At 41.6% G+C, this 124,098-nt stretch overlaps 3 protein-coding genes across 5 annotated transcripts; 1 reads left to right on the top strand and 2 right to left on the bottom strand.

The window, feature by feature from the left end:
• The first annotated feature begins 2,606 nt into the window (after nucleotides 1-2,606).
• Nucleotides 2,607-14,030, top strand: B3GNT9 (UDP-GlcNAc:betaGal beta-1,3-N-acetylglucosaminyltransferase 9). The gene is given in 3 exon segments (XM_061344058.1): nucleotides 2,607-2,926; nucleotides 2,929-2,962; nucleotides 10,980-14,030. Coding segments are annotated over 3 exon segments (1,404 nt in total). The 5' UTR covers nucleotides 2,607-2,868; the 3' UTR covers nucleotides 12,292-14,030.
• A 7,403-nt stretch (nucleotides 14,031-21,433) lies between these two features.
• On the bottom strand, nucleotides 21,434-55,898 carry PHAF1 (phagosome assembly factor 1). Of its 2 annotated transcripts, none has more exons than XR_009724009.1 (17): nucleotides 55,334-55,703; nucleotides 50,482-50,564; nucleotides 46,721-46,804; nucleotides 43,920-43,963; nucleotides 43,521-43,600; nucleotides 39,125-39,219; nucleotides 36,319-36,416; nucleotides 34,567-34,679; nucleotides 32,465-32,598; nucleotides 31,765-31,848; nucleotides 31,002-31,084; nucleotides 30,174-30,217; nucleotides 27,698-27,741; nucleotides 26,293-26,351; nucleotides 24,522-24,594; nucleotides 23,026-23,493; nucleotides 21,434-21,699 (listed from the first exon to the last, which is right to left on the bottom strand). XR_009724009.1 is itself a non-coding variant. In XM_061344089.1 (17 exons), the coding sequence occupies exons 2-17, from the start codon at nucleotides 55,395-55,397 to the stop codon at nucleotides 23,404-23,406; spliced, it is 1,272 nt and encodes a 423-aa protein (XP_061200073.1). In that variant the 5' UTR covers nucleotides 55,398-55,461; nucleotides 55,839-55,898; the 3' UTR covers nucleotides 21,434-23,403. The 2 variants fall into 2 exon arrangements, 1 of the variants encoding a protein (XP_061200073.1); XM_061344089.1 differs by adding an exon at nucleotides 55,839-55,898 and having other exon boundaries at nucleotides 21,434-23,493; nucleotides 55,334-55,461.
• An 11,093-nt stretch (nucleotides 55,899-66,991) lies between these two features.
• CBFB (core-binding factor subunit beta) lies at nucleotides 66,992-108,054 on the bottom strand. Of its 2 annotated transcripts, none has more exons than XM_061344120.1 (6): nucleotides 107,853-108,054; nucleotides 107,549-107,635; nucleotides 102,870-102,986; nucleotides 84,866-84,982; nucleotides 79,718-79,813; nucleotides 66,992-68,411 (listed from the first exon to the last, which is right to left on the bottom strand). In XM_061344120.1, the coding sequence occupies exons 1-6, from the start codon at nucleotides 107,928-107,930 to the stop codon at nucleotides 68,343-68,345; spliced, it is 564 nt and encodes a 187-aa protein (XP_061200104.1). In that variant the 5' UTR covers nucleotides 107,931-108,054; the 3' UTR covers nucleotides 66,992-68,342. The 2 variants fall into 2 exon arrangements, with proteins under 2 accessions (XP_061200104.1, XP_061200105.1); XM_061344121.1 differs by having other exon boundaries at nucleotides 79,687-79,813; nucleotides 107,853-108,053.
• Nucleotides 108,055-124,098: the final 16,044 nt, after the last annotated feature.

The following is a 124,098-nucleotide window of genomic DNA, read 5'->3' as shown; positions in this document are numbered from 1 at the left end:
GTCCCATGTAAATCAGTGTCTGGCTATTCGTCTTTTGTACAGAGGTGGGCTCCAACAGTGAGGCAGTTTAAGGCCTCAAAAATTTCCTTCTCTGGTTTGAATTTTAAAGCCACTGGAGGGATTTGGCAATACATCTCTAACTGAAGTCTGTAGGAGGTGTGTGGTTAAGTCCCTCAGTCATCAGTGGAAAAATCCCTTATTGACTTTCTCATTCCAAATTTCTGTAATATTCAGCATCAGATGTGTGTCAGCCACCTACAGCTATGGATTGCAGTGCCATGGATACTCAGACCTAGGACATTCAACCTCCAAGGAATTGTCTTTCATAGTAAAAAATTACTTTGGTCTATTTTTTCCTCTATCATTTTGTATAAATAAATATTTTTTGATGAAAGTTGCCTCAGAGATTTTCATTAAACACTTAACGCAGGAGTATGAAGGGAGTTCACTGAAGTTCTGGTCATGCTGGCTATCACCAGCTCTCAGAGCATCCAGCCAAAGTGTCTGGATGCTCAAAAGCATCCTGCCCCAAGTCATACATTTCTACTGACACACCAAGGCCAGTGTTCCACCTTCAGATTCACAGCTCTGATTTCAAGTCAAACCCGACCTATGTCACCATGTTTGTTCCATTTCCAGTTGCTGCTTTGAAGGCCAGAAGGGGAGGTTTGTCCCAAACCTGGCACCTGGCAGAGCTCTCTGTGTTTCTTGCAGTGCTATTATGTATCTGGGATTTCTCTGAGGCCACAGCATCGCTGTAATCCTTAAGTGCCTCCCCGTTCCTGAGCTTTCCCACAAGCTGCCTGCCCTGTAGGTGGGGAGCCAAGGAGTTTGGACATGAAGTCTTCTCCAGTGGCTTTGCACAGGAAGCCACTGGCTGACCTTACTGCTGAACCTGGGGAAATTCCTTTTGCCATGAACTCAAGCAGAGCAGTATTTCACCCTGAGTCACTTAAATCTCAGTCCTTGGAAATCACAAGATCAGCCCTTCTTTATTCACCACAAAGCTGTATTCCAAACACATGGCTCGGTGCCTGCAGGAATACAGTGACAGGGAGCAGGGCTCTTCCTTACAGAGCGTGAAGGATGCTGGGCACATGGCGTAAAGTGCACCAACCTGGGGTCAACAGGGCTGACCTACTGGTGACAGTAAACAAGACGAACCAATCTTCTAAAACAGAGTGATATGCTATGGGACAGACTAAGGGCACCCCTGCTGGCAAAAATGGATCACCCCGTGCATTGGTGCCCAGGGAACAAGATACAGGTGAGACAGCAACCAAATAGAAGCACCCAAGGAGAAAAATCTTTCACCTCCCAAGCTCCTGGGATGGCTCTCCAAGCAATGGCAGCCACAAAGGCACTGCACAGCAATGAGAGCTTCTGCTTTAACTCTCACTCCATGGGAGCAAGCAAGAAGTGTAGTAGGTCCCAAAAGCTGGGTGGGAGAACGCAGTGGCAGTACCTGCTGTGAGCCCCTGATGGTTTCAGGGACTGGCCCCCTCGCTTCACAGCCACCCCCTTTCAGCAGAGGTGGGCACTGGTCTGCTCTTTGATCATCACCTGCCTCCTCATGGAGAAGGGGTGAAAACCAGCCTGTGACTGCTGGTGTGGAGGAGAAAGGTACTTTGGGTTGGTGCAGGGAAAGTGTGAGGCTGAGTAGCATTTATGGCAGAGATTTCCAGTCAGCTGCACGATTCAGCAAGGGACTGCTGCTTCAAACAGATCACAAGGAAAAGGCTTTCCTAGCCTGGAGCACTGGAACGCAGGGCCTGAGGGCTGCTCATCAGGAATCCGTCCATATGACAGCTTTTCACAGTGATATTCTGTTCAATAAGGAAAACTTTTATGTTTGCTTGTAAAGCAGTTGGATGTTTGTGAAAACAACAGAGTGGATCAAATCCTGCTTTTGTGACAAATCCACTGGAAATGAAAGTATTTGCATTCTAAAGGGATCGTTCCCCAGACCCTTGGCCTCTGTTAGAGGAATAAGGGTTGCTGTTCTCATTGAAGAGACAAACAGCCACAGAGATAAGGAAACACTATGGCTGCAGTCAGCTGGCAGGTCAGTAGCACTGGCAATTTAGATTTGACTCTAAATAAAAATATTTTGTTTTGAAGTAATTCAAATAAAATGGGGGGGGGGGGGGAAGTGTGGTTTAGGATTCTTTTGTGGTCTGGGAGGGACCCTCACATCTGTCCTCAGCCTCTGCGCTGCTCAGCTCCTGCCTCCTCCCACCGTTTCACTACAAGAGAAAAAGAAACTCACTCCCCAGTAGATTTTCCTTCTGGACCTAACCTCATTTTCTTTTTGAGCCTTTACAGTGATAAAGTCAATAATCACAAGAGGATTAATAAGAAAAAAGGCAAACTGGGGGGAAATGTGGAGAAATCAGTACATTTCCTAATGAAAAAAGTTACAACAACAACAAAAATACCCTTTTTAGTGGTTGTTATTTGTAACAGGCCAGACGGCAGGACTGATGGCAGTCCCTGTCCCGGCTCTGCATTCAGTCCCTCGACACCCCGTCCCTGTCCATGGAGGACCATGCGCGGAAGGAGCTGGGGAGGTGCTGGTGTGGGCTGTGCGGCGCTGGAGCCCATCCGCACTCCCAGCCTGCCCATCACGTGTCAGTGCTTGGAAGCCACCCCAGCTCCTTCCCTTGGTGCGGTTGCTGTTTCCACCACTTCAGTGTGTGCGAGGACGGAGCCCGGCCTCACGTCTTGGCCCTGCTGGCACACGCACCCGTCCCAGCCGGCAGCAGGAGAACTGAGCTGTGCTTCAGCATGGAAACGACGCAGGGAGCAGGAGACAGAGAGCTGCTTTGCTCCGCGAGGATTTCCTCGGTTTCGCTGGACGGATGAGGAATGTCTAACACTAACTACATCCAGATGTGCCGACTTGGCAGCCCGTTGCCGAGACATTACGAGGGGACGCCGGATCAGCATTATCAAATGGGATGTAAGTATCGGTTATGTATGTTTGATCAGGGTGGGTTGGGGAGTTCTGCATCAAGCAGTGTCCTTACCGCTTTGCTTTTCCTCCAGCAGTTTTCTCTTTGCCTTCTTGCTGTTGTAGTTGCTACGTGCAGCAACTCGAACTGTGATGGTTAACATGGAGCAGGGTCAGCTACAGGCTCTTGAACACACAGCCTCCAGCCTTGCTATTTGTGCTTTACACTCTACTTTGCAAACAACTTTCTCTGGGTGTTTTAGGTGGTTTTTACAGGAGAAATTCTGTCTTCTTTAGACAATGTCTCCAGTGCTTCAAGACAGGGTTTCTTCACAGCTGCAAACGTGTTCTAGAGGTAGCACGTCACACTTACAAGCCATTCCTCGGCACTAAGAGGACATGAATTTTCTCCCTGTGTTGCACTATTGTATGTTCTAAGTAAAACATGGGAATTCTCAAGCTCTCCACCATCACAGAAAAAGAACTCGTTCCCAGTGAAATGAGCAGTTACTGGTCACAGTTTTAACAGCTTTTAGGCAGATTCTGATAAAATTATGTGTTGGGTGTCATCTTGAAATTAGGCAAGCCTGCATATCCTGTTCATGCCTGCCTCTAACAACCCATCCATGTTAATGCTCTAACTGTAACTGCTGGGTTTGGGGCACATCAAGCAAGTTATTTATCGGATCGGAAGGGGGTCGGGGAGCTGAAGAACCAGCGGGTGCTGCAAGAGCTAGGAAAGGAGGACAGGTGTTTTGAGGGGCTGTTTCATACCCCTTCACAAGCCTGCAAGGCTTTATCCTCCTCCTGGGGCCAGGGGAAATGGATGTTTGCATGAAAGAGGGCAGGCTCCTTGCCCTGCACTTGGCTGCTCCAGGAGGGACCTGTTTCCCTGAAGGACCTGGGGTGTGATTTTTGTTGCTGAGGTCTCTGTAATTCCAGAAATAAGGCCCCTCACACACAGGACTGTGCTCAGGGAAGCACCTCCTGAGGCTGCCAGGCCTCAGATGGGCAGATGGGTTGTGCACCCAAGGCAGGGCTGCCCAGGGTCATCAGGGCACGTCTGTGCACATCTGCTGCTGCTTTCTGCAACTGCACGACATGATTCCCCACCAGGGATGGTGCAAGTTCCCTTCTGGGACCCCTCTATGTGAGAGCAGGCGTCTTTGCATCCACCTCCAGGAGCTCTGCAGTTTCCTTGCATTTAAGGTTGTATACTTCATAAAACTTCACTGACTGGGATGAAAGCTAACAAGTAATCACAGCAGCCATTTGCAAGCAGTTATCTAACGTGTGACTGGCAGTGCCAGCAGAAGAGACTGTAATAAATTGAGACCAGCCAGCTGGGCAGCTGATGAAACAACACACTGCAGGGCTGGGACAAGCAGAGAGATAAATCATAAAATCACAGGCTTGTTTGGGTTGAAAGAGACCTCAAAGCTCATCCAGTTCCACCCCCCTGCCACGGGCAGGGACACCTTCCTCTAGAGCAGATTGCTCCAAGCCCCTGTGTCCAAGCTGGCCTTGCACACTGCCAGGGATGGAGCAGCCACAGCTCTGGGCAACCTGTGCCAGGGCCTCAGCACCCTCACAGGGAAGAACTTCTGCCTAAGAGCTCATCTCAATCTGCCCCCTGTCAGGTTAAAGCCGTTCCCCCTTGTCCTGCACCTGAGAGCCCTTGTCAAAAGCCCCTCTCCAGGTTTGTTGTAGCCCCCTTTAGGCACTGGAGCTGCTCTAAGGCCTCCCCAGAGCCTTCTCTTCTCCAGGCTGAACAAGCCCAGCTCCCTGTTCTGTAACATTGATCTCATCTGTTCATGTGCACTGGCCGGAAAAGCAGCTCCATCAGGAGAGGTGGAAACTGTCTCTTGAGTGAGACCTGCATTTTTATTACCTGCATGCACCCTGTTTCAACCAACAGAGCTCCTGCTTCCAGGTGCTGCAACACAAGTAATGGCAGCAGAGACACTGCGCACGGGGCTGGAGCACTGCTGTGATGGCAGCACCAGTGCCACAGTATGCAGCTGAGCAATGTGAGCTTCTGCCCTTTGCAACCCTGAAACAGCTCTCTTAAGACATGCAGCTAATTAAGTCATACAGCCCATTCTCTGTGGGATTACAGACTTCAAAACTTGTAAGCAGCTGAATGAGATGGGCTCCTTTTTTCCTGTTAAGTCAGTTAGTGATTGCTCTGGTTACTTCGTTTTTCTAGGGCTGTACCCTAACCAGTGTGCCAAAGGGCATCTCTTGTATTGCAGCTGGCTCTGTCTTCTAGTCAAAAAGATCAAATCATTCAGCATTGCTTTGTAATCCTATAGCTCCAAATGAGACCTCTTCACAAACACACCATAACACAGAGAAGAGATCTCTGGCACCAAAGCTACTTGCAGCAAAAACTTTGATGAGATTACTGACTTTGCCTGAAGGTGGGGAGGAATCAAAACAAATCCAAACAAACAAAACCAAAGCAATAAAACACACAAGAATAAATCTCTTTATATGACACCCAAACAGAAAGGTGAAAGCACTTCTCCTGCTCCAAACACAGTTTTTCTCCCTTTAAAAACTCCAAAGCAAGCTTGAACTGCAAAACCTGAGTTGTTTGACTCATATTTTTTCTATGCGGGGCAGAACAGACCCAGTGCTGGAAGCAGGCATGTTTCCTTGTGAGTTCCCTAAGGATCCCAGACACCCATGTGATGTAAAATGAAGACAAGAATTTGCCTACAGAAGACCCGTACCAAGATAACTCAGCTAAGAGTTTGAAACCTTTGCCTTAGCACTTCTCACCAGGTTTCTCTACAAGCGTAAGATGACAGCAGCCTAACATGGCTTAAAGAGAGCAAAAGTGATCCCCACACAAGACATAGTGCTACTTGTGTCTGCATGTCCAGCAATGCATTTAAGCTAAACTGGTGCAGACACAGAGTCAAATACTGTCCCAAGCCTCAGGGGTTCAGAGGATGGGACCATATAAGTCAGTAGGAAGATGTAGTCACCAGAGCTTCGGGGGCTGCAGACTTTCTGCTGTCAGCATCCTGGTCTGGTTGGATGGAACTCATCTGTGCACATCTGTTCTACACAGTCCCAGCTGCTGGGTGGGCACACGGTGGTGTTGTCACTGCCGAGTTCTTGAACAGCACCAGGAGGTGGCAGAGGAGCAACAGCACAAGGTGAGGAGGAGCCTGGAAGCTTAATTGGCACTTGCTGAGTGGATGGAAAAACTGGGAAACTGATGGGAAAAACTGTTGGCAAAGGGGTGGGAGACGGGCACAGGCGCAGACCCCCTCATTACAGGCCAGAGCCCGGGTCTCTGCTTCCAGCACTGTGAGTTGCAACTTTATTCTGTTCTCATGAAATGCGTTCAACCAACATGAACTGAAAACAAGTACCCAAAACATTGCTTCAGAACACCTCCACCATCTCGAATTTTCCAAGTTGCCCTGAAGACTGCAGAAAAAAACCACTCCATTAAACCTATCAGGGCTGGATTCCCAACACCCTTCTCAGCTTATTTTACAGAGAAACAAAGACATCTCGATCAGCAACCACAACATATGTGGCCCCTGCATTGCACAAACTTACCAGTGGCTGCTCCAGCTTCAGGAGCAAGGAGGGGAGCAGGAGAGAGCCAGAAACATTTCCCATTCAGCAGAGCAGCAAGTTGATCTGGCGACAGCCCACAGCCATGCTTGGTGGGGATGGATGCTCCTGTGAGCCAGGCTGGGATGAGTGTACCACAACTCATCACTATTTTGTACACTCTTGCTTGGTGTACCACGTTTTTCAGTCGTCTCTCCATTGCAGCTGCTTTTCCCAAGGCTGGGTGGGTTGAATAACCACACTTCAAGGCACAAAGCAATGTGCCAGAACCACCAAGGCTTCTTGACTGAATTCAGGGACAGGATCCAGAGACTCTTTCCCACTGAGACCCACGTGAGCAGAAGTGCCAAGTGATGGAGACGTGATGGCTGCTGCAAAAGAATGACATTTGCAGGATGAGCTCAAGGCTTCACGTCATTCAGCTGGGAATGAAATACTTCTTATTTTAAAACCCATCGTTTAACTGCTTTTATTGCAGCACTCCTTGGCCATATTTCAGAGTCCTCCCCTCAAATAAATGAAAACCAGGCACAGGTCTGGGCCCTTTGCCCAAGTGTGCAGCAGCACAGGTCGAGTTCCATGCCTGGATGCTCACCAGGGAGTTGTGTCCAGCTCTGGCCACTTCCACCTTAGAGCGTTTTGTGCCTCTCAGGCTCTGCAGGCTGTGGCCCCCTTGGTCCTTTCAGCACGTTCCCTGTGTAGGGGCTCCCCACATTGCACCTCATGGATACGGCACCTCTCAGCCTCTTCCTACAGCCACATCAGCCCTCCAACGCTGCTGGCAATCACAGCCCAGCACAGAACATTCCCAACCTTCCCTAAGACATGCCTAGTACCACTGCTGGGGCAAACTGCATCATCCCATTCCAAGCCAGACTCAACGTCCCTCCTGCAGCCAGCACAAAGAGAGACAACTGCCCACTTTTCCAAGCTTGGAAGACATGGGGGGCAGCCCTGGCATGAAGTGATGCCCCAGTTTTACACCCCCCGCCACAAGCTGGATGGAGATCCCCCCTGAAATGGTGTATGAAGCAGAGGTGTGACTAACTTGGATGCAGGTATGAAGCGAGATGCTGTGCTGAGAAACGTTCTGCTGTGCTCACAGCTCCCTTGTCTGGCATCCAGTACTCTCTGCTCCCTTTGATAGCTCTGTAATTATTTTTTTTCCCCTAGTGTCAAGGTGGATTAATGTTTTGGCTTTGGAACATACCTGAGTGCCTGCGAGAATCATCAATCCCTCTGAATTCAAGAACACGACAGCTTTTCCTACTCTGAAATCCATGGATAGAGCTCTCCCATGTATAATAATCAAGGGTTATTTCCTTAAAAAGAAGGAAAAACCTAACAAAGACTGGAAAATCCATATGACTCAATCAAGGAATCACTTTGAGGGCTGTCAACTTTGTTTGAAAAGGAGATGTCTATATTCAGCACTGAACTGTTTTATTTCAGCATGGATACTGCTGTTTCAGATTCTTCCAATAAATGAAAACACAGAACAAAATCCAGGCTATCAGCCCAGGCAGGCTTGTAACAATTCAGGGTTTTTCTTGGCTTTTCCAAGGGCACTTATTGCCAGACTCTGAGATGCTGGTAGGATAAATCTGTAAGCCATGGAAATGAGGAGTTTTATGACACATACATTTTATTCCAAACCCTCGCCGATAAAATTAAACACAGGAAAGAGCCAGGACTCTCATCCAGCTCTTTAATTCCCATCTGGAGCCCGGCAGCTGAAACAAGATCAAACTTCTGCACAGAAGAGGAAAAAAAGGAATGCTATTACAGTGGGGAAAGAAAAGAGACTTTACAAAGAGTTTGACGTGGAGACACAAACATCCCAATGGTACCAGGATCCACCCTCCCATGGGCTGTGCAGCTCCCACTCACTTCGGCAGGCTGCACAGACATATCTGCATATAGGGCTTATCCCATCACAACAGCAGGAGCAAAAATGCCTCAATTCCACTTCTTTGGGGATGGGCTTCCAATTTTAGGTTTCTCAATAGCACCCAGCAGAAGCTCTTGCTTGTGATGTGCAGAAAAAGGACAGACTTTCCCCTGAGCAGATCCAGATGAGTGGCATGTCCTGGGTGTAGCAGGACCATCCCTCCATATCCCTGGAGCTTCTGGAAAATTGCTGAAGGCAACATGAGAGAAAACCTGCTGGGAACCATGCTGTGACAGCTAAAGGATGATTTAGCACAGAACTGAAGCCCAGCGGGCTGCTGCAGAGCACCGCAATCAGGACTTGCCAAGGGTAATTTGCACACTACAGACATAGAATGCAAATTAACATCCTATATGTGCTAGGAAGGACTGTTTCACAAGGCTGAAAATAGTTATGAACCAAGTCATGTGGCAGAAAGAACATAAAGAGAAAGCAGCTTCTGATTATTATAAGCATTTTAGCAACAATTTATGAGAGAGCAGAGAAGATGATGCAATCCTGCCGTTAAAGTTACGCCAGTTAGAACACTTGCCTAGCCCAGGAGAGAGTGAAAGGTACAGTAAAAAAAGCCAATAAATGGAGAAAAATGCAGCAATCTCTACCAGAGGCCAGAAAACTGCAAGAAAAAAGGCCTAAGAGAAAAAGCGTGGTCATAAAGACAAGGAAGAAGAGATTTTAAATCCTCTGGGAATGTGAACAGCAAAGCATACACAAGCCATTTGCTAAAATGAGTTTTCAGAAACAGTGGAGACAAAGACAACAAGGTCGGTTAATATTCTGGAGCTACAGAGAGCTTGTACCATATGATGATGAAATACTCTCCGTTTCAACAGTAACGGAGATGCAGTTAACCAGTACCGAAAAAGCAAAATAGTTTAAATTTTTTAGGTCCAAATCATGTGAATCTAAGAATTTTAAAGGGGCTGGCCAAGAAATAAACTGGTTTATTAGTTTTTCTTTCTCACAAGTCTTGAAACATTGCCCAGATCTCACAGGGTCTGGAGGTAACGCTGTGTCACTGTCTTAGTACTTCACAATTACAGACTCACTGGTCTAGAGCTTTGAAAAGATAATGTTATGGCTGGTGCAAAATTGATAGTTAATGAACAATTAGCAGGTGATACAATCCATGACAGGGAAAAGAGGTTTGCTGCAAACTGATGCCTTTCAGGTCAGAATTACACTGAATAATAATATTCTTACCAAGCAATTGGCTGCCCCGTTGGGTGTTTGAGTCAAGAAGGTGGCTACAGGGCTCGACTGGAGTCCCAGCACCCGTATGCTTGCTCTGCAGGCAAACAATGCTGAAAACAGACCTGCAGGGCACAAGCCCTGGCTTCCTCCTGCTTTTCAGCCCTCAGTAAGGGGTGTGCCTTAACTGAAGGCAGACTGCCATACAACCCTGCGGCTTTCACTCAGGAAGGTTTTGGATATGTTCTCAGCTAATCCCAGACAGACTGACAACTGTCAGAAGTAGCTCCTACTCATATAGCAATTTCCCTGAACTAAATACTGCTTTCTGCCTTCTTACCACTCTTCCATAACTTTGGGGTTTGTTTTGTTTGCAGCTGAAGAACAGATCCAATGAGGAAGAAGATCTCCAGGAAAAGCGTATGTGAGGAATCAAAGCTTGTATTTCAGAAGGCAGCTTCACCTATCCCACCTGAATTAAACATTCCTAACACCAGGCTCTGCCTTGCTTCTGCATATTGGGATTTATTTGGCCACCTGTTGCTTACCAGTTAGGGTCATTTGGCAAAGGCAAAACACCCGTGGCTCCTTCTAACCTTATTAATGGAAATTATTTATAATGCATTAATATTTTATAAAGATTACTGGCAGCAAAAAGGCGCTATATACATTCGAGAGGCTGCCTAATGTATTCATTTTGAAGGCACAAATCATAGTTGGGAAGTAAGAGCTAGCGCTGTGTGCAGGGAAATGCCAGCAACACGCTGCAGCTGAGAAGTCTGCCTTCAGCAGCCAGCTCTGCTCCTCCCTGTCTCCACTCAAAAAGGGTAAAAGCAGCAAGAAACAGTTGCCAAGATGGAGGGAAAGGGGAGACACAAAAAGAAAAAGAAAAAAAAGGAAAAAAAAAACCCACAAACAATTTCTGGAAGAATGGCATTGTTCATCATTTTCCACCCTGTTTTTCCCAAAGCAGTGAAATCTCCAAAATGGCAGACGGTGTTTGGCAGAGAGGGATGTGAGAGAAAGGGCTGATTTCACATTAAGCTGAGGGAATAGTTAGCAGAATGCTGGATGACTGCTTGGTAACTTAACTAACCAGGTCACAGAGCCAGAGATCAGCATTAGGTTTGTAACCTGTGTGCCCTGTGGCAAGTCCTTTAACAAGTCTCAGTACTCCATAAAATGCACTTTACTGCTGGTTTTTATACAGTGTTTTAGTTAGATGTGCCTGCATGCCTCAAAGCTGCCGAATCCTCGTTGCTGACACTGTATGCTTCCTTACAGATGGACACTGGTGCCAGGCCACTCAAACACAGCTTTTAACAGTCCCAGAAACACTGCAGAGACAATGAGAGTTCGTCTCAAAGGGGATGCGATCTGTACACTCTTCCTGCTGGTAGTGCTTTGCTCTTTACTCTACTCCCAGCTGGAACATTTAGTCCCAGTAGGAAACAAGGAGCTGACACAGAAGAAGCCTTCAGAAACATCAAAAACATTTTCTGACTCCAGAGCACCTTGGAGACTGATGCCAGCAGAGGCAACGGAACCCAGGCTCCAAGTAACTCCTGTCCTTAGACAAAGAGAAGTGGCCCACAAAAGGGTCCAAACAACAACTCCATCCTCACTGAGTGATTCTGCCTTCAACTTCGAGGGCTATCTCCTAAACAAGGATAACAGGAACTTCAATCTCCTCATTAACCAGCCCAAGAAATGCAGGAGAACACCTGGGGGTCCCTTTCTGCTCATTGCTATCAAATCAGTAGTTGAAGACTTCGACAGACGTGAGATTGTCCGGAAAACTTGGGGCAGGGAGGGTCTGGTGAATGGGGAGCAGATCCAGCGGGTGTTCCTCCTGGGAACACCAAAGAATAGGACAGTGCTGGCCACATGGGAGACCCTGATCCATCAGGAGAGTCAGACGTACCGGGACATTTTACTCTGGGACTTCATGGACACTTTCTTCAACCTGACCCTGAAGGAGATCCACTTCCTGAACTGGGCTGCTGAGTTCTGCCACAATGTGAAGTTTATTTTTAAAGGTGATGCCGATGTTTTTGTCAATGTTGAGAACATCATTGACTTCCTTGAGAGACATGACCCCACCGAGGACCTCTTTGTTGGGGACATCATCTACAATGCCCGCCCTATCCGTGTGCGAAAGAGCAAATACTACATCCCAGAGACCATGTATGGGCTAAGCATTTATCCAGCCTATGCAGGGGGAGGAGGCTTTTTGCTGTCCTGCCACACCATGAGGAAGCTTTCTAGGGCTTGCAAAGAAGTGGAACTCTTCCCCATAGACGATGTCTTTTTGGGCATGTGCTTACAGAGAATCAACCTCAAACCCATCTTGCATGAAGGATTCAAGACCTTTGGAATTGTCAAGCCCTCTGCTGCCCCACACCTACAGACATTTGACCCCTGTTTTTACAAAGATCTCATGGTAGTCCACAGTCTGAAAGTTGCTGAGATATGGCTAATGTGGAACCTGCTCCACAGCCCACGTCTATCCTGCACTCAGAAGAAGCAAGTGAAGAAACCTTTCCAGTGGAAAAAGAAAGCTCAGACAACAATGCAGGCATCACCCCTCAGATAATGCAGGAAGACTGGAGCAGAAACACACAGCAGCTGAGACCAGCTAAGAAACAGAGCCTGAAATTGTTGCAACCAGATGAACTAACTTTAGAAGCAGAGTATTTTAGCAATCCTTATTTATGATGTTAAGATAAAATGAGAAACTATTGCAGGAATTTGCAAAGATTCCATATTTGCACACACACACAATACCATGTAGGTCCACCTCCATTAGTCAGTGCAAATAATAACAGCATCTTTAATTTATTATTATTTATTAGAATTACAGTAGTGCTTAGTGGGCCAGTGTGTAAAAGCACATTGCAAACCACAGTCCTTGGAGATTTTTCAGCATCGTTAGAAATGTGAGGAAGGAAAAAAGATAGCAGGTAAGAGGTGACACCAAGTTGCACAGAGACTGTTGTCAATTTGTTGCCTTGACTTGGACTCATTGAGAAATGAATGAACTACACTGTAACTACAGTAAAGGAAATCAGGTCACCTTAGTGTCTGCTCAGATCAAATCGCTGCTGCGTGCTTGGCTTTCTGTAGCCTAACAAGAGAAGAGCAAGTAATAGGTATTGAAATGGGGTCCTGTACATCGCAGGTAGGGTGGACTGCAAGAAAACAATCTGGATCCTGAGGCTGGCTTGTCTGGTTGAGCAAGGATAGGTAAGTAGATAACTGGGAAGGGGTATGCTTCCAAAGAGCCTTTAAAGAAAGGACAAGAAGAACTTTGAGTTGATCCCTCCAAGTCTTGGTTTTTCATTATTCACATCAACTCCTCAGTTCAAGTATCTGCTCCATGACACGCTCAGGACTCAGGGGACCAGTTTGTGGCAATTCCATGAGCTCAGGCTCTCTCCCCTAGCCTGACTGACAGTGACAACTCAAAGAAATACAACAATATGTAATCTCCCTCACCATCTAATCCAGATCTTCAGAAAGTTTGCATCTGGAGAGATCCTTTGGCCTTTCTTGGGAAGGTAAAACCACACAGCGATACTGCTTGCATCACATCTGGGAGCTTCTTCAAGCCATACAGAAACTTGTCAATGGACTGAGCTGGTTTTTATAAACCTCAGGGCTCTTGCTTGGCATATAGTCAACTGCAAAGAGCAGCCAGTACTTTGCATATTGCTGCGGGTGTCACATGAAGGGAGAAAGCAGGCTTCAGGCAAAAGGGCTTCAGAATAAAAGCCTTTCTGAATTCATCGCAAGAAAGCAAAAATACACAGCAACCTTTCTGTTGGGCTTTCCAAGGTCAGTCAGTTTGTAGCTTTGTAGTTTAAGCATTGGACGAGAACACTGGATTGCTTAGTTTTTCAAATAGTCAATACTTTAAAGCTTTTTTTTTTTTTTTTCCCAGCAGCAATCTACCTTAAAGGAACATACTTTACTTGGACATCAAAGAGGAACGAAATTTCTCTAAATCAGGGTTAAAAAGTGATTAAATTCATGGGGCAAAAAGCCTGAATTCACCTTTGATACTGTGTTTGTTGATTCCTTTGCAATTTTTCCCCCTGAACAAAATTCCTATCCACCCAAGAGTCTCTGATGCCATCCCTCTTCAGGTGAGCACATATAGCCAGCTTCAAAGAAAATTACTGTCAGTCATAAGTGTCCAAGAAGTTGCTTTTCCTTGAACAGAGCCTGCAGCACAGCTGCATTTCATATCTGGGTATCACCTTCCTTCCACCCAGCAGTAATCCTAGCTCAGTAGTTGTATTACCTACGCGGAACATGGAGGAAAGCAAGCTATTGTTAGACTACTAAAAGCAGTTACATTTTCATCATAAGAATTTAAGCTTTATAATGTATTTCCAAGAAAAGCTCAACTATATAGAAGTCTGAACACCTTACGTTAAGATACTTTTAGGATGCAATCCTGGAATACAAAATACTCTTGTAAGCTTTGTGACAAGCTCTATAGGGTGTGGAAATAAGCCAAAACCTTGCTGGTGGGAGAAAGCCAGTGATGCCCCTGTCTGCTAACATGTGATAGTTATGCATTGATGAGCTTGTACAGAAATGTATTATCTGTGATTATTTTACAGTTTGGGAAATTATTTATACCATAATTAAAAGACAGCATGCCAACGTGCTTCTAGTTGTCAGAGTGAGTCTGTAAAGTACACTCACACACACATTGTAAGACTAACACCATGGCTATTTTTCATGAAGGCAGCCACATGAAAAATACATTGCTTATTATTTTGGATAACTTTGTAAGTCTTTACTTATGCTGGACTTAATTTAAGGGCAATGACAGAAAAACAAACACAGCTTACATTATGATTTCCATCAAGGACTAGTCAGGTTCAACAGTCCTTATTAAGGTCTTCCTTTTAAGCTTGGAGATGCAGAGATTGACTCCTCCCTCTATGATATCTTCAGATCTGCAATCTACCCACAACACAGCATTAATGAGTGCATTTTGTCCAAGATCAAAGCTGTTATTTAGCACTCACCTGCACCAGGACATACCCCAACAGCTGGCAGAAACAGAACTATAATCAACTGTTTACTCTTTTGTCTTAGTCTATGGAATAGCTCATTTCTTTTATTCAGTGAATACCAGACTTTTCTATTAATGAAAAATACCTTGCTTTTTGTTCTCCAGCCCTGCTGCATGGCCTGTTTGACCTGGTTTTAAGTTTCCATTTGCTTCTGGGGTTGAGTTGGAAGTTCACAGACATCATATGTAAGCATAATGCACTGGTGAAATGTTAGAGGGCAGCACTGCAGCCCCTGCAGTTTATTCAATTCTGTTTATTGCTACCGCAGCCAAAAAGTCTTTGATTTTACCCAAGCTGGAGATTGTTTCCTAGAAGTTAGGATTCTTTTCAGGAAATCCTAAAGCCCTGGGTGTGTATGAGAATGGGCAGGAAAGACCCTCTACCAACCTTTCTGATGCACCTCAGAAAACCAAACCCATCTGTTTCAGAATGACATTCTGAGCAGCTTCTATTAACTGCCTAATTCAGTACACCAGTCACAGTATCACAGTATCACAGTATGTTAGAGATTGGAAGGGACCTCAAAAGATCATCTAGTCCAATCCCCCTGCCGGAGCAGGAACACCTAGATAAGGTTACACAGGAACCTGTCCAGGCGGGTTTTGAATGTCTCCAGAGAAGGAGACTCCACAACCTCCCTGGGCAGCCTGTTCCAGTGTTCTGTCACCCTCACTGAGAAGAAGTTTCTTCTCAAGTTTAAGTGGAACCTCTTGTGTTCCAATTTGTACCCATTGCCCCTTGTCCTATCATTGTTTGCCACTGAGAAGAGCCTGGCTCCATCCTCGTGACACTCCCCCTTTATATATTTATATACACTAATAAGGTCATCCCTCAGTCTCCTCTTCTCCAAACTATAGAGACCCAGCTCCCTCAGTCTTTCCTCATAAGGGAGATGCTCCACTCCCTTAATCATCTTAGTTGCCCTGCGCTGGACTCTCTCCAGCAGGTCCCTGTCCTTCTGAGCTGAGGGGCCCAGAACTGGACGCAATATTCCAGATGAGGTCTCACCAGGGCAGAGTAGAGGGGAAGGAGGACCTCTCTCGACCTACTAACCACCCCCCTTCTAATACACCCCAGGATGCCATTGGTCTTCTTGGCCACAAGGGCACATTGCTGGCTCCTGGTCATCCTGTCGTCCACTAGGACCCCCAGGTCCCTCCCCCCTACAGTCAGGGGCTTGCTACAAAGCCTTACTTGGCAACTTTTTTTCATCGAATCCTAGAATAGTTGGGGTTGGAAGGGACCTTAAGATCATCAAGTTCCAACCCCCCTGCCATAGGCAGGGTCACCTTGCTCTAAACCGTATCACCCAAGGCCTGGTCCAACCTGGCCTTGAACACTGCCAGGGATGGAGCATTCACAACCTCCCTGGGCAACCCATTCCAGTGCCTCACCACCCTCACAGGAAGGAATTTCCTCCTTATATCCAATCTAAACTTCCCCAGTTTAAGTTTTAACCCATTACCCCTTGTCCTATCATTACAGTCCTAGGTAGTTAATGTTTGCAAAATATAAAGGTTTTTTTCACATAAACCCCTCAATATCCTTTTGTCCTCAAGAAACAGACAGTATTGCTATAGCCCTGCTAAGGCCCAGAAGCATCACCATCTCTGGCATTTAGACATTCAGCTTCAAAATCTGATTGTGTCCTATTAACCATAACTATCTACAGCTATTAATACGCTAATCATAAAGCATATGTTGTAATGATGGTCCTGATCTTTTCTGTAAATAAATATCCACATAATATCTCACCTCAGTCTTTCCTGGGCAAAGCACTGAATAGGCAAGAAGACCTGGAGGAAAATTTCACAAGTATTAACATCACCTCAAGATAAAAGTAGAGCTTAACAAAGTATTCAATTTGTTGAGTATGAAGATATTAACAGTTACTTCAAATATACATGTGTGATAATTACTGCTTTGGTCAATTCACTGGTGATGATTTCTTCCATACCCTGAGGAGCCAGTGACACCCAAATGACACAATTTCCGAAAACAAAGGAAAATCTTTTTACCTTCTCTCAAAAATATTCACTGTTTTCCCTCCCGATGTCCAAAACACCTAAGAAAAAAAGTGGGATTTTTTTTCCCACTTCTGTCAATATGTGGTTATGCAAACGAATAAAAAAATACAGAGGTTTGGTATTTCTTAACACACTATCTACTTGCTTTCAATGTTGTCAAATCATGCTCTGAAAGACTGATTTTGCTCCCCACTGTATATGAATGCTTAGGATGAGGAACATCTTAATGAAGAACTCTGTAACAAAACTTAACGGAAGTCAAGCTACCAGCAGATGACAGAAGGGGTTGGATGCAGCATCTGCAGGGTGGCCCCTGTTAGGAGTAGCTGGAAACACACAGTTCCAGACAGTTCTAACTGACCAAGATGACAAAACATAGAAGTACCCTAAGTGGGTTCTACCAGTAGCAAGGAAAGCAAGCAGACAAACATCTGAAGCTAAGAGAGCACAGTAGGTTTTATTGAGTCACAGGGATCCACACAGAGTCCAATTTTGTTCCTACTGTACATGAGTAGCCAGGTATCATCATGAGCAGAGCTGGCTTGAATCTCACATTCATCACCTCCAAATACACCTTTGAACACATAAACTGGTAGCAAATGCTAAGATCCATCAGGCCACTGCTGACTAAGACATCATAAAAAACAAAAGCCAAGGATGTCTCTGAAGCAACTGAGTGTTAAAATGTTGTGCTTCCTGTCTGCAGTTTAATTATTCATCTTCCTACAGCAGGTTCTCGGAAGCAAACCCCAGCTGCGAAATCAACAGTACAAAATAACCAGTTCGGAGAATCCTCACCGAGTATTAGCACTGAGAACATCCCTAGAGAGTGCTGAAGGACCACTAGATGTGTGAGTGGAGGGAACTCTACCCGAAAGCCCAGTTTGAAGGTCTGAGCCCCCAAGTTGTACCTTTCAGCTGGCGTCAGGTCTTGGCAGCCCTGAAAATTAGCCCACCACGTGTCCTAATGATGCCACTAACACCAATGATGTTTGTCAAACCCAGTAAAACTCTTAAATCCAACTTTGCATCATTTTCAACAGCTTGTGGTCAGCAAGAAAACCATACTGAGAAATAAGAGGGAACTAAACTCTGAAGGACGAGTGCATCAAATGCCTCCAAGTGCAACAAACATCCACCAGACCTGACCAGCCCAACGCTCGCTCTGAAATTCATCCAAACCCAGTTCCTCACTGATCTCTCTTTCCTTCCATATCCCAGCCCATCCAGGTGCAGAGACCAGAGAAAAATGAAGTACCAGAAGTCTGCAGTGACTGCCTTGTCACCAGGGGGGCTGAATGAGCAGGGCAAAAGTAAAGGCATAATATTAAGGCAGACACTCCCTACAGCCACAGAAGCAAAAGAAAAGGGTGAAATTATCTTAGTAATGTCGATACTTGTGGATGCAACAGAGCTCCCCAGAGAGGACCAGGGTAAACTCAGGATTTTAGGGCTTCAGTTTGTCTAAGAGGGACAAGCAGAGGTGTAAAGGGAATGCAGTGATTCAGGCTGTTTTGATTACTGAGTTGATTACACTGCACACTGCATAATCACGCAGGGTTTTTTTTGTGACTGGTATTTAAACTAAACGTTTCTCTGAAAGATACTGATACTGGAATAAAACTAGGCATTAAATGGAATATGTAGCGTAGGTGTGAAACATTAAGGCACTTAAAAAACACTTCTGAAATTGCAACAGGCAGTAATTTAAAATAACCAAACCAGTAACATTTAAAGGGGAATTAATTATGGTATGAAAGAGAAAAGGTTATGTTAAATCACTACAGCCTAATCCAGAACAAAAATTACTACTATAATGGTACCTTACATTCCAGTGATGAGCTACTCTGCAAACTGCAGCTTACCTTTCCTGCTGTTTCAAGCAGTCAGCACTCTAGATCATAAAAAGGAATGATTTGGCCTGCTGCAAAAATCATCACAAACATCCCCACAAAGAAAGCAAGAGCCTTGTATGTAAGGTTTAGCAGATTAAACATTTAAACAGTGACTTTATTAATTACATCTAAAATTCACACAGAGATAAGACAGTATTTAAGTTCCACCTGAACCCTCCAAGTAACAGATACATTCCCTGCAAGAACAAACCCCTTCTTAGGTGGGGTTTTCACTCGATAACTGGCTATAACCTGTCCTTGAACAAAGCCCCCTGCTTCATTAACTCCCCATCCTATTCTAATGCTTGAGTCACGTCTTTAGTAAGCTCCATTTTTAATTTCACATTAGTTTGCTTCAACCTTGCCCTGAAACATCCATACCTTACCTGAAAAGAACCAACCAGAATTTGTATTTTAACTCTTTGAACACACACAGCGATGGATTTATTTCGCTACACATGAGTTGTCAGGTTATATCTGACAGGGTCAGCCAGAGAGCAGAGTGCTTTGTGTTGGGGTAATCAAGATAAAGGAGATACAATTAAAAACACCTTGGTCCTTGTCCAAATACTCTGAAGGAAGTAAACTGCTGCAGCTTGGACATCCCATTTCTCTCAGATTTACTCTCTGTCAAATAAAACCTACCAGAAATTCAGCTCAGCAGGGTTCTTAAGAGACTAAGCTACTCATAGGCTCTAACAACATGGAGAAAGTCACTGTAAAGTGGGCAGCAACACTTGGTTTTCCCTTTGGAAAACAACAGCTGGCACCTAACCTCCAGCCAGCCCCTGGTACTGATGAATCACCATCTTGCTGCAATCGAGCCTTAGGGAAGATTTTGTTTTAAACAGACCTAATGGGAGTTCTGGAATGTGAATGATCATGAACATATGAATCACTTCTCACACACCACCAGACTACCATTTATCTGAAAAAAAAAAAAAATCAAAAATCTATTTAGAAGAATTAGAAGTGTCCTGGCAACAGAAAACTGGGTTGACAGGAGGAACAGAGGGTTCTAGTGTTACACAGCACTGATCCGCACAGTACTGCCTGTAAAATTCACAGAAGCCCAGGGACTGCATGCAAGCCTAAGGAATACAGGACAACATGTCAGCTTCATCTCCCAGAGAAGGGCACAACATTGGTTTTATTTGGTGTACACAAATGATATACTGTGGAAAATATGGCAATAATCAAGGTAAGCAGAGACACACACACAAACTCTTGATTTCCACACTAAGGAAAAAGGCACACATCAAAATGTGCCACCAGCCTTGTCCCCAGTCCCTCCTTCCTGCCATCCTGCCATTCTCACCTTCTTCCCCAGAGCTCCTCTATTCCCCTCTCCTTCCTCTCTTTATTCTGGTGATTCCAAACTGCCATAAGCCCCAACCCACAAATCCCAAACTTCTTATGCCAGCAAGTCCTTAAGGTTCCACACCAGCTCCCCTAAATGCATCAGCACAGGAATAGCTTGGCTTCATCCAAATGGTAGCAAACCAACCAAAAACATCTCAGACAAGTGAGTTAGGAACAGCTGCAATCACAAAGGAAGGGTTATGACACCAAGAAGCACTGCTCTCCATTTTCTCCCTGGGCCCTTCTTCAGCTCTGCCTCTCCCAAAAGTCAAAGGCTTTGTACTCAGCTCAGCAGCAACAGCCAACATACAAATTTGCCTTTTTGTGTTACAGAGGAACTTTCCATGATGAAGGGACTGACCTAGTGAACTATCTGTACTGTTAAGAGAGCACATTTCATTACCTACATCGTTTTAGTCACTTTGACTTGCTACAGCATTACAAGTGAAAATGTGAGTCACTGCAGTTGTTTGATACCTTTGGACACCCTGCCCTAAGTCTTCACGTGCACACTTTGGCAGCAGCCCTGACCTCATACTTCTGACGAATTTCAACCGAAAGTGCTTGAGAGCAGGATAATGTAGCATCTGTGTAGGCATTACTCAAGTCATCCCATCAAGAATTTCTCTCCTCCTGCAGCTTAACCTGGAGCTTTTATTAGAAAAGGATTAATTAAAAATTAATTGAACTTATTAGCAGGATTGCTGTCATATTTAGTAACAAGCATGAACACGTACACCATCTCAATTTAGAGATCATCAGATTCTCCCAGAGCACGCTGAACGAAGCACTATGCAAGGTCATTTTATAGTCCAAAACTGAAGGATGATAAAGGAGGGACAGCTGGGTGTTCCACCCTGCATTACACAGCCACTGCAGGAAAAACACAAATGGAAACAGGAATCCCATTCTGTATGCCCTGTGTTAACCTCTAAACTGCTGCAGCATAAGCAGACTTCAGTGTTGATGCTGAAGTACCTTCGGGCACAAGAAAGCACTGTAAGAATTCACATTTGCTCCTTTTACTGCAGACCTGTCTTTTATTCTCCTGTGAAATATTCAAAGGCTTGGAAGTTTGATCAATTTTCATGCTAACACAAAGGCTGACATGAGTATAGCAATTGCATTTTTTGAACCTAATACAGAAGCCACAGTGATATTTACCACTCTTTAAAGACCTTTCTTCTTCACTTCAGGGCATAAAATAAAAATACACTTTCAAGTATCTAGGAAAGAGACTGCAAGTTATACTGGTTTTTATAGTCTTTGGAGAACATACTGTATGGGCTGTAAAGGAGGAAGACTAGTCAGGTACTTCAAATATGACATGGCAAAGACAGTAAAATAAAAAGAACAAATCAATAACAAAAAAGCAAGACCATCCATGATTTTATTACAAAACCACCCAGCAACTGTATTTAACACAAAAACAGTAACTGAGAGTCTCTTTTATTTTTCTTTCAGTGTACATGCTCATTATTATTCCATTTAATTTACAGAAGGGCTATGTAAAATGAAATTAAAATTAGAGAGGAAACAAAAGGGAGGTTGAGGCATAGAATTTTCTTAGCAAGCAATGATCACAGGAGACAGCACAGATTGAACAGGGATTCAACAGGAGTGACACCTAGGGATAAAGGTAAACAGTAACTTTTTCCTTATCCATTAGATTCTCCATGAGGCTTGTTTGTTTTAGCAAAACAGTTTAGAGTATCACAGTCTACAGGAAGACTAAATGGCAAAGAATGTCTCACACGCACACACACACTTATCCCTGCTACTGGTCCAGGATCCAAAACTTCAGTTAACATTCCATTTCCTACAGTTAACATTCGATTTCCTGTCTCTCATTCACTGATAAACTATACAGGATTACACTGTACATGGAGTTAAAATTACAAAAATGTCGTATTTACAAAATCTGTACACATAGTAAAACTCACAAAATCGTCATCTATGTATCACAAGTTGCGACACCAAAATATTAAAAATGGGATAAAATTATACATTTCTCTTCTCCATTTTTAAAAAGGGTTTAATATTTCAAAGACAGACCATCTATTTCCCCAAATAAGACTGGTAAGAGAACTAGAAACCTAAAGTATCCTCCTGGGATAAAATGTCACGAGCAGCATCCCCCAAATAGAAAGGAGCCTATATTCTGTCTGCTGGGGTGGGGTGTGCAGTTAGCATGTATGTACAGAAATTGTGAAACTACAATAAAGATGTCTTTGGCTAAACCTTTGGCATAAATTAAAGTCATACATCAAAAGTTACACAAAAGGTTTTCGTGGTGATGGCAGAGCTTGGGAACTTCCTTCTGAGATACCATTATATACATCTGTTCTTTCTCTAAGGAAACAGAGTAGGAATAAACGATTCTGGAACAGACAACATTATTCCTTCATTAAATTTTTCCCTAGTATGAAAACTTGTACCAAATTTTTTCACTAAAACATAATTCAATCATAGAAATAACCCCTTCCAGAATTTATTATTACTGTTTTTGAAACGGCATATGAAAAAAAAAAATACACCAACCACGGCAGAAAAAAATTGTTTCAGCATATCAAGTACGTATTAGTGCAGGAAGGTGGATAAATTTGATCCACTGTATAAATAAGCTTTATGTGCAGCGTACATTAAATAACCATCACACCCCACTCACACCCAGTACACAGATGCTCCTCAGTGAAGATAAAACTTTTATCAAGTAATTAAAGTGTATGTAGTGCAAATGTTACAACCAAGTATTATGCACATGCTACTTGCTTGGTTTAAAGTTACACAAAGATGTGGTGCCTGAAATCATGGACATATATACATCTTTGTCACACTTGGTACAATGTCCTAAGCCACAGAAATACTGATGTGTTTATATATACACACACACGTTTCCTTAAAATGTGACCACCACATCAATACAGTAACACAAACAGACTAAAATCAATACCTGCTTCCAGATGCTCCAAGGCTCAGAAAGTTTGTGCTTCTAACTCTTGCAGTCATTACATGCCCCTCTTCCATTTCCCCCTTCTGCCAGCTGAGAAGGGGGGACAGTCTCTTCAGGTCTGTGCTGCATAGGATGAGGGCAACAGAGAGGAATAAATGACGGCACAGGCACCTAAGCTGCTTTCCTTCATCAACAGTTCCATGCCCCATGATGAAGGGTTGAGAGAATTTCCTCTCCACACCGTTCCTAGGTGGAAAGGCTCATTGAAAAAAAAAAAAACTAAATCATAACGTGCTTTCCATATTATAAGTGGCAGCAAATCAAGGCACGCTGTACTAATTTCGTAGCATTGAGATTAGCTGACTTTGCAGGGGATGCTCACTGGGGAAGGTCCGATGTTCTCAACTGGCTGCTGGGCCTTGTTGGGCCATACAGAGTAACAGAAGCTATGTGATTATTCTGCATCACCTGCGAAAGGACAGCAGCAAAAAAGGGAAATTAAAAGAATTGTACACCACACAGGAACTCTAAAGAGGGAAAATGGTGAATATGGAACTGATCTGCCTGAAAAAGAACAAATTCCAACAACAAAAGAAAGCAATGAGCTCTCGGCTAGTTCCTACATACAGTCTCTAGATTTCCATGACACATCTAAACACCAGCATGCTCCACCTACTGAGCAGAGCACATGCATCTACTGCCAATATGAGTTCTAGGTGACAAACTTGAAGTTCCAGCTTTTAACATGCAAATATACAACTTCAGGTAAGAGGCTGGGAAGTTGCCTGTCTCTGCCAATAAGCTCTAAAAATATAGCCACTCCCCAGCACTGGCTTTTATCGAAATGGGAAATAAAAAGCCAATCATAAGCACAGTGAACCCCTCATCATCTCTTGTTGTCGTGGTTTAAGCCTAGCCTGTAACTCAGAACCCCATAGCCACTCGCTCACTCCCCCACCTTCTTCCTCGCCCAGTTCCTGGAGGGATGGGGAGGAGAATTGAAAGAATGGTTTGGGATAAGAACAGTCCAGTAACTAAGGTATAACACAGACCACTACTGCTACCACCAATAATAATAATGATAAGGGAAATAACAAGGGAAGAAAGGGAAGAGATACAACTGCTCATCACATGCCAACCGATACCCAGCCCAACCTGAGCAGTGATCTAGCCCTTCTGGATAACTGCCCTCAATTTATATAGTGGGCATGACGTGCTGTGGTACGGAACACCCCTTTGGCTAGTTTGGGTCAGGTGTCCTGTCTCTGCTTCCTCCCAGCTTCCCCTCCTCCCTGGCACAGCATGAGACTCAGAAAGTCCTTGGTCAGAGTAAACATTACTGAGCAACAACTGAAAACATCGGTGTTATCAGCGCTGTTCCCAGGCTAAAAGTCAAAAACCACAGCACTGCACCAGCTACTAAGAAGGAGAAAAATGACTGCTACTGCTGAACCCAGGACAACTGCTTAAGCAAATATGAAAGATTTTCTCCTAACCTCAAAGATCATTCGTTGCAGTCCAAAGCAAAAAGTTGACCCAAATGGATTAGTGTTGTTCGGAGATGATGACCTGAACAGAAAAGGGGGGGAGGGGGAAATACAAAGGTGGATGTATGAGGATCAGGTACTCTTTAGGGACGAATAACCACTCAGTGATACAACATAAATTACAGCGTCTTTATCACGGCTTTTATCAAAAGAAAATAAATCCACATTACACAACACCACTGCTGGACTCCCAAATGAGCCAGTGGATACCTCTGCTTCATGTCACAGAGCCAAAAGTAATTGTCATGGCTTAAACCCAGCCAGACAGCTTGTTCACTCACTCTCCCCCCTTCTTACCTTCCCCCTCCTCCTGGAGGGACAGAGAGGAGAATCAAAAAGAATGCAATTCCCATGGGTTGAGATAAGAACAGTTTAGTAACTAAGGTATCACACAAACCACTAACATCAAGAAGTTACTAACGACCTCTACAGGAAAACTCTCATTTAACTTGAACAGGAAGAACCCTGAAAATAAACAGGTCCTTAGGAAGAGAGAAGCACCATGTAACTTACTATAAGTTATTTTTGTCCTTTGCCACTCTTAAATCTGCTTTGCCTTAGCCTTTACCGTATGTACTCCCTATATGCTGTCTACTAATCCACTGGTTTTATCATGTCAAATTACCCTGTAAGATGCTGAAATATAATAATGCAAACTTTATTAAACAGTGTTTTTCATGATTAATGCATCACTTCATTTATTTCTGATACTTCTTCACACACACACACACACAGACACACACACACACACACATATATATATATGACAATGGCAGACTCCTGCTGACTGCAATGGATTTTAGATTATAGCCAAAAGAGCCCCGTGGGAAATATTTATCCTTTGGCCTTTTGTAACTGGCCAGTTCCTCAGATTGCATGTCTGAGACAGCTGAGATGTGCTCAGTAAAGCAAACTGACTGAACTACTTTCTACACCACAGATGAAAAACAGAAAGGCTCTAGGTAATCACTATTTCACCTTAGCTGTACTTCACGTGGCTTCTGCTTTAATGATCTCACTGGATAAAACAGGAATAAAGGAGCACAAAGGGCACAATGATTTAGGAGGAAAAAAGAGGGAAATAAAACCCCAAACCTCAAAATCATATGAAAGCCTTTTGAAAATACCTTGTTTGGTGTCTCTGAAGTTGCTGCAGTATTTTCACAGTACCCATGACTTACACTTGTCCCAAGATAAATCATAGTTTCATATCATAGAAAGGTAACTACAAACAGATAACGCCTATTTAACCAAAGACCCAGCTCACTCTCTGTAGAAACACAGGAAGTGTAGGGACTATTCCATCTTCAGTCAGACCAAAAGACCTGTAGAACAGCCATGTATGTTCATAAAAGCAAAGCTTCTTCAGACAGACTGCTCTCATATATACTACACACTGCTGCAGGATGTCACATTGTTGAAACACATGTGATTAGTGTAAAAAAAATAAATAATCTATTTGTTACACAAGAAGAAAGAGACTATATGCTGCTTAGCTCTTCTCTGGATTTTACAGTTCAAGGAATGTTGGAAATGTTTTCATTCTGCATGTCACTATTTTCAGTGTGAATAGCTATCTATTCTTGTTAGCAGCCAAAAAAAAAGAAACTTTTAACAGCAAATCAGCGCAAACTAACTAGTGCAATAAACACTATTCTTCTGCCTAAACTCATCCTCTGTTACAAGCTCAACCCCTGCCAAGCAAAATAGAGATCTTTACCTGTGAAGTACCACTGGCTTCTCTACAGGGTGCCCCAGAAGATCCTGAATACTGTCCCACTGTAAATACATGAAAGACTTTGTGTTAAAACGAGGCACATGAACTCTTCTGCTCCAGGGAAAGTGTCATACATGCTTTTCCATGGCATGCTCATTTGCCAAATAACACAGAGGTTTTATTTACACATGTATTTTGCGACTGGAGCCACACTCACTAGTGGAAACTATCCACTACTAAGTAGGGCTAGGAAATCCTCTCAGGGTTTATTCTTGTTTTTGTCTCCAAAGAGCTTTAAATTAGAATAATTAATTAAAAAAAATAATCTATGTGTCTTATGGGTAAAATACAGCTGTAAAGTCTTGTAGCATTTCAGGGATACCTCAGAGAGCAAAGCAGCTGTGGGAAACTTCAAGAAAATATCCTCTTACATACTTTTGCAGAGGGAAAAATATGATCACTGCTACATCTTCCAAACATCATCCTTTGATTTAAGTGACAAGTTTGGAAAAGAAGAGGAAGGCTGCACTATTTAATGTGCAGTTTTCATGACTCTAATCAGACTTAAAAAGCTGCAGTTCCACACACAGGACTGAAGTAAGTCAAAGCACTAAAGGGTGTAAGCTATTCAAATTGAAAACTAAAAATGGCAGCTTCCAGGTTGCTGACTCCAATTTTTTCTTCCCAGTATGGGGCCCAAAATTCCCTAAGAAAACCCTTCAGTTTGGTGCCCCAGAAGCCAGGAAAGCAGCACTGACCCTGGCTGAATGTTAACTCTAGAGACTCTGCCTAACACAGTTTTTGAGAATTTCTTCTATTTGACACAGCTCTCAAAGATGCAGCAGCAACTGCCAAGTGGTGATGTTAATTTAGGTGGTAAAGCTAACAGTTTTCAAGGATTCCACTGTCATCAGGAGATGTCACACCTGCAGTGACATTTCTGTAATGCCTGCTACTGCCTGAGAAATATCCCATTATTGGCACCCTTCAGAAAAAAGTGGAAGGGCACTGGACTATCTTGTTAAATAATACATGTCTTCAGGAACTACATTAAATAGAAAAGCTCTGTAAAAATTCTGTTTAGAAATATCTTTTCCAGTCAACATTTAGCCAGCATTTCTACTGCCTTCCCATATGATTTATTTTACTGTTTTATTTATACCTACAGCTAGCTTACAATGCAAAGCATCCAACAATGCAGTTGTTCAGTTTACCTGAAGTATCCTATTACAAATGCCTTCAATCCTTAACAAAATGTTTAAACTACAAAACATACATTAACTTTTGGCCTTCAACTTTTCTATTTTAAAATATAATACAACTGTTACTATTTCTTTGAAGTGCATTTTAAATTTAGCATAGAGCATGTAGATCATTTAAGAAGGAAGGCAGTTCTGCAGAAACTTACCTTGCTGTATGTTGTACATATTTCTGTCTGCGAATCAGCACTGTCTACGAAAGAAAAACAAAAAAAAACCTCTTTATAGTTCGTGTTCAACCAGTCTCATGTATAATCCTTTATTTTGGGATATTAGTTCAGATAGCAGAAGACATACAAGCATCAGATCAGTTCATATAATGAAATTAACCAGCATTTACTAGCAATCACAACTGACAACAACATTGATTAAATACTGGTTAAGGTGATTATACAACCTGCCTATTTATAAGCAAGCTCCAAATTCTAACACTTTATATGTTTAAGCTGTAATCTTACATAGAAGAATGCCATCGTAAAAAAAAACGTCATAGAATGGTTTGGGTTGGAAGGGACCTTAAAGCTCAACCAGTTCCAACCCACCACCACAGGCAGGGACACCTTCCTCTAGAGCAGGTTGCTCCAAGCCCATGTGTCCAACCTGGCCTTTAACACTGCCAGGGATGGAGCAGCTATAGCTTCTCTGGGCAACCTGTGCCAATGTCTCACCAACACCACAGGGAAGAACTTCTTCCTAAGATCTCATCTCAGTGTCCCCTCTGTCAGGTTAAAGCCATTCCCCCTTGTCCTGTCCCTACAGGCCCTTGTCCAAAGCCCCTCTCCAGCTTTCTTGTAGCCCTTTTAGGAACTGGAAGCTGCTCTAGGTTCTCCCCGGAGCCTTCTGTTCTCCAAGCTGGGCAAGCCCAGCTCTCTCAGCCTGTCTCCAGAGGAGAAGGGCTCCAGCCCTTGCAGCATCTCCATGGCATCCTCTGGATTTGTTCCAACAGCTCCACATCCCTCTTGTGTTGCTGCCTCAGAGCTGGACGCAGGACTGCAGGGGGGTCTCCCCAGAGAGGGAGCAATCCCCCCCCTTGACCCTCTGATTATGCTCTGGGGGTGCAGCCCAGCATGCAGGGGGATTCTGGGCTCAAGTGCACACTGAAGCTGGGTCATGGGGAGCTTCTTATCACCCAACACGCCCAAGTCCTCCTCCTCAGGGCTGCTCTCAACCCATTCTCTCCCTAGCCTATCATAGTGCAGAGAAATACAGTGCAAAAAAATAGAAAGGAGTGCTTGGGACTGAAAACTACATCTTTTTGTACTAAGTTAACATGCCCAGCACAGCCATTTATCAAGACCAAACACTCCACTGCATTTGGAATGGAAGCCGGCTAAAATTGACAGCTGGGGACTCAGGTGCTGGCAGGCCTGGAATCAGCAAAACCACCATTCTTTCAAAAACTCTTGCTGAACTACACAGCAGGGAGTTAATAAAGCTGCATCAGGCACTCCCACCACATGTAATAAAATGGGTTCTTCTGTTTATAACCTGTTACATGTCCTGAACATAAGGTTGAGACCAGAAAGGTGAGTTAAAAAAAAAAAAAAAAAGGAAAAAAACAAACCACCAAACTGAACCCAACCCCAAACCAGACACATTTAGAAGAGATTCATGGTATTACTTTAGGTGAATTTAAAAAAGGTAGAAATTAATGCCTTTGAAGTGCTGCACAGTGACCTAAGGGAAAATAATGTCAAAAGCCAGAACTTTCATGTTTATTCTCTTGGCTGAAGTACAAATCAACTTACACATAACCTTGTATATACAGACATTGTTTTTCCAGGTTTCTTCCCTCTACATGCTCAAATTGCTATTGACAGCCACAGGAATAGCGCACTTTACACAGGGAAGCGCTTTCAGTGAACACCAGTCAGAATGAGAAAACCATCCCTGGCCAAAACTTACCCAGCATCCAGTATTCCCTGGATAATCAAAATACTCACTTTCCCAGTACACCTGCTAATTCTTACAAGGAAAGAAGTCTACCTTGATCACTACAATCTTCAAACAAGGTTCCTCATGCTTTGTTCAGACCACTTAAGTGCAGACAGCTGTACACATCTTACTATCTTGCGGAATCAACACTACTGTTATATATGCACTTTTTTAAGTAGAGATTTTCAAGTGAACACATACTCTGTCTATAGCACACAGGGCCAGCATATTCTGGATGTTTGTCCTCATTCCCAGCTAAACCAGTTTATATTCACTATCATGAATAAGCCTTTTAAGAGCAAGCTCAGCATTAGGAAGTTCACCTCTGGATTCGACAGACCAGCTCAGATTAACACTGCCTTACAGATTCTGAGCCTCCAAGTACAAGGTAAGTGATTTTAGCAGAGTGGCAGCATTACAGAAAGATAGCAATGTTGCAGCTAAATATTCGGATAATCCAAGTGAATAAACAAGGTGCTGTAAGTAAAAATCAGAGAAATGCTAATCTGAAGTATCTTTTTCACTTAAATATAAACCTAACCTTAAAATTTCTCCTCAGTCTCGATGACTTGCACTGTTAGCATCCTCTGATAATGAAGCATGCATTAGAAACGAAAACTGATCATACCTCCCCTTTGAGCAAACTGTGGCACATGCCCCCTGAAACAGCACAACAGATGAACTACTCACCTCGCTTAATGACTAGTGGAATCTTGAATTCACAGCGATGGTAACTAGAAAGTGCAAATTGTCAAGCTATTAGAAACCAGAAAAACCAACATAAACTGCACAGCACAGACATGGAGCTCTTAACCAGTTTAATGCACAAAAGTCACAAGAAGAATAAAATTAAAAAGAGTGTCTCAATGCTAAAAATTCTCATTTCTATTTTTTATACCAAAAAAGGCACCAGCCTGGGAACATCCTAACAATTTTCTAAAGGACACAAAAGATCCTTCAGCACAAATTACTTTGCTTTTAGGCAGAATGGATAGAGAAATACTCAGCTTAGAAACAGTACTATATATTTCTGTAACTAACTGCTTAAATCAGAGAGACAATAATTTGTTTTTCTTTAACTCATATTCCTCCTCTGAAGAGTTTACATATAAGAAGTACTGAAAATATGTTCTCAAGCATGAGATAAATTTAATTTTTTTTACATTACTAACTGAAATAATGTCAGGAAAAAAACAGCAGCTTACCTACCAGTAAATGGACACTCTTCCTCACTCAAAGTTTGCCTCTAGCAAGACAGTTTGCATGTTACACCTGAACCAAGAACTACCCTACCTCATTTACTGCTTTGAGACACATTTGAGAATATAAAGGCATTTAAAAGTAAAAATAAAATCTAAAATAAAATAAAAAGTGCTAACAATGGCTGGAACCTCCAACAGTTACGAGATACACCAAGGACACTTGGGAAAAATACTGCAATTCTATAAAGGGAACATAAAATTTCTTTTTTGGGTGTTTAAAAAAATACTCTTTAAGAGATCAATTCTTTACACTCACATGTTAAAGTTGTAATGACCAGGATAATTTGTATGCAAGACAAATTTCTTCACTTTGTGAGTGTTTGCATCAAAGAGAATATCCTGTTGAAGAATAAACAAACATACATGAAACAATGTGGACAGAGGAAAGTGGCTTTTCCCAAACAAGCCTGAGATTAGTTACCATTGTACCTGCATGCAGTGGTATGTATCTATCTTACCAGAACTGAATGCACTATGAAAAGTAGTATTTGAAAACAAGACTATTGGTAAATTCAAATAAATATACATCTCCTCCAGCACTCAATTACAACTGCAGTTTCATTTGCTAATGTTGGCAAATTTCCTAGGGAGGTCTTGCTCTGCACATTCTTCAGGGTAACATGGACTAAAGCAAAACCTAAGGTCATGAAGGTTGAACTGCATCCACAGCTTGGCTAACGTCCACATGGGTGTTCTGGACTACCTATTCTCAGTTCCACAGGACAGAGGCAAGTGTTTCAGAAGCAACTAATGTATCTATGTATTAGGTATGGCAGAGGGCGAAAACCTAACAGAATACAAAAGGCAAACAAAGAGACCTCCATCCACTAGTGAAGATGAGAAAACATTACTGTTTGAATTTGCAAGTGCTAGAGAAAAGGCAATGTTATTTTTCATATGCAGAGATTTCTAAGGCAGCAATCAAGAGATTGCAGTCTCTCATTTCCCACAGCCTTTAGCCTTCTGAAAAGATTGCCATGTAACTAAATCAAAACTTTATAGGGAAGCTTCCCACTCACCAGTCCAAGTGTGAAATAATTGAAGAAGTAGTCATTGCACTTTGATGGGACCTGCTTATGGGGCGAGGGTGAATGGATTTTCATCTGCAAGAAACACCATTTTCAGATGTATTTAATACCTCTCATATATACTTAATAGCTCTTACAAAGGTATAAACAACATTAACAACATCCCTACAGTCAAACAAAATGCCACAATCTCATTTGAAGCCCTTATTCTAATACATAAGATATTTTGCTTCAAGAGACATCATGAGCTGCTTGCAGTGGCACAATGACACAAGCTTTTCTCTATCTGAAGTAAAAGAGTTATTCAACATATAACACATATATAATGTATCAACATTAGGAAAGGATAAATTATATGATGAAGCTGTTATATAAAACAATTAAAAAATTAAACAGTATACACTTGCTAAGGTTCGAATAGATTCAAAAGTGCTCCAATTTAATTTTTTTTGGGGGGGAGGTTTGGTTGGGGTTTGTTTTTTAAACAGATTTGCATTAAATTAGCCTTAGAAGGCTTTTAAATAAACAAGTTATATAACTGTTCATCCTTTTCTATCATATGTCAAGTGAAGCACTCATTTGTACTGCATGGCAGTTTAATTTCACTGGCCTTGCAAAACACAGGCCCTGCAATTAACCTGAGAAATGGCTGAACAGAGACAAAGTCCTGCATCTGAATGACTCCCCTCACCTTATCTTCAGACTTGTAGAAGACTTTGTGGGGAGACCCCAAGGTGCTCAGCACGTCCTGGCACGAATCACCGAAGTACACACAACGCTCAAATACCCGCATCTTTGCATCGGCTAAAACACCTGGGCCACAGCCTGAGGAATGAAAAAAACTCAAAATTCATCCTTCCTGATCAGAAAATCAGCAGCAAGTCAATTCCAAAATTTCAGCATTCCTCTATTTACAAGCCAAACAGCTGCATTCTTCAGAAACAGTGCCAAGCTACATTTAACCCTTCATTTTTCATCAGGTTAAACATTTCTTATCAAAATGATGTCTTGACTGTTGGACAAATCCCCATCTTAAGCTTCAGCAGTGCTACCTTCCCTTCCTTGCCATTCACATGAACTTCACCCTTTTTCCTAGCCCATCTCAATTTGATCAGCTGGTTATTACCAGAGAGTTCCAGGAATTACTTCTATCCCTAAAATACTCTATTTCAGCAGCTAAAGGTCTATCTTCAGCTAAAAAAGTAAAGCCTATGAAGTGAAATTCCTCATCCATATTAACTGTATTGGAAAACATACATCCTTTACTCAGGATCCCCATAGCTTATTGAATCAATTGCAAGTATGTTACTATGCAAACAATGTTGAAAAGGGATCTTACTGAGTAGCCATTACACAGATTAATTCCTGAATTATCTTACCAGAAATGGAAGCACCTTACAGTTTGTAATCCCATTTGCTTTCAAGAATGCAGCATCTTACATTTATGGGAATACATGTACAGGTATGCAGCAGTTACTGCAAAATATAGGATAGGGTCTAAACACGCACTTAACTTTTCACACTATGCACTATTTATGTAGCTAGTTATCCAATAAAATAAATCAGAAAAATCCAATTAAGTCATCCTTGATTTCCTTCAGAAGAGATGCTAAAAATTAATAGACTTGCAGGGAAACTTGTGCTTGAACAGGCACGTAACACTTTAAGAAAGAGTTTCTGCAACTTCAGCAAGACGTGTCCAGACTACCCCTCTGCAAGCTTTAGTCTGAACATTAGTGATGTATTTTAGTGGTTATTTTACTGGCATTTCCTTTGAGCTGCATATGTATTAACTGAACTTGACACTCTATCTTAGAAATGTCCAATTTCTCAAAATAATTTATATTAATATGATGTTATAGCTAACTCCTCCCCTAGTACACGAGGATATATGTTCCCTGTCCTAGGCAGCTCTCCATTATCTTCCTCTGTAAAGACAGAAGCAAAGTAACATGAAAGCATCTGCTCCCTTGTAATTCATATTCTTTTATCTTTAATTAAATCTTCTCCTTTTTAACTTTTGCACATTGCAAAAATATCCCAAGTGTTTCCTTAATATACATACAGCTATAGCCAGAACAGGTCAAAAGCTGAGCCTCCTAATGAACATTAGTAAAGACACCTCATTTTTTTCTTAAAAACATTGTCAAATCTCAAGCTCTGGTAACTGAACATGACCCCCTTGAGGTCATTATATCTTTGCCTAACTTCTGAGCACCCCCCACCTCTGAAAGCACACACAAGGAGAAGGCGCTCATCAGCTTTTGTCACTTCCACTGCTGTCTCTCACAGCAAATGAAAACAGGATTGAAAGTGCAGTCTAGGGCTGCAGCCTCTTCTTGGTATTTTTAAAAGCCTTCCAGAATTAATCACAAAAAATAACAACATCACGCAGCTCACTGGGACCTCAGAAAATGCACATGTACCTAAGGTTTGTTGATTTCTCATGTTTTTTACAGTAGCGTGATTGCATCTGTTTTATTCTACACATACACGTGGAGACAAATTCCTTTTCTGCAAAAAGACTCTAAGGACTTGGAACTATTGAGGGCAGGGCTCTACGGTCCTTTGTGATTTCTCCAGGGCCAGGGAAACGTAGCAGCAGGCAGATTCACCTTCACAGGAGTTTTACTGAGTTTTGTTTCACTAGTTCACAATGTTTTGTTTCAATATATCAAAATAAGGTACAAAGAACACTTTGAAATCACTTGTAAAATCATCACAATTTATACAAGTTTAGCCCTCTTTTCCTGAGAAAAGCAACCAATTCCATGTTCTGAGTGTAACCAATACCTGCAGTGAGGAGGCGAAGCCGTAAACCTGAGGGTCCAGTTCCATCTCTCAGAACATCAACGTTCTCAGCATACACGTTACCAAGGAAACAGCTGAGAGGCATCAAGGGAGCCCTGAAAGCAATCATATAAAATGTGCATAGGATTTGCTTAATCTTCAAATTTCCTACTAACAAGTTGGTATCAGTTCACTGGAACAGAGCACATTAATTTTGACAAAGCTGCATTTACCTCAGGATGAAGATTGAAAATCATATCAAACACAAGGATCAGAAAGTCTGGGGAAAAAGGAAGGGGAACAAGATGCCACTCACATGCAGGACCTTTACTGGTAATGAAACAAACAGCAGGTTTCAAAGATTCTGGGAATTAAAGAAACTGCATCTAGGCCTCCTATGAGGATGTGTCAACTCAGAGTTCTCTTTGGGAAAATGGAAGCTACATAGCTTTTAAGGATACCTACTCCTTGAACTAGGCATATCACTCAAATAGAGCAGAAGAGCCTTCCCTGTGATGTTCTCAGAAGGTACTCAATAGCCCAGAACATGCAACTAGCTTGTGCAGGTACACTACATATAATTGTGCTACCTTATTGGGAAAGTTACACCTTAATTCAATTAAAATAATATATGAGAAATTAGTAACAGCCCCAAGTAAGATATTTTCAATGGAAGGGATTCTTTTTTGTATATTAGTTTGCATATGCCCTACAAGTTATGTGAATTTCTCTTCTCTGTGAATGACTTGAGGGAAAAGTCAGCTTTTGAGCTCTCATGCACACATATACCTCCGAGCCCCATGTGACAATTAGTGCTCTCACTGAACCCACCATGTTACAGACAGGCAGAGACAACATTATTTTCCCAAAGAGCACTTATATCTAACTAGGAGACAACATCTGCAGAAACAAGGTTCTTTCTCTTTTGAACAGTAGCCCAAGCATGTGTTAATCTACTCCTGGCATTAAAACACAGCTGTCTCTGCAAAAGCTACTACCTTATCAATCTGGGTATTTATAAGCTGAAAGGGAGAATTTACAGAAGTCCTTTCAACTGAATAGGGAATTCCAGGAGCAGCGTTTTTAGAAAGAGCAAAACTTAAAAGATGACAGAATACAACACAATAGAAAACATTAACCACATTAATATATAACTATTCCATTAGTAATAAAGCATGAAATAAGCTTCCTCAGAGCAGTAAATTCAGTCAGGTAACTGCAAAGATATTTAATCTATGGCAGATTATGCATATGGCTTACAACTGAAAATACACATTTCATTATTTCTGTATATCAAAAGAGTTTAAGACCCTTGGTAGGACCCTGCCATGACATAAATAGCGCCAACACACTACAAAATTACTGACTGCCTACATGAAGTTTGATTTGTCTACGGAGAGGCCATTAGCATGCAAATACAACCTAGAGTAAGAATAGCCTCGTACTAGGTTCACTGATTTCCTCCTTTACTTAATGAATTCATTCTCAGGCCAATGAATTACCTATGACAGCAGAGCCAAGATGATTTTATAGCAACATAGATCAATGTTTGATTATAATATTTGAAGATAATGCCTACGGAAATCTGAAAAAGGTTAGTACCTAAAGGCATTCTGCACACTGCCAAATTCATGGAAGACAAAAACTGAACTAAAGAAAGTGTATGACTACATTTAACATTCACAAAACCCTAAATAAATGAGGAAGAAAAAGAGTATTCTAACTGATCAAAATGGCACAACCAGCTGTACCTACTTGGTATCCTGCAGACTGTTTCCACTGTAGATGTACATGCGTTTCACAGTCGCACCATGTGGAATTTGCAGAGAGGCCAGACCATGGGCAAAGTTAGGCTGTGGACATACAAAAACATTCTTGTTACGTGACACAGTAGACACTTGAGTTCAAAGTTATTAATTGTATTATAAATACAGCATATGCTTAGCAATTCAGATAAGTCTCTAGCCAAAGAACAAGGGGGAAAAACAACAACAAAACCCCTTCTCAGTGGTGTTCCTTCACATTACACCACTCTTGGGTTCTGCCGCTGGGGTGGAATGCTCACTGTATCCACCAAAAGATGGCACTAGTCTAACAATCAGCCATGGCATGCAGCCTGAATTCAAGTTTGCTTGTTCTCTTCACTGGCTATAGAGGTATTTGCACTGATACACTGTATTTAAGTTCTCAGAAATTGGCTGTCTTAGAGGTAAAACTTTTTTGTCTCCCACTGCATTAATTTTAGCCTTTTAACATCTCTGCTGATTTGTAAAATGCCTTTATTTGATGAACAAAGGCTCATTCATTAAATAGATTTTCTGCTCTCCTTACCACCACATTCTTACATGTACTGTTTTGATGGTGATATTCAGGGCTTTCATTAAATCAAAAGTTTGCTGAGGAAATCAGATCTATTCTTCTAGTGTATTTAGAACTTATTTCCTTCAACTCTGAAGATGACAGGACCTTCTTCAAGACCATCAACATACTTCGCTGGCACAGGACAGAAAATAAAGTAACTTCTGTCACACACTGAACAAAACCAAAACGCACAATATTCAAACTATTATCCTGGTCTACTTTAGCAGGAGATCACAAAGTAAACACAAAATGTTATTCTTAGAAAATGAAAAAAAAAATCCAAAAAAACAAACCCAGAGCAATGATTTTCACTGCCTTAGGTATTTGGAAAGGAATCTGCACTACTTTGCAAACCTAGACATGCCCTGATTTCAGTACTCTTTCTGAACCTGCCCACAGCATGAAAAACTCAAACACAGCTTTCTAAGGTGGTCAGGCTTAAGATTATATGTTAACATACTTACATCTTAGTAACAGAGAAATCTTCCCTAGAGCCATGGAAGCACCTGAGCCATATGAGCCTTATTTCTTAACAGAGACAGTGTGAGCAGGCATTCGTGTTCTTACCTGCAGTTTACCAGCTACGTAAATAGCCCAGAGTTTTCTTCAGAGCTTTTTCATTTCCATAAGCAGAGGTTACACTGCTTTGCTAATGAGTTTAGAATTCCTGTACAGTCCTCTCTGAACTTGCAAGATTCTGACATCTTCAAATTTCATTTCACATTTCAATCTTTCCTACTGTGCCTCCCTGAAAGGCTTCACAAATAGCCGTTTTCCCTGTGGACTGTTTCATGCTACTCTTTTCTAAGCTATCCTTTTTCTACCTATTTATAATCCTGGGGACAACTTTGCCTTTCACGCTGTGCAAACATTTTACTAACCCCATTTGATCAACTGGATGAAAGACTTGAAAAGGCAGGAGTATTTTCTCCTCAAGAACTGTATCATTCCCAAGAACCACACTATTTTCCTCTCAAGGCTTATTCACACCAAGCATTCCGTAACTATCCCTGTTTTGTCAGATAACTGAGCCATACACCAAAACAAGACATGCAGACGCACTGGCCAGAACTGATTCTAGCAGTTTTATTTTAACACCTTTCAGTTTTCGGACAGTCCTGCAATAAGCACAGAGTTGGACTGCAGGATCCTTATGGGCACCTTGCAATCTGATATACTTTATAATCTTTCCAGATCTTTGGTATAGCAATTGACTTTCTTAGCAGCTCAGCTATTTATTTACAAATGCCTTGGGAACTCTTCACGAAAGGCAACTACTCTTTGATGGGACATTCTTTGTTTGACTTACTAGGTTTCTATTTACTTTCCAAAAGTCCTGAAAACAGCTGACCTTCACAACTGCTAAATAATAACTTCCCCTGGTTACCTACTTCCTGCTCTCTCACGGATCGACACACAACTACTGAAGTACCAGGCTGTAATATGAAACATGTCATCATGTTGGTCGATTTCTCCCACTTTGTTTTGGCTCTTTATATGTACCTTTTTATTTTAATGCCATACAACATGTATTCGCTTTAACTCGTAAGACTAGGTAATACAACTGAGAGCCTTTCCATCCTCACACACAAGTGATACATACATTTTTGTTAGCATAGGTGAAAATCACAAAACCTCATCTTGTTTCCACTACAGTGATTTCCAAAGATCTCACAGAACACAACAATATGTTCAATTATTAGGTAACTCATTTGAACATCTGGTGAATATGCAAACAAGCACTACAAATAAAGCTCATTCATCTGGCTTTCTAAAACCACTCATGCTGAAGGACACTTAAGATGAAAATGTATTTTATGAAGTCTACCCTAGATCAGTTACATAACCACTTTGATGAGATTTAAAAATATCTGATAAAAGAACAGCCTTCCAGTTGATTGCTTAATATTTATGTATTTGCACAGACAGCACTCTCATTTTTAGCAGACTCCTTTCAGCAACAGAACTGCTAGTCCCAGTTCATGATGCAAGCAAACCCTCTAAGCATATGCCTTCTGCTAAAAGGAAGAAAAACTTTAACTTCAAAATGACTGCATAAGAATAAGAGCACAACTGAGGAGTTAAAATTCCTTCCAAATCACTGGTTTCTTCTGCTTGCAGGCGAGACATGTAGCAGGTATTACTTTGCAAGTACCATAGAGGCAAAAAGACTATCCATTAACTAAGAAAGATTGCTGACCTCGTACTTCGGAGTTTCAGTCCAGGAGTCCAACTGAAAAGAAAACGAGAGTCCTCTGAAATTGAGGTGAAAGAGCTGCTCAGCTGAATTATACACTAAAAGGGGAAAGAAAGTAAACACAGAGTTACCAAAATGAACTAAGAATTCTCCAGTTCAGATCTAACAGCACTTTCACCACCTCAATGCATTTACTACATCTCAAAATGCAGGAGGAACACAATTACACAGGACAATTAATAGTTTTGCTTTTAATTTCTTGCAGTAGAAACATGGCAGTAAGAGAAACCCTAGATTCATTAGAGTTGGGTAGGCAAGCCTGTAGGCACAAGCCTGTCCCTAATGATACAATTATACAATATGGCACAATCAATTACACCTTAATATTCCTAAAGTAGTTTAAATAGCCACCAAGAAGTGCAAACCAATTCTATTCACTGTTACGTGAAACACTTGGACAATATTAACCCCAAAAGTCTTTTTAAACCAATACATCCAGAGCACTGAAAAATTTCATATTTCATACCACTGAGAAGCACATTCCTAAGAAGGAGCTCACAGGTACCCACCTGCCTCTCTTCCTAGCAGAGACTTGCCTGTGTGTCCCAGTTCAGTTACCTACGTTCCGAAGTAACATGGCACAAAAAGGAAATGCTTCCTATACACCGGTTCTAGACCATTTACAGCAGTAATTAAGCATAGTGTCACCAGAAACAGCAGCTGATAGGTCAGCTTTTACAAAGAGCAGTAATAAACCAGAACACATACAGACCTCCAGTTGTCATCACTTCACAAGACCTCCTGATTTACTGCAATAAACTGCACATCAACTGCAAACAGCAACAGAAGTCATGCCAGTACTTGCCTACCAAGACATGCTGTTTTGTGAGACTGTGAAAAGCTTAAAAACAATCCCAGCAGACTGGGAGCTTGGGAACAGTTTTGGGATTGATGCTCCCAAACTTCAACCTGCATCCAGTAGCCGCGGCAGGGAACGCAATGTTCTTGTAACACACAGAAGCTGGTTCATTTGCAAAACAGTTTGAAAACAGTAGAGGTTGAAGAACAATAAAGAAATGCTCCAACAAGAGAAGCTGCTTTCTTCCACTTTACCACAGGAAATTGAATTAATATTCCCTTTTTCACTTACAATTTTATATTTAAGATAACATAGCATAGAGAGAAAAACGCATATAAATATGTATTTTCCCCCCATCCCAAAGTGCCTTTCAAATGTTCAAATTGAGAGACATGCCACAAAATGTCTAGACAATGCCAGACCACCCAGGATAGAAAAATAATAGTTGAGCAATAAGCATTAAGCTTTCAAAAGTAATCATTTGTGTTTTCTGCAGAATGTGCTGGCTAAGAGCATTTTCCCTGCTTGTCACTCAAAGGAAACCGTGTGGGGAGGGGGAAATGTTTTGATCAGCAGGAAAATTACACAAATCTCATGTGATAAATTATGATGCATCTTTTCCAAAGCCCACAGCCAGCTGGATAAGTGTTTTTTCCCCTAGTCATGCCAAGTGCGATATCTGATTATACAAATCGCACCAGTTCCCATCCCCTGCAAAGTTTGTTGATGCTTAGGCTTAAAGGGCAAGGAATGTTTTTATTCTTAGGAAGTTCTCTCATATCTCCCTCTGGACCGTATGTCACAACCACAGGGCTGAACAAGGTAAGCTTTTTTATTTCATTCATTTAATTTATTGACTTTCTACACAGGTACCCTGCAGACAGAAGCAGAAAGACGGCTGTTTTGCTGCCACACTCTGGGTGAGGGTAAGGGAGAGTTTGCCTTCCAGGCCACCAACACCAGCAAGACTTTTCCAGCACCTCAGGGGAGCCTGGGCAACTTCTGACGTCTCCTGCAGTTACAGATGTAGAAGACAGGACCCCTCCATCCTTGCAAAGCCACTGTGGTAGGAGGGAAGGATGAGTTTTATTTCTACGTTATGACTTCAGCTCAATTCCACAGCCCTTGTCTATGCTGAATGGCACTTCATGAAACAGCCACATCCACGAGGACTCAGAGCAGCATGTGATTTCAGCAAAACCACTGGCAAGAACAAATGCTTCCCAGCAGGAGATCAGGTCAGAGAATCATGGCATGTGGGATCAAATCTTGGTTTTGACAATGCTATTGACCTCCAGAGTGGTCATATTTCAATCACCCCCATGACAAAGACACTACAATGTTTCATACTAACATTAGCCAAAAAATAATGAAGCTGGTTGCGATTTTCCTGATGACTTTTTTAAAAACCACTGATATGGCATACCAAAACTGCTTACTGAAAGTCGGTTTCAGCAGAAAATTGTTGCTAGCTTTTTGAAATACATTTTGAAACTCCCACTGTATCCTGTTCCAGGAAAGCTCTGCTGCAACCACCTTACGGTCAAGTGAAAGACAATATTTGGTTTGAAGTTCTAGTGGAGGTTAACATAGAGATAAACAACAAAAGACTTTAACTTAAAGAGTCTGAATTGGGGTTTTGGAGGAGTATTAGTACAGAGGAGAAAAGGAGTGGTTATGTCATACTCTCATCCATGAAACCTGGCATCTGGTACTTCGGTCACATTAAGAGGAAAGTTTCCCACCTTTCTGTCCTCACCCTAGCTCAAATTTTCATGGGACAGCCATCATCCCTCCCACATGCTGCAAACCACTGTTCTGTGCCTTTTCTGTTTCAGAAACCTCAAAGAAAAGAAAGTTACCAAAACTTGCATTCCATGATATTATGACAGGCAGCTTAAAACAGAGCATTTACTTCTGCTAAGTTGGCTGCTAATGGAAGATACTGAACTTCCAATGAGAAAACCAAATAAGCAAATGCACTAATGTAATGATAACAGAGGCAACATTTTAATATATTTTTGTATCTACATGCCACTGGATGAAAAGATGTTACGAAAACCTACCATCAGATGCAGTAAGTGTACACGTTTTCTTAATTGAATATGACAGGCACACAAGATTGGGCAAACCAAGCATGAGGACATGTGGTGCCGATCTATATTTTAAGTGCTTATACGCAATTTTATGTGGTAATAAACCACGCTCTTCCTACCATAAGCAATGCTTACAGCTGAGTAGGTCTTTTTACCATTCACAATATCACAATTTTGCAAGCACTTAACCTCTAAATATTTGCAAATAAACCATCATCACTTATAAACTGTCAAGGATATGCAACCACTTTCACCATTTCTAAGTACTACATCCTTTCTTGTACAGACTAGTTCCATAACAGATCTAGCTACAGACCTCAGAGTTTCTGACTAAGAGGAAATGACTGAAGTTTAAAAATGCCAAGTCTGGTCCTTGGAATATTATGACTAGAAAACATCCAAGCTTCATTAATCTCCAGCTGATATTCATCTACTACAGCAGGCTTTTATGTAATGATACTACTTCAGGCACACGATCCTCCACAGTTAATAAATCCTATTCTGTAATGTGCAAGAGACTGTCTGCAGAGAACAGGGACAAAGACTGGATATGCAGCCACCATCAATCACAAAGAACACCAGCTTATTTGGAATCAGCCTGACTACTGCAAATGGACTGGGTTAAGCTAAAAATAGAACGTGATGCTCTAAAAAGGGCATCTTGCCTGTATGGAGTTAATCTTTCATGTTATGCCAGTTTGTGGCTCCAATTCTTGAGGGTTCCTGAGCACTTTTAATTCTAAATATCCTCTTCAAAGTTTCACCACTAGCCTATTTTCATTACCTAACAAACCCCTGAAATACACTTTTCATCTTCATATGTAAACAAGGAGCTTAAAGATAGCCTTTTTCCTGCTTCAGAAGCTGTGAAAGAGTCAGAATGAGTCCAGCCAGGTTAATTAAACTTAACCCTCCCCAGTGCTCCCAGTAACAGGAAGGAAGTGCAGGGAAACGCAAGCTCAATACACAGGCTCAGAATTGATCCTGCCTTAGCAGGGGTTCAACCACATTCTCAAAGCTTGGAGCCTGAGCCCTGGCTGATGCCAAGCAGAGATCAGTGCAAATGTACATTCATGGTATGGTTAATCCCCAAGGACACTTGGAGCTGACCATGCATAAGATTGTAGGAAAACAGCAGCATCAACAACAAAGCTCACTGTTTTCTGGTACTGGCAGTTCAAACCACATCATTAATGATATCTGAACGCATCATTCTGTGCCAATGACTCTCTGCCTCACTACTGCACTTCCAGAAAGCCACAATTAAATTTACAGTACATATTACATGGAATCCCAACTATAAGAATACAACCATTCTGGAACACAACTTGTGATCATTTGACAACAGTTTCTACACATTTCTCTAGGCAGACATACAGGAAAGACTTCCTAGAAAGAAAGAAGCCTGTCAATCTAGGTGAGTTTCTCAAATACTTTGGCTTACCTCCTGGATGTGTTGCTCCAAATGACTGATCAATTTGTTCTATGGTTGGAGCAATTGCCTGAGAGTTAAAATGGACACCACTGAAAAAGAAACAAAATTAATCTGCCTTAAGAATACTGAATGGATACTGCAAACATTTACTAATGACAATACCACATTTAAATTGGATGAAGTCTCCAAAACAGAAGGAAAGAGTAAACTGGTAATTTAACCAAGTGCTACATTCAAGAAAGGATTATTATCTACATTCCTTTTTGACTTTTTTGCTTGGTTTTGTCTGGGTTTGTTTTTTTGTTCTTTTAACAAGAATGACTGAAAAAATTAGTTCAAGATTAATAAGGTTACAAAAACCAGTCACTGTAATCAAGAAGAAACCATGGGAAATATTAGATCACTCACCAATATTTTAACTTCACCTTAGTCAAGTCATAAACTTCAATCACCTGAAACACAGGAAACAAACATTACCATACTTCACACACCTGCAAGTCATTACAGAGGCAAATTCCTGTCAAAAGGCAAGACTAGCTAGTGCTGCTCAATCACCTCCTTAACAGAATTCTGCTAGCATAAATCACACTGAGACACCTTAAACTCCAAAAACTGACTCAGCAACAGAAACAAGTACTGAAGAACAACTGTGTGTTCAATACAGGACCTCCAGTTCCTGTGTAAATCAGCACTGACCTGCACAAAGTAATCTTTGCACTAATGCATCAGCATCTTATTTGTGCAACTAAGTTCAAAGGAAGCTAACAGCAAAGGTTAGCTAATTAGGGAATCCTCTAATGAATGTTAATCAGTAGGCCATTCCTTGGGTTACTCTTACTACCCTGAAGAATGCCTAACTGTGCTGTTCTAACTTTCCAACTCCTTATAAGGTGAAAGGCGAACATGGCAAGACTAAGTAGTATTCCATTTCAATACTATATACAGGTACCTAGCAATTTGCCCAAGCATTATGGAAGATAATCAGAACAGCAACCCACAAATAATCAGAGCAAGCCATAATACCTAGTTCTGATATTAAGTATTTTAGACCTTACTGAATACTCTGAGGAGCTCCACTCTCTGCAGATATTAAATATTGATTCTTTGCTCTAAATACATTACTGCAAACATGTGTCTGAGATCTATTTCCTATGATTTTTATGTGACTACTGCTGGAGCTTGAGGCTCAACTGGGCTTTAGGCAGATCATTTCTGGCAAGTAATTGCGGTTAAACACAAACTTCTTCCACCCTATGTATGTGTTGCTGTGTCAGCACGAAAATGAAAACATGTAGAGTACATCGTAACTGCTGTAAAGAAAAGGTTGAACACTTTTTATTGCTTTGTATATTCTAGCTGAAGCTAGAATAGAAAGAATTCCCCATGGCACTTGCTACCAAATGTGACTTTAAAGCCTAAGAATACCACCACCTAAGAAGGAAGTCTTGGTCTGGGGAGATACTCAGAAAGTAACCCTAAATAAAACAACTTCCATGTTTAAGTCACCATATACAGGAAAAAATAAAAATTAAAAAAAGAAATAAAAATTTAAAAAACCCCACTACAAGACTGTAACACTTCAAAAACCCATCAGTAAGCAAGCCAGGCACCTAAATTGTTATGTCAGTTTTGAGTTCAGTTTCCTTAAGAATTAGATATATTTTGGAAAGGTTTTGTACAGCAGGTATAACTTGCACTGATAAAGCCCACCTGACAAAAAAAAAAAAAAAAAAGGCTGCAAATTCACATATGCGATATGAATAATTCACTTCTAAACCTTGACAAAAATAAAAATCCCATTATTACAGGATGACTTAATGAACAGAAACTACCATCAGGCAATTCCAAACTGAAATCTGGTAAAAAAGCACACAGCTGTCCCCCATATGAACTCAATTTGAACTGAAAATTGTTATTCAAAATGTGTATTTTTATAGTTAATATAAAACAGATTAATGGAGAAATAAGTACTTCCGACATCTACTCATTTGGGTTGCTATTCAACAATTTTATAGATACATTTAAAGCACAGGAAGAGCTCACGTTTCAGCTGATAGCATGGATAAATCACAGTGTTGACATTTTGCTGCTGGTTTTAATGGAGACATGAGTAAGAGGAAAATGGCTCCATGTAGCACTGTTCCAAGGCTTGGAAGTACAGATGCAAGTAGCATATTCCAGACTTACCCAAAGGGTAAGCATTCCATTTTTCAGCATGTTGAACTCCGCAATTCTGCTTTCAGATGTTAAATAGCATGGCTGTTAGAGCAGGATACTCTCGGCCAGCCAGCCAAATCAACACCTTGGTCACAGAGTAATTTATGTACACCAGTGAGACCCACAGTGACAATTGTTCAGCACAGCTGGTCCTACTAAGGGACCACCCTGAGTAACTAAGACATTACATACAGGTATTTTCAGTGTTTCAGTTAATGAATTCTTTCAAAATGACAGTCTCCCATTTTGTACGGATGAAACATACCGCTTTCATGAGACTTCTCGCTAACATACATGCCGTGGGAGATTAGTAACCAGACTGCTCCTCATTTTGCATTGTAACTACACAAAGCACCCTAGAGAGAAGCAGAATGTGGTCACCTGAAAACACAGAAGCAGACCAGGCTGGACAAGGCCTTGAGCAACCTTGTCTAGTGGGAATTGTCCCTGCCCATGACAAGGGTCTTGGAACTAGATGATGGTAAGGTCCTTTCCAACACCACCGATTCTATGATACTATGAAGCAGAACTGATGAGCTGAGAACTTTGATCACAAAAATAAAAACTCATCCAGAACAAACCAAAGTCAGAGCACGAGGCAGCTGCTCACAACAGGCCTGAATGTGGCTTTCTGGAAGAAAGCATGTACTTGCAGCCACAGGAGTACTCTGTGAACCTAACTCAACTGAACACTAAGAATAGGAGGAAGCAGCTTCTGCTACACCTTCAGACAAGATGGACAAATGAGACCACACTGGACCATTATACTATGGTATACTTACAGTCCCCGATACAATGTAAAGCATCTTAATTCTATAAACAAAGATTTAACCTCCAAACTGACAAAATGCAGCTCATTAACACAAGAGAGCACTATATATAGGAAATTAAATGCCTAAAGAACCACATACTGATGCTTTCTTTGTTAAGCATCAACATATGCTAGGGTTTTGGTTTGCATGGCTTGGTTTGCAGGAAGGGTGTTTTATTACCTTAAGTCTCTGATTGAAAGCATCAAACAGCAGTTTGATTCCATCCTGAGTCAGGTTAAGGATGAGGTCATGGCTAAGAGGTGACTGTAAAACATATGAAAAAAAAAGCTGTTAGGCTTTATAATTTCAAGGCTCCTTTGTTAAGATATCATTGTAGGAGTATGAATTGGTTACTTCGAAAAAATAAAACATCCTCTGAGAACAACCACTGCTCAATGAATGAGCACAACAAAAATGTATTTGGCCAAAACTCTCACCCCCTCAACTCCCTTACAAAAAAAAAACCAACAAAGTGCCTGCATAAGATATACAAACTCCCAAAAGGGTGGCTGTCCATCACTTTAACTGGAGGTATGGGGGACAACACCAAACCCAACTTGAAAATCAGCACTGAAAGTTTAGCATCAGAGACATCATGCAGGAACAGTCTGCTGCGTTCTTGGCACACAAAAATAACAGCCCATCTCACCAAGTCTCACAGCAGAACCAAACATACACTTAACAAAAGGATGGTGAGAGAGCTTTCCACTTCACAACTGAAATACTGTCACAGCCTTTTTTAAAAGGAAGCCTTCAGACTCTTCTGTTGGCAATTTAGGTTTGCTTAGTTACTGTAAATCATAACAACTAAAGGCTCAATTTGCAGTCTGCTGGATTCAATGTAAGACATTCCAACAGTTTCACTGGTGTCTCTACAGGCTTTTCAACATCTCAGTCTGCTGCAACACTGTGGAAGCTGCTCACTCCTGTACCAGTACAATCCACCTGTACACAGACAGTTGGCCCTAATTCAGCTATTTTATCGTGTGCCATTTAAAACACATTTCCTTCAAAAAGCTCTACCTTCCACGACTGTCTCCTCAGAGGATTAAAAAAAAAAAAAAAAAAAAGAGGAATCACACCTAGCAGTTACCTAGCAAAGACAGAATGCGAATGGGACATCTGGGACATATACAGGCTTCTAATGCAGGCAGACACACCATGCAGCCCTTTTGATGAATTAAATGTAAGTCATCCTAAAAACTGTACTCTCCCCTTTGCTCTACTGGCAGAAGGTCTGTGTTTTGGTTGTCAGAAGTCTAATTTTCATCATACATTCTCTCACCTCTTTATTCTCATGTGACTGCTGTACTGTAGCCTGAATACTTCTTTTGCATTCTCATATGCGCTCCTTACCCCTTCTGAAACCACATATTGAAGTAATCAGATGATCCTAGATTTCACACTGCTAGCTCAAAACAAGCCATGGGCTTTCAACGCCCTGTGATAGAGATTTCAAATTCCCCCTGGTCACCCCAGTAGTTTTTCCTGAAGCAGGTTCAGTTCAAGCTCATCTTTCTTGGAACACCAGGGCCTTGGTGTATAAGCTGTCTTCTAAATGAAATCTTCTCAGTCCCTTGCACAGAGGCATCAACACTTCACTACTACTGCAAACCTTCATTATACTGTGTGGAATTGAAGCAGCATTGCAATATAGCCATGATCCTGTGATATAAAGGTCTAATGTTGATCCTGATGGTCTTTTTTTAAATCCCTTGTAAATCTAATTTAGAAAGGCTACAGATAGAGCAAAAACTCCATGTGTCATATGGCATTTAAATATACCAAGAGTTCTTCTGATATGGGATATGCTTTGCATTTCACTGGGTTCTATGCAGAATCGTCTTAAGTGTTATTCTAAAATTAATGAGAGCATTACAAGTATTTTTGAGTGGGTGGGGGAAAAAAAACCAAAAAGCAACATCTGATGAAGAGCTTTGTAATTGGTAGAGCAAATCACTTCTGTTCTATGCTGGCATATTTTCTAACAGAAGAAAAGTTTCAAGGGCACAAATTTCATTTGTGTGTCTTAATACACAAAACAGAAGCTCAAATATGAAAGGTGATGCCAGGAAGCAACAGGAGAGTCCTTCCTGAAGGAATAAACACAGATGTATGGTTATGCTGCTAATCTACACAAAGCTGCAGGAAAAAACTGTTATCACTGAACAATCCCATCAACACAAATCCTGAGGAAGAGGCTTAGGAAAATATACAAAGGCAATTACATATCCCACTTAAACAAAAAAGGAGCTGAAATTCTTTAGTCACAGAAAAGGGTTCATCAAGCTTTTCTGGCACAGTTTGGGCATCCCATTTATGTCAAGTTTAAAAGAGGGCCGTGGGCAAATCTAATTGCATTTAATTGTCATATGAAATTTTGAAAGGGAGTACTTGCTGCTGGAGTTCCACGATCAGAAATTCTCTGCTTTATATGCAACAACATTAAATAACATTAGATCGCTACACTCAAAGGCATTCTTTTAGAATGCAAATAGGAAAGATATGGAAGCTGCTCAGGTATTAGTTTAGCTACATAAAAGCTGTGCTTGGCTTATAATGAGGTGCATGATGCTCTGTATGCAGGTGAGGATATAGCCAGACTGCAGGCCCAGAGTGGCACGTGGAAAAAAATTGCAGCAGTATCACAAACTGAACTGGAATTACATGGCGGGGGGGGGGGGGGGGGGGATATTATCAGCACAACTGTTCCACAAAGGTGAGAACTACTATTTTGTTGGATTATGCAGATGTTACAGTCTGGGAAGAAAACCCCTAACACCTCCCAAACAGAATAAAAATACAGTGTACATGGCCAAGCACAAGGTAGCTTCCCAAGAGGCTTAAAAAGCCATTCAGTGGTATACCTTGCTTTCTAAGCACTGGACCACTAATCCTTCTGTGATTCTACACATCTGAGAGGATCAGGAATCTCATCATTTATCTAAACCAACCAAGAAATAATTCTGGAATGCACCACGATAAGAAAAACCCCAAAGAATACAAATAACAAGCAATACATTTGCTGCCAGATAGATGCTCCCATGCATTAAGTACAAGGAGCTAGGTTTTCAGCTTGCAATTCAGTCATAATAAACCCCATAAATCTACATAATGTGAAATAAAAAAATGATAATTCAATTATGTCAACTACGTATCCAGCATTAAACACCAGAGTCTAGCTTGTTCCTTAGCCACTCAGCATTGCTTCTATCAGTATTTTGATACAAGCTTACATTCTAGCACTTCGCTTTCTTCCTGATGTAAAGAATCTATATGACACATGAATACCATCTTCTGATTTCACATAACACACATCTGAAGAGCCACAATCCTCCTTTGCCCCACCTCCTCTTCCCTTCCACTTCCTTAATTTTATTTGACCTAGCAAAAAGGTTTCACCTCTAGCCCCTTTTTGCTGGAAGTAAAACGCACTAGATACTTATTGCTAGTTATGAAGAAAGATCAAAACATCTATAGCTGGTTGAAATTACTGCATCCACTTTCTGCAGATCCAAAGTATGGAAGCCTTGTCAGGGGATTCATCACCACTGAGCCAAAAGTGTAAAGTAATGAGGGATTCAGTACTTCAAAAATACTGCAATGCTTGACAAAGATAATATAAAAAGACTAGAATTAAATTATCCAGCTAATTTCAGTACATTTCCCTTCTTGAATGAAAAACACTACTACCCCACCACTGTATACACAAAAATGGTACCTGTTAAATCACTGCACTGTGCTGAGGATTATTACGCTTGACATGAAACTTTTAAAAGCTGCAACTCTCATGTGGTGGCAATAACTGGGCAATTCAATTTCTTGTAGCACCACAATTCATACAACACGTATGTTAGCATGACACCATATCAGCATACACCCTTATACCTTAATTCTGCAATACAAGGAGGTGAGTGACCTAGCCAGAACACACTACTCACCTGCTCACTGTAGAGAACCTGGACGTTTTTGATAATGCGACAGTGTTTCTGAAGGATTGCTACGGCCTGAGCCAACGGCATTCCTGTGAATACAAACAGTTGGATTTCTTCAGTTCTAAGACCAGTTAACAGTGCTTTTTAACAGAAAGGTTACAGATGAGGTAACAGCCACCATCAGCAAACAGGACATTACAACAGAAAGGAATGCAATCAACAAATAAGCCTACTTGACTCACAGTATCAGCACAGACCTGTTTTTCTGAAACCGAATTGTCGTTATTTATCTACCAGTTTGTTAGGCATATATAAAAGAAAGTATCTCTAGCAACAAAACCAGCAAAGTTTAGATAGAAAAAGCACAGATCTTTCTACAACCCATGCATGAAATTTTCTACTTCTGGAGGTCAACAACCCAGTTACTGATAAAATAACCTATCCCAAACTGCACTAGAGCTAACTAGAGCACTCTGTTACACATTCAATAGGCTTCCAGACAACCTTTTATGGCACACCCTCTACTAAGCTTGATGAAGTACTGAGCAGTCCTACAGGACAGACAAAAATACGGAAGCAGAGAAATGATTTCCCTTCAACTTAACAGGCCACATTAGTTGCTAATACAGCTACATTTGTCTCAAGGAGGGAACTTATTATTTTCTCAGGTTACTAAACAATCTGGTTCTGTTGAAGTAATAGGCTTAATAGTCATTCACTTTCTAACACAATTTCAAGGGCTCCTTCTTGTATTTTTTTTTCTTCAGTGTGTATCTTATCTTTACAGCTATAAATTTTTTGAAGTGGAATAAACAGCTGAGTCTGCAGGAAGAATAGCTCCAGACCTTCTCAACCTTTATCACACTTAAATCCTTTGTTGCCTTTCCAAACGAAACATGAGAGTGTCCCCGGACTCAAAGCAAGACTTTATAATGAGAGGTTATGAGCTCATAACTGTGAAGTTTTATTTCCCTACTAATTGCTGCAAGTCAATTTAGATTAGTTATCTGACATCTTATTTACATTCCTTGCTTTGTTCTTCTTTATTTCTAGTTTTTAAATATCACGAAAGTTGCCTTGATTAGGAAAAATCTACCGTGGGACTTACACTTTTCTTGAGGTAACAATTCAGGCCTTCAAATTTTTAGTTACCAGCTACACCTCTCATACTCACACTGTACGTCATGTTCCAAAGCACCTTTTAGACATTATCTACAGTACCGAAGTGAAAAAATGCCCTATCTCTCTCTATATATCACGTACACACCCCTATCTCACCACAGGTACTGCTTTAATGCGATACTAGCGCAACACTAAAAAAATACAGTATTTTCACTGTCACTCCAAACTAACAAGCCTGTCAAACCCATACCTTGCAGCTTTTCTGCAGTTACGAAACCAAGTTTAAGCAGAACAGGCTTATAGATAAGTGCTATACTAATTAAATATGTAAATATGATATACAACTGTTTCTGTGAGGTTGTTTTTCACAGTAGCCTGGAAAAACTTTTTTTTTTTCAGCTAGAAATTATACACCAGAATATTATATAATATTAAAAAGAACAGCTATTAGCTTAATAACAGTAATAAAATTAAAATGCAGAGCCACACAATAAAGCAGCACTGTTTCCTATTACCTAAGAAATAGCAGTTGCCTTGTAATGTAAGCAGCTGAGTTTTAAAGAGACAGCTATTATGTATTAGATATTTTCAAAATGGATCAGAAACATAAATAACAGAAAGCTATGATCAAAGATGCTGTTATGAAAGTTTCACATTTCCTAATCTAGTAAAAGTTATGATTAAAGATTATTTAGAAGAATAAAATTAATTTTCAAAGTCAGGGTATCTCGGAGACTTGTAAGGCCACGAGCTCTTTTAAAAAACAAACAAGTGGTAAAAGTTCAAGCAAAGCCAGTGAATGACCCAGTGTCAGAAGCAGGTAATGTTTCAGTAAAAAAGCATGTGGTTAAAAAAAGTGCACACAAACATGAAGTCCAGTCTGCAGTCCGATGTAAACTGATGCAATCTTGGGTTGGTAAGTGTGCAAACAGATGGCTCATGTGACTCTCTTACTCAGAGCTTTCTCAAGCTGGAAGCAAATGGACATGGACTGATTTTGTTCAGTGTTCAACGACTGAGAATCAAGCAGATTTTGCCACGCAGCTGCTCAGCAAAGCTGCAATGAGGAGCTTAATTTCTCCAAGAACAGTTTGCAGAACCTAAAATGAATGTGGAGGAGCCAGTATCCTCCCTTTGCCTCCATCAGCAGAGCACCAAAGGAAGAGCAAAGAAACTGGGTTATTTTTCTCCACCCTTCTCACACACACACACACACACACACACACACACACACACACACACCCCACCACCCCCCCTTTTCCTCAACATTCATGAGCCTTTGCAGTCAAGAAGGAAAACAAAGAATTCTTTTTCCCCTGCTCACCAGGCAGGGGGAACGGGGTAAACAAACAGTATCCAGCACAGCAGACAGTCAACCAAACTGAGCCATGGCAAGTAACACCCACAAAGATCGGTGCTAGGACTCTCTCACTGGAGACTTCTCCCTTTGCTAAATGCTGGAGCAATACAAGCAGCACAAGACATTTCTCTCACACGCACTGGTCATGAATAACAGGGCTCAAAGTGTTAGCCTATAGCAAGGCTATGTCTTAAAGGGGACAGGAGAAGAGGAATGAATAAAGATTAAAAGAGAAGATGAGTCATAATGCATTAAAGAAAAATAAGTGAAACTCAGTAGGAAAAGAAAGTATAAAAAGCAAGAAAAATGCAAGTATGCTTTAGAAATCATACATCTTGAACACTAATAATACAGCTATAGGCACTACAGAACAAGTATTTAATTGTTCTCGTTTAAAACAGCAGGAATGTAGCCTGAGAGGTGCAGTGACACAGGTATCTAATTGAACACAAAACTTAGCCTTGCTTGAATTTTTTATGCTCTGGTCACATAGTGAGTCAACACCAGAGCCAAAAACAGAATCCAAAAACTCATGTAAAAAATTTTCCTGGCATTTCCCCTCAGTCATCTCCATTGTGGACACAATACTGGAAGCCAGAGTCAGCAGCAGTTCAGGAATACTGCCAGTAGTTCTGCTAAGAGCAGACCTAAACAAACCATGAGTGGAATAACCACTGGCAGCCACAGCCCCATTTACACCAGCACTTCCAGACTTGTTACCACAAACACAGTTCAACCAGCTTTATCAGCAGGGACAATTTGCATACATCACAGGACAAAGTTAGGTATCTTAATACCTAGTCAGCCTTCTGCTCTGTACCAGCAGGTCATGCTAATTATATATTAGACACATCACATGGTGGCTATGTTTACTCCAAGAATTACGGCCGAGTTTCCTCCCTCTCGCATCTATGCATGTGTCTGTGTGTGTACACAGACAAAGACACAGTGTATAATTTTAACCGTGAGATTGCATTAACAGGCTCTTTAGGGGTTCCTGGAAAAAACAAGATTGTTTTCGCTCTTCCCTTTTTTGTTTTTTATAAGAAGAATGGGGGGAAGATGATATTATGAAGATTGTCAGAGTATATACTTTCTGATTGTAGTTCTTTTCAGGTAATAGAGGCACTAAAGGATCCTGGAAGGTCTCACAGAGCTGAAAGAGCACAGTAACCTTAGGAGAAAACCAACAGTTCAAAGGGTGGGACCTGAAGTACTATAATTAGTCTCCAAAAGCACTTCTAATGCTGCCTGAAACCATCAAGTTGTACTTGACTCTGAAGTACAGCATAAACATTCACAGCAGCATAAACAGCCCTTTGTGTTTGACAGGTTTCAGGTAAACAACTCCAGGTCACATCACCCCTCCTTCGGTGTGACCCAAGCTTGTGGTAGCAGTGTAACAGTGTTTTTAGGGAACAGTATGTACCCCTTGCCGTCACAGGTGACAACAGCAGCAGCAGCGTAAGTAAAGTTCTGGCAGATACAGGCAGCTGCCATGCAGAGCCCCATTTGCATTAGCCAAACTACTACTATCATTAACTTTGCTCCAGACAAAGAAACAGCAAAGATGTAAAACTAAGATACCAACACTGGTATCTATCAATCACTCTGAAAATGTGGCAGCTACAGCATCTTCTAGAGTGCTAAGGGCTACCAGTATCAGCTTAAAAACACAGATCATCTGAAGGATCCACACTGAGTTTCATTGCACTGAAGTGCAATGGGCCGAGCACCAGCCAGACTTCCAAAAGCTGCGGAAAAATTCTTTCTCATCACAATAAATAGAGTACTGACTGGTAGGGAGGGACCTCTCCTAGCCACGAAAAGCACAAATTATTGACAGGGAGAAATACTGGTTATCTAACCTGGAGAAAAGCTCTCAAAAGTTTACTTTACCCACTGTAATGTCGCAATTCAGCGACGACACAAAGAAGTTGCGAAACTCGACTCATTTATGAAGGGTTTGTACAGAAAAAGCACAGCGTTCACGTTAAGCATTAGCACAGCTGAAGATGCCAGGTATCACCTGACATACTCAGGTGATAGTCAGTACACACATGGCTCCTCTTGTAGCAATCATTTAAAAAATTGCTAGTCCAAGACAGCAAGGCAACACAAGGTAAACAAAGAAGAAAACAAAGAAGGCATACATACTGACGAACAAAGCACAACACACTGCAAAACCTGAGGATGAGACTTAAAACTATCAAAGCTTATAAATTAGTATTTTTAGTGACGGAAAAAGGAGAGCTTTAACTCTCCCCCTCCCTTTCACTCTCGCGACTCCCTGACAACGCTGGGAGAAACCTCACAGGTCACGAGGGGACCCGAACCACCCGCTCATACCCAGGGGACGCGGGGGCACTCACTTACCCAAGGTGAACTCCCATTGCTCGTTCCCCAGAGACCGCTCGGGCACCACCTCCAGATCTAGCATTGGCTCAGGTAGCGCGGAGGCCGCGGGCTGGCACGGCAGGACACCTGGTCGCGGCGCCAGACCTCTGAGGAAGCGGGACGGAAGGAAGCTCGATGGCAGCCTGTGCTCCGACCCCGACAGATACCCGGAGGACAGCGCTGAGCATACAGCGGAGCCCCCGGCGCCGGGCAGAGCGGGGAGCTCGGGCACGGCTGCCACAGCAACCAGCCCCCCCCCACCTCCACCGCCTCACGTCCCCGTTCGGGCCGGGCACCAAGCGCGGGCAGCCGCCGCCGCTCCCTAACCCGCACCCCCGGGTGAATGAGCCTCTGCCCCCCGCCCACCCCTCAGGGGAAGGGAGCCGCTGCTCTCCCTCGCCCGCACGTACCGGCGGGGCCCGGCCGAGAGGACCGCGGGGTACAGCCCCCCCACCCCACCCCGCGCTGCGGGGCCGCAACTCACCTCACTTGCGGCTGCTGAAAATCTGCTTTGCAGCTGTCGTCAGGCGAGCCCGCGCGTGGGGCGGGGAGAGGGCGTGACCAAGGGATGGTACGCTCCGCCCACCAGCCGTGGTTCAGAGGGGAAGGTGTCGGCTTGAGGAAGGAGAGACCCTGGTTCGAGTCCCGACCCGGAGACTTGGGACTGTCCTGAGAGTGGTAGGTGCAGCCCCGCTGCTACCCCCTGCCCTTGTCACCAGACCTACAGCACCAGCCCTAATTACCCCGTGCTGCAGCCCGCCACGGTACGCTCGGGATTAAAAGAAAAAAACCAAAACCACCAAACCCAAACCAACCCAGCTGCATCCAGTTTTTCCAGTTGAAAGGCCAGGGTGGAGGAAAAAAGAGTTAAGGAGAAATTAGTCAGTGGCATGAGCAAAGTTACCAGAACAAGCTCAGGAATGACTCAGTGAGGAAGAAAGTAGTAAGGAGGTCACTGGGTTTGCAATGTTATTTGAGAAAACAGGGGTACTGCCACCCCAGGGCCTTGTCCCTAGGGAAACCCATGTTTCCCTTGAGGCAGTGGTCACCACACATGAACCTGCTTTACTCAGACCCAGAAGCCCCCATGTGCAAGCAGGCAGCATCTGCACAGCTAATGAGGGTAACAAAGCTCTCCCAAGACAGCAAGTTACTGATACCACTTTGGACACCCCACATCAGACCATCACCCATTTCATAGTGGAAACTTAATCCACAATGAATGGCACCAGGCCAAGCACTGCCCAATAGGAGAATTAAAAGTAAACAAGAAAAGGCAAGATTTGCCTTCAGAAGTGAGTGGTCCACTGGAGTAAGGCTGGAAAGTGAAGACGATCCAGAGGGTCTGGAAGTGGCTGTAATTCTTTCTGCTGGTAGGTTGAGCGGTGGAGAGACCTTTTTTTCCATGTTTATTTAAGTGTGGTCAAAAAAACACCTTTCCTTGGGTGATACCCATCTGCTGTCCCCCCTCCTTTGCTGTATCCCTTGGGGTGGTGATGCTTGGCCCTGTCTTGGCCCCATCCCATGTGCCCACCACATCCCAGTGGAGGTCTGCAGCAGGCCAGGACCACCACACAGGATATCCATCCCATGGAATATGCTGCAGCATGACAGAAAACACCAGTTAGGAAAACTCTTCATGCAGCTTACCATAGAACTGTGGGCTTCTGATATTTAATGCTAAAATAGTTCAGCTAGGTGTTCTACTTCCCACAGACAGACCAAGCCATCACTGTCAGGGGGAATCAAAGCATTAAGAAAGAAATCCCAGTCCCATCTGGGAGCAGGACCTCGGCCAGGTTCTGCTCTAAACGCCACATTTCTCAGCACCTCTCTTCAGGTCATGGAGCTGTTGAAGCAAGCAAGATTTCAGTGTGGGGCGAGCCCTAGGGAAACTGGCTTTCCCTGAAGGCAGATGTACACGGCTGTATTTGTTATTCATGTCTTGCTGGCTTCCCGTTTTTTAAATCCAAGCATAGAGGTGCTGCCGACTCCTCCCCTTCCTCGAGTCCTCTGGCACATCCTTGTTGGCTCAAAAAGAGAAATTAGCCTTTCCTCTCCCAGGAGCGCAGGCTGATCCTTCCTCATGAGCCACCCGCAGCACTCCAACTACAGCATGTATTTGTACACATGTGTATATATATAGTGATAGCCATGAGGAATGCACTTGAAAGAACAATAGCTATAAATCCTGCATACCCTACCTGTTTAAAAGGACATGAAGGATACCCCAGCAATCACTTTTAACCATGCTCAGGGCATGCATACCCCTTGGGTAGGGATGCTGGGTGGAAAGAGTGTGGATGTAGATCCACTGGGCTTTGTAAGAACTCTTCTCTAACTCACCCCTGTGTCTGGTGATGCCCTTTGGATGCTGAGTGCTGGAAACCGGGGAGTGACACAGGCATGGCTTTACTAAAACAAAAAAAACCCAGCATCCTTTGGAAAAGAATATTGGAAGCATGAGGTGGAATCCCTGTGTAGGTCTGGAGACTGGAAAGCAATGAGGCTAAAGGTCAGATACAGTTGGGTAACAAAATAAATCCTGAGCTAATTGATTAAGGCCAACTTGGATGGGGCTTGGAGCAACCCGGTCTCGTGCAAGGTGACCCTGCCCGTGGCAGAGGGCTGGTACTGGATGAGCTTTAAAGCCCGTTCCAATCCAAACCTATCTGGGATTCTGTGATTTCTGGATGTGCCTCTACCCTCCTTCAGTTTTCACCCATCAACCCAAGCCCCAGGGCGAGGTGGGGGCAGGCTCTACACTTTGCTCTGTAGAATAATAACCACAGAATTGACAAGAAGCCGCCATCCAGGGAGTGTGCCAGCCCTCTCTGCATCTCCAGGCTTAAAATAAACCTTGAAATAACTGGGAGAGCAAAGCAAAGCTGCCAGGGCGTTGTGTGCTCTCTAGTTGAGTGCAGGACCTCAGTGGCACCTGCAATGCCCAGCGCAAGCAGAGGATCCCAGGGTGCAGGCATGGAGCAGCAGTGAATCACAGCTGGCTGAAAAAGAAGCATGACCAGCAGGTTGAAGGAGGTGATCCTGCCCCTCTGCTCTGCTCTCGTGAGACCTCGCTTGGAGCACTGCATGCAGTTCTGGTGCCCTCAACATAAGGAGGCCATGGAGTTGTTGGAACAAGTCCAGAGGAGGGCCACGAGGATGATCAGGGGACTGGAGCACCTCCCGTATAAAGATAGGCTGAGAAAGTTGGGGCTGTTCAGCTTGGAGAAGAGAAGGCTGCGTGGAGACCTCATAGCAGCCTTCCAGTATCTGAAGGGGACCTATAGGGATGCTGGGGCTGGACTCTTCATTAGGGACTGTAATGACAGGACTAAGGAGTAATGGGTTAAAACTTAAACAGGGGATGTTTAGGTTAGATAGAAGTTCTTCCCTGTGGGGGTGGTGAGGCACTGGCACAGGTTGCCCAGAGAAGCTGTGGCTGCACCATCCCTGGCAGTCTTCAAGGCCAGGCTGGACACAGCTTGGAGCAGCCTGCCCTGGTGGAAGGTGGATGAGGGGGTTGGAACTGGATGAGCTTTGAGGCCCCTTCCAACCCAAACCAGTCTGGGACCCTATACATCCCACTGCAGCATCCAGAAGGAGAACGAGCACAGACATAGCAGGAGACAGAACACCTTCTCACACCCATACCCATCACCAAGACTGAGCCCTCTGATTCCCTTGGCACAGGAAAATACCCCCTGTGCACCTATAGCATCCTCCCTGGATTCCCAGAGGGGCTGGCTCCCTTTCAGACTGCAGCTCTTGTTTCACCAAGAAAGTAAAAAGCAAGTACAAGTAAAGAAAGAAAATAATTCCCGAGTCTCTAGAAGGCAGAAAACCCACACAGGGCTTTGTTTGTACAGAGGGTGGCTGCAGCACTGAAGTCAAGCAGCTGGATGGTTGCTTTTGAGCCCCTTGCTTTTAGGACAGTGTTACAGGTTGGTTTGCACAGGGGACCATCTGCTCTGCAGAGGGGCTGGAGACTGCTGGGATCACCTCCATCTCCTCCAGGCACATCCCTCTCCTGACTTTCTCCTTTCCTACAGAGCCCACCCCTGGTGAGATCCAGCTGCTGAGTTGTTTTGGAGGATGCTTTTGCGCAGCTGAGTAGTGGTTATGAAGATATCCATTTCCCACATCACCTGTTGTGCTCCAAGGACAGCCAGCACCAGCAACCTGCCCAGGAGCATGGGCAGGCACAGTTTTCCCTTTGGACACCTCTGTACTGGGGGCTGTGTCCAGGGGCCAGGAGCAACCGCTATCCCAGAGAATGGAGCTGCCCCACATGTTCCCACTATGAACTGGGTGCTTTGGGGCTGGCAAAGATCATGAGTGGAGACCAATTTGACACTATCAGCCCTTCCATGCCCTTCAGTGACACCAGGCCGAAATGGCATTTTCAAGGAGGATGGAGCAAAGCGCCATCATTTCAGCAGCCATTTGGCACAGGCAAAAACTAGATTGAAAAACAATAATAATAATATCCTTCTCACTCTTCAGACTAGGGAGCAATTCACAGAAATCACCTGAGTTTGGTCCCAAGGCTCAGGAATCAATACACAGCTTTCAGAAGATTATATTCACTTTTATTTTAAAGACTGGCTCAGTTGTTACCAATTCATAGAAACCCAGACTGGTTTGGGTTGGAAGGGACGCTAAACCTTATCCAGTCCCAACCCCCTGTGGTGGGCAGAGACACCTTCCACTAGACCAGGTTGCTCCAAGCCCTGTCCAACCTGGCCTGGAACACTGCCAGGGATGGGGCAGCCACAGGATAGCTTTTACTTCAATCTTGATATACGTGTTCACATGAACTGTACAAAATGTCATAGTATTCTATTTATGCCACACAAATAAATGAACAACATATTTCAGACTGAAGGAGTGGCAGCAGTGTGTCCATCCAGGTTCCTGCTACCTGAGGCTTACGGTGCCATCACAGCTTGGGGTGAGATCAGCAGCTGTAGGGAATTACTAGGTTTTAACTTGACTGTCTCAAATCCCACACATCTGCAGGCAGATGTTAGCAGAGAGGAGCTGGGCTTTGTGATCCAGCAGACAAAAGAAAGGGAGAAAAAATGGAAAAGCAACCAAAAGGAGGGATCAAAACCACACCAGGGCTGGCAAGGCTGCAGCTCGGCGGGGAAACGCGGCAGTGGCTCACATTAAAGGCAAGCTGCCCTCTCCTGATGGGATTCAACAGCAACAGTGCAAAGCAGTCCGTAAGGAAATCTGTCCTTCAGCTGCCCAAAAAATGCTCTGGAAACAGACCCAAACTTGGCAGTGATGTTTCACTGGGGAAGGATATTGCTGTAAAGATCTGAAGCTGCTTTTATTTTCCCAGGGGTGCATTTCTTGCTGAAAAGCTTTGGGTTTGCAGTTAGAAACAGTCCCAGTGTTTGCAGCTCCTCTGTCTATAGAGCAAAGGGGGTTTTGCTCCTGTGCTAGGGAAGCACTGGGACTCCATGCAGGGGTTATACGACCTCTCCAGCAGGGTTTAATCTGACAACCAAGAGCTCTGGCTGTTCTGGGTCCCACTGAGATGGGCAGCACCCATGGAGCTGGCTGGAGCAGAAAGGGCCTTTTTTGACAGTCTGTTTACCTCTACACACGAAAACTCCAGCAAGCTGTGAGCCTTGTCCAGAGACCCTCCATGGTCTGGGGCTTGCATGGTCTGAGACAGCATCCTCTTCCTCACCAGCCACAGGGTGTGCTGCGCAGCACATTGAGAACAATGATTTTCAAAGTGATTCTGTGCTTGGCTGGGAATAGAATCCTAGCCTGGTTTGGGTTGGAAGGGACCTCAAAGCTCATCCAGTTCCAATCCCTGCCACGGGCAGGGACACCTTCCTCTAGAGCAGGTTGCTCCAAGCCCTGTCCAGCTTGGCCTTGAACACTGCCAGGGATGGGGCAGCCACAGCTTCTCCAGGTAACCTGTGCCAGGGTGTCAGCACCCTCACGGGGAAGAACTTCTGCCTAAGAGCTCAACTCAATCTCCCCTCTGTCAGGTTAAAGCCATTCCCCCTTGTCCTGTGCCTGCAGGCCCTTGTCAACAGATTTCTTATAGCCCCTTTAGTCACTGGAGCTGCTGTAAGGTCTCCCCAAAGCCTTCTCCAGGTTGAACCAGTCCAGGTCTCTCAGCCTGGCTCCAAGCAGAGGTGCTCCAGCCCTCACAGCATCTCCATAGCAGCCCAGCCCCAACAAGAAAGTCTTGCACCCAAACGACCCATTTTGCATATAAGCCAACATCTGTGCTTGCTGCTGCTGTCACATGGAATCCAGCTCACACTGTTGAGACATAGAACACCAAAAATCCACTTAGGAGGGTGCTGAGTCACACAGCCAAGCCACCGGTCTCCTGTGCAAACCCTCCATGTCCTTTGATGGGTGCATCACCTTCACCAATGGTTTCTTCAAAGAAACTATTCTGGGGGCATAATGGGGGAGCAGATCCTGCACCATGTGCCAGAGCAGGCACCAAGAGGGAAACATCCACTAGTTGCTGCTCTGTTAAAATCCCCAGCCTAAGCAATGGACTACAGCACTGAAACAGGGCAGGATGTTAAAAGTGTGGTAGATCTTCAATGCAATAAGAACAGCTTTTCATAGGGCCTGCTGTCTGACACAACTGAAAATCTCTTACAGATTCATCCTAGCAGAGCACAAGCCCAGTCTGCTGGCAGAAGAGATCCTGCTACAGCTGTGTGTCATGCTAGAAAAGCCTGAGGAATGACTGGCATCCCTTCTTAGCATAGGCAAGCAGCTGGAGCAAGGTCTTTCCTTTTCCCTTTGCAGTCATTTCACACTCCTGGACCACACTGGCTCATTTTCCAGTTTATTCTCTCTTGTCCTGGTCCCGCTTTGCAGCATGGTGTCCTGTGGTCCCACCAGGATGCCCTGCCCGGGATGCAGAACCAAAGGGCAAGACACCAAGAAGGTTTGAAGGAGCTGGTGACAAAGGCACGTTGGTGGGGTTGGTGGTTTCAGTCACACTCTCCATGGTCCCACCGACACCAGGTCCCAGCAGCGGTACACCAGAAGCGCTCTGCAGAGCAGAACCGAAAGCAGAACTAGAAAGAGGATCTGTTCCCTCCTGTGTGTGGGAGCATTTGGCAAGTGGCTCTGAGCGGGGATGTCCCTGCCAGGAAGGGGCTCAGAGGGTTCTCAGAGACAGCAACAGCAGTGGCTCTCGCCCAAGCAGGAGGCAAGCACAGGGCAGCTAGGAGCAGTCTGCGCATGAAAACACCGCATGTTGTGTGCACTCTTTCCTCCTCATCCTGGCCTCTGTTCTCAAACACAGCTGGAGCAAGTGACCTTGAACAGAACCACAGGCAGCCTGCATGCAGGGCTGAGTATCCATACACTCCGAAATCTGTGGGCCTTAACAAATCCACTAATTGGCACCCACAACTGCTGCACTAAGTACAAGCCCTCAGTCCTGTATGTCCCCTCTTCCTTTTGCTCTAGCCAAGAACCACAACCATTTTGGCCAGCCTATAGTGAGGGCAAACTCAACAGTGCCTGCTAGACTTGAAGGAAATGGTTGGTGTCAGGAATTCCTGCCCTTGCAGGTTCCCCCTTTCCTCTTCCATCTGATGTGCTCAGGTACCTGCTCACTTCCCGAAGGCAAACCCCAACCACCTTCGCGTGGCTTCTATGAGCCGCCTACTTCCCCCTGTGCAGACCTCAGCTCTTCACACTCTCATTATCCCCAGAGAACACAGCCTGAAGAGCCATGATCTGCATCCCAGCTGTAAAGAGCCAAAGTCCTGAAATACTCCAGAAATATAACGGCAGAAGCACCATCAGCCCAAACATGTACTTCGCTAACAGTGCAGTCACGTAAGAAGCTTTCAATGCCAAGTACATCCAATAGCTAAAATGTTTTAGTCCTCTTACACTGCTAATTTTTCTACTTTGGTGGACTTTTGCATGGTATGAATAGGAAAAGATGAAAGAGTTGGGGATGCAAGTGGGCAAAGCTTGGAGGGAAAGCCTCTTGCAGCAAACCAGCGGAGAACAGCTGGAGGACACAGGAGCTCTCGGGTACAAACTTTTCTTGAGCTCTAGAATGTTTCCCTATTTTCAGGCTAACCCTTCCCCTTCACCTGCTATGGGACTGCAAAGGGTGAAGGTGATAAAGCCACCAGTTCCTGCGAAAAACAGAATTACAGCATGGAGTGAGGGCACGTGGAACACTTGGAAAACATGTCCCCCAGGACACCATTACTCACCAGAAGAGCCGTGGGGAACAAAAAAGACTTCACGGAAGCCTCACCAACTGTGATAAACTGGGCCAAGCTGAGTAAGAAGCATCCAGCTGAACAAGAAACATTCCCTTTTCCTACTTCATCCCCTCCTACATGGACCTCATCCTCCCACTGCAGGGAGGACAGCACCCACAGGCACCCACTGCAGGGTGACAGCACCAGCTGAGGCAGTACTTGGCTCTTCTGTGTTACTTTCCCCCTTTCCTCACTCCTGCTCTTCAAGAATTGAGCCCGAGGCAATTCTGGCAACTCACTTATCTCAACCTGTAATTGAGAAAGCTATTTAATAAAGTTACTCAACCTGTAAGCAGCTTCGAGCTGTGCAGCAGCTGGTGAATATGCATGTCCTGGGATTTCCATGTCACAACAGTGTGAGGACAGGATGTCAGGCAAATGACTTACGAGAAATGTGGCCTATGCAAATGTTGGCTCTGCTCTGACTTTGCACTGCAGTTCCCATCCTTGAAGCCGTTTTTGTCATTCTTATTTGCATGGGAAATGTAGCAACAGAATAATGTAACCATAGAAATGGGTCCTGTTCCTACACACAGAATGGTATAGGAACACCATTCAGCTGAGTACAGATGTGGCAGAGTGGGGTTCTCTGGCAGGCAAAAAAATACAAAGTCCTGCCAAGACCCTGTCAGGCTACGTAATCCTGGAGTTCTCTAAAACCTCGAATCCTTCATTTAACTCCCCAGCCCTTACCTGAACCAGACTCGTTATTAGACAACTCATCCCAGATCTGCAGGAACAGAAAAGCTGCTGTTTTCACCCCCAGTTTCGTTTCTATGGTGGCCTGTTTCAAAAGGGGGCCAGGAGACTGGGGCAGGGCAGGGCAGAGCTGCAGTGTCCTTCAAGAGGGAGGAGGAAACCTGTGGATTCAGGATTTGAAAGCTTTCATAAAACAGACAGAAGAGTTGATACTACGGATTCTCTCAGGTTAGATAGAGGCTGTGGAATTCAAGAGATGAAAACAGCAAGCCAGACGTGACCGTATCTCATCTGCTCCATTTGGGCTCCAGGTCACCGACATCCTTTCTCCGTTCCAGTAAGGTCCAGCAGTGATCTTCCACTCCCAAACTGAATGCAGCCACCCCAACATTATGCTAATTGAGGGAAAGGATTGTAAGCAATTGCCCAGGGAAGCTGTGGCTGTTCCATCCCCAGCAGTGTTCAAGGCCAGGTTGAATGGGGCTTGGAGCAACCTGCTCTAGTGGAAGGTGTCCCTGCCTGTGGCAGGGGTTGGAACTGGATGAGCTTTGGGGTCCCTTCTAACCTAAACCAGTCTGAGACTCTATGATTAATGTTTTCAAAATCCTCTTCTTCTGCAGGTGCCTCATGCAGGAGGCTTCTCAGATCCCCCCTGCTATTCATGCACCCAAGAGGCTACATCCACCTAAGGGGAGACAGGGAAAAAGTGCCTCTGTCCTTTAGGCACCTCCACTCAAGAAAAGGCTTTATAAGCAAGGTATCCATCCAACTGTGATGCACCTTGGGCAGCGAAGTGAATCATCATCCCATGAGCTTGTGGAACAGTTATCCAACATCTTTACTAACTGCTCTTTACAGATGCCTTTCAAAATCGGCTGCTCTCATGGCAGAGCCTACAGTACCTAACATCACTACCTGCCATCAGGAACATGTAATCATAGTAACACAGTTCATCGTTTATGTCTGTTTTAAGAGCTACCTCCATTCCAAACTGCAGTTTCTTCAGAAAAGCCACACATCTCAGTCAATGCTGGTTTCATGAGGCACTCTCCAACCTGTTTACAGTCAGATTTTAAAAGCATGTACAGTTATACTGTCCTTTTCTATGCAAACACTCCCAAACCCAGTGGCAGACCCCCAGCTATTCACAAAGCAATCCTCTATGTGATTTCAGAACATAATCACCCCTGAGGGTCAATGTTATATACTTAAAGTTATACCATCTGAGATTTTAGCAGCTTCACATGAGGTTTGCAGGTGTACCATGTACCATTCATATTTTCCCCACAGGACTTCACCACATTTCCCCATTTCCTGAATTTCAGTGTGCAAACTGCCTCATTTCCCTCCTCATCCAAAGCACACAATTAGCAAGGTTTAATGGCTGCTGTAAAAACAGCTCAAGAAACAACTCTTCCAGAAGTGTGCACAACTCGTAACCCAGTGAGCCGAATTTTCTTAGGGTTACTTGGAAAGCATATCCCCCTCAGTGAGCAGAGTGTATCACTTATAAAAACCGCAAGAGTTTTAGGGCAGAAAAACATGCATTTTCCCCAACATATGCTCTTATAGTAAAGATTTTGTGAGTCATGAACACCCTCTGGACAGTCCCTGAAAAAGGGAGGTCCTCGCTTCAATTCCACGACCACTGGATGTCACTATTGCTTTACCCATGGACACCAAGGCAGCCGTGCTCCGGCAGTAGGCTGGAAAACGACCCTATGAACGCTTAACGTAAGGGAATGAACTGCCAAGATGTCGGAAATAAATTTACAGTGACTTGTTTTCACTACACAGAGGTTTATTATGAAAGTTAAACATACAACACAAAAAGTGGCAAAAGCAAGCCTGTAGCTTAAGGCAACTCTTACAGGAGATGAATTCAAGAAAGATGATGCAACTTCAGTTTAAATAGAAATCACGAAAAATATCAAATTGCATCAATAACTTAAAATGCACTTTAAAAAGTCTGCACTAAGCAGCAGAGGGTAAGGGCTTGTGATCTTAATGCCAGCATTAAGATATCGAAAGCAGCAGAATGCTAAATGATGATAGGGAAAGTTCAGTATTTACACAGAGAGCAACGTTAATATCTGATAGCATAATTTCCTGTGTACTCATGGTGTAAAACCACTGCCTGAAACAGTAGGAAAACCTTTTAAAATACATCTTCAGACTATTCCATCAAAAAACCCCACAGATGGCAGAGGAGCTCCAAGGCTAGGGATGAGTGTGTGGGCATGGGGGTGTCCCTTAAATAACTCACTGCAGAAACACTTTAGAAAAATTCTTTCTTTGGGGAAAAAGAGCAAGAAGAATACATGGCCACAGAGTGAAAAAGGTTTTTTCATGTGAATCACATTTAAATTGAAATATCAAAATATTCTTATTTGATGACACTCACAGTTTACAGTTACTGACATTTTGATGTGAATGTTATATTATTAACATACAGTCTCCTTCACACTGACATCTGCTTACATTTTTGCAAGACCTCTTTTACATCGTTTTGTCATTTGTGAGGAACGTAATTATCTTCATCATAGAATCTTAAAGATTTAAAAGATTCAACTGTTCTAACCATACGGAGTTTCTACTTTCAAAATAATTCTTCGGACACTGAAGCCAGATTACTTATTTAAAAAAAAAAAAAAAAGATTGCAGTGACATTTTAATTCATCAGGCTGTACAGGAAGTACCACATTTTAACAAAGCCAAATGACATCATCACATTTCCGATCAATTTTCTTCAAATATTGGTTGCAATGAAAAATTTGGAACAAGTCCATGCACCACCACCCCAGATAAAACACAGTAATTCACACAGATTAACTCATCCCAAATCTTACCCTGTTAGAAAATACAATATATACTGCAATGTAGTCTTAATGTGCATAAGATTAAGAGAAGTGTCCTATGCATTGTATGAGATTCTCTGCACACAACCTCATCTTTTCACCATTCAGCACAACTTTACAAAAAGCCTAAGATACAAAATATACTCAAAGCAGCTATCTTAAACATGATTTAATACATATCACCTTTTGTCCCCAGTTGAATGTGCTGTTGAATCTGATTGTAGAGTTGCAGTATCCCTTCAAAGAACTAGTTAAAAAAATCCCTGAATAAAACAGAAGCCAGCCTGCGACTTCCTATGAGTTTCAGTAAAGTACTATATACAGGGGTATAATAACCACCCGAACTCACTTGGTATCATAATAAAGTCTTAGACAGATACTGGGGCAGAATGCATTACCAATGCATGAAAATTACATTTTAAGATTTTATCCTTTAAAAAGTAGAACCAATGACTTGTTAGCAGTTAAAAGCATACTGCAACTGTAGCATTTACAAACCCACAGTTTGAGAAAGGATTCCAACAGCTCTGATTCACTGGGTTTAGCTTGGAAATAATGCAAAATAATGTCAGCAGTTTTAAGAAGGTCTTGCAAATTTAGAAAAAGGAAAAGTGAAAGGAAGGTAAGAATGCGTATCTAACATAAAGCAGGAGCACAGTAAAGACAATCAAAATTCCAAAAGCTCGTATTAAAAAAATTAAGCTTGGAATGCATTGGCTTCCAGCAGTTAACAAAAAAAAAAAACCCAACCCAAAAACCAAAACCAAAACAAAAAAGAAGTTTTAAATCTGTAATATCTTGACCTATTTTTAAGCGACACTTTTTATTACAGTCGAGAAAAACGGTTTTATAGCTGCGTAAGTTTCCATTTCACTAAAATAGTGCCAACAAAAATAAGTTTGCATAGAAAAAAAACCAAGCTTTCAAATTGCCACTGGCTACATGCTTAAAATGGGAAATGCAGGTATTGTAACATAAACATAGTGCAAACCATGGCAGTTCGTGGTGATTCTGACTGCCGCAGGTCAGGAAACAGACCATAGTATACCCAGTTATCACAGTTTCTGGTCTTTTATTAAATCCTTTGCCAAGTAGAAGCAATGCATGTGTGCAGACCCAGGGTACGCCTGCTGCTGTTGATTAACGTAGTTTGAGATCATCGCCACTTCCTAGATTAGATCCAGGACTAGGGTCTTGTTGTCTTCTTGCCTGAATTAATAAAAACATATTTAGCATCAAAAAAAAGGAAAAATATTTATAAGTTATCAGTTAATTTCTTCAGCATATTAACATGGCTAAGACCATAAACAATTCTAAGGCACAAACTTTACATTTCTAGCAGTAACCAACGCATTAATTTTTAACATCACCATCACTCTTCCTCTGGATTCAATAAGCCCCCAGAATCAACAGCATTCTTACAGGAGGGCTGTGGACTCAGTAGTGGGGGTACCCTCCTCTCTCTAGAGAGGCACAGAGCTCTGGACTGGGTGCAGGCAAGGCTGGTGATCTGGGGAGTGAATGCCTCAGAGGCTCTCCTGCAGCCGGGCTGAAACACTTCTCAGCATTGCTTCAACCATCAGCAAGAGACTTCCAGAACAGTTAGGCAACAACTTTGTCACTCTTTTTCCAAAATTGTTTTCTTTCCTGTGAAATTCCCTTTGTTAACCTTTTCTGTAAATGTTTTCAGGATCAAGATTTTGGGGAGAAATGCTACAGTGCAAGATGGCAGAGCATGTTATATCACTGCCAAACAGCTCTCCCCTCAGTATTCTTATGTGAGAAACATTTACTTTAGCTTTGTCTGGAATAAACATGATATATAAATACATACAACATGATATACATAACACACTGGCACAATTTAAACTGTAGACTGACACACATTTTAACACTTGGAGTTTAACCACTGCATACTTTTTTTCCTTTGGTGCACTTGTGAAGTTAGCAATGGTACAAAACTAAGAAACTCAAATACTTATTACAGCCCTGTATTAAAAAAAAAAAGTAATGTAAGTTCTCCTTTAAATAAAGGATTCTGATAAATAGTTGGAGTTGATTGCATTTTAAAGAGGAAGTTAAGAATGGTCAGTTATAACAATATCGGTCACCATAAAAGACATCACTGTCTACCTACCTACAGGCTGCTTTCAAGTAACACACACAAATGCTGCAGGTAAATACTTCAAAATTCAAGTACTTCAGTCTTTTAAAGCAATACTTCAACTCTGGGAATGTCTAATATATGCCAGCTGTTTTTTAAGCCATTTCAGTGCAGATACTTTTATTTATCTTGTACAGAATGAACAGCTGACACCTTGGCCCACCCCAAATGGTACCAGGGCCACCCCCTTAGCTGGTGGGAGGCTTCACAACACAAGCATTTTTCCATGTAGCTCCATTAGTCTCACCAACTGCTATAAGTTGCCACACTCGAGGCTTAAAAAAAAAAAAAAAAAAAAAAAAATTAAAAAAATAGCTCCTTTGAAAGACTTCTCGTATTTTGTTGAAAGAAGGAGGAACAGACTTAACCTTCTGGCACATACAGCCAACACCATCTCCAATTTAGACTTCTCTTTCTCTGTCCAACTCTTCCTCCCTTGTCTACTGTTCTTTGCCTGCCTCATTTTACACTACCAATACAATTGGTTAGCTTAAACCAAACAGAGAACTGTTTCTTTCTTCTGTCTTTTAAATACCGATTTAAAGTTACATTTTCCTTTCATGTGCAATGATCCCATTCTGACGTACACAGAGTTCATTCAATAAATCCCACTAGTAATCAGCCTGTTCCCAGAGAATACAATTCCCTCTTGCCCTTTCTTTAGTGGTTGTACTGCTATTCTTTTTTTTTGAAGCAGTCTCACTATTTTAAGTATCACAATTGCTACCTACTACATTTACGCATCCAGTATTGATGTTAGTTACATTTTAGGTATTTAGGGGTGAGATAATCTTCTCACTCTGTTCTATCTACACTGGTCATACTCCGACTAAAGGAAACAATCTGCTTTTCCTACATGCAGAAGAACTCCGAACAGGACAACTGACATCACTGCTGGCGCACAAACCCACAGATTTCTCAGTAATCTTTCTGAAGAATCAACATTAAACAGCTCTAATCACATGCAGTGCTGAAGATTTTAAGTGCTTAAGGGCGTATTCCTTTCAGCCCCTGAAGCCACTTTTGCAAACTGCCCTCTTTGAAGAGATACAGAATATTGGGAGAAAACATTTAATTGAGTTTCACATTATTTTCAAAAGCCAAATCATTCAACTTGGACAGTCAAGATCACTGTAGAAAAGGCAACATGGGAAAGCTCACACTTTTTTTTTCTTGAACAGAAAACTGTGCTCTGAAGACTTTTCTTAACACAAAACGGTTGTTCAATGAGTCTACACAGATACTGCCATATTAAGATTAATAAAAGCGTAAGAGCTCCACCTTGCATACTTTTCTCCTATTGAACAGACTGTAACAAGATTTCTTCTGGTTTTAACTGCTGCTTCTTCCTGAAAGGTAACAAGGTATGCACTGTCTTTAAAAACTACCAAAAATATACCAATCTAATTATCATTTTTATACTCTAGTTTTTTACACTTAGCTAGAAAAATACCAGTGAGTTAGTTGCTGCTATACTACTGCTCTGAAAGCAAGAGAGTTTCTTCTTCAGAAAACAAATCATAGGCACAGCAATTTTATCGTCAAATTTCTATGAAGACTCTGAGGTATGGGCATACGGTTGCATTTATGCTTTGCCTAAAGTGGCCTTTTCTTTCAAAACATATGAAAGAATTCACATGATTCACGACCTCATTGCTACTTGCAGAGTTTGCAGAAGCCACTACTAAACAACTACCAGATTTACCCTTTCAAGTGATCTGCAGAAGTCATGACAAATTACCCTCATACGTATCAAAAACAAGTCATTACAATTTCTTACACTAGTACATATGGATAAAGGTGTAATTTCACATTTCAGTAAGCAGGAATTTACACAAGCAACTGCAACTTATTTGAATGACAGCTCTGTCTCAGACACCCTACTTTACTTGTGCTATACAACTATACATGAATATGCACATGTGAAACATGCTTATTCTACCAGCCATTATCCAGCCAACACATATGTGCATAATATGGAACAACTACGACTATGCTTTTCATGCATTAAAAAGTAAAAGCATCATGTATGTGTATATATATATATATATATATATGTATGTATATATAATAAGACCACTCATGAAACGGGAGAAATCACCTTGTATTCTGCTGCTTACAGAAGCAAGCATGTTTTAGAGTGTCAGGCATGGGGCAGTGTTTTTGTCTGCTGACAATGGACAAAATACAACTTCCGTAAGATATGCAATATGATCCGTAACGGTCACTTGTAGAAGGAGTGTGACCACCAGTATGATCGAATGTGGTAGTTCTCCTCAGTCTATGACAGGAAGCTAAAAGTTCACTTTTATGGATGTAAAATCTCAGTTTCACAATTCTCTCCATTTGGGGCCCCATACTCATAGCACAGGTAGTGAATCCTCTGAATTGCAATATTTGCTATGATTTTTGAAGTACTGCATACCTTGTGAAGCCATGCAGAAGGACAAGAACTACTCTGAGTGAATAATGAGCTCAGCTTGTCCAAGATTAAGGAGACTTGCTTCAATTAAGAAAGATGCATCTATCTTTGCCATTGGGAAATGGAATCCTGTGCCATGAGTCATGCATAATGAATCATGAGAAAACAGTAGTTATTCATCTTATCTCAGCATATTTCATTTTTCAAATGCCGATTTTCAATTCGAAGGAGCACTACCTCAAACGTTATTCATCTGTTATTTAGCTGAAGTTTAACAATGCAAAGTTTAAGTACTACACAGATCCCACAAAGGCTGTGATTTTCCTAAAAATGAATGTATTTTAATAAACACTTCCTTCCAAATATCCTGAAGTTGAATAGTTAAATGTGATGGACACATCGGGAGTTTCAATACCTCCAAATACTTCACACTCCGTTTTCAGCACATGAAGCCATGCAAATCTTCTGCAGCACGGAAGGAATTACAACTGGTCACAAGCCATTTAAAACCTCTAATGTTCTAGACAGTGTGATGACCAACAGAAAGAACTACAGGAATGCATCTGGCAAAAAAAAAAAAAAATTCAAAGCCTCCTCATGCTATTTTAGATTTATTCACCCTGAACTCATAATGCTGACATCATAATAGCAGTAACATACTGACTGAAAAAGTTACTAACAAAACCATTTTGCCTTGAGGGTACAACACAAGAAGCTGCAATGCTTTTATACCTATGCTCTCTTCAACCCTGTTACCTCTGAGCTTTTCCCAAGCTTAAATACAACCTAACTGGTATGAGCTATAAGTCCTACCAAGAGAGTGATGTAGTAATACTTACATCAAATTTCTTCTTAATAAATTCTATAGCTTGAAATCATCATGTCCTTAACTTAGGATTGTGACTTTTCTGGATCACACTGGAGCATTTACATCTGTTACTGGGGTACTTAATAAAAACAAATCTAAGGAAAATGGTGGTTAAGGAGGGTGGCATGGCACCCAAGTAGTTCCTCCAGCCAAGACAGTCAAACACTACCATCCACTCAATCCTGACCCATGCTGCAGTCAATTGTGCATTTGACAGTGCTAATAAAACTCCTTAAGATGGCTTTGAGAAAGCATCTGTAATTACCCCCTTTCAGTGCACGTTTAGAGGCCTCCAACGTACCCAAGGAAACCAACTCCTTTTACCACGAGCTCATCAGGAAAAGATAATGCAGTTCCACCATGTGGCTTACATGATAGCTGTGAGAAAGCAGAACTGGGAAAGTTAGAGGTAAATTTAGTAAGGATGGATGGAGCTGCCATGAAGACAGCCTGTCCTCTCGATAAATCACTTTAATACCAGCAGGCAAAATCGGGACCTCTGAATACTAGGCAGTGTAATCACAAGTACAACAATATACACTGCATATATAACTCAGGATACTGGTGAATGGGGAAGGAGGAGGGAGGTAATTTGAAGTAGGGCTGTCACAAGGAGTAGCCAAACAAAGTCTCTCCACAGACAACTCCGCTGCAATTCTTTAATTGCATTCTGGCAACTCCATACTGCTGAAATGGACACAGCATATGCTTTATGTGCCTTGGCATCTGTCATCTGTAATTTACTAAATAAGTGAAAAATCAGGGTATGTTATGAAAAACTAAACAGTGAACATTTGGATTCTCTTAGAAGGACTGTCAACCTCCTGAAAAAGATTTAAATAAAATACCAAAACAAATCGCAAACCTGAGAACTCACTGCAGATACTTTTCAAAAAGCATACAACCACAGGGAAAAAAAAATAATCAAAAAACCCAAACAAAAAAAAAAGAAACCCTCAGCCAAAAAAACCCTGACTTGAAACAAAGAGATCGCCACTCAAAAATGACTAGCTCCAATCAAGCACACCTCCATGTAAGCCCTAACTGTGGCAGACCCACATAAAGAAAAGCAACAAACTGAAAGCTCTTCTCTGAGCTGCTGGTTAGTAAGAACCTCTGCTGTAGAGGTCAAAATGCTAGCCATACCTCCACTTCCGTCACCTTTACTCAATAGAAGAGGCAGAGAAATAGCCTTTTGAAAATTAAAGTCAGCAAAACCAGGCCACTACTACACAGTAAGAATGACAGCTTACACATAATAGAACTTCTTTGGTCACAGTCAGAGCCTCATGAAGCACCCTCTGTGCTTTCAGGTATCTGTGGGGCTTGAACAGAGACTCTCCTTCTCAGTCTTTGGTTCTCAGAAGAGCTTTAGCTACAGCATCAAAGGGACCTCATCATCATTACAGACAGTACCTACAACATGCTGGCACTCAGCAGGGGATATGATTTTTACCACATTCCCAGCAGGTGTAGCTATCAGCGTAAGACTTTGTGGCCCAAATCCAGTCTCTGGAGTTTGTTTGCTAGCCGTAACAGCCATTTTGCAATCACCTCTGCTTTTCACTTGAACCTGGAAAAAAGTAGTCTTCATCTTAATTATAATGTCAAGCACCACTTAATGGAAAGCAGTCTCAAATTTGGTGAGAGATCTGGATGCTACATTAAAGGCCTTGTGGAACAATTAACGTTATAAAGTCTACGCTGAAAGTCAAAATAAACAATTTTCTTGACAAAGGCCATAGATAAAAATCATTTAGCACCTACTTCCATTAAGATTTCCTTTCAAGCCTCCAACAATCTACTTCCTAGAAACAGAGTACTCCTCACTAAACACACACATCAATCATGTTATATGCTGAGTCTGCTCTCCCACCACCAGCTGCAAAGAGTTACAGATGACAAGACCAGGCCAAGGAGCATAATTTGCTTACCAGCCCTGATGCACTTTCTTGCCTGAAAACGGCTGCATCTCTGTTTAAAAGCTATTATGAAGCTACAGATTCTGGTGCCACCACATTGGTAACTGGACTAACAGCAAGCCAAGAAAGGAAGCAGCATAGCAAGTGTATAGGTCAAGAGCTTCACTAAAGACTGAAATTTTTACTTTTGTATGAAAACTTCTTTTCCAAGGGAAAAAAGTGAAATTCTTCCTTTTAGAAAGTATTGTTTGAAAGCTGGCATAAAGGTTATAAATTTATAATTAATATTGATTGTCTCCAGACAGTATTCATCTGTTGCTCAGCCCTTTTCTAACCTTCATTGACTGCAAGAAGACGCTTATATTACAGTATTGCCTGATTTGCAAGATTGATCTCCCCTGTACTACCCTCAGCATTGATTCTGTACAGCACAAATTGTTTTTCTGAGATATGCACTCCATAGCACTTCTACATAAGTACCAACTATAGAAAAGTTCTTGTAAAGAAACAATCCCAAAGAAGAATCCCAAAAAGCTGTATTAAAGGTTATACTATTTTTATACTGTTGTCAGCTTGGGGAGCATGTATTTTAAGTGTGAACATAAAATAAGTAATCACATTCATTACACATTAATTTTTGAGGGAAAAAAAAGCCCTAAAAATCAGAGTTCGATAAGGATGGGAGAAAGAAGGAAAAAAAAAACCCCAAACACCAATGTTATCACAATGCTGTATTTTCTTCTGAAGAAAATTCTATTTGACAAAAATTAGAGCATTTATATATATACTAGTCATTTCATTCTAAACCCCCCCCCCCCTTTTTTTTTTTTTTAATAAAAGGGAGGATAACGTCACTGTCTAGAACCTTGGAAGAATAAGAAAGTTAGTTCTACTACTTGACTATCTTTCTTCTTCCCCAGCACAATGAAGGATTTTAAATGAGAATTTCATGCAGTTCTGTTAAATGGCTCTGCTTAGCCATTAACGTAATTTGTATTTAGCATAAGCCCACAACCAGACAGATTGCTAGACTAGACTGTTTCAGGGAAGAGCAAACCACTCTTTACTCATGGTGTTGCTAAAATAAAGTGCATGGCAGTAGCATGGGAAATGAACACAACACAGAAAAATGACTTTAAAAGATGCTGGTTGAACAAAATTACATTGGAAAACTGAGAAGAGATCCAATCCTCCTCCAAAAATGGAGTAATCTGAAGAACATCCTTGGCTAAACTCAAGAGTAGCAGAGTAAGACAAACTGTGCACTCAAACAGATCACTTAAAAACTGAAGTTACAGTTTGCCTATATAAAACAAACTTTTAGGAAGACAACTATCTGCACACAGCAACATATGAGTTGGCCTCTTTACCTACACTCCTGAAATCCACCGCTTTGCACCCGCTTCTCCAGTGAAGAGCTGCAGGAGGCACCTGCTTGCTGCTTTTCCTGACTGAACACATGCTGTTGCTTTCAATGTATTCTAATTTCATCAACTCAGAGCTGTTTAACTCTCTCATACTGGACAGTGTAATGCATGCTACTATGGCCAGAACACCAAATAAAAAGCAGAAGTTTGCGCTGGAAGATTCAGGTACATCTAGACAGCAACCTCACAGCGATTTCTGTAGAACACTTTTCGTCCTGACAATGAACTGTGGTTATTCATATTGAAAACATAGCGAAACAGCTAGTACTGACTATCCCCTTGCATCTCAGTTGAAAAAGAAGTAGAGAAAATTAAGCATCTGCCTTGCTGATATTCTTTAGCTTCCTCACTCACTCTCTTCTGGTTAGTCTGGCAAAGGGAAACGTACAAATACTTCAAGTTCATATACCTGTTCAGTGGCATCAGTTCCAGAACACGCCCCTAAAGAAATAGCCTTGGACCAAGTTCCCTGTTGTAAAGTACTTGCTCATGGAAAAAGAATTTTCCCTTAGTGGTATGAAACCACTAAATACTGCAATTTGGCCAAGTTGCTCCCTGCTCCTGAACTGACAAGACTTCACACAATCATTTATTTTTACCATAGACTTCAACTGGGGATAAAGTCTTTCCTCATGTGTATCATTAAACATTTACTGTCTCAGCATTCTAACATTTTTGTAGAAGTTAAAGCCATTGGAATTCATTATTAATTTTGAATGCACCAATTAAAAACACTGACTTCAAAAGCATCTTTGAAACAAAAGAATACTGAACAGAGAGGCAGGATCTGCAGTTTCTGATGTGACCAAGCTATGCAAGTTGCATCTTGTATTGAGAACTGAGGCATCTTGTATTGAGAACTGAAATACTGAAAATACAATAGAACACTGTTCATCTCAAAAGCACTTAAATCTCAATGAAAATTCCTAAATCCAGTCATACCTATTTACATTACCGTGCTGTAACTGCACAGAAATCTGATCAAGTTCTGGAAATTCAAGCACAAGCTACCAACCACTACAGATTCTGCCCTCAGATGCAAAGAAAATGTTCATTAAAATAAAAGATCTGTTGTGCTAATGAACTCATCAATGGCAGTGACATTATGTGATGAAAGGAAGGCAAACAAACCTGACAGCACTCAAGAAGGTTTTCTTGGTGGTGTTTTTTCGGTTGGGTTTGCTTCTTTTTTAGGATACTTAAAAATTGAAATTAGTACAGTGATTACTCCTAAACTGTTACTGCACTTGCTATTCCTCCCACATTTGAAGTATCACCATTCTAATATCCAATGCCACATACAAGCCATTTGTATTGTTTCCAACAGCTTTCACTGATGACTCCTAGGCAAGGATATACCACTTTGTTTTAGAAGCTTACAAAGAGACTTAGACTACGAATGCTATTATACAGCCTCTTTTCTGTGTAAGAAAAGAACTGAATCTGATCATTTTCATATGCTGCCAGGCTTTGGGTGGATAAATGTTTCCAAAGAGCTGGCTCCTCTGTTTTGAGTAGGAATGGGTGGAATATTGCAGGATTCCCTTTCCCTCCCCCACTGAAGCAGAATCTGGTCTCTATTAAAGGCATTTTAGCCATAATCCTGCTGTCTAAAATATCCTGATTTTATACAGTGTTGCAATTCCTAAAATAATCATTAACACTGATAAGATCCTGCTCCAGGCCTGGCAATTCTGAATTTTACTGCCCAAGCTTAGCAGGAAAGAAAAATTTTCAGTTTTAGGAATGATGAAAGTTGTATAGCTATCATATTGAAAAGATTATGCTGAGGGTATCTTCAACTGTGTGCAGTGTAACATGCATAAAAATTCACTCAGCATACTCAGAACCTACCTTTTCTAGCCATAAAAACCTTCAAGTACAACCAAAGGCACTATTTCACTACTGAAATTACACAAACAGTACACCATAGTTTGGACTGATGTTTTTATAGCTGTCAGCAACACAATTATCAATAGCGTACAAGTTGACCAAGCGTGTAGGCATTGAAAATTTTATACAGGTCATAAATACAACATAAGAATACACATTTCTACATTACTTTCGACTGAGAATTCTGTATGATGATCATGAGCACCTTATGTAAGTGGCTTACTGATTAAAGCTCATTTGATTCTCCCCAGCACTGCATTAGGATGCAACTGAAGTGAAAGTCACGGAAACAATGGTTTGGAAACCTGATTCCTCCTTAGGAATACATCGTTAAGTCTATCCCAGCTCTCTCTCTACCTGAAGATCATAATTTTTATTCAGTCTTAAGATTCAGATTGCAAAATCTCATCTGTAAATGTTCCAAACATGTGGCAAAACATCCAAATGAAAAACTGAAATGTAAACAAAAGCAATTCTAGAACTACAAGTAATTGAGGCAAACAATCTCTTGGTTATACATATTAAACATGTAAATATAAAGTATGCATAAAAATGTATTTCAGTTGTTAAAAACCTGTATTTGACAAATTTGAAGTACCTTTTGACAATACTCTTCATTCTCCTTAAACATATTTCAAGTGAGTGATTTTTCCTTTACTTCCTTTCTGTAGGTGGTTTAAACCAATGCTTTAGAGCTGGGGCAATAACTATTGCTGCAGCGAGGCCTCCAAGACAAGGATTTTACCTTAGCTACAGCTGATACCTGACCTGGCTACATCAGTGTTTGCAAGGAGAGGCACACCAGACATTCCTTCAAAGTGAGAGGTATTGTTCTTTGCATCTGCTTCTTCTCCTCTCATTCTCATGCTCAATGTTTTCCAGTTGTACTTGGAAGGGAAGAAAGCCTGTCTAATAACCTCAATTATTCATAAGGATGCCAGAAAAGTAGCTTAGTAGTAACAATAACCGAATTTTCTAAAAACCTAAGAAGCAGCATATTGATCACATTTGATTACAGTAAAGTCAGGCTGTACTGATGAAGCAGGAAATAAAAACCACAAAGTTAGTAAGGGTAAGAAATTTAAAGCACTTCCGTTTTCTGCCTACAGCCTGCCTTAACTTGCAAACTCTCCTTATGCATTACCCGTCCTCTTACAGCTCTTGCCTTTCTGACATGTCAGAGCAGCTGGTTCCCATTCTCTTTCCTGGCTCCTCTTTGCTTGATCCCACTAATACCTGCTCTCATCAAGAGGGAAAAAGATTCAAGACCATGGGGCCCTAGAGGAGCCAAGAACAAGATAGAGGAAACTCTACAGGTGAAATAGACGAGTAAAGACTCCCTGCCGGTAAGAATAATATGAAAGGAAAATAAAACCAGCCTGTAAAGAAAGCAGACTGTGGCATCTGTCATTACTCTGGTAATGTTTCCCACAGCACAGGGTAGTGAGCTACAAAATTACGTGCCCACAGCTCCCAAAGCACTTCCTGTGTTTTTAAGAACTGCATGTGGAAAAGATCCCTCTCTGCTATTAAAGTATCAGTTGAGAGAGATACAACAGCTCTGTGATCAAATGGACTGAAATGTACCCTTGAAGCTTAAGTACCCACAAAGAGATTATCTATAGAAAAAGGACAAAAATCAGAGAATTCTTATCAAAACTTTCAAAACTTGAAATTCATTTTACGAGTTATAAACAATGTATTTTGCAATTTTTAAACTACAGCAAACACACAAACAGTACAGACAAACAAATGGAAACAAATCTGAAGTTTTTGGAAAGTACTAACCAGTTACTGACAGCAGCTGTGAAACCCTCACCTCCATTTCCTCACGATGAGACCTGTCTCTATCCTCAAATTCACGAGTTCTCCGCCGAGCTTCTTCAAAGGCTTGTTGTGCCAATGCATCCTCCTGCTACCAAACCAGACAACAGAGTGACACGAGAGGCTATCCTCATTTCTACCAGGTCACATTTATTTTGAATTTTAAGGATCACTTAACAGCAATGACAAGAATGTCCTACAGAACCTGCTAGGATACAGAAGAGTTCCAGCAAATGCCAATATAGGTTAATGAAATAATACTCACCTTCATCACTGCAGTAGAGATCCAAAGCTCCAATGCAGCTACTACTAAAACACATTTTCAAAGGAGACCTGCTGTTCCAAAGTAGTTTAAAATGCTGCTGTTTTCTTTTAAAGCTAGAAATTCTCAAAAGTTACAGGAAAGATGCAATGCATTTTATTCTTACAAAAGTCATTCTGAAGGCACTATTCACAGGTATGTCTAAGACAGTTCACCAGTATCATTATATAAATAATGTTTATTATCTTTCATTTAAATGATTAACTTAGTTACCTTCATTTAAACTACGAACCAAAAAACCCCTCCGTTTTACCAAAAGCTGCTGAAGGTGCATCAGTAGAAATGTTTGTGATCTTTATGTAAAATTTAAACTGTTTAAGCTTAGATGAGTAAGAAAATGCAAAGCAGAAGTTATTCCTCTACTAATTTTGTACATTCCCATACAATACAGAAGAACCTGTAGGTTTGACAGCCCTGTTGTTTTTTTCCCAACAATGGCTTTTGAACAGGGATGCATTTATAATGCAAAAAAAAGTTTTAAAATAAAGTGTTATTAATATGTAACCCATTGTTAATTGGTTTACAAAAAATTTCTCTTAAAGAGACTTTTATAGCCCAAATTTTGCTCAGAATTAAAATAGATGGCTCTGCTCCCCAACAGAATTTTCAAGTGTTCAGAATAGAGGAGACAAGTGTAAAGAGGTTCCACAAAAGAGTAAGGGGTCAATTGTATCGGCTTTCCCTCCTCCCAAGTCCTCAGATATACTTACTACTAGCACTGCTTATGACTCCCACATACATGCAAATGTTTTTTTCAAGTTAATAGATTTATTTTAAAGAAGTAAAATCCTAACCTTGACTGTTAGAGGACACAAACATGTTAAGAACCCAACTAGGGATTAAGTGCATACATTTTTTAATTTAAGATAAAGCATCCCTAGTCTGAGAGAACGTTAAATTGCCTTTTTTGCCGCTGGCACAACGGTGCACCCTCAAGCTACTTTGTGAAATGATGTGAATGAGTGCCCCCCGTGGCCTAACACACTTAAATACAAACATCTGCCAATCAACAACTCTACACAGACAGCTCCCCAGAAAGCTACATCAAAAGGCAATGTTTAAAGCTGCCAATAAGATAACATTTTAACACTACCTATTATTTTTAAGAGTAGAATTTGGCCATTTATAGCTTAATGTTTGCACTTGCACAGAAACCACAGTCAGACAGTGGAAAGTAAGTTTGTTCTTAATAATGCAGCAGGATAGAGAGAAGATACATAAGCTTGTCTCCTAGATTACTATAGAAAAGGTGCCTTATTTCTTATTTACAAATATTATTTGTAACACCCTATTTCTTTTGACCCTGTTTTTAAACATACTTAAATGAAAGTGTATTTTTTTAATACAAGATTTTTGCATTTTTCCAGCATTTAAAGTAGTCATGAAATAAAAGGCTAACATATAGCTGCAGCTAGAATATTGTAAAACAAAAGGTCATAACCAAAAGAAACTAAATTAGAAATTCATAAGGAAAAGAATTACTATGTTGACATCTAGAATGAACACATGTTGACAGCTGAAACACAGTTTACTAATGTTTGAGGAAAGGGGAGAGAGGAAGCATCAGAACTTTTTTTTTTAAGAATATTAAAAAAAATAATTCTGCTCTACCCCTGGTGATAGTAGAAATCAACAAACATCTCAGGATATTGTACAACAAGAATTTAACAAATTTTTTCCAAATGTCACTCAAATCTAGTAATTACAGCATAGTGAATTCAGCTGTATGAGACCAAATAATTTATCCACCTCCGTTTTAATCAGTGAAAATGCTTCTGGTATGAATTTATTCAGAAAAAGCAGCAGCAAAACATGAGCTATATCAACATGAGAACGGAACAAAATAAGCCCCCAATGCAGACAAACAAAAACCAAGAGGAGCTTAAACACCCCTCCCTACACTCATGCACATTCCTCCTGCAGCAGCCTGGTAAGAAAACACTTTGTGAAAACAACCACCACTTTTAACTAAGCAGAGCAAGAATCCTCTATTACAGAAGAGATACAAAAGTGCTGAAGACCGAAGCAGCCTTTTGATGACCCTCAAATATCAAATCCAGGGAAATTTCAGCCCCGAACAGGGAAGATACTCAAGCATACATGCAGAGCTTTGTGTGTGTTAGCCCACTGAAGTATGAACAAGCAGCTGAATCTGGGCCTCTCATAAAAAATAAGACAGCTTAGTAGTCAGACATGAACAGGCTGTGAATGAAATGGAAAAAACACTAGTTTAAAAGTTAAATTTTAAATACTTCACTGTCATGTATGTATTTTCTCTTTCTGAAACATTTTTTACCTGAACAGCAGCAAAAAAAATATAATTTATTCGTTCAGAGTATTATTAAATAGTAAGTAGGTAGGAAGTAAGTAGTAAGTAAGTAGGAAAATTCAACAGTTTTTGAGTTTCCATTTAAAAAAACTTTTTCATATCAATATTTAATATTAGTATTTTAATATTTAATAAATATTTAAGAATTCTTTTATTTAAGAGTTTCTATTTGCATAAGAGGAAGCCCTCTACAAAACAGGAGTATAGGATGCATATGGGGGTGTGTCTGAATGCCAACAGGGCCTCTTGTTATAAAAGACGAGTGGGTACCCCACAGCCACTACACTGCACAGCACGAGGCACTTAAACCTATTCTGACATCAGTGTCATTTCAGTATCAAAGTCAGCAGTTAGGTCAACTGCCACTGGCAATATTAGAACAGTTATAAAAAAAAGGAAGCAAAATGACAGATACAGGAAAAAGGAAACTGAAGAATGTAGAAGATTGCCCAAACGTTTACATTACTGACAAATACAAGGATGCACCTACTTTTGTGTCTCTAGTGCCTTATGACAATGGGAATTTTTAGGTGCTACTACTGCAGCAAATAAGACAACCAGTGACCTCCCTGCAATCACTGAGAAGCACAGACTGAAGACAAATTACAACTGCAACTGAGGGCAAGTGTATCCCTGTAGAACCACACCATGTAATACCTCCAGCTCAGCACCCTGTATCCAAAACCCAAGCGAGCCCTGACACCTGAAAGTATGCAAACATCCCCCTCCCCCCGAAAAAAAGAAACAAACAAAAAAAAAAATTAAATCACCCCAAACACAACCAAACAAAAAGGCTAAATAATATACTCAGTGCACAAACACTCTCTGAATGCAACAGAAAGGAATTCTCAAGTGTAGTTAAAAAAGGATATACAGGAATTAAAATAATCCAAGAGCATGCAAAGACATTTATCAGGAAATTAAAAAAAGAATATTGAACCCACAAGTCACTCGACTACCCTTTTTGGAAGGGTTCCCACTTTTTTCAGGAACTATCCAATTCTGGAGAAAAATGACGCTATCTACTTCTGAGAGCACATCCAAATCAGTCTCATCTCAGTCCAGAAGTTATGTGATTTAAATGTTAAGTATCAAACTTCATAGCTGGAGTTCAAGAACCTCGGCATTTATTCTGTACAGTCCTCAGGGGTCTACGCCTGATCTAGCTGTGGAAGCTGTTACAGTCTAAAGGTCTTTTAATCAACAGCATCTACAGCAGTTAACTCTCCAAGGAGCACACTGGAACTTGGCTAGCTCAAAATGCCAGCACCCAGCTTTGGAAGAAGTGAATGCCACAGCAAATAGCAGTATTCCAGTAAAAGCTTTGTTCTGCGGCTTTTCCCATGGATTAACAAAAGGAGGCACTGAATATTCTCAGAATAGCACAGCATACCCTCTCTTTCTAGGCATCTTGAAGAAAGCTTGCGGAGCTCTGACTATTTCACAGACACTACTTGGACACAAAGTATTTCTACTTAACCCAGAACATAGCCACAATGACATGATCTCATTAATGTGCAAGCTGGCTTCTTAAGTCAGGGAGAGTCAAGGCACTCCAAAGCTTGCAGCTATGCATACCTCCAAGCAAAAAAAAAAAAAACCAAACAAACAACAAAACCCTTGTATACAGACACACTTTGGACTTTGCCTTTATATGGTTCCAACATTTCTAAATTATCAAACTACAGAAATGAACTGCTGAGTTCACCACAAAACAGAGATTAAAATCATTACTACACCCAATTTACTATCCACTGTGTGGAAGCCCTCAGAAACTGGTGTAGCTGGTTTTAGTATCAGTTTGGTAGCTTTGCTACAAGACTACATCTCGAACGCAAGGATGTATCTCAAGTCTGACTAAATTAAGGAATCCTACAGCTGAGTACGTGAACCTTATACATGTGGTAAGTACTTAAAAGTTATTTCCTCTGTGTTTACTTTGCTCTTGTGCATGTCCACAAATTCAGCCACTAGACATTCACTTTGGTGGTAGAAAATAAGTAGACAGGAAATAGGTTCTCAAAAACTGCCAAACCTTAACAGAGCAAAGACCATCACTATTAAAGAAGAGATGATAAAACCCTATTCATCCTCCCCCATATGTAATAAAACAAAAAGCGACTTAAAAACTCCAAACACCCTAAAATAAACTGCGAAAACAGACTAGCCAGTTGAATCATTACATATTACAGACACAGCTTTTCAAATACTTCCAAGACATACTACTCTAGCATAGGAACAGTGCTAAATCACCCACAAAACTGTAAACTATGGATGATTCCTGCCCCTAATATTTTTTTAATCTAATTTAAAACACTAGTTTAACTACAGCCACTTATTTCTGAGCTTCTGTACTGTGAGTTTTCTTTGGAATTAGTACTCAAAGTGCAGGCAGGAAACAAGCACATTAGAATGTGCGATCACTACCTGTGTGTTTCCTTCCAGAACAGAAGGACGTCTAAGGCACAGTAGCTATGCACAGACTTTCTTACCTGCGCTCTCTCTTCATCAAATTCCAGGCAGCCCATTCCATCCAGTCTCTGAAGATCTATCCAGCCTTTCCAGATTACACAAACACCATTAAGAATCATAGGTGCCTTCAAGTACACCTGAAATAAAAGCAAAACAGATGCTATAAATTTAAAAGCATTTGCACACATGCCTGCACAGTGACAATACTAATGCACGAAGCTTCTATACGTACTCTCAGAAGAATTTCCAAACCAGCTGGTAACATGAGACTCCACTTAACAGTTTCTACTGCCTCCTTTCCAAGAACTCCTTCTAATCAAGTGAGTGCTGTAACTTTTGCCTACTGTACTGTATGGAATAAATTTAAAATGTGTTCTCATTTTAAACTGGTGTGCACCAGGATTTGGTTAGAATTATGTTACTGCTTTCAGTTAAAGTAACTGTTTTGCTTGTCAGCTTAGCTCCATGTCACAAAGAAAGTGGCATGCTGCCAGTCAGGGAGGATTCTTTACAGCACATTTAAATGGTTAAACCAACACATGCTTTCCTATTCCCAAGCAGCACTGGACTTTATCCCAATACACGAGCTCTTTCAGCAAAGAACAAGCACCAGTTTCAGTCCTCCTCAAATTTACCAACTAGTCAGAGTTTTGCAAAATACACTATACATACACACACCATGCTAAAATTGGACTTCCTGTGTCTATCCGACCATTTGTGATAGGCTTTTCAAGAGAAGTAAGTACCACCACATGATCAAACCCCATCTGAAGCATCAATATGCACAGTGCCTTCAGCTGCAACAAGGAATAATGCACAAGCTTAAGGCCCTACATCTTAGATAATGGCAGATGATACAGTGATTTAAAGCAGAAGTATTTCCCCTCCCAAAGACCAGAGATCAATGTCCACACAGGAAATTTAAAAAGAAGCAAATACAACAGTAAATGAGTTTGACTCTTTATATTTAATGACATCAGTCTTTAAAAAAAAAAAAAAAAGTCCACCACAGCAGAATTCCCTAAATTGTAAAGAAAAAAAAACAACCCTCAGGAGCCATTTCAGCCTACTTGGCAAGTCAAAACCCCTCCTGGAACAGAAGTCTGTCTATGCTGAATTGACAGAGAGGCAAACCACACATGCAGGCCTGCACCCTCTTCACATTTAAAGACTGCCTAAGCATTCAAAACCCTATTGAGGCTTTTCAATCTTGAGAAATGACCCAGCTAGGTAGGGGAATTTTCACACAGCACCTCCTGTAATAGTTTTAAACTCATCCCCTGGCAAATCCTCAAAGTATAACTGATGTTTAGCACTATGGTGTATTTCAAAGCGCCCCAACTGTGCCAACTTGCTCCATTCCATGCTCACCAGCTAAGGTCACTCAAGCAGAAAAAGCAAAGTTTTAGAGTCACAGGAGGTACAGAAGGAACATAAGCCTTCCTAACACTAAGGCTGTCATGGTAAAACTAAGTACTGAACAACATGAAAGGCAACCCTTAAGTGGAAGAAAGGGAACAACTAACAAAAAAACAACTGACAAGCGTATTTTATTTGCCAAAGAAAATAGACGTTTGTTCTCTAAGCTTAATTTTTACAACTTAAAAACACTTCAGTATGAAGTGACGTACTCCAGAGGTTTCAATTAGTAAAAACATGCAGTAGCTTAATGATCAAGTAAGATTAAGTCAAGCATATCTCCTTCCTATCAGCTCTCCTACTGCAGGATCTCTACTGAGAAGCGCAGAGTCATTGTCTGTCCTTTATTCACAGACTAGCTATGCAAGTCATCACACCTATGTCTTCCATGATGACAGCACACTATGCAGAGCGCAGATCAACCAGCCAAGAGCCTTTGTAAGCAAAGGTGTCAGAATCAGCATGAGTAAGACATGGATTACCAGGAAACCACCTCCCACAGCCCTCATTTCATGATTAATCATTTCAAACATACGAAATGCAACATTACTCCCTTTCAGCACCATCTTCACTCATTCATCTCACAAGAAATAAACGAAGTATGCACAGTCAATTTAACAGATGCATTGAAGCAGTTTAGAAGAGGCTGTTAGAATTAGTAAGTCATTCTCTAAGAAGAATGCACAATAATTCTAAAGAAAAAAGCAGCATCACTCAACTTTAGGTCTAAAAAGGCAAAACAACTTGTATTCTAATGCTAGTTACTTTCTAAGGAAGCAAACAAGCATTTTGCTGATCTTTCTTTAAGGTTTTACCTTTCACCTAGCCTCTCCTACCCTTCTGGCCCACAACAAAAGCCTGGGGCATCAAAAGTTACATAGGACTTCCTGCAGATGACACAGCGTAGCTGTTCAAGTTATCCAGAAGCAGAGTAATTTTCGCTTGTTTCCTCCACAAGGAATACTATGCTAACACTAACTGCTTTGTTTCAGTGGCTGTTCAGTTACCTTTATCACTGCCACTACTCATGAACTGTATGCAAACTTTGTATCTCAGTGCAACAGCACATAGTTTAGATGGAGCTGTTGAGAGCTCAGTACTTCCAATCCAATGTCTTAAGCATCAGCCGCAAGCCTGAGCAATGATCAAAATTCCGTGAAAGTCTTCAGAAGTCAAGTGGGAAAAGAGAAACAAGTTGACAGAGGTGATGTGATTACTGATGCCTACTATCTGTCCCAAGCATGCTGACCAACAGCTGAGCTGCTGACAGAGCAGCTGGGGAACCTCTGGCATTCAGCCTGACCTTTACAGATAAAGGACTCTGCCCTTGCTCTTTCAGAGACCTGAAAGCCTCACATCATTTGGCAGGTCTTCAAAATTCAGGTAATACACACAGTTTTCATCTCTGAAAGGCTGAATTCGTTAGCATGATACTTGAGTTTTGAAAAATACTGTATCATCATCCAAGTTTAGTATAACTCACATTGAAACCAGACATGCATACACAGGAACTTTTCTCTCATTAAAACACACAATAAAGCACACTGGTGCGTTTTCCTTGATTTTAGAGAAAGGAATTTAGACTCCTTTTCCTCAGTCTCCTCTTTCTGGAGAATGGAAACCACCTAAGGCTGTTGCCAAAACAGTTTAACCACAAATTGCCTTCTTTTCAGATAAAAGGCTTGCTAGTTCCCTTTCAATTTCCGAACTTAACAGAATTATTAATTAATTACTGCTTGTGCCTAGGAGTTCATGATCTGTTATGGCACCTCAAAACCCAGCAAAGTTGTCTTCTAAAAACTTGTATAAATTACCTTAAGACAGTCACAGTAAAAAAAACAAAAGAAAAAGGCACATTAATTCTACAATGACAACACCTTAGTATTAACGAGCTATACAGTTTGATTAGAAGTAGATAAAGGATGCCTTTGTTAAAATAACTCTTTCAAGGTTTTGTTGCTAACCCCATTTTAATTGTATTTATATAATTTTATAAATCTTACCTACACCTCTGGGTGCTTTTCATAATATCCAGAAGTCAGTCTTGGAAAACTCCAACCCTTAAGTGAAAATCACTAGAGAGCAGCAGGAAGGAGGAAGGGTTGGAAGTGAGGCAATTACCAATTTCATATTCAGTGAATGAATTTAATGCTACAGAAAGAACATCATTATAAGAGCATACGTAAGGAAAATATATTTTGTACAGCTGCTTCCTGTCAGAGTACAGTCCATCCTATAAACCAAACCAGGTACAGCTTTACTGACAGTCATAGCAGACAGTTGTGTAACTAAGTTAAGCATTGTTATACATAACAATGTATATTACACAGAGTAAGTTCTTAATTTTGCACCTTCATTCTCCACACACTGGCACAGCCAAAGCCAATTAGTTTGACAGATTTTGAGACATATGTAAAATGTTATATATTGATATCTGCAATTTTCCCCAGCTTGTACCAGCTGAGTTTTTGATGGGGTGGGTGTTTTACTTCACTTCATACGCATCTTCCATTTCAAACTCCTATTACAAATCAAAGTAGCTTTAGATTTTATTTTAAATGAGAAAAGTAGACATGTTACTTCACTGGAATAGGCTTTTAGTGTTGGAACAAGTATTCTGCTTGCTGACTGAACAACCAGCAAGAGCAAACACTCTTATCTCCTGGCAGATTATCTGGATGGAGGACGAACAGCACCATCAATGTGATACAGAGCTGCATGAATATGCTAGGGTCTAAGTTGTTGAGCTGTGTTCATGCTTTCTCTGCCTGCCAGCTGGCATGGTCTCAAAGACACTCCTTCAACATCTAGTGTTTCACCTTGGTTTTTATACTCTTTCAACTAGTCTGCTATTTCTTTTCATCTGCATTTAAATCAGCAACTCGCCTGCAACTCCAACTACCTGGGAGTTAGCTTTATTGTTAAAAATAGGCAGGGACATGGCTCCTGTAACACCATTTGTTCGTATTTTAAAAACCAAGCTTGATTTGAATATAGAAGCAGAGAAAATTCTGCATGACTAAAAAGAACACCAAACCAACCCAAACCTGCTCTACTTGAGCACAAGATGCAAAACCTCAGTTTCACATCCTATTTCAGTCCTCTAGTAAATCCTTATCTCGCAACACCAGGGTACTGAACTGATATGCTATAGATACACTATCTGTACACTCCATCCACACATCCTGCAGTTACAGAAAATGTTCCTTCTCCCTAAAGCAACCAAGCCATTTCCTCCCTCAGAGATTGCACGCAGTCCTCACCACCCACTGACTAATGAATCAGCATGCTCATAACAGCCACTGCCACAGATGAGACCAACTTCACCCGCCCCCCCTCCTCTCCCCCCCCCCCCCCCCCAAGAAACACCAGTCCCCAGTGAAGAAGCAGTGCAGTCCCTCCCTCCCGTTTTCATTTTCCCAGCACACAGGAGCAAAATGCATTCTTTCAGAGGAGGCTCAGCTCTGACTCAGCCTGTCTCACCACACACACATCTGCCCATTCACAACTGGTCACACAAGCTGCCTCTCTCTTGCTTGAGCCAAGTACACACATCCCAGTTTTGATCCCACCTTCCCCTGAATCACACCCCACTTTTATATAGCTGAACAGCAGCCTCAATGACTTCATAGACAGAACACTCACCACTAAGAAAGGAACAGTTGTAAACATTTACTTCAAGCAAGAAAGATGCTAAATTGGTTAAGGCTAACCTTGTCATTTCAACTTCTCTTTGCATGGTGTGTATCGACTGCCAAATAAAAGGACACTACCTAACTCAAAATACCCTGAGAAGAAACTATACATTCATCCTTCTTGTTTAATAGAAATTTTAAAGGAATATATATACATTTTCATAAACAAAATGCAGTGATATTGCCATACAGATTTGGCATGACTTCTGAGATGTAAAAGCTAAGTCAGTCCCCCCCCCTCCCCAAACACCAAAACTCACTTGCATATCATATTCAGAGAAGGGTCACTAGCCTGCATTTCAGAAAGGTGCCAGAACATCAGAGAGGCAGCAACCTTTTAAAACAAAACAAAAAAACTTACAACCTTCCCCTCCCAAGCCCCCAAAAGCTTTTCTAAAACTTTGCAACAGAACGTATGCACTAAAATCCTCGATTACTTGAAGAACAAAATACAGTAATACCTTCCTAGTGCAACAACTAAAGCTATAGCAAAAGCTGACAACTCCACACCAGACTTCAAATATTCATCACGCATATCTAAAAAGAAACTTAACAAAAAACAACCAAGCCATGGACTGAGTTTACAGCATTTATCAGGCTTTGTAAGTTCAATTCTGAAACAGAACTTTAGTAATGTAGTTTTAACGGGGAACGGCACAGTTCCCAGTGTGTGTGTATGGTGAGGCAGGCTGAGTCAGAGCTGAGCCTCCTCTGAAAGAATGCATTTTGCTCCTGTGTGATGGGAAACTGAAAACGGGAGGGAGGGACTGCACTGCTTCTTCACTGGGGACTGGTGTTTCCTGGGGAGGGGGGGCGGGTGAAGTTGGTCTCATCTGTGGCAGTGGCTGTTATGAGCATGCTGATTCATTAGTTAGTGGGTGGTGAGGACTGCATATGTATCTATAGCATATCAGTACAACAGTAAATAGGAACAGTTGCAAAGAGTCCCATTTAGAAAGTCACTATGAGTGAAACAGACCTTTTTGTGTTTTTAATCTTAGAACAATATACACATCACTGCAAATCGTAACAGCCCAAAACTCCAACAGATTTAGATCAAGCCTTCTGTTTCATGCCTCAAAGCATACTACTGTTCTCCCCTGAAACACAGAAATGTTTTGTAAGTTATTTAAAACTACATCTTGATGCAGCCTCTATTATGTGAAAATGAGGTTTTATTAAAGTTTGAACTTTACACTATGCTGTAGAAATGCAAAGGAAGTGACACTTCCTGACCAAGAGTCTTTCCTGAACAGCTGTACTTGGATGCCCCAGCTGTGGCTTTCAAGATGATTAAGTTTCTCAAGCATCACAAGTGTATCACTCCACTAATGACAGGCCCTTGCTGGTTGGATGTGGCACTGCCAGGATGGTGCTGGACACCAGGCTGGACACAGCAGACCCTACAGAGCCCACTGCTCCTCTGCTTGTGATCTGGTCCCTCCCTGGAAGCTCCTCCTTCCCTTCTGTCATCACACAAAGACATTTCACTTGCAACTTTACATAATTTGGAGAGGCTGGTAACATCGTGAATGACACGGCTTGCTGTAGTGCAAGTATTTTTTGGAAAAACCCCTTTTCAATTTGTCAGTTTTCTTCTTTCCTCTGTGCTACTTACACATGCCATAACACCAAAAAAAAAAACCCAAGCAGAAACAGACCAAGGAACAACTACCCAGGCATTATTTTCCACAGAACACAAGAATTTCTGGAAAGAAAGTTTAATAGTCAAAATTAAATAGGGTTACTCTATTTCATCAGCTATGACAAAGGTCAACTCAAGCAAACCCAGGAATATTAACAAAACAGTATTGCTTGCTAAGAGTCTCGATTCAGACTATTACAGTTAGAGAAAAAAGAAGTAAAGTTCCAGATACAGTCTTTCATACCGCAATGTTTCCAGGTTAGAAAAAGCAGTAGAAATACAAATTCACTGACTCCAAGGAAAAAAGTATCTTGAAGAATTTTCTGAAATACAGAAAAAAAATCCACCCTGGATTGCTAACAGCCTGTACTAGAATCTTAATAGCAACAAGTAAAGACAGCTGAGCACAGGACTAAAATTTAACTGTTATTTGGAGGGGTTTGCTGTATATAAGCAGTTAAAATTATTAAAGATTTTAAACCCCTGTATTTTTCCTCCCTTTATTATTATTCTGCTACTTTTGCTGCTGGTCTATAAATAAAGCTGCACGTACAACTTAATTTCTCAGAAACATCTTTGATTTAGTGGGACCCTTACAAAAATACTGTACCTGCCAGGCTCAGGAGTCAGAGAAGTACAATTTGCTGCCTTTTTTTTTTTTTTTTAATTTAAGTTTTAAACTCTTAAGAGGCATTTCCTCCCCTGTTATGGAAACCTATCAACTTAAACATACTTAGATATAGATGGTAGTGTCAAAGGTGATTCAAGATACAGCTTGAAATATTAGCTTAAGGCATTTCACAGTAAAGAAAAAAATCTTAACTTCTGCAGTAAGTTCTGTTCAAGAGCACCAACACCATAAAAAAATCTATTTTAGCTCTCTAATTACAGCAGAAGGTGGTTTGATAACAAGTGACAGCAATCCCTTTGTGTCTTCCCAAATGAAAGAATGCCCTCCAATTCACAACTAGAAGACCATATCAGCAAAACCTGATGGTCTGGTAGTACGTACTGTGGCCTACTTTTTAAGTATGTTTATACAAGTCACCTATTTTACAAGTATCACTAAAGTTTTAGAAAATGCTATTTAAAATTTAGATGCAACAGATCCATTTTCACAATTCTAAGTAATAAAAACATCCCTGTATGGACTCACATGAAAAATACTTTGTAAGTAGTACCAGAGCTGTGACAACACCGCCTCCCCAACATGCATTCTGTAGTACTGAAATACTACAGTGACAGTTGGTTTCTAAAACATCAAACAAAGAACAGCCGAAGAATCTTTCTTCAGTGAAGAAACAGAATTTAAAAGTCACTTTGAGAAAACCTGATATTCTTATGGTTTTCTGGCGGTTGGTTGTTAGGTTTTTCTTGTGTAGTTAGCTCAACTGTGTAATCATAACTCCTTTTCACAAGCAGATCTACGTTTCATTAAATTATGCAGGTTACTATTTCAGTTAACTAAAAAACAAGTCTATAATCAAGAACAGATACAAAGCATTAAGGCTGTCAGAGTAAATGCAATTTAAATCTGTGAAGACTACAGCATTTTATTCCTGGATTAAGAACAGTCAGTACTTCTGCTGAGAAGCTAGCAAAGAAAAATTCTAAAATGCTACTGCACAGAAGTTTTATTCATCATTTAATAACAAGTCCACAGTTCATAGTTCCAAAATACTGGAATTGCAATTGCAGAAAACATTCAGTACACTTGATCAAAAAAACCAAAATAATCCCAGTATGAAGCAAAAAGCGGCTTCTTGTTACCACAGTGTTGCTACAAAAGGTAGCTGCCTCCCAACATTAAACATGTCTCAGGCTGTAACTCAGTCAGTTTGCCTTCAAAAACACAAAACCAACTATGCAGCTGTAACTGAGAAACAACAGAAATGCAATGAGCACAATATAAGGATAACCTGAAAGGCAAAAACATGCTGGGGTTTTCCCCCATGAAGCTTTACAAGGTCTTTTATCAGTACATCTTTACCACTAGATTCTGCATCAGAAGAGATGGCTGGATTTTAAATCTACTCTCCTGAAATGGCACACATCAAAAAAGACCAAATTTTTCTTTCAACATTTAAAAAGAGCAATGTTTTTGCAGCTAAACATTGCCAGGAGACTTTTGTTGGTTTCCTGTTGCAAGTATACATGCATGTAACCAACAAATGCTTACGCTCACCAAACCAGTTAACTAAATGGGACAGTACATGCAGAATTCTGCCACATTGACAGAGTATATTTTCCAGATGGAAATTTCAAAATTGGTTGGTAAATTATGTCTTCTCAAGCTTTCAGGAAATAGCACAGCAAAAAGGAGTTGTAACTACAAACTCCAACAGATGGTTAGAAAGAGAAGTTTACCTGAAACATATCATTTACACACCGTGACACCTTTGTGCAAGTAAAAGATTACACCTGAAAATTTGAGAGGCACAATGCAAATATACTAAACTAGAAAATACCACATTTTGACAACATGGGCAAGCAACTCAAAAACCATCCAGGAACTGACCAGAGCAGAAAGGCAAGAAAAGTTGCCTCTTCTGCCCCTGGGTTTTCATTAGGTTCTTGAGTACCATGACAGCCTCACTCTTTCCACTTACGCAGGATTCAAGTCTAGAAAACTGGCATGAACATTTATTTAACAAGCAGTGCCACATCAAGTCTTTAAATAATACAAGTTAGTAACTATTTTGTCTTTTGTATACCATAAAAACTACAATGCTTTCATCACCCAGTAAAAATTCATAGTTGTCTGTCACAATTATTCTGTAGAAAACTATCAGCTTCTGCACAGACACATCATTAGCAATGGCTGGGAATTTCCTTTATCAGAGCAATTAGCACTTTCAGATACATGTTTAATACCAATTTCTCCAAACAACAAAATCCTGACCAAAAAAAACCCAACCCCAAAATACCAAACCACAACACAAAAATCAACAGTCAGAAAGACACTGAATAATACTAATACAGCTTTGGTTAGCCAAAATGCAACAAGAATTCTCCCAGCACAAGACCAGAAAAGGACAGAACCAGCACTGTATGATCTGAAGGAGAGGTGAACAGTTTAAGTCCTTATGCGCTATCTATTTTTATTCCCTGTAAACCAGCTACTGATTTTCTTCCTAGTTTAAAAAATGTATAGCTGACACAAGTTACACTTCCTCAAAAGTCTGGTTCTCAAGTTCTACATACCAGAATAGAGCTGGAGGGGAAAACAAACAAACAAACAAACCCAAAACAAAACAAAGAAAAAACCCCAAAACAACCAACTTCAAACTGCTTCTGTGAATGCTTTCTCTGGAAAGTACCATCCTGTAGGTTTCATGTCTGTTGTGAAACCTGCTGAAGTGATAAGCAACATCCTGATGGTTTCTGCATCGAAAACCCATCAGGTGAGCTGGTTGTGCAAGCACATTGCAGGGTACTATACTCTGATTCCCCTAGTTGGCACATGGACAAGGGATTATTGCCCACTGCCCTCTACCCAAGTGAAAATTCTTGCCATCAATATATTTTAAAAAACAAAAACAATGGAAAAAACAGAGAAGCATGCAAGTTTAATAGAACTTCCCAGATGCTTTTTAGTAGCATGAAAAAAAATTACATACTATAGTTGTTTGTCTAGATGCCTTCCTGGCTTAGTTTTTCTATTCTTAAGCATTGTACTAATTTTCCAAAACGAGAAGAAGGTCCAATATTGCCTCTACTGAAGAATGTAAGCTTCCCCTCCTCCTTTTTTTTTTTTTTCCAAGAATACTCGTCAAAAAAAGATAAAAAATTCTTGTCACCTCCAACCTGCTCTATGGCGTAATACTGGCTACTCCTTAACTGCCATCAAGAGACAGCTCATCAGGACATAAAAGCCCCCATCAAGTTTCAGAGCTGCTTCCTTCCCTAAATTTCTGACCTGCTAAAGTATATGACAGCCAACATTTGCCTCAGTCACTGTATTTCAATTGAAAATTACATGTTTAATGACCCTTACTGTGAAAATTGTGCCAGATTTAAGAACTTTTGTCATCTTCCATTGGTTTTATGTTCTGTATTTATGCTGAGATGGACAGATAAAACAAGTCGCGTACCTAGAAGTCCCACATCATAATGCTGCTGCCTGCAACTCTCCAAGTGAAGTATCTTACATAGAGAAAGAAGGCAGAAGGTCTGCATAGGCTCCTCAAGCAGCTACAATTTGGATCTCATATTCCAGTCTAGACATTACTGTAACAGAAATTATATAGGCTTTCTGCTTAGATAAAACATTGCAGCATCAGCTATTCCCCAAAATCATCCTCCTAGAATAGCAGTCTTGTGCAAGAGTTTTTTTGGCATATTATTGTCACAGTACATGTTTCACCAGGCCGACTTGTTAAACATCAAATTACGCAAGCCAATTAGCTCATTTTGTTACTTGTGCTTTGGACAATAAAGCTTGAAGAAGCATTTCATTAGCTTTCCAAAAAATGACAGTTTCTTGTAACAAATGTTTCAGCATCTTATTGATTTTTTTAATATGAAGCATTGAGTGATTTTCATGAAGAAACAGACGTTCTCAGTAGTGATGCTCTTACTTTCCTCATTCATTTATAAGAAGAGCAGAGAAGCATAATGTTAACAACTTTGCTTAGTAAGTGGAGACCAGTAAGTAAACAAGAGGATTCAACCATCCAAATGTCTGGGTAACTTCCAGTATCTATGGTGCAGAGATGTCAAGTACTGCTTTCATCCACACAGCACTGTCCTTATATAAAGCTGGCTCCCAAATGAGGTATTTAGCTCACTAACTCTGGCTTTGTCCCTCTTCTCGGAAACTTCAGGATGAGTATTCTATGATCCTATGATAGTATGAGCAAGTTTAAAGCCTCATCTACACAACTCCAATGAATGCATTTAAAAAAGCTCAACGTAATATAAGAAGTATGACTGAATAACCGCTCTACAACATGTAATAAAAGCTAATCAAAAGCAGGTTTACAGATGGCAGACCATAAGTACTTCAGAAAGGGCTGATAGGTAGGCATTAAAAACAGCACAGCTGTGCTATAAGTATTATTCACACTCAGTTTCAAAATGGCATCATTGTGACACGCACTGTAATGCATGAAAAAGGCTGCATGCAGTAACAAAAGTACCTGGAGAATGGGAGGAGTGAGAGGATTACAGGGAAAACGCTGTGGAAATTTGTCATATGAGAGATGCTTGGTATGACGCACACTCTGGTGACGAAGGCAACCTATGATAACTCACTCTTCAGCAATGACTGTCCAAATCTCAGACAGTGGCTGTTTGCCAGCAGAGGACAACATGTACCTAGCCACCTACTACCTCTAAAGATTTCTCTTCCTAAAATCCAACTTCCCAACTCTTAATAGTATCTAAACTGAATGCACCTCCCAGTTCTGAGAGAACGTGAGAAAAGATAGGCTTATGACTATCCCTGCTTCAAATGGAGTTTCAATTAAATAGCTCTCCTCTGTGCAACAGCAGGTCATAATGAGCAACATCTCGAACTATCTACGCAAAACAAGAAAGTTTCACTTTCCTCTGAAACAGGAACATAAAGTAACGAAGTATCTGGAAAACAAGAAAAAAAACCAAGAAACTGAGCAGACTACTAAATAAAATGACTGTTTTGCACAAACACAGTAATAAAATAAAGAATTACAAGCAGCTACAGAAAAGTAGTATTTTACACAAACCAGAAGAAAACTGAAAGTGGATTCTCCTCTTTAACCAAGTCTTTCCAGAACTCCCACCACACCACTCCAAGAAAAAAATTAAGCTGTTCAGCCAGGCTGGGTACAAACAGAATACGAGGCCAGGCCCATTCATCTGCTACCTGAATAACTGCACACCAACTTTCTTACTTAAACCTTACAGAAAAAGCCTGAGAAAGACAAAAAGGAATGACAGGGATGTGGCAACACCACTTCACTTGCTCAAGCAGGCCAAGACACCTCAAAGGCCAGAGTACACAGTTCAGCAGATGGTGTGCCTTCACTAACCACCAGCTGCTCTCCACCCAAGAATCTCTCCCAGCTACCACAATGTTCTGAGGTTGTGCAGTCATCAGACAGACCCAAGTAGGAGGATACTCCACATTCCCAAAGCAAGATGAAACTAAACCACTAGGACTTCTGTATCATGCAGCTAGCACGACGTGAGAGAACAGCAGGTGAACATGATAAAATCCTGATCCCAAAATATCATTATCCTGACCCACCAGGGCATTAAGGGACTAGCTAAAAACCAGTTGAGGACTGGGCAGAGCTATGCAACAAACCTCAACTCAACTTCAAATCTGGAGGAGAAACTGTTTATGAGCAGGACAACTGCAAAACAAAATGCTCTTACCAGATGCCCTTCCATGTCCATCTTAAGAGACAATCCACAGACATTGCCAGGACACCCCCTGAAGGTTGACATTTGCTAGTTTTTCAACTAAGTTACATCCCATACGCCTTCCATCACCTACAAATAACTCTGTGAACTTCTGTTCACAGATAATGCCTAACTCTGTTAGGTAATGCCTAACTCTGAGTTGTGGCACTGTTTCCTGAAGTGCTTTAAAGAGAGACCTTCATAATAATTTGAAGGAGCATTAAATTACTACAGACAAGTATAATGACGAAGAACTGTTAAGACCACATGAATCTCATGGCAGAGATCATTTGCCCTATGCTGTGCCATATCACAGAATGATCTTTAATTAATATTATGGCTCTAGCATGCCTTTTTGCTTTTTCTCCTAAATCCCTATCACCACTGATTTGGAAAAAAATTAAATTAAAATCCTTTATGTCCAGAGATACAACAGACTGCAGAGAACACGCACAAATAACCGCTAACTCTGAGAACATTTTAAATGGTGACAGTGCAAAAACTCCAAATACAGGTGGACTGAAATTATAGAAGGATAATATAGAAGAAGAATTCTACTAAGGAATCCACTCTTCAGCACTACAGTGAGGGTAAAATGGGTGCTGAAGCTGTAAATCTGCTTCCCAGACACCCATATCCCATTTTTAAAAGTAAGCATACCTAAAGCAAAAAGAAAGCTTCTACTCCAACTTCATTCAAATGACAGCATTTCATGTAACACTGGTGGGGACCAAAGAAGTAAAGAAAATAAAACTTCTGATTCAATACAGATCAGCACTAACACTCAGATATTTCTCATAAATTAAACCTCATTTTCCAATAAAATTCCACTGTGTACATGTTTGACTGGAAACTGCATTTGCTCAGAGAATGAAGCAGCCAAAACAACAACCCAATAATATATGACAATTTATTGATAAGGTCACAAAAAAAAAAAAAAAGAAGTTGATTTGAAACAAGCCATATCTATAAAATCTCTAGTGAGAAAAGAGGACACAAGTGGAAAATTGGTGCTGTTGGCTGCCATTTAAATACAGTTTTTATTCAAATACCATTCAAGCACCTTTCTTTACCATTACATTTCTGTAACTGCTGTGACATCTGCAGCACAGAGATTTCTCAGTTTTTTTGACTCATTCAAGCACCTAATACTAAATCACAGAAAAATATAATTTCCTAGTTACAACAAAAAACTGAACAAGAAGAAACTCAGCTTCTTCAGGAAGAAAGCTGAAGTCTGCAAATCTTTGATTATGGCTAGAATATTTTCAGTGAGTATAAATCCTTGACACACATATGGCATACCAGGCACCCCGAATCAATTTCAATCGTGTCTGATGTACTTTCCTCCAGAGTTGTGGCATTCACAGCATATTATACTGAAATAAGCCTCTGTTCAAGAGCCTGGTTTATGAGCAGCTGCACTGAACAGCAGACAGGAAGCTAAGCTGCATTAGAAGTGAGACGGAGAACAGTATTATAAATGGGAGGGGAAGTAAAACAACTTCACACACTTCATCAGCGTAATGACTGGTATTTAAACAATAAAAAAGAATATCTGAGAAAGGAATACCTTTCTTTCAGGTAAGAAACATGAGAGCTCTATAAACATCCCAACAAATGAAAACTGGGACATGTCACCTTACTACAAGAAGTACACAAAATGAACCATGCAAAGAAAGTTGATCACTCAGTTCTCAACAAAACAAGAAGACTTTCAATAAAATCAGATTTTGAGAAGCACTGAAGGCCACACACACAGTTCAGCCTGAAATTCATATGGTATCAGCACAATAAAAACCAGCCTAGGCTATTAACAATATTAAGAGAACCAAGGTGAAAATAAAGCTCTCAATTTCATTCCAGGATTCAATTATGGGATATTTCAGGCAATACATCAGACTACTACACTGTCTGCCTTTGAATTTCCCAATGTTATCTATTCATTTTATCTTAAAAAAACAACAAAACAAACAAAAAACCCCACCAAAAAAACAATAACCAAAAAGTCAAGAAAACCCAACCAACAACCCACTCAACAATCAATCAAAAAAACACTTAAAAACACTACAAACTGGACATTAGCAGACAACAAAGGATCAGGAAGCCTTGATATAGTTTGGATATCCAGACAAAGGACATACATTGAATTTGATGCACCTTTCACACACCCACAATCACAACAAAAAATAACATTCTATCATTTTTACACATCTAGGGACCTGGTTTTAGTTCTACTTTTTCTTTTGCTATGACATAAAAATTGCTCAAAGACAATTAAACATACTACAGGTCAAAGACATCAACAAATGTTAAAATTGTCCCCCTAGAAAAAAGTTAAGCTTGATTTTAAAGCAAGCTGAAACATTCTCTTGAATTAATGAACACAGGGTACCCACTAGAGGCCTACCCACCCACTGTGAACATCAAATGCATCAAATTAAAAGGCAAATTAAGCATACGAAAACCCCCTCAGTTAAGGAATACCAGAATGAGAAACCTCAAGCCTCAGAAGCAGTATTCACAAAATCCTGACTTTCACATGGATTCACAAGGGTGTGTCTATTCCCACAATTCAATCACTTTGAGAAGCAGTTCTAACAGATGCCACATTGGTGGCTTTGTTAATTTCTGTACAAAACTGCTTAGGCACAATAGTGACATACTTCAACTCTAGATAAACTATTTTGAGCCATCATTTCCTCAGCCAAACACTGAATCAGAATTCCAGAACAAAAATATTCTAGGGTTGTGAATTTTATCTAAATTCTAGATCTCAGACTAATCCTTAAAATAATAATTGACAGCTCCCCCCATAGATATTTTTTTTATTCATATAATTAAAAACATGCCTTGCTGGCTTAAATCCAGTAATGAACAAACACACATTATGTGCTGCTTCACAAATCAAAGCCAATAAAACAATGTTGCACAGAGCTACAAAAATCACACTGTGTTAAGAGACAGCTGAAGCCTATGAAAGAAATTCTTAAGAAAGCCAAACACCAAAAATCCACAGAACACAAAATCTGAGGACAATTCATATGAAACAACTGTTTCTGTTGATAACATAAGAAACACTCCCTCATCCTGCTTACTCCTATTCTGAAGCTCTAGGAGTAGCTTATTCCCAGACGAGTTTAATTCTGTGCAGAGGAAGCCTGCATTCATATGTGATTGATACTAGTAAAGTTTGATTACAGTGGTGAATTTGTGATTTGTTCATTCTGGTGCTTAACACTGCTCCCACTTATTAGTTTGTCCACCTCAAGCCTCATTCTGATAAATTCTTCTAAACATTTTAAGCGAAGCACTCTAGAATTTACTGTAAACACACATAAAACACAGAGTGGCATTCACTGGGGAGGCTTATGTTCTATTTTAATACCACAGCATATCTACCATGCTCTTACATGATTGAGACAACACAAGAAAATGGATGAAGTAGTTTCAGTACTTTAAGAATTCATTCAGAGAAAACAAAGTCTAAAAAAATCATAGGAGTAAATAAAATCAGTTTTAAACTAGCAAGGAGAGAGACTTCCGTTTTCTTACATGTTACAAGAAAAATTCCTCATTCAATTGTGAGCCAGAATCAATATTCTTCAGTTGGAGCCAGATTCAATTCAATTTCCCCAGGAAAGCAGTCAGTACCCAGCACAGCCAACTTCATTCCTCCTCCCCCAGTTTGTCAAACTTCTGCAAGCCTCACAGGACTAAATGGAAAACAATTTTTTTTTCAAAAAAGCTCATTAACTTGAATTCCAAATGCCATAACTGCCCTCAGGATTTTTTTTTTTTCTTCCAATCAACTTTTCCTACTATAGGAAATATTTATCTTCCACCTAGAAGCATTTAAAAGACCCAATATGCCATTAAACCTGAATATGCTTCAAATATTTTCTCCAGCCCAGCAGGTTTGGTAGCATTAGCTGTTACTTGTTACAAGAGGGGGTAAAAATTTTTTTGTAAAAGCAAGAATTCTGTGGTCTATTAAAAATCTTTAAATAAAAAATTATACAGAAATTAGCCTGAAACAGAAAGGCTGTGGGGCCTTAACTGTTGGTCCAAACCTACTGGGGTCTGCAGAAAGTCTCCTACTGAATTCAGTGATCTCTCAAAGCATCTACAGCAGCACAGATAAAAGACAGCATCTACTCTTTAAAGGTATGTTTTTCCTGTAGAACAAAAGCAGCTGCAAGTGATTTCAGTAACTTTATTCTGGTGAGACTAAGCAAGCTTTCTGGCTTTAAATCTAATACAGCTTCACAGTAACCATCACTGTCATCAGGGAATTCTAGCTTTCGATATTGATCTATGGGACAATCACCTTAGGAAAAAGAATAATAATTCACAAATCAATTCTGAAAGCAATGATGCTTCTATGTTGTAGCTCACAGTGAAACTGAGAAAGAAAAAGCTTCATTACATTAAGCAACATAGTGAACGCTTGCTGTAGCTACCAGCAACTTAAGATCCAAGGAAGTAACCTACTCAAAGTGCAAATTTTTATGAGTCCACCACAATTCATTGTCAGAAGTGTAATTCCTGGACTGTTTCTGAAGCACCTACTCAACACCAGATTTAAGTTGTTCCCCAAAATTTTGTTGCAGCATGACCACAGAAATAAACTTCCATTCTTCAAAATAATAAAAAGTTACCAGGACTCCCCATGTGTTTCCCTCCAGAAGTATTAACATGCTCTAAAACAAAGCAATACCAGATTTCACCCAGCTTTCATCTGTACTCATGAGACTACCTTCATGCACTGAGGTGTGAAGCATTAGTTATTCTGCATCATGCATGTGGTTCACACTAATAAGATCATAAGTACAACATAGACATGTCTTTCAGTCGTAACAATTTCCTTCTTACCTTGCCTCCTTCTCTTTCAAAGTCGACATATTCCCGGGTTGGTGTCTGTCGCTGCTCCCCCTGCCAGCTGGCCGGAAAAAACTGGAGAGACAGATTGGTTCCTGTGGCCACAAAAGCCTTTTAGAAAAATCAATACAAACAGGATCAGGGAGCAAGACATTACATAAATTATGCAGGCAGTCATTTATTTTTACATCAGTTTGTGTCTTAAGCCAGGCAGCATAGAGAATACTTAAGAGTCAAAAACATGCACTCATCATTTTTCTTAAATATTAAGTTACAAACATCTGATTCCATTTTGACAACATTTGCCATTGGCTGCTTTCAATATAAAATACAACACAGAATCAATACTTCTTTCAAATCAGTTTTGCTGACATTAGAATCTGCCCTTTCAGTTCTATCTGGATACCCTGCCCCAACTTAGTTCCTGCAATACTAAAAATTTCCCATGCTTTTCAAAGAGCCTGCGTACCTCTAAAAGTACCACTGAAGGAAAATGAACTCCTGAGACCTGTTACATGGGACAACTCTTTTTGAAAAGAAAGTACTGTTACCCTTCATGATCTACCTGTACCTATGTAAGCACTTAACTGAAACGTAAATATTCCTATTTTGTCATCTACAGGCAATCAGCATCAATATACAGCTCAATTAAACTTCACAGGATGAAGCCCTCTTGCCACATTAGGACACCAGTGATATCCGAATCAGCAGATGCTGCGTCAGTGAGAAAAGGCAACCAAAGGAATTCTCAGCTGCAGCCCTTTGCAAAATCATTAAACTGACTGACTTAACCATATTAGGAGCATAAGCTGCTTTCAAGTAAGTAATTTTCTATGGTATCAAATGAAAATAAGATTCAGTTTCCTTTTATTTATTTGTAATCCTAACTCCAAGCCATGAAGAATATGTAAGTTTCTAGACATTATTTCAATTAAAAAAAAAAATTTCTGCAAGTAGAAGTCAGGTTCACAGTATTTATACCCTTCTCTGGAACACACAGTTACGTCCTCTAAGCATGTGAATACTCAAGCATGCTCCCAAAATATAACTGTTCGAAATCCCAGGGTTAAATGTAATTTGTTGCAACCAAATAACCGCACTGATTACCATGATTGCTTTGATTTAAATGGTCATTAATCCAGAATACAGTTTTTCTTAAAAGCTGTACAAATCCTGCTCTAATAGTTGGAATCTCCTGACAAGCACATTCTTTTCAAGCAACCCTGAATCAGTAACTTTCTGGTGTAACTGTACTGCTACCTACAACACAATAGCTCTACGCTATTTAGGATAGTTCCGGTCACATACTGCAACGCTGTCTCTCATACAATTAATACCTCACATTTTTAAAATAGAAGAGTTTTGTCTTGACTTTTTGCCCTCCACCTAGGGAGACTAATGCTCTGCAATCAGGTTCCTTTCCAGATGATCCTTAAAAGCAGATTTATTTTTTTTTCCAATCTCCTGTTAAGCACATTCTCAATGTCATTAAAGTTGTCTAATCATTCCTAGTAATACTAGGGGGAGAGAGGAATATTGTATTGGTACATTAGCATTTGTTTGCCCTACACGATACAAAACTAAGCATTTCAATCAGTGTAACAGAACCTTCATCGAGGATAAGCTTGCACAAATAGGAAGCATCAGAACTGAGAGACCACAGACGGTCAGTCTCAGGCTGACTAGCTTGGATTATCCCTTTGCTTTTCTAAGTGATTCTATTCACATATTAACAAAAAAGTTATACCTATACCCACCTCCAAATGTTTTTCACTCTTATGTCATCACCACTTAAGCCTGTTCAAGAACTACCTTCCCATCTCCAACATCTTCGGCAAATACACATTTATACTCCTTAATGCATAAGGTTTAAAACTCCCAGCAGTTAGATCTTGGAGTGCAAAGCAGCTGACCACTGCAGGCCTCTGAACCGATCCGGTTTCTTCAGGCCCCAAGGGTACTATATTTGCTTTCTGGGAAACCAAGCAAGACTGTGAAGTGCCCATGCCTCCCTGCTTCCACCCCCAACTCGTGCTAGAGGGCTAAGAAAAAACATGGGAAAAATATCGGAGAACAAAAGTATACAAATTCCCACATCCCCATGGAGTCACGCAGGCAACATTTAAGCCACAGACTATCTAAAAAGCTATGTAGATATTTATTCTCTGCATTTTTGAAGCCTGTTCCCCGTCTTTGAACAGATAAATCCAATTAAAATGCCCAAGCTCTTCTCAAATCAAAACCCTAGTCAATACCAAAAACTTGAGAACAGTCTTGCTAGTAACCATACAGGACTACCCCCAAACTCAACAATTTCATTCTAGTACCAAGCCAATTAAAAAAAAAAAAAATAAGATAATTTAAAAAGTGATTACATCATAAGTTTGGGCTTAAGCCTGAAAGTAAGAAAAATTACAATTTTCTCTACTGAGCCTTTTAAAGCTCAGTCTGAAATGCTATCATACACATATGCCTCACATTTTGCAAAATCCTTATCAGATAGTACAAGGGTGATCTAACGCACATACAGGCAACATAGATACTAGTACCTTCCACACAAGAAGCTAGTTAGGAAATCTCCCAAAACAAACTGGAGACGTAAGTTATTTTTAGGTTACCAAAGCAATACCAGTAAGCCTGAAATCTTACTTAAAATTTCTCAGTAATACTGGTAATTATTTTCTTTATTCAATCGTTATTTGACAGAAGTAGACAACAACCTACTGGTGGTTCTATATTAAATCCCTAAGCTGTTCTCTGAATTTTTTTGCTGCTTGAAAATACGTTAAGGTCATCTGCAAAGGCTCCCTCTGTAGATAAAAGAATAAATCCTTGATGTCTGGAAAAACCATTCAAGACTGAAAAAAAAGTAAAATAGCTAGCTCTTTTTTAACATTAGTCATTACACACACTACATTTCTTAATAAACCTGACTACTTGTGCCCTGTTCACAAACCAAAACCAGATGTTTCAGATCAAGAAATTGAGATCAAGAAATTGAGATGCTGTTTTATAATTAAGTAGAAGTAAAAATACACAGAATAGGTATTGCTTCCAAGGGATGAAGTTCTGGCTAAGAAAGATGGCAGCAAGTACAGAGGTGAAGCTACAGTGATTTATATAAAAATATTTATATAAAGTAACTATGTAAGCCTGCGTTAGAAACCTTGATTATAACCTACATGTCCATTTATTTATTTTTTAGGGAAGGACTAGGACATACCACACAATTTCACCTCCTCATGAACTTCAAATGCTAGCGAAGGACGTTTTCCTTACCTACCCGTTGTTTCCCTGGTGACTTTTCAAAGGAAGCAAACATGCATAATGAAAATGAATGCGAAAAAAAAAATTAGTAAAATTAAGAGACAGATTACGGGGGCCTCCTCACAAAACAGTATCACAGGTTCTAAAACCACAGTTTAAGATTCAGCTAAAAATAAATTTACCCAGTAAAAGGCAAGCATGTACTTGAGTGTATATCCTTTTATTCACAAACGCAATGAACAAGATTATTCGCAGTAACTGGTATTCAATTATATTTGCTGGGATGTACTAAGAATAATTTCATTGTGCATACGGGTAATTCCATCATGCACTGACTAGCAATATCTATACCACATGAAATAAGAGTCATCATAAACCAAACTTGGTGAATGTAGGAGTTATTTTCTATGCAATGGGAATTTTACCTTGTCTTTGATTATATACTATAAACGAGAGGGTACTTCTTCATTTTATGAACACCAAAGAGCTCAGAACTTAAAAACAATGCTATGAGATACTGATTCTACAGAAGTAACACCTATCAGAAATCAAACCAGGAAATAACTAGCCCATTCTTGACTACTCTGGCCCATACTTCATCTCACTTCTTAATTAGGAAGAAGGGAGCAGTTTGCAACTAACCTCAGTGAATGAGAGAAATGGGACTAATCTTGCAAGTTTCAAAGCCTAGTTTAAAAGCTTTTGACTTTTTTAAGGTCCCTTCCAACCCAAACTATTCTATGATTCCATGATTTAGTTCATAAGCACATCACACAGCCCAGTCGAGACTTTTAACTAGCGTCTCCTGAACAATTTTATGCATTTCTGAAAGCTAGTTTCTGGGGAAATTAAAAAAAAAAAAAAGGGGGGGGGGGGGAGGGAGGGAGGGCGGAGGAGTACTGGGGGATCTGAATATTGAAATAAGCAGGTTATGACTGTAACACGTGCAGGCAGCACTGTCAGCTCGCACTGTCGGGTGGTTCTGAGATGTTCCTCACCTGCCCATCACCTCCCTTCAACCCCCCCCAACCACATTTTCACTGCTGGTGACACGTTCCAGAGAAAAAAAGTTCTCTTCTAAAGGGGAAATAAATGCTGCTTTTTAAAGAAAACCTCCCTTCCCTCGCCTTCTGAAGGGCGGCAGATGTGAATTTTTCTTTTCCTTAAAGAAAACTTTCCAGCGCGCGCACCGACCACCGTCGCCTCCCGCCGCTCCCTGTACTTCAGGTCGGGCTCTGAGAAGCGTCCCTCCACCTTTAAGGCTCTCTGCAACTCTCCATTTAGAATTCCACCCGAGGGGGGGAAGCGGACCGGAGCGACTGCCTGGCCCCGGGACAGCCGCTTCCCGCCCGCGCTGTCCGGCGGCGGGCCCCGGCGGGCCCCGAGAGGAGCTCGGCGTCACTTACGATCTCGGAGCGACCGTCGCGGCAGGCGTTCTGGAAGCGGGCCTGCCTCTCCTCGTGCGGCCGGTCCCTGAAGCCGGTATATTTAATCTGCGGAGAACAGGGCGCGCAATCAGGAGGGGCCAATCGCGGCGATAAGGGCGCAGCGGAGTGCACAGACTGCGGCTCGCCGGGCCCGGCTCCCCGCGGAGGTAAGGCAAGGGGAGAGGAGGCGCGGAGCTCCCCTGGCCCTTCCGCGGAAACTTTCGCGGAGGGCAAGGAGGGAAGGGATGGGGGGGCTGTGTATGTACGCTCGCCACCGCCTCACCTCACACTCTCGGCTCAGCTTCCTGAAGAACTCCTCGTTCTCGAACTTGCTCCGCTGATCGGGGACAACCCGCGGCATCGTGGTGGGGCCGCCGGCTTCCCACCCGCCCGCCCCGCGCTATCCCAGCCCCAGCGCTCGCCTCGCCCTTTGTTAGCCCCCCCCTCAGCCTCCTCCTCCTTCTCCTCTTCCCTCCTCCCGCCGCAGAAGCTCGCGCTGCCGCCGCCCCCCGACTTCCTCCCCCACTCGTAAACTCCGTCCCAACAGCCGCACCATTCACAACTCCAGCGCCAGCCTCGCGCATGCGCCGCCGCGCACCGCCCTCCGAGGCGGGAAGCGGGGAGACGGGTGAGTCAATGCCCCCCCCTTCACTCTAAGGCAGGCGGTGACTCACCCCCCGGGACTGGGGGGAGCCCGGGGGGGGGGGGGGGGTTCGGTCTTCTTCCTGCCCTCCTCCGTGTTCACAGGGCTTGTCTCGATGGTTTCCGGCTTCTGGTCCGGGGGGAGCTGCCTCAGAAACATGGAATCGGTTGGGTTGGAAATGACTCTTCAGATCATCAAGTCCAGCCGTTGCCCCAGCACTGCCAAGGCCACCAGTAAACTATGTCAGTAAGGGCCTCGTCTATACGGGGTTTGAACGCTTCAGGGACGGTGATTTCACCACTGCACTAGGCATCCTCTTCCAATGCCTGACTGTCCTTTCAGAGATTGTTTCTAATCTCCCGTCTAAACCTCCCCGGCACAGCTTGAGGCCATTTCTTCTTATCCTTTGTTACTTGGGAGAAGAGACTGACTCCCACCTCAGCTAGGCCCTAGTTGCAAGGGGGGGATGTCCCCTCACAACATGGTCTTGGCTGCCCCCTGTACCACCTGCCCCCGCTTTTGGTGCCATGACCCCCTCAGTCTCCGGTGATGGTGGGGGGGGACAGTGCTGGTGTCACACTGGCCCCTCAGGCTTCCTTCAAGGCTAGCATAGGCTGAGCCCAGCCCTGGAGTCAGCACACGAAGGGCATCAAAGATGTTGACAGGCCTGGAGCACAAGAGTGAGGAGGAGCTGGGCTGCAGGAACTGGGGGGTTTAGTCTGGAGAAGAGAAGGCTCAGAGGGGACCTTACCACTCTCTACAACTATGTGAAGGAATATGGATCTGAGAGGGGGCTGTCTCTTCTGCAAGTAATGAGTGTTAGGACAAGAGGAAATGGCCTCAAGCGGAACCAGGAAAGGTTTGTTTAGACTGGATATCAGGAATAATTTCTTCATCAAAAGCGTGCTCAGGCATTGGAACAGGCTGCCCAGGGCAGTGGTGTAATCACATTCCTGGAAGTGTTCAAAACCCATGTAGATGAGCCCCCTCAGGGACATGGTTTACTGGTGGCCTTGGCAGTGCTGGGGTGACTGTTGGTCTCAATCTTAACTTTTCCAACATGGCTGGGCCTGTGACTCCATGATGGCCTGGCTCGGCTCACAGGGCAATTGCAGCACCCAACACTGCTGGAGGTGCTCTGGCTGGCTGCCATCCCCAGCGGGTCCATCCTGGGGTGCGCATCAGTTCCTTTGGCAGGACAGTGCAGGAGCAGCAGGGACCCAGAGCCCAGGTCTGTTCCTTCCCTAGGAGAGCAGAAGCACCACAAATCCAGGGGCACAGCAGGGCTGGCCTGAAAACTTGGTGTTAGCCCACAGCAAAACACCCAGCACTTTGCTTCACTAGTGCTTGCAAACTTCACTTACCTGCATGCTAAAAACACAGCACCAAGACGGCAGACTCAACTCTTGATTCTTCATCTTCACAAATAGGCATTTTGCAGTTGACTCAGCCAAAGAGCACAGCAAGATACGTATACCTTAGTTACTTTCTTCCTACAATCACTCCTCCAGGTTTCTCACAGCTCAGGAGCATCATAAGGATAGCTGCACATGCCAAAAACCAGCTGGGTATTACAATACCTATTGCCAACGTAAGAAAAAAAAATATTAGGGCATATTAGATCTTTGATAAAGAAATTGGGTTTTCTAATTTCTCAGTATTACAACTTAACTTTGAACATACTCATGTAAATTGGAAGAGGGCAATGCTAAATAAGCCAGAAGGCACAACTTGAATCCAGTATGAGCAAATTAATAATAAAAATAAGGATATTGTCTGATCCCTTAACTGATTGCATATGTACTTCATAAAAAATAGATTTTTTTTTCCCTAAATGTACAAAATATGATATGAGAAGTTTAGCTCATTTCTGATCAACAGAAGCTGGCAGATTTAGGCGATAGCACTGTATGTGTTTAAGCTGTATCTCGTGATTTTTTATATATTACTAATGCAGATCCATGTGTAAATTCAGAAGTTAAAAGCACCGAAAGAAGTGTTTTAAAAGCTTTTCTTCAGTAATAACCAAATTTGAAAAGAAAATCCACTGAGATTGAAAACAAAAAATGTTGTATATTGCCTTGATTAGTTTAGATTAATACCAACCCTTAAGCAAAGTTTTCCTGAATGTCAGGCACATTTAAAAGGTGCAAAAATAAGATATTAAAAAAAAATCCATATCACTATCCATCTTACAGCAAGATCAATACACAGATCACAGACCTGCAGGAGAACTGCCAAGTTCATAAGGTAGAAATCTGCTCTCTTAACCTCTGATCATCTTTCACTTCTTGCTAGTACATTGCACGGTTCCCACCTCCTCATCCCCCCAGATCACTGGGTCTTCTTTCAAACAAGAATCTGTAAAAAAAAAATTAAAAAATAATTTACCAAGGTGAAAAGCAAGATGAGTGGTTGTAAAGCCCTAAAATAAGACAAGAGACAATCACCTAGTAAGTTTGGATTTTCGGCTCTTGCGTTTATTTTTCAAGATCTTTGGAAATAATATCAAATGTCACTGCGTTCCTCCAGGCAGCTCTTTGTTTAATGTTTGGCATGCTGAAGTTTTCATCTCTCCACAAAACTTTTTGTTTTAAATAAAATTGAGTCAATATTATGGGAAAGTCTGTAACAGATATGCCACTGCCTCTTGTTCGTGGCCTTAGTTGGTCTGATGCAGAAACAGGATAGCTGGAAGGGGCGAGACAGAAAGCAGTGGCATGGTTTCAGATTGTTCTTCTGAATCTCTCAAGTTTCTCTACACTAAGCTGACAGACACATGCAAAAAAGTTCCTGCTCTGAAGACCACCACCCTAGTGAAGGGAACTGATTCCTTTATATTGTAACAGATACAATTGGGAAAAAAATTATTTTAGGTCTGTTTTGTCGCCAGGGAAAGCTTGTGAAATAGGAGCAGCTCTTCCTCTCTCCACCCCATTCAGCCCCCAACATTTAACAAGGTCTTAAAGACAGAAGTTCCCACTTTTCTGTTTGTTCTTAGCTAGTCAAGAGGAGAGGCACACAAATTAACACAGCTGCTGCAAGAAAAGCAAGAGCATCATTTCCAAAGTTATTTACCCTGTTTGGCCAGAGTCACTGGCCACCAGCCAGCCAGTCAACAGAGATCAGAAGCAGCTTCACAGGTGGTAGCTGGGGGACATGAGAGGGAAAGCCAAGGTTATCATGTTGGAGGTGGGGTACAAACTCATTGGACTTATGCAGCTCAAACTGTTGGGGTTTTTTTGCTTTTTGGCACTGTGTCATCACTACACCAAAACAAGCTGGAAACCCTTTTTTCCTGTGCCTAACTAAATACACCTGCCTCCAAAAGGTGTCTCAGAGCAATCTCTGCAAAGCCTTTTGGGGTGGTTCAGGCTGCTCAGATCTTAGTAAACTTACCCTAGTCTTCAGGTCCTTGTTCTCTTGATTCATAAGGACATAAGGTGTTCATCAGGCGACTGAGTGAGTCACCTCCAGAAAACAGAAATGCTAAAGCTTGTAGGCATGCTACTTTCAAAGTGATTTCTCAGAACAGACTCTTTTCCAAAATGAGATTTAATGTGTTTACAGTGCATGGGCAATTGAGGCAGAACACCATTTAAAGATTTACAGATGGGATGGTTTTGAGAAAGGGAGCTTTCTTCAAGTGCCACATCCTGTATATACTGTTCTTTCTACAGCCATTCTTTACCATGCCTTTAAAACCTCTGTTTTCCCCTAGGTAGCAGTGTTTTATGAACAACTGCATGGCACTGATATTATATTGTTCTCTACACTTCACACATGTGAGACACTAATAAGCAAGACTCCTGTGTATCCATTGATCTATGGCAGCTGCAGCATAATCAAACACCAGTGTTATGTATATACAAACTACACTGTGATTATAGATCTATTAATAAACTGGTTGCAAGATATAATTATGCACATTAGGTGTGACATGAAATCCACTTACGCAAGGTCTATACTTATGGGTTCTACAAAATTCAGGGAGGGGGGAGGAACTAAGCAGGTGAATTGGATTCTTTTCCCCAGACTAATTTTCATTTCCCTACTACCACAACCAATGCTCCTGGCCAGAATATCCTTACTGAAGTCACCCCACCAGTGATGTGGGGTATTACTGATTGGTTTGTGGACGTGCAGTCACATGCAGACGCCACCCTGAAACGCTCTAACTCACCTCCAGAGCAGCCTTTTCTGTCTAGCCTGCATATATCAGCGTAAGGATCTGTTATCTCAGGACTCCCAAAACAGCCCTATTAAGGATATGGGCAATGCAGAGAGCCATGAGCTGTCAGAGTCTGTGGAATCACTTATAAGCAGAGATGGATGTAGGGACTCCAACTGTGACAATACACAGCTTTTAGAACTTGGCTAAGTCTTAAGTTGATACCTAAACACTTCAGATAGTACACACAGAGAGATAAGAGTCAAACTACAATGTTAAACAAAATGATCTGGTTTTGTATTCTGAGTGGGAAGCTGCCTACCAGTTAAAAAATGCTAAGCATGGCAGGTACGAGGGAGGAAGCAGCACCTGATGTCTCTCTTCTTTAACCAAGCTACAAGGCACATATCTGTTCGCTCCAGATACCAAAGCTGGAACTTTTTTCCTAACAGATGCCTGCAGCTGCTAGTTGAAATAACCAAATGGGACTCTCCCTTACCAGAATGGGACTCCTGCCTGCCTTTGTTGTTCCCAAGCCTTTGGAGGACTCAACCAGGATACTGGAGACCCTTCCACACTGGGAATCAAACGTCAAAGATCAAATTCCCACACTGGAAATCAAATGGCAAAGATCAAATGACCAGCCTCAGCATTCACACCTCTGCTTTAACCTGGGTTACTATCATAGTGCAACAAAAAACCTAAGTCTTCATGGGCAGGCCTAAATGAAAAGCCAGAAAAAAAAAAAAACATCCTTTCCCAGTCAGGCAATTTACACACCTTGGGCTATCTCTGGTTTTGAGCCCTTAATATTGTGCTTCACACAGAAATAGCCTTTGCTTCAATAACATTGCATATGGCATTTCCCACAAAAGCATGGCCTGTACAGCCTGAGACATCCACCTGAAAACACTGTGATACTTGCATGTCAGCAACTCACCGTAATAAGCTCAGGGATGTGCAACAGTGGCAGTACAGTGTGATACCAGGTACAGGAGTCAGATGTAGTGAAGGCGGCCTCTGATTGAGCTTGGCACTGTCTTCGGAGAATATAACATCATAACAAATTGGAAATTTGTTTAAATTCTGTCCGTTAATCAGGGGAATTACAGGTCTTTCTGGTAACCAACATGAAATTAATCTCAGAACCATTACTCCTCCAATGTTGCAACAGAGGCTGAACTACACAGAGAACTAAAACAGATACTCACAGAAGGCTTTTTGACTTTCACACTCGTTAGTTGGAACAATGATGATGGGCAAAGTAGGTGTTTGTGCTATTTACACAGGTTTTTACAAGGGAACTCTGCAGCTTTTATATTTAAATCTTTTGTTGTTGCTGTTGTTTTTTGTTTTACCAGTCACAGCACAGATTGTGAAAAGAAATATTACCTGAACTCAGAGTCTCCATTGTCTAGCAAGCAGAGGGCAGGACTAGGTGCCTCTTCCAGCCTTCCTTGTGGCCTGCTAAGTGACTTTGGACATATCACTTCACCTCTCATGCCTCAATTCCCCCACCTACCGAATGATGTGAAATCTCAGGATGAAGATCTCAAGACCTCCATGTAAAGAGCCAAGCACAGTCATTATCCCTGATGTTAAGCAATGAGGAGAAATTTTAACTGAGAACAAGGCATGATTCACCCAAGCCTACGTACGTAAAAGGAAGAGCTTAAAAACTGCCTTTGTGAAATGAGTTCTGAAGATGCTGTTAGCAGCATACGGACAATGCTGATGGCACTCAACTCTGCTGTCCAGGCACAGATTTTGATGTGTCCTATCTACTGTGCTGCCATACACCACACAGTCTGATTACATTGCTTTTCTTAATCCAGTAAAAACTTCTTCAGAAGTACATGCATAGGTCTTGGGGTGGCATGCTATGGTAAAGAGCCTTTTACACTTTTTAGAAACATGAAGCACAAGACATAAAAGTGCCAGACAAGATGTGTAATCTTGTGGCTGTTCTAGAAGTCCCTGCAGATTTTCAGATCTCAACAGCTTCCAGGAAGCAACATGACAATGTATGATGCAGCCAGTTTCAGTTCCTCAGGCCCAGTCAGTACAAGCTGCTGTAGTACTCTGGCAGCTCAGGAGCTGCCCACCCAGGATATCTAAGGTATTCTTCCACATGAAGGAATCAGGGTAACACTAGGTGGTCACAAGAAGAGAGCCTGTCTGAGGAACAGTCAAACATGCTCTAGTATCCTCTACCACATAAATCTCTGATAAGATAAATGCAACATCATCTCTTTGGATTAATTCTATTTGCTTCTCTTCTGTTTTCGATCTTCAGGGTCTTTTGGTGTTCCATGGCATCCCTCCTTGTTAGCATACACAGCACTAGGGAATTGTTTGACACAAACCAAGTTGGTGGCTGATGTGAGAGAAGAGCTCATGTGCAGGACAGCACAAGTATCTGGTCCTACAGCCATTCTTTCTTGTTCCTGCATGAGCAGCACAGTGTACATTCAAAGCATGGAAACCAAGCACTTGTATGGATAGCTGTTCATGGTCTGATTTTGAGATTATGAGGGAGAAAGCTAAACAGAGACTCAAAGCCCCATTTTTGTTGCACATGCGAATTTTTATCACTGAGCAAGCTGTCTTATAGTCTGAGACACTTTTGATTATACTCAGTACAACTGTTAGAGGTGATTCAATGCAGATAATGCCCAAGTGACTCTTCAGGTTCAAAAGAGATTATTTTTCTAAACTTTGAGCTATAATTTTCTTTTCTCTCATAGATCCAGTGGTGGAAAGCAGTTGCATTCACAAAGCTTTTTTACCTTCTCTATGGACAAAGCAGAAATGAACTCCCAATTGTAATCCAGGATTTTAAGACTTTGGCCAACTGAAATAAAAATATCAGTAAATTTCACAGGAGGGGAGGTTTGCCACAAGCAGCTCTTAGCTGAAAGTGATTTTGCTGGTGAGAAACAAAGAAATTTATGCACAAAAAGATCTCTTCTTCCAGAATTTCTTATTTGTTAGACAGCTCCAGGGAATTTATCAGCACAACTCACATTAATCTTCATGCGAATTTTGTTAAAATGCCCTGTTGTCTTTCCAGGAAGTTTTCCTGAAGATACTACAAGTTAAAAAGTTTTCTACTGCCATTTGGTCCCCTTGGTCACACACACTTTATCCACCTGTACAATACACACCCAACTTTATTTTTTCAAATTTAAATTTCCCCTCATAAAAGGCAGGGAAAATGTTGTCTTTCAAGCTATCAGATTATTAAAAATAATAATAATAATCTTGTACTTACAGAATAATTTTCATGGCAAAAGTTGCATTTCAGAACGAAGAAGAGTTCTGCTGTCTTGGTACACACTAATCATGTTTATTTCCCATCCCTGGTAGTGTTCAAGGCCAGGCTGGACAGGGCTTGGAGCAACCTGCTCTGATGGAAGGTGTCCCTGCCAGTGTCAGGGGGTTGGAACTGGATGAGCTTTAAGGTCCCTTCCAACACAAACCATTCTATGATCAAAACTTGTTTCCTTACACCTAACAAATCAGGCTGCCTCATTGTATTATAACAAGTGGATTGTTGGCTGTTTTAACGTGCTTTCAGAGAATTCACTGAAGTGAATGCAGAGACTGAGAGATGAAGTCGTGAAGCCTGTTGTCTAATTAGACATTCAAAGATAGGAAGAGCTGCCACCATTGGCTGATGAAAGACTGAGAGGTGAAGTCTCTTGCTGAGGCTGATACTGGAAGTTAGCAGTATTTAAATTTGTGTCTCAAACTAAGTCCGCAAGGAAATATTCCTTGTTATCAGCACATTCCATCGCAGGCAGGTTTGAATCACTCTGGCACAGGGGTGCCAACTGATACTTTCATTATGAAGCACGCAAAGGTACAAGAAAACCCCATCAAAACTGAAAAACCTGGCTTCTGCTTTGGGGCACTACCAAACTCCACCAGCTTAATGTCAACTCCAAGAAAGCAAAGCAAAGCCAAGCCGAGCCCACTTCTTGGGTGTGTGCTGCTGAGGGAGCTGCCTTTTCACCTTCTTTTAATACAGTGCTGTTATTGTTTTTGTTCAATTGATCTTATCCTTTCAGAATTTGGACAGGATTTCAAAGAGACAGGGTGTTGAAAGTAGCTTTGTTTTCATGCTTCTCTTCTGTTGCTAGAGTTATTTGTTTGTACTGATTAGGAATTAGGATGGCCTCAGCCCTCCACCTTGATCCAAACAAGCACACCCTGGGTCAGAATGAAGTCTCAGGCTTTCCTTGGCTTCCCTGATCTAGTTGAAGATGTTCCTGCTCATTGCAGAGGAGCTGGACTAGACAAGCTTTGAAGGTCCCTGTTCCAAACTATTCTCTGGTTGATTCATAGGTGCACAAGAATTTCCCCATGCAGATTTGATTGAATATTCCAAGTTGAAGGGTAGATTTCCAGCTGCCCCTTTGCTTTCTTTATGTGCCAAGGCAGACTTATCAGCATGCTCTACCATAGGATTTTCCTATTAGATGTAGATTTTCCTCCCTGTAGTCTTTAGGGTTGCAATTTGATGCATTTTTGTGCTTTCCTCCCCCTGCCCATGCCTGTGCTTACTGACAGGAAGATCAGCAAGATGCCTATGAGCCAATGCTACAGCAGTAGCAAAAGAAGCAATGCCAAGAGCAGTAGACGTTACTCTTCACCTCTCAGTCACCTCTGTGGTCTCTGCTAGCAGCTGCAGCATTTGTAGATGTCCAGTTAAGCTTGAGACTGACCCACAAGAACAAGGAGAAACAAAGGTCACTTCCAGTTTCACCAGAAAGAAATTCCAGTGGCTACTCCAAGCCCATAATCCAGCCATGATTAATGTGTATCAGAGGTAGATCTGGTTTCATCGGAGAGTCTAGATTTTGAACAGTCTTAGATGTCTGGGAGGAAACAAAGCCACCCTTGCAAGCTGAAGGAGGAAAAATACAGCTGAAATACAAAGTTCGATCCTGTTGCAGCGGTGTTAACAAATGACAATACACTATGCAAACATAGGCTGCTCTGGGGAACATTGAATGAAGGTAGGTTGGTTTCCTCAGGATTTGCACCTCCATTTTCCCCTTTCACTGACACCACCTAATTTAAAAGCTTTTGAAGGAGTTTCTGAAACCTGCTTTTCCTCCCACTCTCAAATTTGCTTGAACTCTTGAACATCTCACAAGAAACATCTCAGTATCAAGTGATATTCCCCAGCTGAAACCAGACCAACTGACCCATGTACACCATGGAAAGGTGTCATTCTGGGGGGTAAGCACCCAGCTGGCTGATCTTCAAGTCACAGCCCTGCTCCCAGATTTCAGATCAGAGCAGTCAAGACTTCCAAAAATAGTCCCATCACCAAAGTTCTCCCATTCAGCCATAATGCAGCAGTATCCTTCGCTAAGCTCGTTCTCAGAAACAGCTGAGATTTTTGGCTGCATTTTAAAACAAAAAGGCAAAGAGGAAGAAAAAAGCAGGAGGTGGAAAACAGCTTGAGGAAAATGCCTGGCATGGAAAATCTTTAGCCTAAATCGTTGAGCTTTGCAAAGCTGTAAGTAGTCAGACTACTTTTCACAATGAAAACCACCTGGCACACTTGATCAGTGCATACGCACTCATAAAAACGCAGATACCTCTTGTATATACAAAAACTTGTGCTCCACAGCAGATAGGGCGAGCAGTAATGAATGGGTTCAGATGACAGCAACAAGATCAAGATTAGGTAACAGGAGAACATTGAACTGTAAAGATAACTTGAGTCCTGGGATAGATTTCCCAAGAGAAAGTTTCCACCATGGGAGGTAGTCAGAAGCAGATGGAGTGCAACCATCCCTGCCTTAGCAAAGAGCAGCTAAAAGTGAAGAAGGTGACACATCAAGGCTTAATATTTACTCTATACACAATCATTTACACATGCTAACTGTGAGTTATAATGCTCTTTCCTTAACAGAGAGATACCATAATTGATCTATTTTTCACATCCATGTTTTAACAGAGACAATATCTCTACCCCCGTCTGAGAGAAGTGATGAAGCAGAGGCACATGGATGTTTTGCCTCTTGTCCATGCTCATCAAAAACTACTTTGGGTAGGTTTAATTACACCAGTATTTAGAGTTCTGCATCCATCACTTCTCAACCCAAATTGTTCTTCTCCCTGGGAATTCCAGAAAAGTTTACATACACGTTTTCATGGCCACAGACTGATGAAATTCCTTTTCTGGGCTGCTGCTGCTTCTGCTTTAGGGTTTATTTGAGTCCACTGCTCTAGTATCTCCTTACAGCTACTTCATCCTCTCTTCTTCAGCCAGGGGATTTCCACTCTATAGTCAGATCCAAGGTTGCATACATCCATTTTACCTAGCAGTTTGCTGTGCTTCTTTCTGAAAAAAAGATATCCAACGGGAGCTTTTCCTCCCTGTCTTCCTCACGTACTTTTCAACTTGCTGCTTTCACTTCCGATCTGTCAGGTCTCACTGTATGTCTAACTACTTAATAAAATGGGGATTCCTGTTTATCTGCTGGTTTTGTTCCTCTTCTTTCAGGGCTCCGTTTCAATTGTAGAAAGTCAAATAGGAAACCTGTGGAGATCAGAAGAAGTCACTTGCGAGTATCATAAGATTCAACAGAGAATGACCTACTGCTGCCCAACGAAGGATGCCTGGTGGGCAGCTCATGACCCTGGGAACAGCTTGTTTCCTCACCACTTCTCTTTTGCTCTTAAGAGCAGCCTCCTTAACGTAAGCACATACCAACAAATCTATGACTATCAGGTTTGAGTTGAGCCACACAAATCTCTTGAGATCCAGAGGGTTCTGGTTTCTTTCACCCCATTATCTTTTAGACTTTATATTCATGTCCTGCGTATTTATGATCATTTTTGCAGTAGTACTAAATTGTTCACCTATTTTTTCTTTGGTTTGCCTCTAGATGGGAAACAACTACAATTAATTCAGGATCGTTCTTGTTTTGCACTCTGCACAGTGATTTCACACAGTGTTGGATCCCGGCCTCTATCACATCTGCTCTCACTCAGTTTGGCAATGCACTCATTTTACACCATGGTATCTTAATGGTTTTTTTCTGCTCTCATAAGGCATTTCTCTATTGCCTTTTCAGAGTTTTGCCCTTTAACGTCTTTTATCTGGCAGGAACCTGAAGCAACATTCATTTCCAAAGATGAAAAGCAGGTGCACTCTTCGTGCTACTGTCTTAGGGTCAGTTCAGTAAGACAAATAGGTTCAAGGCATTCACACCTTCAGCTTCACTAGTAACCAGTTTGGATGACAGTATGCTGAAGACAACTTGCAATGGTAGTGAAGGATTACCTTCCCGACAGATCTGCCTGCAGGCAGCATAGTCCATCACCTCCAAGGTAAGGCTTGCAGATCATTATGAGCAAAGAAGCTTACCTAATCATTACTTTGCAGTTCCTTTCCAATTAGTAAGTTGTCATGGCAGACCTGTTTCTCTTTGCCAAAGGGGAGATATAAGCTGGGCACTGCTCAGCAGAGAGCAGGCAAGACAAAAACATGGGAAACTCTTCTCTGTAGAAGATACTAATTCAAGCACTTTAATGTAAGAGCAGAGCTCTAAGGTCCAGCTCTCCCTGTTTCAAGGTGCATCACTCTCCTCATGGTTACAAAAGGCTGAATTTCAGTGGGTTTTCTCCCCTAAACTGTACATGGCTGGAGTTCTCCCATAGAAGAAGCCACAGATACCTGAAGTGTCTCCGGGAAACAAATTCCCCCTGAGAACCACAAAGCTGGGAAAAGTCTCCACTTTCTGTCCACTAAAAAAAATTCAGTTAGTTACAGCCCCTGAATTACTCTGGGGCATGCTGAAGTTAAAGGTGGTTGAGTCAGTCTGGCCTTCAGGCAATCAGAGTTCAGTGTCCAAGCCACCCATCGCTACCGTTCCACCCAGGCACAGGAGAACACAAAGTCCTAGCAAGCACTCTTCTGTGGGTCCATTTTCCAGCATTTATCACTAACATTGCATTTAGAAATAAGGTGATTGTTAGCAAACATCTGACAAAAGCCCAGGAGCATCATGCAGCAATTGAACTCGATGCCTGGGAGCTTCTTGCTCCCATGGCTGCAGCCTGCACACCAGCTTTCACTCCATGTCAAGGGCATGCAAAGTGCTTTGAAAGTCAGGTCTGCACATTTTTTTCTCTGAAGCTGCCTGTAATCCATCTTTTTTTTTATGCTTACATAGGCAAAACTGAGTACCTTGGGTAAGTAACTAGCTGCAGTCCCAAGCGCAGAGGCAGGCTGTTGAACAGGCTGCTGTCCTTGGTTTGAATGCGCCATCCTCCTCCACTCTTTCTCAGACACTGGTATTTAATGACAAACAAGCTTTTCTCTAGGGAAAGCGACACTGCCACAACACTGAAGTGAGAAAACAAGTTATAAAGTGCAAGAACCTACATTCAAAATACAGTCAAAGCAGAGGTGTGCATGAATATGGACATGAAGATGTGTCTCTCCATCTCAATTCCTCTGCACCACCTTTGAACTGAAGAGGAAGTGCTTGTGGCAATGCAGGATGCAAAGCTGATTATGCTTTGCTCTGTAAGAAAATATATGTAGCCACGGAGCACATGACTGCCAAAAGATTAAAAGAGAACTAAAATTCAGTGGTTTGACTTCATAAGCATTCCCACAAAGTATTCATTTTTTCCCCCCCCATCTTGCTTTCCCTTCAAAGACTCAAGAAAACAAATTAGAGACAGTTACAGGAATACCCCAAATCCTGATAGCAGAGGTAGGGAAACTGAGGTGTAGTTTATGTTCCTGCTCAGCTCCATAAAATGGGGTAGAGCCAAGCACCAGCTGCAATTCAAAGTCCTTGAGTCACAGCCTCTGTTTCTTGGAGTAGTTCTATTTCAACCATTTGCTTAGAGGATTGTGAATGCTGCCCAGCACTGAATTCTCTTAGTGTGTCCCTGTACTATCATCTCAGTAGTTCACCAGATGTTTCAGAAACCCTTGAGCCCTTGCAAAGGCCACATGCCCTCTCTTACTTTCCTGCGTTTTCCATTAATCTACACAAGCTATTTAAATACCTTCACTGTCTTTTTGATCTCCTAATTTGCATTTGAAGCATGCAAAGCCTTTGCCATGACAAGCATTCCCCTACAGTGAGCCTGTTTGCTGCCGATGAACCTCCAACTTAAATATAGTGCCAAGCACCTGCAAGAGATGGGGTTTCAAAAAGACAATTGCAGTTTCTTGGGGTTCTGAGCCAGCAGCAGCTATTAAAATAGTCATCTGAGGCAGAAGATGCTCCAGCTGCCTATGGCTTGGAAGGTGAAGGATGGGCCACTTTTCCATTTCTGACACTCCCAGTGCAATACACACACACCTAACACAGAGCTCAGAGGTGCTTCAACAGCCACACAACATAAACTTCTTCCGAAGTTTCATTACTCTTGTGGGATTTTCTTGCAAGAGGCACTGTCTTAGCCCCAAGGGGTTGGCTTATCAAGCACAGCTTTATCCCGAGTTGTAAAGGCAGAAATACTAGATGCAGAGCAGCTGCTTTCTTTATGTTACCAATATGTTTCCAGTGACCGGTGCTCACTGGTAAGGCCCCACTTCAGGAAGACATTTATTCAGCACATGCCTAAAAGCCATTGACCTGAATGAGACTTACGTTTGTGCTCCATATTTGCTGGAATCAAGGCCTGAAAGACAGGATTTTTTTTTTTTTTCTGCAAGTTTAAACACTGAAACCCAAGACTAACAGAATATATTGAAGTGTCCCTCTATCACTGTTCCATCAGCCCATGAATCTTGTGGAAAGGCCATCAATTACAGGTCACTGCAACCGTGGTAAAAACTGAACCTAACATTTATCTTTCCACAGCATACATTAATGACTAAGATGTACAATGTTTTCATGCTATCAGATTTAGAAAAGTTTTGAAAGCTTGTGGCATAGGATGGACTTTTTTAATGTTTTCCTTGGATTGAATATCAGGTTGCATTTTGATTAGCAGAAATATATAGTGGGCAAAGGCAGGCAGTGATGAATTAACAATTTCCTATCGCTTCCTCAGCCTTGCTATTCATTTTAGGTAGAACAAATTTATGTCAATTGAATAATTCCATAGAGGCATTGATTTATTTGGAATTTAAAGGTATAGCAAAGAAAACATTTGAAGAGTCTTAATCATAGACTATAGTTTTGATTAACTCTAGGATTTTCTAGAAAAGGAACCATTATTTTCCAAGCTGTGGCAATTTCCAAAAAGTTCTCTATATCAACAGTTTATGCTGAGGCATGTTGTTTCTAAAAACCAGAACAGCACTTTCTGGGTTTCTACCATGCAGCACTAACACCAAACTAGCCTCATCTGTCACATTCTGCTGCCTTTTGCCTCTGGGTATTTCTAATTAAAATAATCATAGAGGAACCAACACTGCACCCCACACACACTGAAAGTTGAGAAGCTCAGGACCAGTACAGAGTTACCCACTGGGGCCACTGCTTGCTTCCCTAATAGCTATTGTGCTCTAAAGAAGGTTTTGGGGGAATGCAGCTTACAATAAAATTCTCAATCACTGTAAGGCAACCTGGTCTAGTGAAAGGTGTCCCTCCACATGGCAGGGGGGCTGAAACTGGGTGAGCTTTAAGGTCCCTTCCAACCCAAACCATTCTATGATTCTATATTTAGGTAAAAAAATTAAATAGTAAACCCTCTGAATTATAAGTGAGTCTGACAACTGTGCTTAGATGAACATAGCCAGAGATGACTGATCACACCAGTGGTGTCCCTGTGCTGGCCACTGTCATGAAGCTGTCCCTGAGAAAGCTTACCCATAGCCAGAAAGGCAAAAGCCCTAGTGATGCTGAGAGCACCCTGCCCATTAGAAGTACTGATCCCACTGGAGGCAATTGTTGAGTTGTGTTCAGGAAATGATTGACAATGGTACTGTTTGAGGGGCTGGCTGCCTGAGACCATCTCCTTCAGAGCAGGGGAGAGAGAGGGAACCTATGACCCTCCACAAAGAACTGCTGCTTCTGACAATGCTCCAGCCTGTTCCCAAGTCCATGTGATGAGACACCTAACCACCATCCACCACACCTGCACCATGGCATCCACACGTGCCAGACCTCTGGGAGCTTGGAGCAGCATTCCCAAAGAGTGCCTCCCAGGCATCCTGAAGTAATTCAGTGTTCAGACTAATGCTATTTCACAGGGCTCCCCATAAACTACCAGAAAACAGATATGCAAGAACACATAAATTTAAATGAGGAAAGGGGCTGTGGATCTTTTAGATTTAAGTGAAGAATTGGATCATGTGCAGTAATTACAACCTTCACAGGCAGCAAATGTTTCAGTCAAGTTCATGTTCGTGTAATTAAAAGGGCTATATCTCCTTCCACCTTAAATATCCTCATCTAAATAATGAACTTTCAATGCACACAACCCAATAAATACTGCCTCCAGGTTGCATATTTAGTTTCTTCAATAAATAAGGCTCTAATTTGAACTACTAACTAGTTATGAATAGCAGTTTAAAATAACAAAGCACCCATTCAAATGCACAGTTAAAATGGCATTTCAAGTTCTAAAATTGTTTGAAACTGTCACCAACAGGAGCCATTCTGCTCTGGTCAGCAGTCTGTTGCCACAGAGCTGGACACCCCAGAGACTCCGGTCTTTACATCAGGCTGAGCTCAACTGGGCCCTTGGGTTCAAGCTAATTGGAGCAGGCAATGG

This window comes from Neopsephotus bourkii, unplaced genomic scaffold (genome assembly GCF_033783945.1).
Source record: "Neopsephotus bourkii isolate Nb327-2 ecotype Australia unplaced genomic scaffold, CSIRO-AGI_Nbou_v1 NB_1863, whole genome shotgun sequence".
Lineage (NCBI taxonomy): Eukaryota > Metazoa > Chordata > Aves > Psittaciformes > Psittacidae > Neopsephotus > Neopsephotus bourkii.
The sequence above is the reverse complement of the archived record's forward strand: the minus strand, read 5'-3'. Positions and strand labels throughout refer to the sequence as shown.

Coding starts and splice junctions, on each gene's coding strand:
- PHAF1 (XM_061344089.1), bottom strand. CDS start 55,397: ATGCTAGATCTGGAGGTGGTGCCCGAGCGGTCTCTGGGGAACGAGCAA. Junction 43,601..43,919: donor AAGGTGAAGTTAAAATATTG/GTGAGTGATCTA, acceptor TTTCTTTTTCAG/TGGTGTCCATTTTAACTCTC. Junction 39,220..43,520: donor TGGAGCAACACATCCAGGAG/GTAAGCCAAAGT, acceptor TTCCCCTTTTAG/TGTATAATTCAGCTGAGCAG.
- CBFB (XM_061344120.1), bottom strand. CDS start 107,930: ATGCCGCGGGTTGTCCCCGATCAGCGGAGCAAGTTCGAGAACGAGGAG. Junction 84,983..102,869: donor TTGAAAGAGAAGGAGGCAAG/GTAAGAAGGAAA, acceptor CTTTTATTTCAG/GTGTACTTGAAGGCACCTAT. Junction 68,412..79,717: donor CTCATCGTGAGGAAATGGAG/GTGAGGGTTTCA, acceptor TTATTAATTCAG/GCAAGAAGACAACAAGACCC.